General features: G+C 35.8%; 5 protein-coding genes across 5 annotated transcripts; 1 reads left to right on the forward strand and 4 right to left on the reverse strand.

The window, feature by feature from the left end:
* Positions 1-2773: 2773 nt before the first annotated feature.
* On the reverse strand, positions 2774-47868 carry LOC121727972. The gene is made up of 3 exons (XM_042116054.1): positions 46551-47868; positions 6318-6442; positions 2774-3403 (listed from the first exon to the last, which is right to left on the reverse strand). Exons 1-3 carry the CDS (start codon positions 47724-47726, stop codon positions 3400-3402), a joined length of 1305 nt encoding a protein of 434 aa, XP_041971988.1. The 5' UTR covers positions 47727-47868; the 3' UTR covers positions 2774-3399.
* A 1830-nt stretch (positions 47869-49698) lies between these two features.
* On the reverse strand, positions 49699-58863 carry LOC121728024 (protein Red). Its single transcript, XM_042116117.1, has 11 exons — positions 58533-58863; positions 57037-57234; positions 56211-56274; positions 55815-55889; positions 54778-54885; positions 54384-54448; positions 52820-53063; positions 51901-52042; positions 51133-51342; positions 50524-50690; positions 49699-49859 (listed from the first exon to the last, which is right to left on the reverse strand). Exons 1-11 carry the CDS (start codon positions 58676-58678, stop codon positions 49782-49784), a joined length of 1497 nt encoding a protein of 498 aa, XP_041972051.1. The 5' UTR covers positions 58679-58863; the 3' UTR covers positions 49699-49781.
* A 1006-nt stretch (positions 58864-59869) lies between these two features.
* LOC121727734 (macrophage migration inhibitory factor-like) lies at positions 59870-61391 on the reverse strand. The gene is made up of 3 exons (XM_042115715.1): positions 61194-61391; positions 60524-60696; positions 59870-60111 (listed from the first exon to the last, which is right to left on the reverse strand). The coding sequence occupies exons 1-3, from the start codon at positions 61299-61301 to the stop codon at positions 60033-60035; spliced, it is 360 nt and encodes a 119-aa protein (XP_041971649.1). The 5' UTR covers positions 61302-61391; the 3' UTR covers positions 59870-60032.
* Positions 61392-65086: 3695 nt separating this feature from the next.
* Positions 65087-66214, reverse strand: LOC121727775 (protein unc-119 homolog). Its single transcript, XM_042115768.1, has 3 exons — positions 65712-66214; positions 65459-65631; positions 65087-65267 (listed from the first exon to the last, which is right to left on the reverse strand). The coding sequence occupies exons 1-3, from the start codon at positions 66062-66064 to the stop codon at positions 65149-65151; spliced, it is 645 nt and encodes a 214-aa protein (XP_041971702.1). The 5' UTR covers positions 66065-66214; the 3' UTR covers positions 65087-65148.
* Positions 66215-66955: 741 nt separating this feature from the next.
* LOC121727842 (phosphatidylinositol transfer protein alpha isoform) lies at positions 66956-101368 on the forward strand. Its single transcript, XM_042115868.1, has 8 exons — positions 66956-67151; positions 67397-67427; positions 72466-72577; positions 87743-87894; positions 89271-89348; positions 96152-96382; positions 97073-97131; positions 100630-101368. Exons 1-8 carry the CDS (start codon positions 67135-67137, stop codon positions 100766-100768), a joined length of 819 nt encoding a protein of 272 aa, XP_041971802.1. The 5' UTR covers positions 66956-67134; the 3' UTR covers positions 100769-101368.
* Positions 101369-102519: the final 1151 nt, after the last annotated feature.

A 102519-nucleotide genomic window follows, 5' to 3' on the forward strand; every position in this document is an offset into this window, starting at 1 on the left:
AATACCTATGGTAGGTATACCCCTTATAGGATGGGGGTTGAAAAAACAAAGAGATGTCTCACCAGCTACTGCTAATACGTAAAATATATTGGTTAGGAATAAAAACTCGCTTTAATTAAATTGTATAATATAAAAATAGATTACTTAACATAAATAGTTGATTGAACAAAATCAGAAGACTTTACGAGTATATACAAAAACCCTTACTCGTTGAAAACTACCCTTATATTGATTATTATTCAATAAAAACAATACATCATAATGGCACTCGTAGCCTAAAATATTTTATTTATTTTCAATATCTAAGTATTTACACTACATTAATATTTTTATATCGTTGTAATAAAATAGAATATCGTGGTACAGTACAAGACAAATGCAGCTTAACTACTCGCATTTACATATTAAATATAGCCTTACAAACCAGCTAACTACTTTTGAACTACATTAAGGTACTTATTATTACATTATTTGAGGTTATGTTATGTACTTCAAGTTGTTTTAGGTACTGTTGTTGCGTTGCTACGATTCTTACACTGCAAAATACTACTTAAACTGCATCTACTTCTTTTGCCCATAACTTTTGTCTTTTGTTATGGTTAAATAGAGCAGATGGCGCGGCAGTGCCATACAAAAAACTTGGCCTTTTGGAGCCATAAAGAAGAAAAAGCTGCCTCTCCTTCATTCATAAGCAGGAGAGTTGCGCTTAGGATGGAGTATTTTTGAAATTCAAGCTGACCAGCCAAAGGAACAACTATTTTATAACTTTGCGGTAATTTGAATATATTTTAAACAGCCGACTAGTTCTGTTTTTTTGCATTTGCATTGCATTTTCAGCAATGCATTCCAAAAATAATATCAACAAAATGCTTCCTACATCAATTCTTCCGTTCCGTTAAGTATTTAGCTGTGTAAGAATCGCTACTACAAGCCACTTGTGCCGGTGTGAGCTTCATAATATTATGCCGTCATCTTATCGAGTTATAATTTCAACAATAATAAAGGAAATTTTCTACTCAAATATTTCCTTTTTTATAAACGTACCTACTTGTGCCTGCCTGTCTACTTGCGACAAAATGAAAACGGGTTGGACTATTCGGGAACCCATGATACCACCACTATTAACTTTAACCCAAACTGGCACAATTGGACCTTAAAAGTGCTATAATACGATATTTTTAGATGTTGCCGTTAATCCCACTCCCATCCCATGCGTGCCTTGATAATTTTCAACTTTTAGCTCCACAATACTATACAGGGTGTAACAAAACTAAGTGATAATACTTTAGTTAGGGTGTGTATGGGTACCCTATATCGAGTTCGCTGTGAAAGTAAGTATCAGCTCTAAAAGAGTAAACTTTTTAAACTTTTGTATGGGAAAAATAATGACGCTCGAGCGCTTAACCATACAAATAACTAAAAAATTGCTCTTCCAGCGCTACTACTTTTACAGTGAACTCTATACACGGGACAAAAACAAACCCTAAAGTATTATCATTAGTTTTGTTTCACCTTGTATAAAATATTGATAAAACGGTCGTTGAGATTCATTTATAAAAGATGAATTTCATTTTCAGATACAGCACAATTAGGTTGAGCCTACGGAATGCACTGCCGCGCAATGGAACGGAATGGAAGCGTCAATTTCGCCTCATGCGAGGAAATTGACACCGGAAAATTCTCGAGAATAGGCATGATGACTATTTTTTTTTCGTATCGGTAATTGAAAGACACTTAAAAAATAGAAACATCGTTGAAATAATGACTCTGATAGCTTAAAAATTCACCAAGATATGACAATTCAAATATCTCATAAAAAAGACCTGCCCGAAACGCTCCATACAAAGTGCTACGAAAGTATGACGTCAGTCTTTCGTAGTTTGTACGCATCGGGAGACAACTTTGTTCGACAGGTATATTAAATATTGCGTTTATGAAAGTGGTTTCATAACAAAAGTTGCTTTCAATTGCATAAGTTATCGAATTGTATACAAATATTAAGAAATTTAATTGAAAAAAAATTCGACTTGAATATCCAACTTTGAAGGCGCATCACAAAAAAAATACAAATGCTATCAAGCTAAAATTTTGGGAACACTTATTTTTTACAATGATTTTTTTTATTTTATTACCAAAATTCGCTAATCTTTGTCCTTCTCATCATCCCTATTCCACGGAAGACGCGCGTTTAATTTTTTGGTTCATATTTAATTTGTGAGTTACGCTGTTGACAAAAGTTAATTGTGCTATGTACTTAACAGTTTCGTTGCAAAAAGTCGCTTCCATTCCTATAACGCGCCGGTATAAATTGAGCCTTACTCCACTTGCTTATAAAAAAACAATGTATGCGAAAGTTTCAATAGTTGTTCTATGATTGTAAATACAACTTTTACGAGTTTATGATTCCTATAACAGAATTTTTCCTGACTAAGATTGACAAAGTAGTAGCGTGCTAATGTCCGGTCGCCGGATAAAGAGAAAAAAAGGTCTAACGTTTCTTGCCACGTTTACTCGATCACGTACTTAGCGTCTGTTTTCACAGGTCAGCCTATACAGTGTGTTAGTGTAAATACCGTTATCCTTGAAACCATCAAAATAATGAGCACGTCAAAATAAACAACTTTTTCTATGAGAACAATGCTGGGAACTCAAAAAAAATGTCGTCTTCATACCCATACGGATGCCCGGATCGGCAATTGGTATGGGTATGAAGACGGATTTTTTGGAGTTCCCAGCATTGTTCTCATAGAAAAAGTTGTTCATTTTGACGGGCTCATTTGATGGTATCAAGGATAACGGTGTTTACACTAACATCTTGTATATGAGTAGCTTTTCTCTTTTTCTAAAATTTCTCTCTATCCAGCGACCAGACTTTAGCAGCAATAGATCAATACCGTAAGTTTTTACGTAAAAAAAATATTTACAATAAAAAAACCTTTGTCAGGTAGAGCAAGAAGACATTATAAAAAGTACAAAAAGTCCTTTTGCCCCAACTTAACTTAATAATTACAATTTTATTATTATTGTTTTTGCTATTTCATTTTGCTGGATATACAGAAGACGTTCATCTGGAATGGCTGTACACCGCGTGACTCCAAATAATACAGTTTACAAAAAGACGGTTTACAACCATTAATGGTGCAATTTGGTCTACAAAAGCCTATTTTAATAACGGCTCGTATATAGCCAGCTTTAAACGTACATTTCGTTGTGTTTTTTATATTTTAATATTGGTAATAAAACTAAATATCTTTCGATTCAAATCGAGGAAGACTTTTTTGCGCCAACGAATTACGTATCCGCTATAATAGCACAGTCGACGTAGAATATTTAAGTATTTTCGCCTTTTTTCCTCTTCCTTGGTCCGCGGGAAGTGGCCAAACAGCCTGTTGTGTTGTGTTATCTGGAAAAATAAAATATATAATGATACAAACTTGTTTTAAAAATTTATATTTAAACAAATATTTGGTTTAGATTGATTTAGACTAAAGAAACTCAAGGTTTTAGAAATAAGACATATGTAGCGAACATAATATTACCTAATAAGAACTTAAGATATTTGCTGACGCTGCAGCAAACTTTTAAATACTTTTCATGTGTTATGAGTGAATTATGACGTGTAAGCAATGACTGTGTTTGGCTTGTACCTATCTATAATATAAAAATGAGTCGCTGAATGTGTTGCTAAGCGCAAAACTCGAGAACGGTTGGACCGATTTCGCTAATTCTTTTTTTTTAATATTCCTTGAAGTACGAGGATGGTTCTTACGGAGAGAAAAATTCTAAAAAAAAAATTTAAATTTCCTGAAAAAGTCTAAAAACAACACTTTTCTATACTCCCATACAAAAGTTAAAGAATCGACTGTTAGGCGATACGAAGTTCGCCGGGTCAGCTAGTTCTAAATAAATGAATGAAGTCAGGCTGATCTTTCTGTTTTACTGTAAAGGAGAAAGATGACATCTACATCTAGAACTATCATGAAAGTAAAAAAATAAGTTCCTTTATGCCTTGTCGTTTCCGATAATACACAGTAATGTATATGCGTCATATATCTCAGTTTCTCCAAGCATAGGTAATGCCAATGATAGGACACGTAGAGATTAGAGAATATCAGCAAGACGTGGGAGAACACATTTCTACGAATCACTAGACGTTTAAGGTGACGCCGCGTTAAAGTAAAAAAACCGTGTTGGTTATGTTTTAGATTGCTTGTTTTCTATATATAAAACAAGCATGAGCTTACGATGCCTTATCTTGCTTCCTACGACGAATCTCATATTTGTTTGGCATTTCACTTCACTAGCAAAATTAACTATTGCGTTTTGACTAAATACCCTGCTGTGGATTGTGGAATCACTATCCAAATGGCAAATCTTAATTTGCAATTACCAAAATATGCCAACAAGATTATGGGACATTACAACATTTTACGAGATCAAATATTAGGTAAGAATAGCATAAGTAATATGTACCTATTATAATGTTACCCAATAGCCAGGATTATTACCTTGATTTCGTAAAAAACAAATCAACTTATTAATTAAACACTATTTGATAAAGGAAATACCTCAGAATATGACGACTATAAAATATTTTAATTGTCTGTGTATAACTTTTTGTGGGAATATAAAATTCGCTAATTCAGATCATGGCTACGACAAAAAATCAATTACGGACATTCTACGCATATGGGACAACTCTTCCAATTTTACTGCTTCTCTTCTTGTCACACAATTCTAAATATAAATAAACACTAATATTCAATTAAGTTCATCCCGCTAAAACTCGAGAACCGATTTGTTTAACTTAAAGCCTTAGAATATTGCTGAAGTCTAGGGTAGGCTCATATTAGGAGAAAGTTCACCGCATAGTTTTTCTCCTAATATTCTGTAAATTCTGTATCTTCTCATCGTGAGGACTTTAATGATACTTTATTTGTATGGCATCGAATTCGTAAAGCACCATTCTTTCAAAGTGCAACGTCCACACGCCGAGTGACAAAATTCGTACTCAAATCTCTGATAATATAATATCCAACCAACCTTTGTATTATAGCTCAAAAGCCAAGAGCAGATTTTCGTCATTTTATAAAAGATGAAAGATTTTCTTTGTTATTATGTCCCTTAAAGCTTTTAAAAGGCACGACCACGTTTAGGATGCAGTTACTTTGGAAACCTCCTAAAGCAGGGGTCACAAATTATAGTTTCGCCCGGGGTCCATTTTAAGGAAAGAAGAAACCTTCACGGTCCACACATTGTATAAAAATATACAAAGGTTTATTGTATAAAAAATACAAAATTACGGAAATTACAAAGATAGACAATTAACTAAAGGTTTTGTAGCTCATTATCTCTCTGATGTTTGGAGTGAAATTGGTGCAAGCTATTTGATATGCAGATATTCATCAGTAAGTCGAGAGCGAATTTATTTTTAACGAAGTTCTTCTTCGAAAATGCTTAGTCCGAACAATGGGTTGGCGGTCCGGGTGCGGACCGCGGTCCGCAATTTGGTGACCGCTGTCCTAAAGTAACTGCAACATGGGACATGTATAGAAAATTCTTCAGCTTTAATAAAATGACGAAATTCTGACTCTCCTGGCTCTAGAGCCATAATAGTTAATACAGAGGTTGGATGGATGGATTAATTACTAACAGAGATTTGATAGTGAATTTTTGTCACTCAGCAATATGGACGTTGTCTAGAATTTGTGGTATACAAATTCTATCATCATCGAAACAATGGAAAGCCTGGCTCAGTGGCGGCCTTACCCATTGCGAGGCCCCGGGCGTAAGGTCTTTGCGAGAATCTGGGCGGCAGGTCTTTGCGACGCCCTTTGTCTTCCAGAAAATCACCTTGCGAGGCCCATGCAAGAGCGAAGCCCCGGGCGATTTTTTTTTGTAATGAAATAAGGGGGCAAACGAGCAAACGGGTCACCTAATGGAAAGCAACTTCCGTCGCCCATGTACATTCACAGCATCAGAAGAGCTGCAAGTGCGTTGTCGGCCTTTTAAGAGGGAACAGGGTAAGGAAAGGAAGGGAAGTGAATAGAGGCGGGTAGAGAAGGGAAAGGAAGGGAATAGGGGAGGGTAGGGAAGGGAATAGGGTAGGGGATTAGGCCTCCGGTAAACTCACTCACTCGGCGAAACACAGCGCAAGCGCTGTTTCACATCGGTTTTCTGTGAGAACGTGGTATTTCTCCGGTCGAGCCGGCCCATTCGTGCCGAAGCATGGCTCTCCCACGTATAAAATTGCCCTATTCGCCACCCCTAGGGCCGCCACTGCCCTGGCTCTTACTCTATTAGGAATTCAGCTGTACCTGGGTCCGTGCCTCATGCGCATGACGTGTGGGGGCAGCGGGCGCTCATCATCGGACAGCTGCAGCCCCGCCACCAGCTGCATGATCTCGCGCTCCTTCTTCAGCTCCTCGCGACCTGTCTCCACCTGGAATTGAGAATACACCACATTAGACTACGAAAAAGGGAAAACTTTAGTTGTTTAAAGTTAAAACAATGAATAGGATGATACTGCAATGTTTTCACGCTTGAGACAGAACAAAAAAATTTGTTCGATGTTTGATAACTTATAGTTACATAATATGTGAATATTCTGATATGACGTGTGCAACATGTCGGATTTTGATCGGATTATTTACTGTATGTCCTAGTAGCACCCTCTGTTCCGAGTTCCGATTTTTGCGCTGGCATGATTAGTTTCCAGCGCTGGATTCGGTGTATCAATGTTACACAATGTGAGCAATAAATACTGGACACTGGACTAAGTTGAAACTTTTTTTTGCAGTGTATCAACGTGTGCCGGCCTTAGTTCTTAATGTACAGTCATGCATGTGTTATGAAATGTGTAAAAAAAATGTTTGGTGTTTTTATACTATCCAAGTAAAAATATGCATTATAAGGACACGATTCGTAAACCAGCAGATGATCAACCCCAAATAAAATTGTCTATTGTGAGTAAGCAGTGACGGATTAACCCTTAATCAAATTAAGCAATTTTCAAAGATCGATTCTAGTTGAGATACGGATAGGGGGGCCCACAGGCATGGATTGCTTAGGGTATCAAGTAATCTTAATCCGTCACTGTGAGTAAGTAAATCTTAACAGCTAGCTGCCGCACTTAGAGACGTTGATGATAAAACGTTGATTTAATGAAGATAATGTGGTCAAAATCTTCATTTATTTACAGTTAAGTAATTTATATATATTCACCTCTGACTTTGGCAGTAACTTCTTTAGTAGGCATTTACAATAGATATTTTATTACTCATATACCTACAAGTGCTACGTTCGATTTCACACACAATAAACAGAAAATTGTTACATAAAGTTCTTAAACAATTTGCGCCTCTCTCCACTGTTTCTATTAGTATTTCTATAGTTATGTATGAATTGTAGAAAATCTTTTTGTTTTCTTCTAATTCGCTGAGGTAATTAAACCCCATTGTATTTGTTTGACGCGTTTTATTTTACGTTAACTGCATTATGTTATGTTATCTAACTGTTAACGCGTCGAATTTAATATGTGACTTTCTAAATACTTTTGTATGATATAATAAAGAAACATGGATAGCATAACTTTGATTTATCGAGTTATTATTCCAAAACAACGTTAGAAAAGTAGGTACTTTTTTTATTTAAATATTTTTAATTAGGTTATAAAACCGAGCAAGAATGAAGTACTTAAGTATTTAATTTTTTTAATGTCTTTAAAAAAGTACCTAGTGTATGTGTCGCAGCCGACTGGTTTAAATAGCCGTTCAATCAAACAGCTAGCCCTTTGACTGAACAACGCCATTCAATCACACGGCTTTACGTCGTTTAGTCGACTTATTGACTACAACGTTCAACACTACAGCTAAACGACGCTTAGCCAACTGGTTTAATGGCAAATTAACTAGGGTGATAACCTAACCTACTTTGGACTTTCTGGATTGTGTTTGTTTTTGTTTTAGCGGGGGGTTGCGCCCCCCAAGCCCCCCCTTTTATTTGATGACGGTTGCCGGCTGCTGCCGCAGCACGCTCGCTGCGCTCGCTCGGCTCCCTCTGTGTAATTGTGGTCTAAGTTCTAACCTAACCTAACCAAACCAAACCTGAAAAAACTGTATTCTAACTAATTTTGAACATATTTAGCACATACAATAATTATAGCTAATTTATTATTTATGGAATTGCAATAAATACCTTGGTGATGTATTTCATAATCCCGTAATTTCTCCTCGAATATTTGTTGCAATTTTGATTCACTCGTATGTGCCTCCATAATTTTTATCTCATTAATAACACTTGTAACTTTTATTAACTACTTTCTTTCCAAAAAACAACCACAAACAATACAACAAACACCTGCTAGTTGACGCCATATTGTAAATAAAACGCTCCTAGCGCCGCAGCGGTGCGCGCTGAACTACTTCAATTAGACGGCGGCTTTTGAATCAGCTGTAGTGTTGAACGTTTTGAGCGACTAAAATATTCAATCAAAAAGCTAGACGTGTGATTGAATGGCGTTGTTCAGTCAAAGGGCTAGCTGTTTGATCGAACGGCTATTTAAGCCGTTCGATCAAACAGCTAGCCCTTTGACTGTGACATATATATTATGTTAGTTATCTACGTTGAGTAAGTTTTAGTTACCAGCTATTTTTACTAAAACTTTGTCGTGACGAAGTCTATTAGAATAATTCAAGTTCTAAATTCAAAAAGGCAATTTAAAAAATCACGACTTCAATCAGGTCACACGCATAGATAAAAGAGTGATCGGCTGACGTAACGGGTTGCGCAAGCCGCCGCAACCATAGAATATTGCTTCCTCGTGGACGCCATTGCGAATTCCACCATCAATTCCCAGATACGTAACTTTTTCTTGGTATATGTAATGTCTGTATTAAATTGCTTACGTGCAAAACGTGAGTCCTCTGAGAGTTGGCAATTTTTTCACCGACGTGTTATTTTCAAAGCAGCTACATTTTTTAACCTGTAATTGCATATTTTAAAGAAGAAAGCGTTTCTTACATCTCTAATGATAGGTTTGTGAGTTTTTGACAAAAGTTTTCTACTTGAATACGATCGCTTAAGATTAAGTAACATCAAAAAGTTGATCAATTAACATACCCACTGAAGATACGCTTCTGGTAACAAAACCTTAAAAACTGGCCATTAATCTGAAACTTGTTAATTCCCATTCAACTATCCATACATACATCATACAACGTGCACAATCTGATAACTTCACACTATTAATAACTTATCTCATACACGCCACTCAAGTATAGTGTTTTTAAACAAGGTATATGTTGTAGGATGTTGTATGATTGTATGGCATCACTATTCAAGTCGGACCTGTATAGCCGGATCTATTAATACGCCATTCAAAGTGAGCGGAGGGATGATAATGTCAGGAAGTTAAATGTCATGTAAATATACAAGGTGTAACAAAATTTGTTGTAGAGTGGAAAAAGGGTGTTGTAAAAAACTTGAGTCCCATGTATAGAGTTGGCTGTGAACGTATTCGCTCTGAAAGAGTTACTTTTTAAACATTTGTATGGACAGATTCATGACGCCGCACTGGGGCGCTTGCCATAGCAATCACAAAAAACCAGCCAAGTGCGTATCGGGCCACGCGCAATATAGGGTTTCGTAGTACCGCTAGTTTTTGAAAATAATTTTTGTATAGCCAATGAAAATACATTTATATAACGTGTTTTACACTACTAACATCATCTCAGTTACATTCAAAGGAATTTTAAACGAAAAGTTCCATTATACTTCGCCGAATACATTTCTTTTAATTGATCGACTATTACTCAGTAACTTATGGAGTCTTCTTAGCCGTGATAGTTTTCCTTTTAAATTCAGCATATTTCCTACTCCCGTGAATTTTTTCACATTTCCAGAAGCACTTGATTAGCTGGTAGAAGGGACTGGACACTGGACTCTAACGATTTTTTCCACTTTAAAACTTCATATTTCACAAATGGATCCCTAAATCGGAAAATGATCTAAGAATACTTGAAGTATTTTTTAAAAAACCTATCCAACGATACCCAACACGATGGGGTGGACGTGAAAAAAAACATCCCCGCTTCATGTGTAGGGGAGGTACCATAAAAAATATTTTTTTAAGATTTATATACCATTTTGTTGGCATTATTAATATGTACATTCAAGCCGATTTACAGCTTTGTAGGTTCTATAGTCTCTGAGCAAAACCGCGGATACACACAGACGGACAGACAGACAGACAGACGGACAGACAGACGGACAGACGAACGGACGGACAGACCGAAACTATAAGGGTTCCTTGTTCACTACGGAACCCTAAAAATTGCTATTTCAATGCTAGTACTTTTACAGTAAACTCAATATTATGTGGGACACATAGGGTTGCCATCCGTCCGGATTTCCCCGTGTTGTCTAGGGTTCCGTCCGACCGGTTTTTTGAAAAGCGTCCGGGTGAAATCCAGACACTTTTGATGAGAGAAATTTAACTTTTAAGTTATGCAGAAATAAACGAAAGATAAAAACTCGCTAAGCATACACACGGTTCCTTGCATGGACTTGAGTTTGTCAAATTTTTACAAATTCTTGTTGGAAAAACAAAAATTTGCAAGACGTATCGTAAACTGTTTAAAAGGTGTCCGGAGAAATAACCACATTTCGGCCAAATATCCGGGAATTTTGTCGTGCCTGACCGGCGAAGACAATTTGGGTGATGGCAACCCTAGGGACACATACTCGTATAGTCCGTCAAGAAAGTGAAGAAAGTATAAAGTGGCAACATCATAGTGTCATCCCTTTTTTCTCCCCATTGATTTGAAAGGGTTGGTTGATAGTGCGTAGGGCACTACGATGTTGCCACTTTTTAATTTCTTCACTTTTTTGACAGACTCTACACACCCTAAACTAAGAATTATCACTTTGTTTCTTTTACACCCTATAGACATACATTTTAGTCTGTATCATTTGATGACATTATACTGTTGGAATTAAAAAAAATAAAAAAATTTAAATATCGTTGTGGTTGTGTGAGGTTAGATTAGATAAAGGATGTTGAGTCACGGGTCCGACTAGGGTTGCCAGGTGTCTGGATAAGTTCGGACACAGTCAGGCTTTTTGAACGTGTATCCGCCAAAATTAAGGGAGTTCAGCTTTTGTAGAACTTCTAATTACTTATGTTAAATTTTTTCTGTTAGATGTTTTAAATAAAACAGAAAATATTATGTACTCGCTATCCCGAACGTATTGCTCACCGAGAGTTTAGATTGTAATTTGTAAGTACTTGATAGCAGGGTTTCCGGTTTTTCGTACATAATATGTCCGTCTGCTTAGACGGACATATTATGTACGAAAACCCGGAATGACTTCTTTGTCTGCTTTTTTGGTTTAGCGACCTGGCAACCCTAGGACCGAGAGCACAAAAAGCTAAACCAATTAAGCAGCTATTTGTTGCACAATACATCAAAGGCAAAAACCCTTGGAGCAAAAGAGAATTATGTATCTTGGTCTCTCGGCATTTTTGTAAGGTTTTACAAAATTACCATTGCATTAAAGTCAAAATTCAAACGTCGCAAAATAAAGTTTTTCGTTCGTATATCGTATAAGGGCCTTTTAATAGCCCTAGCTAGAGTCTAGCGTAAAGAATGTAGTGTGTAACAAAAATAAGTGATAATACTTTAGGGTGTGTACGTGTTCCTTGTAGAGAGTTCACTGTGAAAGTAGCAGCGCTGAAAGACGAAAATTTTTTTTCACTTTTGTATGGGCAAGGGCCCGAGCGTCACGAGTTTCCCCATACAAAAGTGAAAAAAAATTTTGGTCTTTCAGCTTTGCTACTTTCATAGTGAACTCTCTACAAGGAACACGTACACATCTTAAATTATTATCACTTATTTTTGTTACACCCACATTGTCATTACTCTGAGATCCTTGTCTCAAAATAAAATTCTTCTCTAGAAAATTGGTTTTATGAGGAAAACTGATTATAGTGACTATGGTAAATGCTGCGACATACCATATATACGTAAAAGCTTGAATAAAAAAGTAAAAGATAGTAACAGATTTCTTATATTAACTGGTGTAACATGTCGTGTTCCGTGTTACACAACATAATGAGTAATTTACCCGCATGACTAAAAGAAAGTGTGAATGGAAGAAGAGGTAAAAGCAGTTATTAGTTTCCACTACAACTTCACTCTTGACCACTACTCGTTTTTGGTAATTTAAAGCCTATTGCGCAGACGTAAGTTTGAAATTCCAAAGTATGTGTTCAATATGTTAGTGAAGTCAATTGAAAGTCTAAATCATGAATGAAGTTGCTATTAATGAGTCGCTATTAAGTATTGTCAGTACTATGAATATTAATTCTGCTTTTAGACGTTAATTTCAGTTTTGAATGTCTCGGTTTTTATTTACAAAATAATTTAAAAAAAAAATTATAGTGCGTCAAGAAAGTGAAGAAATTAAAAAGTGGCAACATCGTAGTGTCATCCCTTTCAAATCAATTTAAGAAAAAGGGATGACACTACGATGTTGCCACTTTTTAATTTCTTCACTTTCTTGACGCACTATGCATAAAAGCAGATAAAAGAGTAAACTTTGTTTTGTACCAGTACCTCTCTCTGTAACAAAGTTTCTCTGTACCAGTACCTCTCTCTGTAACAAAGTTTATCTGTACCAGTACCTCTCTCTGTAACAAAGTTTCTCTGTACCAGTACCTCTCTCTGTAACAAAGTTTCTCTGTACCAGTACCTCTCTCTGTAACAAAGTTTCTCTGTACCAGTACCTCTCTCTGTAACAAAGTTCCTCTGTACCAGTACCTTTCTCTGTAACAAAGTTTCTCTGTACCAGTACCTCTCTCTGTAACAAAGTTTCTCTGTACCAGTACCTCTCTCTGTAACAAAGTTTTTTCTCTGTATTTTCTTCCAAAAAACAAGAACACAAGGCACAGGCTATCGTAGCCGATCCATTTCCTTTTAATTATCATAAATTGGACAACTTGCCTGACAGCAATACAAAATATAGCTGTATTGCGTGAGGGAAAAGAAATTTAAAAAAACAATTGTACATAATAATATAATATTATTCGATAAGTATATTAGTTGTGACAAAAATATCAACAACTAGTTATATTCTAGTAACAAAACCGGCCAAGTGCGTGTCGGGCCACGCGCAATATAGGGTTCCGTAGTGCCGCTAGTTTTTGATAATTTTTGTATGGTCAATGAATGCACATTTATAACGTGTTTTACACTACTAACAACATCATCTCAGTTACGTTCAAAGGAATTTGAACGAAAAGTTCCTTACTTCGCCGATTAATGTTATTTTACTTGATCGACTATTACTCAAAAACTTATGAAGTCTTCTAGGGCGTGATAGTTTTCCTTTTAAATTTAGCATATTTCCTACTCCCGCGAATTTTTTCACATTTCCAGAAGCAACTGTTTAGCTGGTAGAAGGGGGGACACTGGACTCTAACGATTTTTTCCACTTTAAAACTTCATATTTCACAAATGGATCCTTAAATCGTGAAATGATCTTTGAATACTCGTAATATTTTTAAAAAACCTATCCAGCGACACCCCAGACGGTGGGGTGGACGCGAAAAAAATAATCACCCCCGCATTGATGTGTAGGGGAAGATTTAGTAAGTATACCATTTTGTCGGCATCATTAAGATGTATATTCATGTCAAATTACAGCTTTGTAGGTCCTATAGTCTCTGAGCAAAACCGCGGACAGACAGACGGACGGACGGACAGACCGAAACTATGAGGGTTCCTTATTGACAACGGAATCCTAAACATTTGTTGTATCTAAGGCGGAATAGCGTTGTTTTGTTTTTTATCTAATTGAACAAAATACAAACGCGATCAATTAGCAAAACATAACTTTATAATATGCAGTTAATAATGCAATTATTGCTTTGCGATTTATGCTCATAAAATAATTAAGATAAATTATGATTTTAAACGGTTTCCTATCGTACATTTCCACCACTGCAACTCTTGTTAGTTGTAACCCAGTCAAATGGGATACTTAACCAACCAGTGGTAGGCAACCACAAGAATCCCTCTGATTTGATCTCTAGGGAGCCCGAAAGACATGCTAAGGTGCCATGGGACCCGCGGCAAAGTTAATCAGAAGAAAGTAAGAAGAATAGTATATTGTTACAAAGACTGCAATTCAAATATTATTTGCCCGGTTTCTGACTTTTTTGACAGGAGGATATTTTAAGAGGGCAACACCTTGTTACTTTTAAACTTAAGTTTACTTGAATCTCAAGGGAATCGCTTAAGATGCGATAAAACGGAGTTTAGAAATTCATATGTGAAAAAATGTGGTCGAGCAACAGAGCGGAGGTTCGGGCTCGGTTGGAAAGTTCGCCGTATACAGCCACTGAGGATGCGGGCCTTCCTATGCTAATTAACACTATAATGAGTTGCTATAAGCTATTTAAAGGCTTAGCTCATACCCAGTACTACTGTGTTGTCACTGTCTAGAGACTGCAACAAAATTATCAGTTAAAAAACATCAAATCAGTTAAGAAAACGAAGTTTTTGCAGTAGATACTTAAGACATCGTGGTTTTCGCGAGATAAGCTAGTATTTTTTTTTAATCTTTTTATTTACAGGAACTTTATGATCTAGTCATTTTAGGATTCATTTATGAAATAAGATATAATACTTAATATAATATATCACGCGTGCGTCTGTCCGTGACATGGCTACAGAAGGAATGAAACAATTTTTGCAAAAACTGATTTTACAGAGCGACAACGCTTTAAATGAACGTGGGCGGGGGCGCTGCAGGTAAAGGAGAACTGTCAAAAATAGCGATTTTGTATGATGGCGGCGTTACTTCCTTTTTTCGCCACGTTCATTTAAAGCCTTGTAACTCTACATCATGAAGTACACAACAAACAACGGCAAACGTCAACGTTAAAGCAATCAACAAATTCCAGCATCACGCCAGGAACTAGAAACACAAGAGACTAGAGAAATCCCCAAATATTGCCGAAGACAGCGACCGAGTCAACACTCGTTCCGAACATTGGCTTTCTACGTAAACACACATGCATGATCTCGCATGCTAGTTTCATAATAATTTCATTTTGCATACATTAATGATTATATCATCGTCAATGAATAATCGATATTAAGTATAGTAATGTTATGCCTAGATATACATGAAGATCCATAGATACGATGACTAGATACATATAGATATTCGTCGCGCTCAATCACAAGTCTATTATTATTTATCAATGTGCAAACCATTAGCGATACACATCAGTTAGTAAATTGAATGAATTAAATGCATGGTTTCCTCAAGACTTTGCATAGCCTGTATTTTTAGTCATGTTATTAGGTTGGTTTTAAACTATTTAGACATTTCAGTTTATTCAATTAGTAGATGACTCACGCCCCCAACTCCGTTCGCCCAATTTTGCCAAAATTCATTTATTGCGCGGGAATCGTACATTTTTCCGGGATAAATGTATCCTATGTCCTTTAGTATCTATATAAGAATTTTCAGCAAAAGCGATTCAACGGTTTGTTCATGAAGAGATAGTAGACAGACAGTCACACTTTCACATTTTTAATATTAGTCTCTCAGTAGGATCTCAGAGCCATTACAGTACAAAAGACAAAGAAATCAGTCCTCATTTTAATTACCTAATTGAATTAGATGCTATGGTTTTAAACCAGACGCTTAATTTTGTTTCTTTATTAAATTACTAGCGACCCGCCCCGGCGTCGCACGGGTATAAAATATATGGCCACTGAAAAAATTATTAAAATCGATAGCCTATCCTTCACGTGGTCTACTTCTTATCTGTGCCAAATAACATAAAAATTGCTCCAGTTCGCGAGATAAGCCCTTTCAAAATTTCCCCCGTTTTTTCCACATTCTCCAATTAGCATTAGCGTTATAAAATATATAGCCTATAGCCTTCCTCAATAAATGGGCTACCTAACACTGAAAGAATTTTTCAAATCGGACCAGTAGTTCCTGAGATTAGCGCGTTCAAGTTAGCCCTTTCAAATAATTTTCCCCGTTTTTTTCACATTTTCCTCTATCTCTTCGCACCTATTAGTCTTAGCGTGATAAAATATAGCCTATAGCCTTCCTCGATAAATGGGCTATCTAACACTGAAAGAATCATCAAAATCCGTTGCGTAGTTTTAAAGATTAAAGGGAACAAAGGGACATGAGGGAAAAAAGCGACTTTGTTTTATAATATGTATAGATAGATTACCTGTATGAGCTACATACAATAATATAGTATGTAACTCAAACAGGCATAATATTATGTAAAATATATACTTATTAAAGTTATTAAGTCAGCTGTATTAATACTACAAGTAGCGAATAGTAAACTGGGTTACAGGTGTTACATGTTATACTAAAACTCATTTCATAACAAGTATAATATTATCTACAGAGTGTAACAAAACAAAGTGAAAATAATTTAGAGTGTGTATGTGTCCTTTGTATAGAGTTCACTGTGTAAGTAGCATCGCCAAAGAAGTATTTTTAATGATTGTGGATATTAAGCGCCCAAGTGTGGCGCCATGTATTTCCCCAATAAAAAATTAAAAAGTTACTCTTTCAGCGCTGCTACTTTCACAGTGAACTCTATACAGTGAGTATATCAATTAATTCATTCATTTATCACTTTGATTTGTTACATCCTTATATGAATTGTGTGGCTACTTTTTCAGCGCTTATACTTAATATTTGGACTAGATGTTATATTTTTTACAAATTAATTCGTAGAGCGTGCACTGTGTAGGTTCAGTAAAATAACAGTTAAATTAACATTTACAGGGAATAATAACCTGAAGGAACCTCCTTCATTTAATTTTATAATAGGATAATTTAGTAATTTATAATAGGATAATTTAGTAATTTATAATATGATAATTTAGTAATTTATAATAGGATAATTTAGTAATTTATAATAGGATAATTTTTTGGAAGTCTATTAAAAAATTATCCTATGTGGTATGTCCTTTTCAAGAAACTATATATATATTGTAAGTATCCCATACGATACACACTTAGCTCGGTGCAGCTATTTACGCATTAGGAAGTGGGTAATAAACAGCCAGACAGACACACTAGCAAAGACAGTAAAATATTAGTAGGGTTATTATAATGTGAACTACATACATAGCAAACGTTAATTTAGCATACATTTAATAGAGGTAACTGTGGATGATTATAGCTGGACATAATAAAAAAAAGTTTTAACTTTTATATCTATTACAAATAGTTAATACATTGTGGATATTCTACTTTTTCTAGCATTAAATAAATATCTCGAGGAGACAATACCACTAGCAACGGTTTAGATACCAGTTTCAAAACCGAATTTATTTTTGCATGGGTATGGACTTATGGAGTTACTCGAGTCCCAGGAAAGGCTCACGATAGTTTTTATCCCGGAATCCCGATACTGGGGGTACCGGGATTTACGAATTTGAACGATACGGAGTTGCGACCTAAATCTAATAGAAAATAGAGACATTTATATATTTATCAACTATAATTTTATGTAGAGTTAGGTCTACCAGGATCTGATTTTTGACAGCAGATTTTCAAAAAAATATTCTTGATCATTGCATAAATTTTTATATTTGCATGTTTAACACACAGAATCAGACGCTGAAAGAAAAAAGTATCAAAAAGTCACAGTTTTAAAAATAATCATGTTTAAATAATTTGTTTTGAATAGTATTCTGTTTTGAATAGTATAACTGATATATGTTCCAGGCAGAAGGTACATACTGAATGCCCACAAATTGCTTTGTTCAGTGATGAATTAGGTAAGGACTTAGGTATTTATTTAAATAGGATGTGTATTGGACAATCATTTTCCAATTTCTGTATGCCTGGAGCTACTTATAGTGAAATAATGTGCAGGGCTTTGGCTATGACTTATTGTCCGAATACAACATTAATAGTTTTAGTTGGGAGGAAGGGAAAATTAAACAAAAAACAAATGACCGAATTTCTAGATAAATTATTTATTATTGAAAATATTAATAATGTTATCTTGTTTACTTTTCCCTATATACAAATGTTGCCAAAGAGATATAATAAAGAAAACTATTCTAGGTATCAACTGAACAGCCTAATGTATACTGCTGTAAATAATAATTGTATCATTTTAAATGACTCACATAAGCAATGTCAGGTTGTAGACATTAATAATTTAGATTTTAAGTTATCCACCATGACAAGAGATAAGTACTTCTTATCTAATTTTTATAAAAGACGAATAGCCAGGTTGCTATTTAACTTTTTAGATTTTAAACAAGCCAAGTGTTTGGCTTCAGAGACTACTGCTTCTATTGAGCAGAATTATACTAGTCATAATATTAACGAATTGGAATATGTTCCAAATATTTATTTAAATTAGATAATAAGACAATGGAGGACATCTCTTGCGGAAATAAATTTAGTATTGAAAATCCTACCAATAATTTGTTAGACTCAAATATATTAAGTAAGAATAAATGTAATTTGATTAATCTGGTGCATCAAAATTTACAAGGTATGGTAGGTAAAGAACTTGAAATTGAGTTATTTTTAAAGGAATTTAACATTGATATTATTTGTATATCTGAACACTGGTTCAGACAATATGAACTCACTTTCAATTTCAATAACCACCAGATAGCTAGTTCGTTCCGTAGAGAAAATGCCATTAGAGGCGGCTCTTTAATATTAATTAGAAATAATTTAAAATTTAAGGAACGTAAAGATATTGTGAGTCTCTTTATTGAACGAACAATTGAAGTAGCTTGCATAGAGCTAAGTCATCTTATTATTGTGGGTGTATACAGGCCTCCTTCAGGGTTATTTGATACCTTTGAACAAACTATGGAACAAATACTGTCAAAAATATGTGCATCTAACAAAAGGGTTATTATATGTGGAGACTTTAATATTAATTTATTGGATTTAAATTCCACAACTGTTAGATTCACATCTTTATTTAAATCATATAACCTTTGCAATTTGTTTCATGAACCTACAAGAGTCTGTGAGACCACAGCTACTTGTATTGATAACATATTTACAAATCTCATTCCCGATAAAAAAGAAATAATTAATAAGTTAAGCTCTGATCACCGTGGACAGTTAGCATCATTTAATGTCAATTGCGATAATAACGTAAAGGATAATCTTGTGTTTGTTCCTGTGACTACAAAACGTATTGAGCAATTTAGAAGTAAATTAAATTCAAATATTCAGTCATTGGGTAGATCAAATAGCTCAGATGAAGCTTTTAATAATTTGTTTAAGGTAATAAGAACACAATTTAATACAGTATTTACTTCTAAAACAGTTAGAAACGATAATAAAAAAACCAGATTTATTGAATGGGCAACTAAAGGAATTAAAATAAGTAGGCAAAGATTATATGAATTATATGATGAGAGGTGTAGCAACAGTAGTGAATCATTTAAAGCATATGTTAAAAATTATTCTAAAACCTTCAGAAAAGTTTGTAAGGCTGCTAAGGCTCTATATATCAAAAATAAAATTAAAAATTCTAAAAATAAAATCAAAACTACATGGAAGGTTATATCTGGTGAGACTGGAAACGTCACCTGTCGTAACACTGATTTTGAATTATACTTTAAAAATAAAAAGATTACAAATAATCTCGAAGTTGCGACGGTTTTTGAAAAGTTTTTTGCTGACATTCCGGTCTCAACTACAAAAAATCTAAATTCCTCACCAGAAGCTGCTGAAAAGCTACTCAGAGACAATGTAAAGGAATGTGATGTCAATTTCAAGTTTAGGGAAATTAGCCCTAGAGATATTATTGATACCTTTAAATTGTTGAATATTAAAAATACTACTGATCTCTGGGGCATGTCTACAAAAATTATTAAATCGATAATTGACATCATAGCTCCTCATCTGGCAATAATTTTCAATGACTGCATTAAGAGTGGTGTTTTTCCTGACTTAATGAAGCACAGTAAGGTCGTACCTTTATTTAAAGCGGGAATTAAATCAGATCCGACTAATTACCGGCCTATTTCGATTTTACCGACTCTTAGTAAAATATTTGAAAAAATAATTTTACAGCAATTACTGTTACATTTTAATTTAAATAATTTATTACACAATAACCAATACGGTTTTACTAAGGGTCGTTCCACAACGGATGCTGGTATAGGTCTTCTTTGTAGCATATTTGAAGCTTGGGAGGAGTCACAGGATGCCTTAGGTATTTTTTGTGACCTCTCTAAGGCATTTGACTGTGTCGAGCATGCTACTTTAGTCAAAAAATTGCACCACTATGGCATAAGGGACTCAGCACTCAGCCTTTTGACTTCTTACCTCAAAAATAGGACTCAAAGGGTTGAAGTTAATAGTAAAAGATCCAATGGGACCAAAATAGAATTAGGTGTACCACAGGGATCCATTTTAGGACCATTTCTTTTTCTCATCTACATTAATGACTTACCTTATCTAGTTAAGGATAATGAGATAGTACTTTTTGCTGATGACACTTCACTTATTTTTAAAGTGAAGCGACGGCAGTCAAATTACGACGAGGTAAATAGTGCTCTCTCAAAAATAGTACATTGGTTTAATGTTAATAACTTACTTTTAAACTCTAAGAAAATCAAATGTTTAAAATTTACTTTGCCCAATGTTAGGCAAGTTCAAACCAATTTACTATTAAATGATGAGAAAATGAATATGGTGGACTCCACTGTATTCTTAGGCATTACATTAGATAGTAAATTACAGTGGGGTCCTCATATTGCTAATCTTGCAGGTAAGCTCAGTTCTGCAGCATATGCAGTCAGAAAAATTAGGGAAATTTCTGATGAAGACACGGCAAGACTAGTTTATTTTAGTTATTTTCACAGTAGAATGTCTTATGGTATCCTTTTATGGGGAAACGCTGCCGACATCAATACAATTTTTGGGCTGCAGAAGCGAGCTATACGCTCAATTTATAAAATGTCAGCTTTTGAATCTCTGAGAGAAAAGTTTAAAGAAATTGGTATTCTAACTGTTGCTTCTCAATACATTTTGGATAATGTATTGTATGTTAGAAAGAATTTAACTAAATTTAAAACTAAAAGTGATAGTCACGGTAGAAACACTAGAAATAGGCACAAGCTGGAAATACCAGTGATCAGACTTAGCAAAATAAGTAAATCTTTTAAAGGTCAGTATACGCCTTTACAATAAAATCCCGGAAAACGTTCAAAATCTATCAATTAATAAATTTAAAAAAGTAATTAAAGAACGTTTGTGTGCCAAAGCCTACGGTCAAAGATTTCCTAAACGATAGCACATCTTGGGAGTAGGATGGCTGCTTGCAAGGCTGCTTCTACATTTATTATATGTGACTTACAATTGTGTATTCATATTGTATAGATTAAGTTATTTACATTGTAAATTTTATTTTTTTAAAAGACAAATTTTCCACTTTTTTACTAAAAAGTGGCCCCGTGCGAGTTTCTTACGCCGGTTCTTCTCGCCGGGTTAGTTCCCGAACCGGTGGTAGGCAACATGTAGTTCAACATTCTGAAAATATTTGATTCAAATTTATTCAGAAATAAAACAATTTTTATTTATTTTATTTTATTTTTGGTAAATGGAACCATGTGTTGTTTTTTACGAAGAATTAAAAGAGTTATTAAAAAAAATAAAGACTGGCAATTGAATAAAAAAACATAAATGCCACCTTAATTTTTAGCTTAACATTAAAGTTAAAAAAAGGTGCTACTTATGTGCCAAGAAAAAAAGTTTAAGTAGACTGTAAAATGCTTAAAACAAACGACCTTGTCTTGTGTAGGATTTTTAATCATGAAAGAAAATATTAATATGATCTTATCACCCAATTATGCTCTAACTAGCTGTGCCCCGCGGTGTTACCCGCGATTTATTAGGTAAACTAAATTGTGAATTAATAGGTAAATAGTTATTGGTAATTAGAGACAAAATGAATTGAGTTTGATCATCGCAAACATCATTTTTTGATGACTGAGGGATGGAAGTTGATTAACCTGTCATATGCTATTGTTTTTAACCGACTTCCAAAACGAAGGAGATAAAAAAATATATTTTATGTTCAGATGTGATTTTTTTTATGATTTATGATTAACTTCGCATTCTGTGAAACGATTTCCAACATTTTGCAGTGTAAAGGACTATGAGACAGAGGACGGGACGGACGGGCGGCACATCTATACTAATATTATAAAGCTGAAGAGTTTGTTTGTTTGTTTGGACGCGCTAATCTCATTAACTACTGATCCAATTTAAAAAAAAATCTTAACCCATTTACCCAGGAAGGTTATATTAGAGTGTATCAGGAGTTTCCAATCTTTTTGAAGCTGCAGCGCAGTTACACGTAGGAGACAGGACGAAAGCCTATTATTCAAATGACACTCAAATCTGTATGTTTAGTTAGTCTGGCGTAGCCCCCCCAAGCAGGAGACGGGGCGAAAGCCTATTAATCAAATGACACTCGAAATCCGTATGTTGAGATTAGGTTAGAATAAATGACTTTTATAATTAATTACTCAGTTTGTTTCTAAAAAGGATAATTAAAATTTAGCACTTACGACGCGATACCATTTCGTTATTATTATTTTTATCAAAAAATTAAAACCGACTTCCAAGGTAAAAACAATAATAACATCCTTATAATATGAACTAAAAAGTATTAAATAATTTTTCCTATCTAATAGTGCCTTTTTCCGAATTCGGCTAAACCTCAACTATTTCTGTACTCAATCTTCATCATTTTGAAGTCGGTACCAGATAGCTGAATCTTCAGTTTGCCAGAATATTTGAAACTTTTGTAACTGGCACCGACTTCAAAATTATGAAGATTGAGTACAGAAATAGTTGAGTTTTAGCGGAATACGGAAAAAGGCACTATTAGATAGGAAAAATTATTTAATACTTTTTAGTTCATATTATAAGGATGTTATTATTGTTTTTACCTTGGAAGTCGGTTTTAATTTTTTGATAAAAATAATTATTTCACTCTTTTGAGTTACCTAGTAAACCATCGCGTACTGTACGTAGAATAATTAATACACTATATTATTCTACGTATCTTATTACAAGCTCACCGGTGAGATAGACACAATAGAATAACAATAGATTTCCAAGAATCCGCGATTGAAGGATTAATAGGAGTATAATCAGTAAAACCGTTTCGGAGGAACGGTTCTCGTAAGGACACGAGAATTTTAAATAATTTGTGAAGATAAGAAGATGTACTTATTTATTGTATTAAATATTAATTAATATTATAAGGCACTTATTTAAAGGGGCAGTTGTAAATTGCAGTTTTGGTAAGTTAAAAATTATAAATGGCACGTGTAATAACTAGTTTACCAGTTAAAACTAAGCAGCAAAGTAAACAAAAATGAGTTATAACAAATAATGAAATGGATCATTCAAAACATTATTGAACAGTAAAATAATTAAATGAGCGGTAAAAATTAATGAATGAGCGGTTACGTGCAGTGGGCAGTAACAAATCGGAATTTGTCAGTAAGAAATATCATTCTAAGCAGTTTTTTAAACAACGACGTGGTAAAATATAATAAAATCGGCCAAGTGCGAGTCGAACTCGCCCATGGAGGGTTCCGAACCGTTATAAAGTGAAAGTAAGACGGTCGCCGGCTGCTGCTGCAGCACGCTCGCTGCGCTCGCTCGGCTCCCTCTGTGTTGTGGTCTAAGTTCTAACCTAACCTAACCTACTCTTGGACTTTCTGGATTGTGTTTGGTTTTTGTTTTGGTGTGGGGGTGACCACCTTTCGGGGTGGGGGGGGAGCTGCGCCCCCCCATCCCCCCGCTACGGTATCCGTGGTTAAGTAGACTTCTGTTAAGTCGTTACCGAACCTCTCATTCCATCATTTTTATCTCTCATTCAGTTATTGGACTGCCCAATTATTTTTTTTAAACTGTCCATGTTTTACAGTCGCAATAATTAATCAACCGCCATAAAATTAAATAACTGCTCAATATTTTTTTAAACTGATCATAATAACATCTCAAATATTTAAATAACCGCTCAAAAAATTAGTTCCCATATTATAATAAACGTAATTATTCTAAAACGTATATAAACTACCTACATAATAGAACAAAAGTTCTGATAAAATTTTAATAGTCTAATTCAGCAGCTCCACAGAATATACATTTGTACAAGCTACTCTAATTTAACGAAATTATAAATAGTTTCTTTTAAACACATTAACTTATAAGTAGGGAATTATATCGTAAAAGAAACACAAGCACGAATATTTGTTCGTAATTTATTTATTTGACAACTACTTTGCTACATATCCACCAAGAGGAGGTGAATTTGTGTACGAATTCGGACATCTACCGGTCCCTAGCACTTATAAGTTGTATGACTCGGGCGATCTTTACACGAAATATTTCGAGTGTTTTGAGAAAACACAAACTATTAGCAACAAATTATATCGTGCAGGAAACCGGTCTCGAACGCTTCAACTCCCAAGCGGCCACATGTGGTATACGAATTCGGACATCTATAACCGGTCCCACTCGTTCGACTCGAGCGATCTTTGCACTAAAAAATATTTGAATATGAAGTTTTGAGAATACACAAACTATGTTACGCTCGTGAAAATCTCATAATTCGGTATTTTATTCGAAGATGAACTTTTCTCACATCCTGAGAATTATGCCCCAGGTGCGTATTGTCTATGGCGCGGGCGGTTGCATACTAAGACTGGATTGCACCAACTAACTTTAACTTTAACTGTAACTTTAACTACAATGCAAAATGTCAAATCTTTGGGTAAAGTTAAAAATGGACGCCATCAAGACGCCATATTTAACTATAACCATAGAGCTCGACAAGGTTTTAAATGCATGTGGCGAAAAAAGGAACTAACGCTGTCATCATACAAAAACCGCCATTTTTGACAGTTCTCCTTTACCAGCAGCGCTCCCGCCCACGCGCATTTATAACCTTGTTGGATCAGCTGTTACCTTAACTATAACCATAAATTTAACTTTAACTTTACCCACGCCTCTGGTGCAACCCATTCTAAGGTATCTATGACTATCTCGAATCTCGATGGCCGCCGCGGCCTGGCCGCTCGCTTGACAGATTAAAGCGAGACGGCAGACAGTTATTGTACTAATGAACGCTAAACGCAATGCATAAGGTTGAAATTAGGTTGTTTTCAGAATAGTAGGTAAATAATACCTCGGCAATTTCGCGCAGTTTGTATTACTTTGTATGGAAGTGAGACATGCATGTTACTTTATCAAAGCAGCTTACTTCTCAGAAGTAATGTCAAATGTGTGCCTTACGCTCTGGAGTTAAGGCTGAATTTGTTATGTTTAAATTTGGTGACATTGGTGACCCTGACGTGGTAATGATGATGATGATGATTATGAATGTAATTGGCATAGTAGCATATGCTTTCAGTTCTTAAAACAGCGCCTAAGCCCCCAAACTTGTATTTATAAGGAATCCGGAGTTCCGTTAGTATCTTCGGAACCATAGTATACCTCGGTGCAAAATCTTGCGTTTTGGTAGCATATGCTTAGGATGCTTCTTATAAAACCAAAATCATCATATGTTTCCATATAAATTTCGAGGAGTACCCTCGATTACTCATGGATCCCATCATCAGGTCACCACTTTTGTGAACATGGTACCAAATTGGAGTGAAACGTAATACAACAAAACAAAAATTTCGGAAATCGGTTCACAAACGGCGTAGTAATCGTTGAACATACAAAAATAAAAAAATAAAAAAAATCTCCACAGCCGAACATATAACCTCCTCCTTTTTGGAAGTCGGTTAAAAAAAGGATCAAAATATTTTATTCCAATTACCCCGGTATTGCTAGAGTCAATTTATTTTCTTACTTTATGCCATCAGATTCTGGTAGACCACACATTTCGTGTAACTAAATTAAAGTAAAAAAACTAAATGACTCTGTTAGAAGGAGATTTAAATAAATAAATAAAAAATCTTTATTCCAATTTTTTAACATCACGCAACCACAAAAGGATAATAAAAAATTGCATATTTTAACAACATAAAACTATGTTTATGGCAGTGCAGTAGTTTTTGAGATAGGGAATTTTAATTCTCAATTAGGTACAATTTTGAAGTCGGTTTACCTTTTTAGAATACTATTATTTTTTTGGAGAGGCTCAAAACAAACAGGAACATAAAACTTGAAGACAGCTGCAGGGGAAGACTCACAGTTTCCTCATTCCGGCGACCGGCGACAGCGACAAAAACTGCGGCCAGTGGCCGTGACTCGCCGACCGCCGTCTGCCGCGACTTCACTACCTACTACTACTGAGCCTGTAGCCAATACGTTTTCTATATCACTTCTTTATAGAAACGCCGATCAAAATGTATGGAATTGACATTTAAAGCCTTCGTTAATATGACGTTGACGTTCGATTCGTGAAATGTCAAATGATCATACATTTTGATCGGCAATTCTATAAAGAAGAGACCGAACTTTGCTCGGTATTCGATGAAACACGAATAAAATGTCATTTTCTAAAAATGATTCCTAGCTAGATCGATTTATCGCCCCCGAAACCCCCTATATACTAAATTTCATGAAAATCGTTGGAGCCGATTCCGAGATTCCAATTGTAAATATATATATAGGTATATACAAGAATTGCTAAATATGACGTTGACGTTCGATTCGTGAAATGTCAAATGATCATACATTTTGATCGGCAATTCTATAAAGAAGAGATAAAGAAAACGTCTTGGCTAGAGGCTCAATATAACAAGGTAGTGGACATCGTTTTGCCTACTGTTGTAGTCTCAGTAAGAAAGTTTAAATTCTGAGTCCTATAGAGATATGATATAAGACAAAAGGCCTGTTTCAACACATCCTGATAAGTGACGAATAGGCTATCCACCAATTAACTTGACAGATCAAGTATGGAGAGTCTATCAAAAAAGTTGTGAATAGCCTATCTGGCACTTTATCAGAAAGTGGTGAAACAGGCCCATAGAATTTTGTCGTTTTCTAATCGGATAAATTATTTGCACAATCATGCTTGTAACTTTCATGATATAATTTATACAAGGTTTTACTATTAACTATCTACATGTAGGGAAAAAAATGTAGCGGAAGATTTATTATTAAGAATTTCAAATCATTATATTATTATATGCAACTACAAATTATATAAAAGTAGTCCATTTGGGTGGTCTCGGAGCGTCGAGCGTCACTGCCATTAGAGTTCAACGCGTGTGAAACTCCACGTTATGTCGAATTATAATAACCACGTCCACGACATTCTCACGGACAAACCGATTTCAATTATATCACTACTTTTAAATTTCGGTAGCGTTAAATTTAATAGCAACTAATTGTTATTGAAGCATTTAAAAAAAATAATTGGAAAATAATAGTGTGTTTTAATTTAGTAACTTGTGTTAAATATACGTATTTATTTTTAAAGTACCTACCTAACCATTTTTAGTACCTATGTCAGTGGGTACCCTCCCTAGACGTAATAATAATGTTATCAATAAATTACCTTTTTATCGTAATAATTTTTTTTAAACTATAGGTATAAGGCTCTTAATCTGTTTTAGTGTTAAATATAACTAGCTATTTGACCGAACTTTGCTCGGTATTCGATGAAACACGAATAAAATGTCATTTTCTAAAAATGATTCCTAGCTAGATCGATTTATCGCCCCCGAAACCCCCTATATACTAAATTTCATGAAAATCGTTGGAGCCGATTCCGAGATTCCAATTGTATATATATATATATATATATATATATATATATATAGGTATATACAAGAATTGCTCGTTTAAAGATATAAGATTATGGTAGGTACTTATACAAAATTTTTCCTTGTTTGAATTTCAATTCCGCTTAAAATAATAGTCCTTGAAATTAACATACTTATTATTGTTATATTAACGCCCACGCACTGTATAAAAGCGGCCATAGTAAAATGGCTGCTTCCCTAATCTTAAAATTATACTAAGGGCCTGTTTCACAACTTCCTTATAAGCGCCGAATAGGCTATCCACCACTTAACTTGACAGATGAAGTATGGGGAATCTGTCAAAAAAGTTGTGAATAGCCTATTCGGCACTTTATCAGAAAGTGGTGAAACAGGCCCTAAGTATTTAATCTAATTATATTTCATCAAGGCATTTTTTGGGCTGAAACTTTACAACTTAAGTACGTGATCTAGTTTTACACTGACAGAGAATGAAAGTGAATTTTGGCTGCTGTTTTATTGACAAACATTAACAACCTCCTTCCTCTTGTAAGTCGGTTAATCAGATAATTCATTTCTAATGCTAGTTTCGTTTTAACGACCGACTTTTCATGTTCTGAAGCAATAACACCGATATTTTTTATGTCAATGTCACGAGCCGGCGACTGTAAGAAATTCATCTCGGAACAGATAGACATTCTAAATATATTTTCTTGGTAGATTTAGCTTTGTCTCGACTGTAATTTTATAAATATGGGTACAGTTTACATACAGATATAGATTTTTTTACTATAAATATTTATGTAGCCTTATACGAAGATTAAAATATTTATACAGCTAATAGCTATGGTACCTAGGTACCATAGCCCTAAGGCTACATAAATATTCATCCATCAGATAAATCAAAAGATAAATGTACATGCAGATAGTAGATAGAAAGATTAATTATTTATTATGTTAAAGGTACATAAGGGGTAAGAGAATTTTATTCCAAACGATGGTCGGTCAAAAAGTGGTACCCCACTACCCACTCACATTATAATTAAGTATGCGGAAAGTATGCCTGTTAACTCTTCACGCTTAAATCGCTGAACTGATTTGAAAAAAAAAATTGTAGTGGAACACTTTATATCGCACGAAAAAAGAGTATAAGGTTTTTATCAAAATATTGTTTAATTTCTACTGCGTAAAAATTTTAGAACAAGTTAAGACTACACCGTCATTGCTTGGAAGAATCTACTTGTTCCTAATTAAAGTAGCTGTTAGTCTATTCTACAACGATGTGTAAACTAACAATCTAATGATGTTAATCCCAGAGTGTGGGAACAGCGGGTGGGGGCAGAATGATCGGTTACCGCTAGTGGTGACGTATGTAGGTCGCGAGTCGCGACGCTCAGTTCAAGGTTAGTATATAGCCCTAATAATGAAAGTATAACATTGATAGAATTGGTTTGATTTGGTAGAATTAATTAAGGATATATGGAAGTTTAAATAATATGAAACTAACTGGCCACATGTGTCATGTTGACAGATTCGGAAAAAAATTCCCACATCTGTAGACGTAGTAATTGGTCACCATAGAAACGGTTTCTTTCTACGGAAGAATAAATAAAGTGACAGTTAGATAATGGAAATCCGCCATTTTGTCGATAAAATCTGTCAGTATGTCGATTCTTCCGTAAAAAGAAACCGTTTCTATGGTGACCATGCTACGCCTGCTGGTACTATATTATATTGTATCTCTCTCTACGTGGTACTGCTGTGGGACGTGGATAAAAATTACACTTTTTAGTCGTCCGTCATAAGTTAAAGTACCTAAATGTAGTAGGGAAGAAAGCAAGAAAACTGTGTTTTATTAATGTTTAACACGTGAATCTACAGTACAATCAATACAAAATTACAGTACAAATAATAAATACTTTAGATTTCATCTTGTTGTTGTTTAATTAAACTGTACTCTTATTCTAAGATTTTCTGATAAAAAATCTTGGAATTTGAGTACAATTTTATCTTACATTTCAAAGAAATCTAAACATTGGTACATTCCTAATCCCTACCTAGACCCAAACTTATAAAGATATTATTATATTACAATTTACAATAGATTGATAAATAACCTTCACAATCATCGATCGAAAATGGTCTTGACAATTAAATTAATTTAAGGGCAATCCTGTAACAATGGTTATATAACAATTACGTTTTGGTTCAGTGCTTCGATTGGTAGAAACGACTAACAACATAATAACTGACTGTTCACGATTATTTTACTTTTGACAGCGCCATAAAACTGACCACATAAGGGTCACTTTCGTAGAGGCCCCGAGGTTAGTATGATTTTACAATTATTATAAGGCGTCATTCACACTCATTAGTTCTGCAGTAGCAATCTATCCAATGAATTGCTTTGCGATTCAAGTAACTCAATTTGCTTTTCATAATGGATGCTTCATTCAGCAGTCAGCACGCATTGTTAATTATTATAATCAATGTCTAGTTTCAATCCAGTACCCAAAGTATTCAGAGAAAAAAAGACACATTCTTGTTTTTAAGCGCTACATATGGCCCCTTACACACTGCGACTTTTATCACTTATCAGCGATGCAGTCGCTATGCAGCATCGATGCAGTCGCAAATGGGTGAACCATTTGCGACTGCATCGATGCTGATGCTTTACACACTTGCGCTACTTTAAGCATCGATACAGTCGCGATACAGTAGCGATGCTGTCGCGATACAGAAGCAAAATCAATGCAAGAATCTATGGTGTCGCGCGTGTGTATCGATGCTAACGCGCAACTGTATCGATAATTCGATACTAACGCGCGACAGCATCGATACCAGTCTCATAATATTATAAAAGGCCAAAAACAAAATTTCCATGAAAAATTTCTAACATTGTTTTCCATCGTCAAGTTCAAAATACAAAGTCAAATACATCGCAAATCCAGTCAATTAACAGTTACACACGTATTTGTTATGGCGCACCACCCATAATACTTTTAAGACGGCACTCAATAATGCCAGAGGTTTTCTTCAGATACATGCAAAATGATATTTGGACGACATACTGAGCTATACGTAGTGAATATTTAGTAATCTGTGGCCTGTGGGTTCTGGGCGAATGTGAAACAAGTGTCTCAACCATAGATAAAGTATTCTAGTATAGATGTAGTCTTAGCCCGTCATCGCGTGGCCATTTTGTGCTTATTTTCATACAAGTAGTGTGCGTATATTTTCTTGAATATTTGTATTTGTCGATTATTTCGAAGCACATTAAGATACAGGAAAGAAAGTCAATTAGTTCATGATATCGATTAACCATAGTTCAAGTGATGACAATCCGTAAACACACGTAAAAAGCTATGCAATTTTTATAGCCAAATTATTAATTGATGTGACATTTTTAGCACTAATGCCTTACATAGCACGAATAAGGGATTAATATACTTATAAATTATCTTTTTAGCTAACAAAAATACCGATTGAAAAGCCCAAAAAACGTTGTTCAAAACTTACGTATTTAATGTTAAATCCACGTGTTTGAGGCATTCTTTGACCATTCTTATGGTTTATTATTTAGTGGAACCACAAAACTCAACAATATCTAGCATTAAATGTTCACTAAAAACCTTTGTGATGTCCTAGTAAGTAGGACATAACATTACACGCTTTTGACGCTTATACACCGATATAAGGCTCTCTCCAGTATATAGTACCTCAATGGTCTCAACTCTCAAGTGACTTTTTTAATATGGCTGCATTAGTTACGACTTTGGCAGTTGGCACGCGCCAATAAAATAAGCCGTTTTAGAAACTTCATTGTTTTTAACAAGTCATCTGAAATCACACTGTGTGTACGTCCCATTCTTTCAAGCGGTCCAGCATGGAGATCGACTATTTTGTACTATCAGAAAAGTTGATTCATAAGCAGAAGGCGGATCTGCGTAATTTAGTCGCGTTATATCAAACTCAGCTGACAGATCGCAACTTACACTTGGCACAACCGAAGAAATGACGTGGACGGTGGATCTGCCAACTGTCCATGGATCATTCTTTGATGGTACCACCGTACCATCGAAAAATTTGATTCATAAGCAGTTGACAGACCTACGTCAATTGGTCTGATTATGTCATTGATTCAATGCTAGTCATGATCTGTCGCCTGGGTTTTACATAACTCGACTATCAAAGAAGTTGATTCATGGGCAGATGGCGGACCTACGTAATTTGGTAGCGTCATGTCAAACCCAGCCGACAGATGACGACTAATATTAAATTGACATAACTCGACCAAATGACGTGGGTCCGCCAACTGCCAATGAACCAATTTCTTCGATAGTACATTGTAGGTGAAAGAGCTGTGTGCCGAAATCTCAGACGCGGCGTCGGGCGCGGCGGGGGAGAAAGTAAAACACACAAAAACCAGCCCGCCGAGTTTCACCGAAACACGAGGATCAACGACCGGTTGACATTCGATAGATTTGCATCGATTTTTTTTATATCAATGAGTTTTTACGATTATGATCACTAATCGACGTAAACACGATTCTGTTGGCGATAAATTGTGCATAATGGCCGCTATTAAAATTTATGATGACACCCTGTTTAGAAGAAAATAATTATTAAAAGTTTATCTTAAGCTCGGCCGCATATTATCCGAAATTTCTGATCCGGAAAATTCGGACGCTCGCCGGAACGCACTCTGTTCATATATTTTGTAGTAGACCCCGCAAACTATCTGAATTATTCTGACGTATCAAAATGTATGAGCGAGGCGCATCCGCATTTTTCTGATCAGAAATTCGGATACTGTGCGGCGGGGCTTAAACTCCTGCAGACTGCAGTATTCGGTTGTGCGTATCTCCATACATCATCTTCATACTGTTTAAGCGTTCTACTAAAGTTTAGTCGAACGCTTTTAGTCACTTAACCATCGGCTGACAGCTGACTAAAAGTCTAAAGTCTGCGTGTGCTCTTTAGCTTCTATGCACCGCCATCTTTAATTACAAGTAATCAACTTATCACCAATGCTTCGAACGTCGTCTATCTATAGATAGCCTGCCGCGTCGTCGGCACGTCGTATTCAAAACGTTTGTTCGAAACCCACATTCCGATGGTCGTGCTACTTGCGTGACATTTGCGTTAGTAGAGCCTACATAAGGCATGAGATCGCGTAGCCCTTACCTACATACACATAAGGCTCGATTTGCGAACGCTTGCAAATTATCACCTGCGTATTTTTATGCGTATGTAAAATTATTAGGATAATTCGTTTCTACGAACGGACGCCAGAAACAAACCAATCCCAAGGACTGATTCTTAAAATATAAAGACTCTTTGACATTTTCTTCGATGTTTATCACCTCATGTTTTTAATTATAACATATTATTTTAAAATAAACAACAACAAATACTACAAAGAACGTAATAGAATTTCCACAAAAACATTATAGTCCGGGAGCCCTAGAATTTTTTTTTAATTACTTACTATTAAGCAAAAGCTATTAAGCAAATTTTTTGTGAGTAGCTTCATTTTGATAAAACGAACAACATTTTTATCTGCGAAAAATCTTGAAATTGGTAGCTTACAGACATAGAGAGGATTTCATACTTTGACTTGATGGTCCTAAAATATGGATTGTTAAATTTTAGGACAATGTTACTCTTAAATCATTTATTACGTAACAAAAGTATTATTTAAAATCATGTACTAATAAAATAATACATATATATCTAAATAGAAGAATACGGTAGGTACTTATTTCAAGAACTCCTCGAAAATTTTGAATTTTAAAATCGAACACTCATATTTTGTTTTGTTTTTTTAATTTCAAAGTCAAAGAAGAGAGAGAAGTCAGGATAAAGTCAAGGATAAGTATTGACATATTAAATCACTAGTATCGTGGTTACGCAACCCGTAATACCAAGCTTGTGTAACCATCATTCCGCATTTAAACATGTCGACGTGTTTTAAATTTTATAATGGCGGTTCGTCTGTCAAGAAAGAGTAAACGCAATACCTACAAAATTTTCTAAAATAGAATAGAATAGAATAGTATTTATTTCCAGGAAATTTGTTCAAAAATAAACGTTATCAGTAATCAGTAATCTAATTAGGTACTTAGTTTTTCGGGTTTCTTATGATTGTGTTATATCTAGAACTGATTCCTCGCAATATACATACTATACTCTACAGTTATTAATTCTTTCATACTTTTGGAAAACTTCGCATAGTAGGTAATTGTGTTTTACTCAAGATCTTGGGGACGTAGAAATGCCGATTTATAGTTAACCATCCATATTATAGGCCTCTTGGATATCTCTAGTGGCGCGGCGAGTGGCAGATTCAGGCAACACGTGGGTGTCAGAGTGCGATCAGCTGTAAAATACGGTTTACTAGTTTTAATGAAAACACGTTGAAAACGTTAAAAATGCTCTGAAATAGGAAAATATGGGCGGTACGAGGTAGTGTTGTGTTGTAGGGTGCAAAAATTCCCAATCTTCGAATCGTGAATTAACGTTTTATTCGTTTCTGAGACGGAATTGGGAAACGTATCGAAATCAACATGCCGATTATTAATCATGCTTAAATCTAAATCTCGCATGAATATTTCTAAAATATCACGTGCAAATTATGTGGCGTGTGGCGTAACTATAAGATCCGGGGCCCGTGGCAAATTGATGGGGCTCTATCAGTAAAAATCGTCACGTTAATAATAAAACAATATGTACTTAAAAAATGTTGCCCTTTTGGGCTGGAGGCCCGTGGCATTTTGCCAGCCCTATATTTACGCCACTAGACATAGGATACTTTTTCTCTCCGGAAAATGTACGGTTCCCGAACCCGTACGACTAAAGAGTTATGGCACAACGGAGTTGCGGGCGTCATCTAGTAAATCTATACTAATATTATAAATGCGAAAGTATCTCTGTCTGTCTGTCTGTCTGTCTGTCTGTCTGTCTCGCTTTCACGCCAAAACTACTGAACCGATTGCAATGAAATTTTGTACACAGTTATTCTAGAGTCTGAGAAAGGACATAGGCTACATTTTGATGTGGGAAAATATCTTATTTCCATGAAAATATCGATGAAAATTAATTCGCATTGCGCGTGGGCAGCGCTCATCCCGGGGGTCCTGGGTTCGAGTCCCGCAGGCGGAACAAAAAGTTTTCAATGTTCCTGGGTCTTGGATGTGTATTAAAATAATATTTCAAAAATCTTAAATATATTTTATGTATAATATTATAAAAAATCCAGAAATATATCGATGCACTGAACATTTTAGTTCTAATACGATTCAACAGATGGCGTTTTATTTTTTACTTCAATGTAACATAGAACTAATCATACTTATTAGTTATTATGTTTTTGTTTATAGTTTTTAATACGTTAGAATATTATGTTTAATAATATTATCACTTGGTATAATAATAATCAATCTATCTTATCTTATAGAACTCCTACTGCATTTCTAAGGAGTTCGAGTGTACCGTGTTGGCCTATATTCCATCCAAAAAATATACCAATGCAATCAACATTTTAATTCTAATATATGAAAACAGATGGCGTTTTATTTTTTACTTCATTATTGTAACAGAACTAATCATACCTACTTTATTATATATTATAAATTATCCATACTAATATTATAAATGCGAAAGTATCTCTGTCTGTCTGTCTGTCTGTCTGTCTGTCTGTCTGTCTGTCTGTCTCGCTTTCACGCCAAAACTACTGAACCGAAAGCAATGAAATTTTGTACACAGTTATTCTAGAGTCTGAGAAAGGACATAGGCTACATTTTGGTGTGGGAAAATATCTTATTTCCATGAAAATATCGATGAAAATTAATTCGCATTGCGCGTGGGCAGCGCTCATCCCGGGGGTCCTGGGTTCGAGTCCCGCAGGCGGAACAAAAAGTTTTCAATGTTCCTGGGTCTTGGATGTGTATTAAAATAATATTTAAAAAATCTTAAATGTATTAATTTATGTATAATATTATAAAAAATCCAGAAATATGTCGATGCAATGAACATTTTAGTTCTAATACGATTCAACAGATGGCGTTTTATTTTTTACTTTATTGTAACATAGAACTAATCATACTTATTAGTTAGTATGTTTTTGTTTATAGTTTTTAATACGTTAGAATATTATGATTAATAATATAATCACTTGGTATAATAATAATAATCAATCTATCTTATCTTATAGAACTCCTACTGCATTTCTAATCAAGTTGACAACAGAAGGCGCTCTAAAATAAAGGAGTTCGAGTGTACCGTGTTGGCCTATATTCCATCCAGAAAATATATTAATGCAATCAATATTTTAATTCTAATATATGAAAACAGATGGCGTTTTATTTTTTACTTTATTATTGTAACAGAACTAATCATACCTACTTTACTATATAATATTGTTTTTATTCATAACTAGCTGTTGCCCGCGACTTCGTCCGCGTGGACTTTAGTTTATAGCGCGCGGTGTCAACAAAATTTGTGTCAAATTTAAAAACTTTTTAAAACCCTGGTAAGTGGTACCCCTCTTAGGGCCGCGCTACACTGGAATGGCAGCGCTGAAAGTGCTCGCCTCGCCGCTGCCATTCCGGTGTAGCGCGGCCCTTAATTAATCAAAATACCCAAAAACAGCTGTGCAGTGTGCACATAATCTATACTAATATTATAAATGCGAAAGTATCTCTGTCTGTCTGTCAGTCTCGCTTTCACGCCAAACGCCAAAACTACCGAACCGATTGTAATGAAATTTTGTATACAGATAGTCTAAAGCCTGAGAAAGGACAAAGGCTACTTTTTTACTGGAAAAAGGGGTCGTAAGGATCGTAAATTTGTTCAAAAAATTCATAATAGATGGCGCCGTGCGTCTTCTACATCGCGCTGACGCTTGCTCAAAAGTCTTTCTATAAGAGGTGGTATCATCTTACATTTAAGTCTCGATTTTTTTCGGTTGTCATATCTATTCTACGGTATTAAATAACTCAGTACTTTATCTGTGCAGGCAGTGACGTAACCTTAAGACCAAATTTCACCAACGACTGTTAAAGTTAATGCTCGAATTAGTATCACGTTAGCTGTTTCGTTTTTCATATGAATGAAAGAGAAGACAGGACATTTTAACAAGCTGTTAACACTAACAGACATTGGTGAAATTGGGGCTAACCCTATCAATGATAAATAGTTTATGGGTAAAGTTGTGTAATTGGGGGGCTAAATAAGGTTTAAAATTTGGCATAAAATATAAAGTTTAATATAAAAAATGAAGTACTTATTGTGTGCACACTGCACAGCTGTATTGATTTAAGGGGTACCAGGGTTTTTTTTATAAAAGCTTTTGACACCAATTTTGTTGACATCACGCGCTATAAACTGAAGTCCACGCGGACGAAGTCGCGGGCAACAGCTAGTATGTATAATATATTATTACATATTAATATTTTCTTTGATAATGAAATACAATATCTTCATTTTCCATTTTTATTTTGCATGTACGGTTGAATAATAATAATAATAATATCTATGGTCGCTTCACACCACGTCAGTCTGGCCCCGTGCTAAGTACCTAAAGGACTTGTGTTACAGGTACCAGACAACGGAAATATATTTAATACTTTTATACTATACATATATTTAAGATTTTTATTATATCATACACATATTTAATACACATCCAGACCCGGGAACATTGAAAACTTTTTGTTCCGTCGGCGGGATTCGAACCCGCGACCCCCGGCTTGAGCTACCCATGCGCTCACCACTGAGCCACAGAATAGTTGCTGAAAATATATTTGTTTACATTATTCAACTATTAATTAATTTTCCAATTAATACATAGCTCCACTTTCACGTCGTACAGTCGATTACCTACTCGTCTGTGATATTACTTTTAAACGGATGATTCGTTCTCCATCATCATGGATTTCGGAGACCTCATGAACATGATTGCTTTGGAATAATTTGCGCCCTATAATTTTTAATTAGGTAAACAACCTGTTATTAGTAATAACTAATAAGTAATAGGTAACTAATAAGATGATCTCACAAATAAATAAATACACAGTAAAAAATCATATTCAATGAATTTGAAAGAATATTTCATGATCGTGTATATTTAAGTAAATATAGCTTACGATACAGATTCTCCGCGGAAAAAGTCTGTGGAAATATTCCGAAATCCAAACTTAATAGTAATTTGGCTCATTTTTTTTTATGAATTAGGGGGCAAACGGGTCACCTGATGGAAAGCAACTTCCGTCGCCCATGGACACTCGCAGCATCAGAAGAGCTGCAAGTGCGTTGCCGGCCTTTTAAGAGGGAATAGGGTAATAGGGGAGGGTAGGGAAGGGATGGGAAGGGAATAGGGTAGGGGTTAGGGGATTGGGCCTCCGGTAAACTCACTCACTCGGCGAAACACAGCGCAAGCGCTGTTTCACGCCGGTTTTCTGTGAGAATGTGGTATTTATCCGGTCGAGCCGGCCCATTCGTGCCGAAGCATGGCTCTCCCACGTATAGAATTCATCATATTCTCATTACTTTTTATTATGCTAAAAATATAAACAATTACCAAAAAAGTGCAGTGACTTGTATGAGAATCGTATGAGAAAAGCGGTCACGAGTTTCCGCCGTCAACCGACCCGCGGCGTTGCCGTAGCTTAGCAACGATATCCAAGAGGCCTATACTTACGAGTACGAATATAATTATACATGCCAAAGCACGTACGTCTGTCTGTAACCTCTTCAGCGTGAAAAGGCTTCTTACCTTAAGTCCCGAAAAAGTGCATAAAATAGTTATCATCACCGAAAAGCTTACAGTTCTAGAGTGATAACTGATAGCGGGCGGGGTGGTGTCAGGTCTGCAAAATGTAGATGATCGCTGGTAGAGTTGTGGTAGGTTCTATCGTACCCGCAGCGATGAGTGAAGCACCGCGGGGTTTTAGTGGGTAAACTACGCAGGAGTCCCACATACCCCGGCCGATATCCCCAATTTGCCGGGGATGCGTAAAGCATTTCCATTTTTAAAAAAAAGGATGATAACCGAATTTCGGTGACAGTTGTGTCAACGAAGTTGCAAAATCTAGTTACTATAATTATAGTACGATACTTAATATCGTATGGTAGCGAAATCTAATATGTATAAATTTTCGAATCAGTGATTGTGCGCGAACTCCTCATAACGGCTCAACCGATTTTAAATTTTATATATATGTACTATCAGAGAAGTTGATTCCTATGCAAATCGGGGACCTAAGTAGTTTAGTCGCGTTACGTCAAACCCAGCTGGTACATTCGTTAGGCCTGAGAATAGGTTTTTATCTATTTTTTATACTATATTATGATACTAGAAATAATTTATATGGCATAACAACGTTTGCCGGCTCAGCTAGTTATATTATTTCGATACCATTTTAATCCTACGAGCACGAAGTCGAGTGCTAATACATGATAGATATACGTATATCCCGCTAGCCGGCGCCGTTACGTGTCGCCAGTCGAAACACGTAAACTATACGATACGCTTCGCTTGTGGGCCGTAATTGATATCGGCTGATTGAAGGCCTCCATTATACAGCCTTCCACAATGACTTTCTTCTAATACGAACCTTGTTCAACGGGCAGTTGGCCCAACGCACGTCACCGCTACCATTTCTGCGATAGTAAACTAGATGACGAAAAAATTCGTTTATTGTTCTGGAACTGCACGTTTCCCCGGATAAAAGTATCCTATATTCTTTCCCGGTACTTGTAGTATCTCTATACCAAATTTTAGCAAAATCGGTTAAGCGGTTTGAGCGTAAAGACTATAATAACAGGCAGACAGACATACTTTCACATTTATTAGTATGGATTTATCAGGGAAAAAGAATATCAGAAGAGATATATGAGAAGAAGAGGAGTATGTCAGCTTCTTTTAATCGAGACTCGCGATTGTTCAATGTTTTTTTTTATTAATTGGAATTAGACTTAATTAGAGGCTGGAAAATGTAAATCTAAAAGGCTATAGCGTTTATTGCAATGAGCAATATTTATTATTCTTCTGATAAAAATTAGAGAAAGGGTGGCAAAATTTTTCGTATGGACGGTCAACTTTTGCTACTTTATCATCAGTTTCTACTTTCTAGGTTATTCGGTCTCCACAAAAATATACCCGTACAAAGGTTTAAATAACTAGTTATTAAATGCGACTTATAAGCAACTTCTTGATCGCTTTAGGAAAATATCTAATCAACACATCATTACGTAAATTGTAGTTAGCACACCTAAGTAATCATAATTACAGCCTAAGATTATTATCATTTATCAACTTTTAAAAGAATGTGTACACTATACAGTCAAACGCAGATCCTATTTTCGACCGTATTTCTTGGTTATAGAGTTTATAAAATAGTAAACCGAATGTAACTACAGTACAGCCAATTTTTGATTTAGCGTTCTACAAAGAAAACTAAACTTGCTGTTGTGGCGAAATAGGTTATAGCAAATCGATTCCTTCTATTTCATTAATAATAGATAAAAACAAGAGAGAAGAAAGATAATAATCTAGTACTAATATTATGAATGCGAAAATGTGTCTGTCTGTTAGCACCTCACGGCTCACGCCCAAACCGCTGAACCAATTTTGCTGAAAGTTGGTATGGAAATACTTTGAGTCCCGGGAAAGGACAAAAGCTTCCTTTTATCCCGGGAAATGTACGGTTCCCACGCGATAAACGAATTTTGGTGCAACAGAGTTGCCGGTTTAATGTCGGCACACGAAGTCAACGTCCACAGTTTATCGTGTTACATATTTCACAAAACTATCTAACCTCTAAAAATTTACTGTTGCCATTGAAATATTTTAATGTGATTTTAAAGTAGGGTCGCGTGCCACATATTAATTTTTAGTTATTATACTTATTACATATAAATTCTCATAACTCTTTGATATTGGAGTTACTACACAAGAATTTAATAATTTGGCACCTTGAACCTTCCTTAGTTTTTGGACAAACATTCAGATTCACGAATATCACAAAAATAAGAAAAACTATACCGATAATTTGACCTCAGTACAGACCCACATGCTCTATATATAAAACTCAAGCATGACTGACTGATTGACATAGTGATCTATCAACGCACAGCCCAAACCACTGGACGGATCGGGCTGAAATTTGGCATGCAGGTAGATGTTATGACGAAGGCATCCGCTAAGAAAGGATTTTGATGAATTCCAACACCAAGGGGTTAAAATAGGGGATGAAAGTTTGTATATAATAATCCTTCTTAACGCGAGCGAAGCCGCGGACAAAAGCTCGTGCTCTATAATTTGGCAAATCGATTCTTACAAAAAAAGTTAAACTAGCTTTAACTTCGACGTATTTCTGCATAATAAGGTTCTTTAAACTTTAATCCATGAAACAAAATGAATATCTGCCCTTTTTGAGTTTTTATTAATAAAACCCATTTTCCCTAAGATTCCAAGAGCTATAGATAGGTGATAGGTCACACTAGTTACGTATGTGAATGGTACTAACTATGTATTACACGGCTATTGTGTTAGGAGCAGTCTGCGAGAACTGGAACAAAGACCATCCCATCTGGGGACCATTGTTGTTACATAAACTGGAGTAAAGACAGCTAACTAGACGTAAATCATATTAAAGATGTTTTAGTTGGGCAATTTTAGGAAAATAAATGCTAGGCAAATAGGAATAATCTTAGAAAGTTAGTGAAGACATATAGAGCTAATACTTTGATTGCAAGAAATGTCTATGCGAGCTTATAATATTAATAAGAAAATAAAGAGAATAATAGTACAATGCAATAAAATCGTAATTTTAATTTCCAACGTCGTAAAGTTGGCCCCAAACTCCATTATAATATTATACATATCCTATAAGATAGAACGCCGTCATCCGTGGTCACCGTGTGTGACACCGGAGGTCGATTCCCGCATTGGAAACATGTTATTTCCATGTTTGGTTAGGAGTTAAGACAATGCAGGCTGATCACCTGATTGTCTGACAAGTGAGACGTTCCATGCGTCGGATGGACATGTAAAAAGTCGGACCTGCGCCTGATCTCTCGCCAGTCGTGTCGGTTATGAGAGTTAAAGGAATAGAGAGTGCTCTTGTTTACTCCTGCATAACTGGCCCGGTTTCAATGAAACCGGCCACCGTCGCCGAAACTGGTGTGGGAGTTATTACAGAGTAGGTCCGTACTTTAGTGCTATACGATTACTGTACTTTAGTCAGCGTTGCCAGACGTCCCGATTTTGGCGGGACGTCCCGATTTTTCATCAAAATTAAATGTCCCGCGCGGGACAGGCTCAGTCCCGCTTTTCGGAAAGCCCGAACGTACGTGCAGCATGCTGAGAAAGAAATGTAATGAAGATATGACTGTGGGAGGTAGAGGGGTGGATTTTCTTTGGCTACTTTTGCTATCTGTTGTCACGTAAACGTAATTTTAACGCAAATAAAAAGATAATAATTCAAACCTTTTTTTATTTTGTCCCGCTTTTGACTGAAGAATCCCGCTTTTTCAATTAAGAAAGTTCCAAAGCCCGGACTTGGCACAAAAAAAAACTGGCAACGTTGACTTTAGTACTCTCTCTACGCTTTAAGTCCTTACTACACCACCCAGCTATTTCGCCTTTCTCAGTTTCGAAGGTCAACACATTGTCAATGTCTAATCACTGATCAGTTTGTTGATCGGTTTCTGTCGTCTGTCACGTTCTAGTATGTTCATAGTACCACGGATGATGAAACACGAACGTAAAACGATCTCGAAAACATAATAAAATAAAGTTAAATTACAACATAACCCGTGCTATCGGATGTTAATGTAACGAAATCTTATATGACTAATGTTTGCTCATGTCCAAAAATGTACGAAATAATTGGATTTTACGAAATTACAATTTGGTTATGATCACGATTGAAAATTAAATTTGTATTTAAATTTGCAAAGATTGGTAAATAAACAGTAAACAATCTACGACAGTCAAGTTAGTCGTCAAGAATTTCTTCACGCTTAAACGGCTCAACCGATATAGATGAAATTTGATATGGCGATACTTTAAGGGGCGGGAAAGGACATAGGATACTTTTCATCCCGGAAAAATGAACGATTCCCGCAGTAAACGACTTTCAGCGCCATATAGTAATTTAATACATTGCAGTTGCACCTACGCCATACTTAGCATGCATCAAGTGTACCAAATCTGTAATATCGGGCTCTGAAGGCGAGGCTAAGTGAAAACCGCCGGGGTTTAGCAACGTTTCCGCCAACTAATTGCATGTAGCCCCGTGTCGTGTGTGGCACGAGTTGCCAAACGTATTTCTAAAACATTTTTTGCGCGCTTGCGCAAGCGCATCGATGAAGTCATATTCAACGGTTATTTGTAAACATTGCTTACTAAACAATGTCATTTGAATACAAAATATCAATTATCATGTAGAGATCTTCAATTCAACCGTGTCCTTGAAAGTTGAAACTATCTATAGTGTCGCAAGTTTGTTCCGCGAAAATTACTGAATTGTTTTAGCAAATTATTGGAAATTGTGGCAATGTGTGCGAGCGCCCAATTCAGACCATCTAGTTTGAAGATGGGTTCTTTATCCAGAAGCCAGCATATTGCAACAATAGAAGGTACTATAAATAGGTACCAGCTACTACTAAGGTACAGTCACGACGTATGAGGGTATGATCGCCACTTTCGAACAATGTATGATATCATCATTCATAATAAGTTATTGATGCCATATTTTTAACAAAGACATATTTTATCAGTCAATATCATAATTTAGTTGAGTAAGCAGCTCTTACGCGAGTTATACTGTAATTTCCCAGGGACTAAGGAGCTTTCGCGTAACCTTTTGTGAGTATAATACTTAAATCATTTCTGTTTCTTTAAACTTTCGCATTTATAATGTTAGTATGGTTTATTTTTTATCTTTTTGTACGAAAACGAAGACTATCTCCAGTATTAGATTTTACAGTATTACGCGAGCTCGGCTTAAACAAATCGGCTTGGACGAATACATTTCTAACTGGTTTGGCGGCGGGCCCGGGCGGGAGGCATTACAGCATATCTAACGACTTGTGATCAACACAAATACCTCGCGGATTCCATAATACTTGTGTGCTACTTACTACCTCTACCTATGTAATTATCTTCTATCTACCGCGTACTCAGCTTTTGCCTGCAACTTCCTTTGTGGAGAGCTATGTAACAGAGCCTGAAGCGAGTTAAATTATAATGTTTTGAAGTACCTGGGAGAATTCTCCCTAGCAAATTTGCTAGGAGTTTAAAAAAACGAAATTCTTAAAAATGACTACTAGTAGTAACCTTCGTTGAACGTCTTTACTCCCACAATTTCCTACAGAAAAAGTCAATTTAGAAATAGAGCCGAGAAACCTTTTTTTTTTTTGTTGACCTATCAATTAACAAGCGGCAGCCGGCTGCCAGCATAACAATTAAAAATCTATTGTGTCTGCGATACCCACAATGGATGGATTAACACCGTGTAAAAGATCCTTTGAAAAAGAGAGATAAGTCGCGTACCTAATCATGATGGGCCTCCAAATCCTTATCAAAAGATTTCTAAGAAGTTGTACATTTACTTTAGAGGCTTTTTATCGAGTAAAGAAATTAATGAACAAGTACTTATTTCGCAGTTTCTGTCATTGATTTCGCAGAAGTCAGGTAGACAGATTTCACAAAAGAGATTTACATTGAATTCAAAAACATAAAGGTTTATTCACTGTTATTTTGCTCATAAAAGAACAGCTTTAAGTCGACAACATAGTACAAGACACAAGTGACTTTAATTTCTTATAGTTTTATCGAGCTAAAATAAAATAAAAAATTGGCCAAGTGTGAGTCGGACTCGCGCACGAAGGATTCTGTATCGTTCTAGAGCATAAATAGGCCAAAATTGTGTTTTTGTATGGAATTAAAGTACCTACTTTGTGAAAAACTCAAGTGCCTACCTGTTACCATTATTGATTATAGAGCAAAAAATGTCGAAAAAATTACGGGTGTTGTATAGAATTAAATATTTAATTCATTTTGTTTTTAGTATTTGTTGTTATAGCGGCGACAGAAATACATAACCTGTGAAAATTTCAACTCTCTAACTATTACCGTTCTTGAGTTACAGCCTGGCGACAGACGGACAGACATCGAAGTCTCAGTAATAGGGTCCCGTTTTTACCCTTTAGGTACGGAACCCCAAAAACTTTACATGTTTTTTCTACAAAATCCTACAAACAAGTACAATACCTGATTTTAGTATCATAACCAGCTCAATAGCATCAACTTTTTTCATGAATTTTGGTCACAAATCAATTTACAAGTCAGACGGACGGCAAACCTGTTTCTTTAAATTATTAACCCGACAGCCTTAATGGCACGTTTTTTAAATGCTCATTTTCATCTTCTATAAAACGATTATGAATCTCGTATTGCGGGAAGCGTAAGTTGTAATTACTAAGTAATATGAAGGATGTTAAAATAAAATTGAAAAATTCCTTTCGTTCGGAATTCGTACGCCCATTATTAACGTCAAGGCTAATTGGTAAGTTACTATGTTATGATAGTCGAATTCTAAACTAACTGAAACATATTCTCGAACATTTCTCAATGTTGAGGGATCCTAACTTACAGGCAGCCACTGGCATAAGGCATAAAGGCATGACATAATGGGAATAATATTATCTCCCATATCGGTTTGAGGCCCAATTTCACCAACGAAAATGTCTCTTGTTTCATTCATATGAAAAATTAAAGAGGAAACGTGATACTAATTTGAGCATTTTAACTTTAACAGTTGATGAAATTGGACCAAAGTCTCAAAGTCTAAACCTTTCTAGATCTAGCACCTTCCCCTTTTGTGATTGTTTCGCGAATGAAAAATACTTGTTATTCTAAAACTAGTTTGGTTACCTTGTTCGGTGGCACTGACACAAAAACTGATTAGGCATTAGGTAGCATTGTAGTTATTTATAACATATACATCATTTTATTTTGATAATACCTGGCTTTAAATGAATGAAAATAGTTTCAGTTCATCGAAAACCATACTAAAAATCTAAGAAGAACTATTAAAATCGATTACTGATTAGGTAATTTTGTGTTCAAAATAATTCCTATTGATCCTGCATCTTAGTTCTTACATTATTCTAGGAACATAATTTGATTGAGGAAAACTCTTCATATAAAGTAGTCACTAATCATATTTGATCAAAGAAAGTCGCTTATCAGAAAAATTGTTTTAATAAACGCTGTAGTGTTTGTTCCGCCTATTCATTTCATAGCAGATACTGCAGAGAGATCGTTATTTAAAACATAATAAAATATTTCACAACAATAGAAAGTAACTCGGTCCCTGACCATTTACATGAGAAATCTTCAAATAACACGCGTGTAACGTACAATAATTAACACAAAAAGTATATTATTAATAATTGTTAAGCTGCCGCTTTAAATATTTGAAAGTACTCATTTATTTCATTTCGTAAACGTTTTTATATGCATTATATTTGTGGGTACACGTAATATTAACACCCGTCGATTGAGCAATCGAACTATCTACCCTGCCGGTGGTCGCCAGCGGTTTGTGAACGGATCGATCGCTGCCAATTTCCGTATTTCGCCTCGCGTGATGTTTTTATATTGGCGTGAAACGATCGACATCGATTCCTACATGAGCTCAAAGAAACGAGGTATCGAAATAATCAAAGACATCGGCTCACCTCCGGCGGAGCGGCGAACTTGAGGTTGGCGAGGGAGCCGTGCGACCGGCTGCGGTGCTCCTGGCGGATGCTGTAGGAGAAGGCCCGCTCGTTGAGGTGGCCTTTCCGGCGGTAGATGCCGCCCGCGTCGTCCGCCGCCTCCAGCCCCGTCATGCTCTGCGCCGCCTTCATCGCGGCCGGCGGCGGCTTCGAGCGGCGCGGGTCCACCGTCGCGTACTGCAGGCGGCCCCGCGCCGGCGGCGGCGGGAAGGGGCCCGCCAGCGCCGCCGGCACGCGCCCGCGGTGACCCAGCGTGGCCGGCCGCGCGTGCGGCAGCGTCGCCGCCGGGTGCGCCACCAGCATCACGGGGTGCGGCGCCCAGCCCGGCGGCCCGCGCCCCGCCGCCCTCCCGTTCGTCGCGCCCGACCCCGGCATCGTCGCGTACAGCTCGTCGGCCGACGCGGACGACTTCTTCTTGCTCTTCTTGGCGGTCGACTTCCGCCGGGGCTCCTCGGGCGGCGGCGGCGGGGGCGGCACGGAGGCCGGGCGCGCGATCTGGCGCGGGCGCGGCGCGCGCGTCTGGTGCGGGGCCTCGTCGCCGGAGTCCTCGCGGTCGAACTCGCCGACCCACACCTTGTGGTTCTCGTCGCCGTCGTACACCTCCACTTCCTCGTCGGGCTCCGGCGGCAGCTGCGACGGCGCCCGCTCCGCCTCCAGCCGCTTGGCGTACGAGCTGTCGGCGTACGCGTGGAAGCAGCACCGGACGAGCGCGTTGGCGGCCGCCTCGCGCCGGCAGACGAACGCGTGGCACTCGAGGACCTTGATGCCCTGCGTGCGGCGCAGCACCGCGGCGAACAGCGGCGGGCGGCGGGCGGCCGGCGCGCGGGCGAACGGGGAGTCCAGGGGCAGGAACCGGGGCGCACTCTCGACGCTGACGCGCCGGACGGCCGCGCAGTAGTGCAGGCTAGATATAGGGAAGAACCGCGAGACGCGCGACCCGCTCTCGTCCACGTTCTCCAGCAGGATGCCGTTCGACCACACCGAGAGCCACGAGTCTATGCCGCCAGTGGTCGCCCCCTTCTCCGGGTACAGCTCGCGCAGGGGCTCCTGGATGCCCTGCAGGCCGTCCTTGCTCTGCTGGGGCACGGCGGAGCCCAGGTACAGCACGCGGCACCGACATATCGGCGTCGACTCCATTTCCGGCACTGCACTATCACATGACACAGAAACACCACGGGGACACTGCGATTGACAAAAGTTTTCAGAAGCCGATCGCGGCGTGCGGCGGGGACGTGCGGCGGCCGCGAGGCGGGTGCGGGTCTGAGCGAGTGGAATTCAAGATGGCGGGCGAGTGGGCGCGCAGGTACGGCGGCGGCGGCGCGGGGTGCGGCGGGGCGGGGGAGCGGAGAGCGCGGCGCGGCGGGGGCGCGGTTACCTGCGCTTACGCACCTGCGAAGACGACTCCGCGCGACGTGTACGGCCGGCCAGAAAAGTGATGCCGATGAACCGGCATTGTGTCAAATGAATTGTCGCGAATTCGGTCGCATTTCTCTCGGCCGCCGCGTCATCACATTGCGGTTCGACGCGGAGGAATGTATCGCTTTTGTCTTGTAGTGAAATCTGAAGGTCAGTTCGATACGGAGAAATAAAATATTTCTGACCTTTGTATCGAACGGAAGCGGAGGAAGCTAGCTGGTTTTATTATGACGCTGCAACTGTACAACGCGACGTACATAAGTGCATTTGCACATACTTATTACTTACTAGGTATTATGTTGTACGTACTACGTATTCTAGTACATTTTATGTACTTAATTATTACTTTAATTTAATATGTAGCACAGGTGGTACTACTAATATAATATTACTAGCTATTTGACCGAGCTTTGCTCGGTATTCGATGAAAATGACATTTTCTAAAAATGATTCCTAGCTAGATCGATTTATCGCCCCCGAAACCCCCTATATAACGTGTTTTGTAACGTGTGTAAATTGATCTGTTTTGTTTGTTTGAATAAAGAGTTTTTTATTTATTTATTTATACCCCGAAACCCCCTATATAACGTGTTTTGTAACGTGTGTAAATTGATCTGTTTTGTTTGTTTTAATAAAGAGTTTTTTATTTATTTATTTATATACTAAATTTCATGAAAATCGTTGGAGCCGAGTATACACTGTAACCAGATCCAATTTAATCTAATCGAAACAATAAAACTATGTATCTTGAAATGATAATAATAATAATCTTTATGTTTTTTTTGTTTGAAAGCTGATCGAGAGTATTCTTAGGAATAATTCATCATTATCAGTCTTCTCATTGTTTTTTTTTTTATTAATCTACCTATTTCATATTTTCCAGTGATTTGATCGGTTCAATAATTTGTACTGATTCCTAACACTTATTAAAGTTTTGATTCAGGGGTTGTTTTAAATCCTAATTTAACATAATTGAGTTGCCTTAGCATATGACGTAGATAAACTTATTAAAGTACGTTTATTTGTATGTTTGTTACTTCTTCATATTTGTATTTTATTAGAATTTGGCATGGAGCTAGTTACCCTGGATTAACAGGCAGGAAAATATCACAATTTATTTTCCCTAATAAACTGCGTGTAACACCGCGAGGCACAGCCAGTTATTGATAATAATAATTACTAACTTCTGATGCTGGTACTTCTGTTTATCGTTCCACAGCAATTCCCGAAAATACGTTTGGGGTCTTGGTAAATGATGAATGAATGAACGCCTGATAAATGACGAAAAGCCTATTAGGAAATTTTGTCGCTGCCTACACTACACTTAGCAACAGAGACAAAACATAATATGGCTAAATATAACTTATGCGGTAATTCTAAAAGTTTCGGGAATAAGGAATGACATTTTATAGTTAAGAAAGTTTAATTTCACACAATCTATATATACAGTCGTACCGTGTAGGTACATTTCTTCTTACAAAAGAGATATTTACGCAGCATATATTTCAGTTTTGCTGTCTTTGTCCATCATGTTAGTATTCCAATGTATAATGTCGGCACTACATATAGGCGAACGCGTTGGCCGGCGCGCTGGCCGGCACGCTGGCCCAATGTGTAGAACGGGCGTTCTCGTGTTGGCGGTAGGTATTTCGCCTGTTCTACACATTGGGCCAGCGCGCCGGCCAACGCGTTCGCCTATATGTAGTACCGACTTATGACAAAGACGCATTGTATGACTTTTCGCTATATAAATATTTTTATTGTTAAGGTTAACTTTTAGTATCTGGGAGTCTTGTAGCTCGCAGAGTCTTCTGTGTACTGCGGCGCTTTTCGTTTCTGTATTATGTTTTGTATCTGAAAATAATAAAATTGTTTTAACACAAGTATCTCATCTAAATATATAAAAAAAAGCCTTTAATCTCGTATCGGTACATTCTATTCTTGTTTATTTTATTAATCCGTAGTAGGATAATTTCAAAAGTGTTATGAGAGAGGAACACAGAGTCGTTTTGTGTACTGCGCACACACTTGGGCACAATAAAATGACTCATGCGTACCTGGCCTGATATCAATGAAACCGGCCACCGTCACCGAAACCGGTGTGGGAGTTTTATATAACCAAAATCGGTCAAGTGCGAGTCTGACTCGCGCACGAAGGGTTCCCTACCAATAAAGAGCAAACATAGACCGTGTTTTTGTATGGGAGCCCCCTTTAAATTTTTATTTTATTTTAATATTATTATTAATTTTTAAAGTAGACATAATTAAGAAAGGTCGAATCTCGGACCGTGAAATATTGTAACGTATTATATACCGAGTATCAATATACATAGATGAGGTATATATATACCTTCATTAATTAAAATATGTTTAAGCTACATAGGACAAGCGTGTTTTTTCTGGACCTCGTTAAAATTTTCCCACGGTATCCAGACCCCACCCTAAAATTACCTGCCGACCCCTGCGCTAGTCTCTCGAGATAGACAGACGGACATAACAAATGATTTATAGATGATACCTGCTGCCACTCCCTATCGAGTTCGGCCTTCTCGCTCTTGTCCTTGGTCTTGCGCGTGCGGCGGCCGTCCTGCGTCTTGACGCCGTACTGGAACGCGGCCTTCGGCAGAGCCTCCTTGCTGCTCATGTACGCCGAGTACTCCTCCGCCGTGTCGAAGTCCCAACGACCTGATAGTTGACAGTTTATTAACAAGGGGAAGGTCGTTTTTATGTAAGTGGTAAAAACTAAGATGGGAAAATATAGAAATCGCTGTGGAAAAAACACACACTGTATTTTTTTTTCTAAATTCAGTCCCGTCAAAATCCACTGATCGCAATGAATAGTGGTAGATTTAATTTTTATTAAAATCAGACTCGCAAGTCCTTTCAGTATAATTATTTTTTCGGCATCCCTTACTAAGGGATGCCGAATGCCCTTAATGCCCTTATTGTCGGTTTTCTCTTCCTCACTTGATTTGAAATGCATGAACAATGTAAAACAGGTTATCCATGTAACATGGATTGGCGTCTAAATTACTTAACCACATTTTTCACGATTCACGATTTCCGTGCAATAAACAAATACGCGAACAACCTCTAGTTTAATATAAGTACACGACACAAAACCAACCAATAGGTCCCTTCTTATTGCCAGCGTCCATCTTGGTGTAGTCCACCTCATCGTCAGAGTCGTCGATGGCGTCGTCCATCTCGCGGAGGCCGGGGTAGCACTCGGCGTAGCCCTCGGGCTCCGCCGCCAGCCGGTTGAGCAGCGCCGCCGATCTCTTGTCTCGCTCCTCCACGTTGCCGCTCGCTTGACGACGCGGTAACACTCCGGGACCTGAGTAACGAAATATTTGAGATAAATAAAGTTCGGACGCCGGATTAAGAGAAACTTTACGCAAGATAATATTGGTATGCCTGGAAACTAGATAACAATGTTATAGTTTTCTTATAAAAGAGACGGGCTAAATAGTTCAATGGCGGACCTTTAATCCCGAATACACTGTTGCCATTGGGGAACTGTAATAATTTAAAAGTATCTATTTCGGTGACAAGTAATTGTTACTTTTATATACGTTTGTTGCACAAAAGCGTTTTTGAAGAACGCAATAATAGGAATTAAAATAATAGAAAGGAAAATATGTTAGGCGCAAGAAATGTGAAATAAATAATTTCACATTTCTTGCGCCTAACATATTTTCCTCTTAATAATCCAAAACTATGAAATATAGTATTTCAAGAAAAAGAAGTCGGTGAACAAAATGTTCTAAATGTAATGGCAGTCTTTTCGCCTCGTATTTCCAAAACGTTTGTAGACTTATATCAGTTATCACCCTGATACATTGAATATTTGCTTTAATAAGGTTTTTACTTTTTTATAACTAGCTGAACATACCCTCCTCCTTATCAGTCTCGAGCGGTTTATCGAAGTAGGTAGCGGGTCTGTCGGCGCGGCGGTCGCGGCGCTCGCCCGCCACGTACTCGCCGATGTCGCCATAGATGGAGTCTTCGTTGCGACCCTTCTCTGTCGGCTTGTCCTGGAATGGAGCGTGAATGTTAAACCCGCAATCATACGAAAGTAAAAATAATAAAGAGCTCTTTACTCGGATGACAGGTTTCTAAATCTGAGTTTAATTATTGCGCTATTGCAAAAGCCTGAGAAAGGAGTGATGCAAGATTTGCAGCTTTGAACTAATTTAAACGAACGGTTACAGTAGTGCCAATTAAATTTTTACTTATTTAAAATGTTAATACTTATTTAATATCGATAATACTACGATTAATGACAAATTCATGTCATAAACTTCGAGGTAAGTACTCTTGTTTGGATTCTAGAAATAAATTCGATCAAATTAATTTAGAAGTATCAGAAACGAAAACAATGAAATGGTGTAAAATGTCTTTTGCTCAGTTGTCTCTGGCATCCGAGCGTTCGTCCAACTCAATACATCCTTATTCCTTATTTCTTACTTGATGGCAAAACTAGAACCATAGGTACCTTAGTCTTCTTGAGCTTGCGGTGCCGTCCGTGGCGCAGATAGGAGGATATCTGCGCCAGCTTGTCGAGCACTACGTCGTTGGCGTTGGGGGCGAACTGCGCTCGTCTAACTCGGGCACGTCCGCCTATCGTCCCCTCGACATAATAGGAACTTACCTTAGTCTTCTTGAGCTTGCGATGGCGTCCGTGGTGCGAATACGAGAATATCTGCGCCAGCTTGTCGAGCACGATGACGTTGGCGTTGGGGGCGAGCTGCGCTCGCCTAATTCGGGCACGTCCGCCTATCTATCGTCCCCTTGATATAATAGGAACTTACCTTAGTCTTCTTGAGCTTGCGATGGCGTCCGTGGCGCAGATAGGAGAATATCTGCGCCAGCTTTTCAAGCACGACGTCGTTGGCGCTGTTGGCGGAGCTGCGCTCGTCTAGCTCGGGCACGTCCGCTTTGCTGCGGGTGAGCGTCGTCGGGATGTCGCTGTCTATCGTGCCCTCCTCGTCTAACTCGACGACGTACGCCATGCGCCCGTGAGCGAAAAGCTCGTTGCGGGTCACTTTTTTGCTCCTATAAACAGGGCGTATGAAAGACGCAAACGCCGCATGCGCGCCGCGAACGCACTACATAAGCATCACGCCCGCGGCGCTCACGCTGCGTTCTCTCACATTAGCCTATATTAGACTCGACGTTCAAAAAGAATATTGTATAATACAAACTTTTAATTCAAAATTTTGAGTAATTTCCAGACAAAATTAAAAATTACATAATATCATAAAATCAACGTTACATACACAGAAATAAATCAAAATAGAACGGCAACGCGCGTGCGTTGCACAAGCCACGCCCCCAATGTTGTCATTGCTAAGGAAATAGTGATGTGACACGCACTGACAGAATCGGAGACATCGGTATTATCGATAAACAGTAGCCGAAATCGGTGTTTTACCGAGTCAGAAGATTTTAGTAGTAGGTGTGTAGTAACAATTATTATCGTTATAAATAAAATAACAACATATTAGACAATGTTTATTTTTATCACATACCTAAACGATAAATATTACAATTCACGGGCAGTACTTTCGGAGCCTATTCAATGCAAACAAACAAACAAACAAACAATCAACTGTAATGTACTGAGAAACTACCTGTTCATTCAAATTATGTATTATAAAACGTTTCACCATTCGATAACTTATGCAATTAAAAGCTACTTTTGTTAAGAAACCACTTTCATAAACACAATATTTAATATACCTACCGAACAAAGTTCTCTCCCAATGCGTAGAAACTACGAAAGAGTGACGTCAGTTTTTCGTAGCACTTTGTATGGAGCGTTTCGGGCAGGTCTATTTTATGAGATGTTTGAATTGTCAAATCTTGGTGAATTTTTAAGCTATCAGAGTAATTCTTTCAGCGATGTTTCTATTTTTTAAGGGTCTTTCAATTACCAATAGGAAAAAAAATTAGTCATCATGCCTATTATCGATAATCTTGGTTCAAGTGTCGACGCAACACTAGTAGATCGTTCGAATTGCACAATTTCATTTACATTGCGCGTTCCATTCACTTTCGTATTTCTGTTTTTACAATTAGACACTGCACAATGAGGCATTTTGCACAACCGCTCCGGTGTAATCAAGTCGAGACTGAATGAACGTTCAACGAATTTTGCACTACAGTGCAAGATTAAAACAAGCGTACTCCGCCCGCTTAGCCGTTCTATTTTGATTTATTTCTGTGGTTACATACAATCTTACGCATATGTTATAGTTATGTAACAACACATTTCAAACAAAACATTTTTAAAATATACTTTTTAAAACTTCTAACTTCTGATAATGTATTAATAATATTATATTAATATTTAATAGAATTTATGTCACTTACTTCTGCTCCATTATTAAATTGTGAATGTTCTTGGCCATAGGAGTTTTAAATTGTATCTCTTCTTCCTGAAAATGCAAACAATCAAATATTTTTACCACTGTATCAAATCTTTAATTTACCAAACTGTGTCTAAAAATTAAAACACACAAAGGATCATGTAAAACATTTTGTACCACTTTGCCTGCAATTTTCGTGCACCGAAATTCGTTTATAGCGCGGGCGGTATATCGGATACTCAAAACATCTCTATCCCCATTTAATCAAAATCAGTTCAGCTGTTTAACCCAACAATCAACAATTGAAAATATATTGTGTCTGCGATACCCACGATGGCGATGTTGAAGGTTAAGATGTAACAGCAAGACAATAGTAATAATTTTATTTAATTACTTACAACTGGAATTTCTTTTTTCTCTTTGACGGGTTCTGGTACGGGCGCTGCTACTAGTCGCTCCATTTCCGCCTCCTCTTCTTGTTCCCGTGTTTGTATTTCAGAGCGTACCTAAAAGTGCGAGAAGTAAGAAACTGAGATTAACGGCCGCACTTAGAAAGATTTAGTACCTATATTTTACTAGCTAATTTTAATTCAATAAACTCCATTTATTTTCTGTCAGAATCTTAATATAATAGGATAATATACAGTTTGTGGATGTGACGACGGATTTTTTTGAGTTCCCAGCATTGTTCTCATAGAAAAAGTTGTTCATTTTGACGGGCTCATTTGACGGTTTTAAGGATGGTTTTTAAAGGATGACGATAGACGTTTGGCTTTTTTTTAATAAAATAAGGGGGCAAACGAGGAAACGGGTCTCCTGATGGAAAGCAACTACCGTCACCCATGGACACTAGCAACATTATAAGAGCTGCAGGTGCGTTGCCGGCCTTTTAAGAAAAATCTTCAATCGTTTTGGTCCAAAAATAATATTCTATTTCCCAATTAAAGTATTTTTATTATATTTTTATATTTCCTTCAATATTCTAATATGAAGTGTGCAACATGTCAGATTTTGGTTGGATTATTTACTGTATGTGCTAGTAACGCCTCTAGTCCACCGACGCTGCGAACTGCGAAATATCTGCGAGACCAATGCGAAACAGGAATAGAGCGAGATGCAATATAACACATTGTCGTGTGGCGGATGAAACAGTAAATCGGTTCGCCGCTGTTTCGCAGTTCGCAGCGTCGATGGGCTAGAGGCGAAATGCCCTCTGCTGCGATCCTTGCGTAATATTTCCTATTAGGGCCTGTTTCACCACTTTCTGACAGATTCTCCATACTTGATCTGTCAAGTTAATTGGTGGATAGACTTATCAGGAAGTGGTGAAACAGGCCCTTAACCTAAAGTTAACTAATCATTAGATATCTTAACACAGCCTTTTGCATTTGTTAGAATTAGGATATTTTACTGTGGCAACATTATTATTTATTACCTTTTGTAACAGAGCATAGTCCAGACCTTTCACCAAGTGAGTATGTTCCATGTCACCACCAAGGTATTTAGATTCCTGGAAAAAAAAATGGAAAAATATTAAAAAAATATTTAACAAATTGTACTGTTTTAGGCTGAAAAGTAAGTTGTAGCATAACTACAACATTATCTGGTATGAGTGCTTTACTATACATAGAACAGTTTACTTTTAGGTATGGAATGAGCATAATATTATTGTGATCTTACCCTTAATAGAGTTTTGATGCGATTATTATTGTTAATAATTGGTTATTTTGATAGTCTTTCAAATTATACACAGAGTTGTATCATATCTTATTTCAAAAATAAACTCATTCTTTTTGGTCCACAGCTGGATTCTAGAATACACATTACATACCTGAATCATTTGTCTTCTCCTTTCCTTTGCATCCATCCCAGACTTCAGATCAGGTGCTACAGCTCTGTAAATATTATTTGTTAAAAACACTGTATACTGAATGTCAAAGTTAAACTTTGTGTTAAAGCAGTGGGCTATATACTAGTAATATTATAATTTCTAAGGAGAAATCCAACTCTAAGGTCTGATTTTGTGAGTAATTGCGAAGCCAAACGAGCGTAATTTGTGAGTTGTGAGTCGCAGAATTCCGGTTCGGCAGAATTCTGCTGCATTCAGTTTCATACAAAAGTCCTGTTTGATTCACACGAGCGTAATTTTGTAAGTCATGATATTTTGTATAAAAAGATATTTACGCGGCATAAATTCTGCGACTCACAACTCACAAATTACGGTCGTCAGGCTTCGCCCTTAATGTGTGTCAAATTAAATTAAGCAAGAAAATGATGGGTAGATTTACTCTATTCTCTTCTCCTATGGAAAAGTAAATTACAGACTATGCTAAAGTATTATAAGCTTTAACCCAGCCTTTCCCAAAGTGGGCGATAACAGCCCCTTGTGTGCGCTGAAGGTCTCAAGGGGGGTGTGGGACCCAGAAAAAAAAATGGGGGTGTTGTGTAGAGGCTTGGGGGGTGATTTATTTCATCTGGATACATTTTAAATTGGGCGCTAAAACATAATTAGTTCTCAAAGTAGGCATTAGACAAAATAAGTTTGGGAACCCCTGCTTTAACCCATCAACTCCCAAGCCCAAACAAATTGTGTCTGCCATTCCCATGATCGAGTTGATTAATAAGGATCTACTGTAGTACAAATAGTCCTGCATTACCTGTAAGCACTACCCGCAGTGCTTGTAGGATCACTAGGGTTGATGTCATTGACCCCATCTCTTCTTTCCCGAGCTCTGTCCCTGTATTTCTCTGCAAGCTCTGCCAATTTATTGTCTTCCTGCTTTTTCAAAGCTGCATAGTAGGATTTCTTTTTTCTTCTCAATTCACTTTTGTTTTCTGTAGGTGGTGGCATAGAGCTAGAATATAAAAACATGAAATTATTTAATAGCATTAACAAATCTGCTAAGCGAAATTTACTGAAACTATACTTATATACTTTCTATTGAATAAGGCATTTACTGAAAAGTATAAGCCTTTTAACAATTTCTTTGTATTTATGGCATATAAATTAAGCTTACTAAGTCAGAACTTCATAACTAGTGAAGCATAGGTTTCTGTTTGTTTCATCTTAAGCTAATCAACTATCAAGATTGAAGTAACTTACAAAATTACTGAATCTCGGATCAATAGGTATGGAACAGGCAAGTTCCAATGTTAATTTTTTGTAAATAATTCATTTTGTTTGGAAACAATAAGTGATATAATATATAAAGAAATTATGGGTTGGCCTGGAGGACACCGGACTCTATGGAAAAAAGATTTTGACGTAAAAATGCAACCCCCTATGACCACCCCTTTTCATTATACCAATTGATAGAGGGCACCAAGAGGAGCAAATTTTGGTTCAAGAATTATAAGTCGACGGAGCCTTGCTACGCGGGGCTCCTATTTCTGGGTGGTTCACAAAAAAATAACCATGATAACTAAGGGCCTTAGCCATCTAACCTAACCCAACCCAAGTCGTATTGAGCCAACATTGCTATTAATTACCTACACTCATATTTCGGGTTGTATTTCGACAGGCGTTAATTTTTGAGAAAAGTTTATACAAGCTTTTTCGCTAGCCTTAGCACCTTCTTTCGATTGGTGTAAAAGTGGTGGTCGTCAGGGGTTAAATGTTTTCATCAAAATGTTTCTAAGTGTTTTCTTCATACTACCGAGGTTCATATCTGGTCGGGGGTTGATCTTTGAGAAAAGTTTATCTGAGCTTCTTTGCTCCTCTTGGCACCCCCTATCGATTGGTGTATTCAAAAGGGGTGGTTATAAGAGGTTAAAGTTTGGACACAAAAATTTTCTAAGTATTTTTCCCACAGTGCCCCGTTTTCTCCAGTCCCGCTATAACCAAGTTGAGGTTATACGGTTTGGGTAAGCCAACCCGCGGCCCACCGGAACTTTATTTGTGGCTGGCATCTTGATGTTAAACAATTTTGAAATCACGCCCACCGGCAAAATAATGTAAAGTCTATGTGATAGTCGTTAAACATGTTTGTGGCCCGCATGAAAAAATGTTGGGGACCACTGCTCCAGTCCAACCAATAATAATACAATTTTAATGTATGTATCAAAATATACAATATACGAAAAGCCAAGAGTCATGAAAGTTAAAACAAAGTTGGAAAATGATCTAAACAGTACTGTGCAATAGTTGTATTACCCAGCGTTGGCCATGGCTTCTCGCACCGACCCCGCCGGGTGTGCTCCCCCGGCGGGGGTCGACCTCGGCGTCATGAGGAGCTTCCTGAAGTCATCGTTGGTGAGCCTCTGAGACATCGGGGTATCTTCAACACTTCTTTCATCCATTTTGAGGTTTTGTTTTGTATCGTATTAATCTAAAATTTATTGTCACGTCCAACAATTAGTACAACTTTTCAAATTAAAACGAACACATTTCTATTAGAAAAAACAATTCCATTCAGTTATTTGCCAAGAATAATGAAGTAAATTGTTAAAATTCAATAAAACCACATCAAAATCCTCGAGCTCAAACCTCCGTTGGTTGTTTTTTTTTACTGACATTGACAGTTCGCTTTATCTACTTCTTCTCGTACGAATGAAAACGTACCTTAACATTTTGCCAATGGCTACCACCAGCGCGCCGCGTCGGAACTCGGAACTGTCGGAAGCAAGTCGGAAGTCGGAACTCGGAGCATTGAAATTTGAAAGGTCTTTGCGTCGAAGCGGAGCCCAGGTTAACCTCCGCAATAGTATTATGACGACCACTGTGGCTCAGTGGCTGTCGGTAGCTCAAGCCGGGGGTGCAGGTTCGAATCCCGCCGACGGAACAAAAAGTTTTCAAAGTTTCTGGGACATGGGTGTGTATTAAATATATGTGTATCATATAATAAAAATCTTAAATATATTATATTGTATAGTATAAACTATAAAGTATTAAATATATTTCCATCTGGTACCCGTAACACAAGTTCTTCAGGTACTTAGCACGGGTCAGACTGACGTGGTGTAAAGCGTCCATAGATATACATATAGTATGTTTTCTTTTTGCATATTTTATTTGTACATGAGGCGGCAATAGTATGTTTTTGTTTGCATATTTTATTTAGATAGATACCGGTGGACGCTGGGTGGGCGTTATTTCCAAAATGATAACTTCACGCGAGCCACCGATAAAGTCCCGGGGGGCGCGGGTTGAGTATAGCTGATAAAGCAGGCAAGGTTCAACATTGTTTAAATTATAAGAAAAAATTAATAGTATTTGCTCTTAAGTATTTTGTAAAATGTAGAAACCCACATCATCCACTAATGTCTCCAATCATCTTACAATAATTATTATTATATGGAGAGCTTTTGGGAAATTTTACCATTTATTCTTTCAGTTTGCTTTCAGTATGTAGCAGTGCACAGAGCGGAGAAGTGGCATCCTGATGTACTGTCATTAATTGATGTGCTTTGGCAAAATAAGGTTCTAATAAGACTATTCCAGGAAAGAACCCAAACAGGATGATCACTGAAATATCACAAAAAGATAAGAGCAGCCCTTTAAAACCAATTTTATTTTTATTGTGTACTTCCAATAGCTTTGGGTTTTCTAGACATACTTAAATAAACCAAGACTTCCTGACTGAATACACAAATTTTTTAAATGCTACTTATTGTTATTTTTTTTCTTGATAGTTTGTAGAATATTTATTATGATTTAACCAAATAAGGCATGGAAAGTTGTGCCATTGTATCCAACATTAGCAGTAGGTTCATCTTGAAAAGTGATGTACATCCTGGAACAATAAAAATTCAATAAAATAGTAAAGTAAAGTCATACACATGAAAGTCTGTGGTATCCACAGATATAGATCAAGATAGATACAGCATGTGTGTGTACTTTGCGTGCCTTATCGCGTTCCCAAACAACGAGCAATGCTTGTCTTTCGAATGTCTGTTCTTTAGTCTGGTATCGAAATTGAATGTCAATTAGAATTTTCAAAATGCTTAGATGCCTAAAAGTGCCGTATTGAGCTGTAGAAATTAAAATAGAAACGTTAGCCTAGATAATGGACACTTTTCTTATCAGTACATCGCAGTACTTATGAAAAAAATGGCACACTTGTTTTAATACAAATGGAGCGACATGCGGTATCTATCTTGATCTATGTCTGTGGTGGTATCTAAATTATTATATTGAGTAGGTACCTTGATTTTGACACTCCTAACTCTTTTTCAATTAAGTCATAAAGAACTTTAGCATGTTTTTTGTTTTGTTCCACCCCAAGAGCTCCGATGGACATCAGATTTGCAATGGCACAGGGTTCTGTTGAACCACCAAAACTCATTAATGAATCCGGGCATACTGATACCACACAGTACTGCAATAAAGATAATAATTAATGATTACATTTCCAAAATGTCAAAGTTAATGTTTGCAATGATATTCAAACTATTTTCTAAAAACAAAATTACTTTCTAGCTATAAGTAAATGAAAGATTAACCTGAAAAATGTTGTATTGATTCTCAATCTCAATCAAAAATGAGAAACGTACATCTCTTATCTGCTTAATGCACATAGAATAGGAGAATTGAGATGTTATGTTATGTAACGCAAATCAAAATTATCATATAAGCACTGTGTGATTACAAGGATTTACAAGTTGATTAATGAAGGTGGAAAATATATGATGATGAATGTATCCTGATTCCCAGTTGGCTACGAGGGAAGCGTCGTCATTGAACTTCACTGAAAGTCACATTGCTTTTCGATTTTTGACATTAATCTATCACTTTACAGACGAACTGAGTTAATGCTTAATATTTGTAATCACGATTCACGATAATAATGGTGGTCGTTATAAGATTAATAGTTACTTGTTCTGGTTTTCCTAGAGCTTGTGCTAATATTGGAACGGCTTTTGTAACAAAATTTTGCGGAATTTTAGATCTAGGCAAATTCGTTTCTATCCTCAAGTGCGGCATGATTCTTTAGCGCCTTAATTCTTGTTTTGACTTTATAAATTCGCTATTCGAGCCTTTTATTAAGCCGGAAAATAGTATGGATATAACAGATCTGTACACAGATTACTAGTATATATTTGGATCTGTATAAGTAGAATATCATGGAACCACAAACCTAACAATGCGTGACAATGAATTGACATATAAAACGTCAAGTCTTCAACCAATCAGAGAAGACGTTGTTGTGGGACGCTTAAACCGACCAATCAGGGTTTTTTCGATAATAACTAACGATTCGTTTCGCAAACTCGTGTTTTCGCGGAAAAGACTACCTTTTGTCAGTAAGATTGAAAAATGTAATCACTATTGTCTAATTATCCGTGTTTTCGCGAAGTCCCTAGAATTTTCGCGATAATTCGATTTATCAAACCATCCTACGACATATACACAAAAAATAATCGCTAAGAGTGGGTTGCACGGTGCACCAACTTACTTTAACTATAACTATAACCATAACAAAATGTCAAATGAAGTGTCAAAACTCAAATCCCTAGTAAAAGTCCATAATGGACGCCATATTTGACTATAACCTTAACTATAACTACGCCTCTGGTGCAACCCACCCATAAATGTCAGTGGTGGAAAATTGGAAAATTTAAGAATTATTACGCATATTGAAACCTCACCGCTTTTGACAATATAAACTACATAGATATGCCGGGACGACGTCCGGCGGGCCCGCTAGTTGTTTTTAATAAAATGTTACTTTTCAGACACATTATAAAGATTTTAATTTCAAGATACGACTTCCAATAAAGCACTAACTTCTGAATAAAAAACGAAAATGAACACATCAATCACACTTTATTTCTTATTAATTTAATAGTAACGATAGCTTTGCTATTACTCTACGGCCTTTACTACACAAAATGCTACTCTGATGTCACTAGAACAAAACACAGTTTACTTTTATTTTAATAAAATACTTATTATGGATGCTAATTTTAATAATACATAGTTATCCTGCAAGATACAACCGCAGCCACTTTACCAGTGGTAGGCTATATTCATTTTTGTTGCTCAGTGCTTTAGTTGTCAAACTTTAAAAATGTGTAAGCGAGACAGACTGATCACGAGTACAATAATATACTTACTTATCGTATTATTTTAAATATTTTATTATTATTAATATCCGTTTGTAAACACTTCAGGAAGATTACTGATTGTAGTGTCCGGCTCCGAAAAATACTTCTTTTCGCAAAATGATCTCTATAAAGACCTTATTTTTTGTTATTATGCGCATCTTGCTGTCTCGTTCACACGTTATTAAGGGTTGTTGTCATTAATTTCCTTCTGAAGTAGGTAAAAACCAAATATTTAAAAGAAACAACTATGTGACATAACAAGTAGACATTTGTACCGACCTATATTTTATAACGACAAACGTTAACAATAAACCAAATAGTCACAAACAATAGCGTTTAAAGATTAAAGAAAAGGAGATACTTGAGACGATCTCGATTGCTCTGAGTACATGCAAAAATGTACTCAGAGCATTACTGTTTTTTTTTTACAAACTTTGCATTTTAGGTAACTCCATACCCTACAAATTCGATGAGTTGTAACTTGTAAGAAATAGAACATTAGAGAAATGATCATTTAACACACATTTCCGTAACAAACGAGCTTACACATTATTTTTTTTGCAATGTTGGACGAATTGCATATATTTATTGAAAAGACGGTTTTATAGGTTTCACTGCCGCTGTTAATTCAATGAAGAGTTTGACATCTGCCCCTGGATACATTAATTATCGATGAAACTCGGTCTTTAATGACAGTTAAGTAATTACTAATTAATATTCGTCTCAGAGTGCGGCCGTAAAAGTGTATCCCTGTTTAAGCTGTATGTGTATCCCAAGAAGTGTAAATGCTCTAACGTGCATTATAAGTACACCATACAATTTAGTGAACACAGTGTTTAGAACTAGACATTAGACAAACATACAATGAAACAACTAAAAGAAATAAATGGACGGTACAAAACATTTACAAATATTATGTATTACACAATATTAAAGCTGAATTTATTAATTTTTTAGACAAGAGTCTTTAAACTAAAGCTTACTATAATAAAATATTTATTTTCCAATCAGTCTGTTATGGAATGTTAAAAGTACTCTGGAATCTTTTCACTCTTTCTGTACTCACATTTAACACCAAATATCAGAAGTATACCATAATATATAAGGCAATGAGATCAAATTGTTTAAAAAGTGCACAATATTAACAAGGCCAATATGAAGGCAATTTTAAACTAAAATAGAATAAAACTCTACCATTCAACCAATTTTACCAAAAGGTGATGGTGCTAGTATACTATGGTGCTAGACCAGTAAGATGTTTTTTTTTTATTTATTTGCAGTAATTCATTTACTGATTCGGATTGGCGTAATTCTGTAGGTTACAATATATAAACTATTAGAATAATAAGTAATAAATACATAAGAAAAAATATAGACATAGACATGATTGTGAAGTGCAAGATATTGACACAACACTTACAAAGAACACTGTGAAAAAATTGGCAGTGACTGTACTACTATTTAATATTATTATCTAGAATACAAGTTTTTACATAAAATGCCAATATGTACTTGATTTGACAGCTGTTGTATTAATAAACAATGATTAGCACTTGACTTATCAATATAATATTATGTTGCTGTCTTGTGTCTTTGTCTTTGACACAATATTGGAAAAGCCATTAATTGTTAGACAATGACAGCAACTAGGATTAGTTAGGGCCTATTTCACCACTTTCTGATAAAGTGCCTAATAAGCTATTCACGACTTTTTTGACAGATTCTCCATACTTAATCTGTCAAGTTAATTGGTGGATAGCCTTATCAGGAAGTGGTGAAACAGGCCCTTAGTCTTGTCTAAAACTTAAGTAGATAGTGTTTACTTTTTATAAATATATTTCATAAATAAGTTCACATTATCGATACAATAAGAGGAAACACCAGACAGGTGCCTATAAATTACAATAATAATGATACTAGATTTTGCAAAAATATTTTTTTTGTTATCAGTCAAATTAAACAATAAGGGAAAACAGTTGTACCTACCATGTTCCATTTTTCGTTTATTAAACCAACTTAGTTTAAAAATTATTATAAAAAAATGTTTATTCTTGTCAATGTATTTTCTGGACATTTATTACCAAATTTATTACTGATTTGTGCATAAATTAAAGTCCGTAATTTTGATTTCTAATCATGATAAGATCAAATATTTGCATCGAATTTTATATAAGCATTAATTTTGAATGATTAATATAATATACTCCCTGTAACTTAGTGAGGATCTCCTCATTTCCTAACGAAATATAAAATACTTCGAATTTTTATATCCTAAAGTAACGACTAGAACCTCTACAATAACTAAATTGCATTTAACATAGAGTTTGACGGTATTAATTTCAAAGCCAAGAATTTAAAAGGTGCTATAAGAACATTAATAAAAGTGTATTTATTTACTAATTAATAAAGAATTGCTCAAAAAACATAAACTTTTTGAAATATGATACATAATAAATTATTTTTTTTACTAAATATAAGATTTAGTTTAACAAGTTTGGATATGCTACACATATTCTGACAAAAATATGGACTTTAAATATTTTTTTATGGTCAGTAAAGGACAGAAAAATATAATATACCAATGACCAATCAATTTGAATAAAAGAAGAAATTTAAGTAATAATTTAAAGTTATTCTGTTACCAATTAAAAATTTGAAAGTGTGTGTTACACTTTCAAATTTTTAATTGGTCATTGGAATAACTTACACAGAAGGTAGCAGAATTAATTGTTTACTCCTCCATTGTATGCATAATCTGCTTTGTTGTGCATCACCAGATGATTGTCAACAAAATAAAAGCTGTCGGAGCATGTCTCAAACGGAGTTGCAATCATTTCCTCCACTGCAAAAAACAGAATATTTTATGTAGTTTAAAATAGGATCTTAACGACAAAAAGAAATCCTATTCCCAAAAACCACTTATAATTATTCTGCATTAATTATTTCAGATAAACGATCCATGATTTCAGATTACACCTAGAATAAATAAGCAAGCAAATCTTGCTTCATTGAAGATATATAAAAAATATATACCTAAATCAGGAGGCAATGTAGGAAATTCATAAATGTGTTCACAAGTATTCCTAGAAAATGGTATACAAAAACCAAATTCAAAATCAAACGTTTTCAACAAAGTGTCCCGAAAGAAATGTTTTTCAATCATTCTAAAGTGGTTAACAGGACGTGCGCCCACCGTAAACTCCACCCTGAAAATTGACAATTTATACAATTAAAAATAACATTACCACATTGTAGTCTTAACATATTAAAGTTCCCAATAACTTACGTTGCACCAACAGTTTTCAGTTTAAGAAACTGTGGAGTGAATTGATATCGAACAAATCTTCCAGCATTTGGGTCGAGAGGTTCATCCGAAGCATCTTCGTTGGCTTCATTATCAACTCCGAAATCGGTCGGTGGTTTTGCTATTTCGAACAAAACTGTCCCAGTTTCTAAGTCTCGGATTTTAAATCGTGTGAAATCTATATCATAAACATTTGCCTCTGGGCTACAAAGATAGGTGTCTGTTATTTTATCTAATCTTAATACATCTTCTGGGGTTACGTTATTCAAAAGTAATTCTTCTCTATTTTGCTCCAGAGTGGGTATCGATTCACACTTTTTTCCTACAACACTCATCGTATCGATTGTGTAAAATGTGTTTGGGCAGATTAACTAGATATCTTTTATCCTTTATCAACTTGGTATTATGTTTTCACAGCTTACATCATTTTTAAACATCCAATAATATTAAAAATCTAAAAACAATACAGAAAACTGAAAATAAAATCTTCAAAATCCCACCGAATCCCTTGATTTGTCAAGGACAAATTATCCATTTTGAAGTTTGACGTCTGTCATCTGTGTGACAGTAGGGTAAACGGATAAACCACAGATTAATATATTATGTAGCAAGTTGGTAGCAAGATAGTAGCAATGCAAGGGAAGGGAAGGGAAGGGAAGGGACGTGACTTCCTTATTGCTGATTTTCGTGTCAAGTTAACGCATGCGGAATCATGTTTAAATTATTTTAGCAAGTTGTAATGTAAATTGTAATTCTGCCGTAGCAAATGATGATTATCATTTGCTACCGCAGAATTAATGATGATTATAGAAATAGGTAACTGTAAAACTCTGGAACGAACTGTCACCAGCAGACAGCTGCAGTATTTCCGGACCTATACGACCTGCAAACCTTCAAGAAGATAACGTATTCCCTCTTAAAAGGCCGGCAACGCACCTGCAGCTCTTCTGATGCTGCGAGTGTCCATGGGAGACGGTAGTTGCTTTCCATCAGGTGACCCGTTTGCTCGTTTGCCCCCTTATTTCATTAATCAATATTTCATCAATAAAAATTCTGTCAAATTATAGAATACTGAATAGCATGAAATATTATGATTGACTAATGACTATTGAGCCGTTTCTTTGTTTTTCACTTTTTCCCATTTTTCCCAAAAATTTTCCCCTATATTTTGTTCCTTTTTTTACGATAGCAACATTTTTCCTAATATTTGACGTAATATCCGTTGCATCACTGACTGAAGCATGCGCTTTGTCAATTTCGGTCATTGGCTAATCAAAGGGATTTAAAATTACAACTCGTAATATCGGGCTATTGCTCAAGTGTTGAACTGTGATAAGTTTTATTTTAAGATTTTCGTGATTAATCTGATGTGCATTTAATTAAGAAATCTAAGTTAATTTACAAGATGCTTATTAAAGAATAGTAAGTATAGGTTATATTGTGTCCTTGTTGTGAATATTAATCGATTTTTTAGTTTGTCATCATCAAAATTATATTTTTTAGTATATGTGGCTAAAGGAAAAGACAAAGATAATGATTTATTACGTATTCAATTTATCATGCATTAAAGATTAAATATTTGTCGCCATTAAACATATTGGTTCTAGTGAAAACCCTAGAATTTGGAAAATAAAGTGCAGAGTTTAATGCTGATATTTTCTTTTCAGTCGTGTAACTCTTCCTTTAACAGTTGAAGAGGTAAGTTTTCTTGATTGTTTTTAAATATTATGTGATGTGTAATACAAACCAAGACTTAGTCATATCAGTTAATTTTATTATTTATATTACTTTGTATTTTTTGTATAAAATTGAAACTTTGGTAGGAAAGACCTTGAATACACTCATAATTATTCTTAATATTATTTAATTATGGTTAATAAATGGTAGGAATTTTCCTTCTATTTTACTTTGACCATGTTATCAGTTATCATTATACTGCTTTGATATTCTAGTGTAATTCTATTGTAATCACAAGGAAATGGCTTAAAAGTTTTGTTACCATTAATACTTAATAAACTGTGTTGTAAATGAAGGTTTTGAATGTAACTATTACAGATTGTTAGTCTGAATGTTCAACGAAGAATACTTTCAGGTCAAAATGTCTCTCTTCCCCATGAAAAAACATATATTAAGTCCCTAAATAATACCTTGGACCTTTCAGGTATAGGTTACATGAAAGTTTGTTTTTTTTCAACAGCTTTTTTTTTTTAGACTTTATGGACCCCAAAAAAATGCTTGGTTTTTTAATCAAGGGTCACTGCAGATATACAATTTCAAGTTGGCCAGCTATCATACAACTAATTTGCGTAGTTTCACAATTTAAGTTTTGGACAACTTTACTTGGGTAATCAAGCGGTTCTGATACAATTGGTGTCTAATTATTGCATTGTACAATTTAGGTGTATGCAATGTGCGAGCTCTCATAAGTCGCTATAGCAAAAGACTGTAGATTTGAAATAGCAAATCTGTGGTTGCTCTAATTGTCTCCATGCTGGTTTCTGATGTCATTTCTAACAATAATTTATGTATCATTTGTGGCACCCCTAAAAGGCCATAGCAGAGCACCAGGGCTCCGCAGAGCAATGGCTGAGATATACTAATATCTTTTATTTTTTGGTCATTCACTATTTTTATTTTTTAATAATACTTTTTAAATGTTGAGTCTATGTCTATCATAAGAAAATCACTTTTACCAAAACTAATTCTATATACAATATACATCTTTTTAGGGTTCCATTCCTAAAGGGTAAAAACTGAACCCTATTACTAAGACTTTGTTGTCTGTCCGTCTGTCTGTTTGTCTGTCTGTCGCCAGGCTGTATCTCAAGAACCGCTATAGCTAGACTTCAGAAATTTTCACAGATTGTGTATATCGCTATAGCAACAAATACTAAAAACAAAATAATATTAATATTTGAGGGGGCTCCCATACAACAAACATGATTTTTTTAGTCTTTTTTGCTCAATATCAATAATGGCAACAGGTAGGCACTTGACATTTTCACAAAGGTCTTAAATAAATGTGTACTTTAACAATTAATAATAATAATAATATTATTTAAATAAAATAAAAATTTAAGGGGGGTTCCCATACAAAAACACATTTTTGGCCTATTTTTGCTCTATAATGTACAGAATCCTTTGTGCACGAGTCCGACTCGCACTTTGCCGATTTTTAAATTTGTCTCCTATGTCGTGGGTATAAAGGTCCTGCGAGAGGTAAAATCTAAATGGCGTGGTCCGCGGTAAATTAAAAACGGCTCGTGTCAAACAAGCGAGACTAAAGCCCTTGACCCACTGTTCTATTACTGCTCTGCCGGTCTGAGTTTCGCTTTTCAATGGGAAAGATACAGTTTTAACCAGCTGTAGCGAGCCTTACGTACAAGTTCGCACGTCCGAAAAAATATAACCTGTTTACGGCTATTACATCAGCGCGTATAATCAGATCTTTTTATTATCCTTACCTTTATACGTACATCAAAATTCAATCCAATCAGATGAACAGGGTTAACAAACATTTTAAAACATAAAGAGGGAAATTTTGCAATATTTTTTCCCTTCTAATTTCAAACCTTGTAACTTACCTACTTCGTCATGTCGCTAATATAATATCTAGCTAGCTACTCCATAGAATTGTCATTTTAAAAGCTTTTATTTAACTTGCTCTGTATGTATGTTCGGGTGAAATCTTGGAATTAAATTTTCGAGTAGATATATTTAACCGATCGAGCTGAAATTTTGCAGGCACGTTTATTTTGGATGACAATACGTGATATTGTATGTGACATCACTCTAAATCCAATATGGCCGACCATCCAAGATGGCGAAATAGTTATTTTCTATGCAGTTCTACAATATGGATATTAAATGAAAGGGCTTTTTGAGAGTAACTCGAAAACGAATGTAATGTCATACTACATCCAATATGGCGGCTCATCCAAGATAGAGGTATAGTTATTTTTAATGCACTTCTGCAATATGGGTATCAAATGAAAGGGCTCATTGAGAGTAACTTGGAAACGAATGTAATGTCATTCTTCATCCAATATGGCGTTTCATCTAAGATATGGGAATATAGTTATTTTTAATGCACTTCTGCAATATGGGTATCAAATGAAAGGGCTCATTGAGAGTAACTCGGAAACGAATGTAATGTCATTCTACATCCAATATGGCGTCTCATCTAAGATATGGGAATATAGTTATTTTTAATGCACTTCTGCAATATGGGTATCAAATGAAAGGGCTCATTGAGAGTAACTCGGAAACGAATGTAATGTCATTCTACATCCAATATGGCGGCTCATCTAAGATAGGGGAATATAGTTATTTTTAAAGCACTTCTGCAATATGGGTATCAAACAAAAAGGCTTATTGAGAGTAAATTGAAAAGTCATGTCGTGTCCTGTCGTGCCGTGTCGTACGACACGACTCGTGTCGTATCGTGTCGTATCGTGTCTGTCGTGTCGTGTCCTGAATCCGGTCATTTTTGTTAGGTGATATTAAATTTTTTAGTCGTAAAATTAAGTACGATTCTTAAAAGAATTCAGTTAAGTTAATCAGATTTTAACAAATTCTTGAAACAAAACAAACTACTTACAATCAAGCAGACTCAAGGAATCTAGTCAGAGATTTAACTAAAAAACAAAAAATAAATTATAAGCAAAAAACTTTAAAAAAAAAAAGCTTTTATTTAAATACTTTAAAAATAAATTTGCCCTTAAAAATTCTAACTATTAAGTTATAACCTCAATATATTATACAATTTGCATTATAATAAAAGCTTGTCGCGAGACTTAACAATCTGTCAATATTTAATTACTTTAATAAAATAAAAAATATAATATCAGTTTACTGAGTTAAATTGGCATTTACTAGTTTATTATTAACAAAAAATCACGCGACAAGCTTTTATTATCATGCAAATTGTATAATATATTGAGGTTATAACTTAATAGTTAGAATTTTTAAGGGGAAATTTATTTTCTTCTTTTTAAAGTAAGTATTTAAATAAAAGCTTTTTTTCAAAAAGTTTTTTGCTTATAATTTATTTTATTTCGCAATAATTTTTCCGGTCCTAAAGCCGTTTCTGCAAAAAAAGACAGTTTTCAAATTGTTAGTATTTACTATTTACCCACTTCATCTACTCATGTCTTCAATTTAGCAAGACCAACTACGATATCGTGATTTTAGTAACTGATACAATTAATTAAGAAAAAGTTAAAGACTGCACTAATTACTTAATAATATAAGCTTGTTATGAGTAGCATAATTTAGTGTTAGAATGTTAGTTAAAACATACTATTTTTTATTTTCTTGTTTTGTAATTTAAAGTTTAGAAGATAATTTTGTTTACGTATAGTTAATGTATATTATTATAAACTTGTATTATTGTAAACTGTATTGATGAGCGCATCTCGCCGTCAAACATTAATTATTAGTTTGGCGAGATTTAAATTGTACTAACAATGATTATTATGTAATAAGTACAGTTGTATGAATAAATATATTTAAAAAAATCACAAAAATATTTGCATCCATACTAATATTATAAATGCGAAAGTGTGTCTGTCTGTCTGTCTGTTACCTCTTAACGCCCAAACCGCTGAACCGATTTAGCTAAAATTTGCCATGTAGATACTTTGAGTCCCGGGAAAGGACATAGGATACTTTTTATCCTGAAAAAATGTACGGTTACCGCGCGATAAACGAGTTTTGGCGCAACGGAGTTGCGGGCGTCATCTAGTATTAAATAATTGTGCCAAGTCGATATAAGTGGTTCCAAAAATTCAAATATTCTAACTACATATTTCAAGACGGAACCTTCTGAGTTCTGATTCTACACATACCAATTTTCTCTTACCAAAGTCTAAACACAAACTACCCCCTTATCTACACTTAATATCATTGTGACTATGAGCCATCGTTACATTAAGATATATGTATCATATGTATCATAATATAGATACTAGATGACCAACGCAACTCCGTCGCGCCAATATTCGCGTCTTTTTTCGGGATAAAAAGTATCCTAGGTCCTTTTCCGGCACTGAAAGTAATCTCCATACCAAATTTCAGTAAAATTGGTTCAACGGTTTGGGTGTGAAGAGGTAACAAACAGACAGACGCACTTTCGCATTTAAAATTGAAGTAGGTATGGATTCTTTGGCATCAAAATCAATTTTCTACCTTATCAAAGTAACTGAGAAATCCATGTTATGTTTGATTGTTTCGAATCTCCATAAACTGTATATAGCCTCGACGCGTCGGTAACGAGCGATAAGGTCACGATAAAAGTACGATCTGAATTGCTGAAATTACATCTTTCGATAATTATTGTTCCATACAATCAGATACACTACAATGTACCTTTGATATTGGTGTACATAATAAATACCACAAAGAATCTTTAGACGCGTACAACGCAGTGCCGAATTAATATATTTTTATAATATATCTTATATCTTTAAACGAGCAATTCTTATATGCTCCGTGCTCTAGTGTAGAATATGAACGCTATCACAGATAAATTATTATGTAAATACGCACATGCTTTCCATCAGGTTACCCGTATGATCTTTTGCCCCCTAATTTTATAAAAAACAATCCTACGACGATTTCAAAGACAAAAATGTACCCTTTTTATGGTCGTCTTGGCTGTAGCCTGTATTTACCAATAATGTGGCCCCAGAGCTAATATTGCATGTTAAGTGTTAACAGTAATTTATTTTTACAGTATCAAGTGGCACAGCTGTACTGTGTGGCGGAGGTGTCCAAAAATGAGACGGGCGGCGGCGAGGGAATAGAGGTCATCAAAAATGAACCTTTCAAAGACTACCCATTACTCGGTAAGTGGTTTTTTATCGTTAAATAAAAATAATGTAGCGCTGGTGCTCAGGGATTCTTTATTATTTACTTTATTTATGAATTACCTAGATATTGCCACGAAAAATCGCGGAACTACACTCTTTACCGAAATAAAACTATTGAAGTCCTTGATGTTGCCCGTAAATTCAAAATTCGCCGATCGTCGTACCATGGTTTTTGTCACAGAAAAAGTACTATTCTCGTAACGGGAATACTATTTACTTTTTAGGGTTCCGTACCCAAAGAGTAAAAATGGGACCCGTTTACCATCTATTACTAAGACTTCGTTGTCTGTCCGTCTGTCTGTCTCCAGGCTGTATCTCAAGAACCGCTATAGCTAGACTTCTGAAAATTTCATAGATTGTGTATATCTGTTGCCGCTATAACAACAAATACTGAAAACAAAAAAATATATTTAGGGGGGGCTCTCACACAAGTTACAACAAATGTGATTTTTTTGGCCTTTTTCGCTCTATATCAATAATGGCAAGAGGTAGGCACTTGAATTTTTCACACATTCTTTTGTTATATGTGTACTTTAATATTTAATAATAATATTTAAATAAAATAAAAATTTAATCCCAATTCCCATACAAAAAACACAATTTTTAGCCTATTTTTGCTCTGTATCGGTACGGAACCCGTCGTGCGCGAGTCCCACTCGCATTTGGCCGATTTTTCTGTGATAAAAATCATCCTGCATCCTTCCCCGGGAGTCAAAATATTTCCAGTAGTTCCAAACCTATCAAAATCAGCATAAGCGTACACCAACAAGCACACTTCAGCTAGTTCAACGCGTAACGAAAAGCTGCTGAATTGCAATTGGAAATCACTCGCCATGACGTTTTTTTAATTAGATTCTTCACGAAATCGGAAATGACCACATTTCAATTCATCAGGTTATGAATCGAAATCCCTAAAATCCCTCGCAAACTATGGCTTTCAAAATATTACGAAATTGTAATTAAGAACTATCAACTATGACATAGGTTTTAGAAACTAGAAAGTAGAAATTCGTAGGGCGTCTGTGTACCGCCACTGCCACTTGACACACAACGTTGTTTGAAGTGCATCGTCGACGCTACGAAAGATAAATAAGAAGAGGTTTCCTTGTCTTTTTGATCTATGCAGTTTATTCGTTCTTGTCTCAAAAGTTATCTATCTGGCAAGCACTTTTATAAGAACTTCTCAAATTACCTGCTTGCTTAGCATCATAGTAAAGATTTCCTTTTATATTTACTATGATGCTCATGCTAATGTCCTTTCCTGGGACAATCGGTACAGACTTATGGTACAGACAGACAGACACACAGACACACTTTCGCATTTATAACATTAAAATGGATATCAAAGCTATATTCGACAAAATGAAACGACACAGATTGTTTCTGTACCATAAAGATTTGTGCTGCCTACAGCAAAACAAAAATATTTTTTTTCTATGACAATATTATGTGTTTCCTAGAAAAGACTCCCACCAAAAACATAAATGTAAAAAAGGAGAGCCAAGTTCAATACAAACATTATGCTTGTCTATGGACTTCGCCGTAAAAAGAATGGAGATCTAATTTAGTGCCAAGTTCTATAGAAAATCGAAATATGTATTTATGTATTTATACCAAATAATATTATGAACAAATAATAAAGTATATTTCTTTACTTTATTGAATATCTACAACATATTGCTGTTATTTAAATAATGTGAGATCTTAAAGTAGATTAGATTTATGGCCAGTTTTCATTACATTAGTCATTTCATAATAACTATTGAACATTTTAATTCTGATAAAAAGGCCAAGTCAAATCTAATCTACTCTAAGATCTCACATAATTTGAAAACAGCAATAATTGTTATAGATATTCAATAAAGTAAAGTAATAAAGTAAATAATATGTAGACTTTATTATTTGTTCATAATGTTATTTGGTTCCTATAAATACATATTTCGATTTTCTATAGAACTTGGCACTAATGTAGATCTCCATTCTTTTTACGGTGAAGTCCATGGACAAGCATAATGTTTGTGTTGAACTTGGCTCTCCTTTTTTACATATTTTATATTTTTGGTGGGATATCATTACCTTTTGTAAAGAAAACATTCCGAGCAAGTGTAAATAACTAAATCTTCCCAGTTTAAACTTACATATTCGACAATAGTCACTCGCAACCTAAAGGGGCTATTTCACCTCTTCCTGATAAGTGTCGGATTTGCTATCCACAACTTATCTGACATATATATATACTTCATCTGTCAAATAAGTTGTGGATAGCCTATCCGAAACTTATCAGGAAGTGGAGAAGCAGCCCCTAAGGCTTGTGCGGATTTCAATGATTATATGCGTCATTCTTGGTAGCAAAGTCTTCTGGCGGATAAACCGGCATTCAAACCAAAAATCTACTATCCATGCCAAGATTGGTCATCTCCCCGTTAGATTTACCAGATTATTTCAGCTTCGTAGTTCGTTACATAACTGTACCGCAATATATTTTCCAAGTAGCTTGTATCTCTTCTTGACTCAATCCGTTCAGCGTTCTTTACCGCTTTAAACTTTCATTGGGACCTAATTGTCGAGAAATACTAATGGTGTGCCCCGATGGAACGCTTAATGCCGTTTAGATGACTTCCATCCAAACGGACGTACAATACGTACATTTTAAGTTACGCTTTGGAGTATCAACCGGCCATATTTTGCTAACGGGAGTTATCAAATATCAATAGACACCGTAACAATAAAAAAAATAAAGAAAAATACCCTAAAACGCTACTATCTATCGCTTATCAATTGAAAAGTTACAGTACCGAAACAAAAATCGCACTCATTTGACGTGTAAGTTGTAACTGATGAGGATAACATAATACACGAGCAATACAGAAATTATGATATTAATTTCTGTATTGCTCGTATTATGTTATCAATGGCCACGTAGTCTAGTAGGCGACACGAGCGCCGAGACGACTCTAAATAGCTCTATTGAAAATCAATTTCGACGCCCACAGACCACACAAATGTATCTGGATTCTGGCGTAAAGATCTCTATTCCCGTTAAAAAATATCCATAGTGGGTGTGTAAATTGGTGTAAATGGGGCAATTATGAGTAGATTACTTTCTATCCTAAGATTTTGTAGATTAGTTCAATAAAGACACCTGTGTTTCACTTCCATTTCCCTTAGGGTTTCATATTAAGTTTTATTCCGGAATATTATGACAAAAAACGGATGCACCTCTAATAAAATGTTACAAAAATTTTCTTAGTTCAGATCTGCTAATCTAAATAAAAACACGGTAGAACTCACATGTCCCAAATATCAAAAATAATTTTAGGTGTGCTAATTAAAAATATTTGGAAAAATAAAATTTTATGGTGAACTAGCTGTTGCCCGCGACTTCGTCCGCGTGGACTTCAGTTTATAGCGCGCGATGTCAACAAAATTGGTGTCAAAAGCTTTTATAAAAAAAACCTGGTACCCCTTAAATCAATACAGCTGTGCAGTGTGCACACAATAAGTACTTTATTTTTTTATATTAAACTTTATATTTTATGCCAAATTTTAAAGCTTATTTAGCCCCCCAATTACACAACTTTACCCATAAACTATTTATCATTGATAGGTTTAGCCCCAATTTCACCAACGTCTGTTAGTATTAACAGCTTGTTAAAATGTCCTGTCTTCTCTTTCATTCGTATGAAAAACGAAACAGCTAACGTGTTACTAATTCGAGCATTAACTTTAACAGTCGTTGGTGAAATTTGGTCTTAAGGTTACGTCACTGCCTGCACAGATAAAGTACTGAGTTATTTAATACCGTAGAATAGATATAACAATCGAAAAAAATCGAGACTTAAATGTAAGATGATACCACCTCTTATAGAAAGACTTGAGCAAGCGTCAGCGCGATGTAGAAGACGCACGGCGCCATCTATTATGAATTTTTTGAACAAATTTACGACCCTTACAACCTTTTTTTCCAGTAAAAAAGTAGCCTATGTCCTTTCTCAGGCTTTAGACTATCTGTATACAATTACAATCGGTTCGGTAGTTTTGGCGTTTGGCGTGAAAGCGAGACTGACAGACCGACAGACAGACAGAGATACTTTCGCATTTATAATATTAGTATAGATTATGTGCACACTGCACAGCTGTTTTTGGGTATTTTGATTAATTAAGGGCCGCGCTACACCGGAATGGCAGCGGCGAGGCGAGCACTTTCAGCGCTGCCATTCCGGTGTAGCGCGGCCCTATGAGGGGTACCACTTACCAGGGTTTTAAAAAGTTTTTAATTTTGACACAAATTTTGTTGACACCGCGCGCTATAAACTAAAGTCCACGCGGACGAAGTCGCGGGCAACAGCTAGTTATGAATAAAAACAATAATATATAATAAAGTAAGTATGATTAGTTCTGTTACAATAATGAAGTAAAAAATAAAACGCCATCTGTTTTCATATATTAGAATTAAAATGTTGATTGCATTGATATATTTTCTGGATGGAATATAGGCCAACACGGTACACTCGAACTCCTTAGAAATGCAGTAGGAGTTCTATAAGATAAGATAGATTGATTATTATTATACCAAGTGATAATATTATTCAACATAATATTCTAACGTATTAAAAACTATAAACAAAAACATAATAACTACTAAGTATGATTAGTTCTATGTTACAATGAAGTAAAAATAAAACGCCATCTGTTGAATCGTATTAGAACTAAAATGTTCATTGCATCGATATATTTCTGGATTTTTTATAATATTATACATAAAATATATTTAAGATTTATGAAATATTATTTTAATACACATCCAAGACCCAGGAACATTGAAAACTTTTTGTTCCGCCTGCGGGACTCTAACCCAGGACCCCCGGGATGAGCGCTGGCCACGCGCAATGCGAATTCATTTTCATCGATATTTTCATGGAAATAAGATATTTTCCCACATCAAAATGTAGCCTATGTCCTTTCGCAGACTCTAGAATAACTGTGTACAAAATTTCATTGCAATCGGTTCAGTAGTTTTGGCGTGATTTATAATATTAGTATAGAAGTATAGATTACAGGTAATAAATAAATAAATTCTTAAGTTTTATTGTTTTGTTATAAAAATAATTCTTTACTTGAGCGATGCACATAAATCATATAACCATACCACCAACAAATTAATAATAATTTTATTAAAATTCGTATGCGGCAAATCTTTACCTTATTTGGCAAGTCAAGAATAGTAGAACGCAGGTCGAGCAAACTAGCCCACCGAGGATCTATTAATTCTGCGGCCTACGCGGCTTACTCCCAATTCCCAAACTCTTATACAGCGAATCTGGTCCAATCTTCATCTTAATTTTTCCATGTTAAGTAGTCCCTAAAATAAGCAGGTCGATGTCTGTCAGTACGAATATCGACGTTAAGGACATTAAAATAACATTCATATCAGCGCGCCTTGTACAGTGGCTGTTACGCGCTTGCCGTGTGCCTTGATAATAGAAAATAGGAGTAAAAACATTTTGTTTTTATAGTGTCCGACCGAAACTGATTTTTTAGCCGAAACCGAAACCGAACTTTCGACCTTACCCTCAGTTTCGACCGAAACCGAAACCGAAACTTGGTAAAACATTTAAAATTACGATTATTTACTGAAATTTATTGATTCTTAACATAAATTACAACTTTTTTAACTAAAGAAAATTACCACATAGAACTTTTTACTATTTGCGACATTTCTTAAAATAAATATTATTAATCTTAGACTCGAATATGAATAGAAACTTTTTTGTACTATATTCTGTTTTTTATACAATTTCAAGTAGGTGCGATTTCACTTAAGAAATAGAATGCGCTTAGTGTACATACTAAATTGGTTCTAAACGTAATATAAACGCGTTTATAGCACCAAATTGCATTTCACCAACACAACATTCACAGCAAATACGAGTTTTATAAACTTCATAACATCCGTTAAAGTCCTGTCAGTGTAGTGTCATGGCGAATCGACAATCATTTAAGACGTGACATCATCTAAAAATGTCAAGATGACAGTTTTGATAGATATGCGTTTGGGTAGTTTATGTATCGTTTCTTGCTTTTTTGTTGATAAAATAACGTAATTAGACTTCAAAATTATAAAACAATGTGAAATCATCGCGTGACGTCAAATAAACTTAGATTAAGAGAAGATTATGAAATCCATTTGAAACAAAACGAGATTTACATCCCCGGAGGAACGCGTTTAACGAGAACTAAGTTTTTTCTAACGAAGTTGTGTGATTTGTCAAATCCTCCCTTAGACATTAACGACGTACTACTGAAAACACAATCAATTGCAGTATATTATTTTTATGGGAAGCATAGACACGACCGCGGTCGAAGTTCAAAACGAAATAACTAAGCAAACTTGCAGTTGACGTCACATTTTTTTTTTGACTCAGAAGGCGTTTTGCCAATAAACCTGAAAAATATACTGAGGGCTGCAAGAGTGAAGCTTACGGAGAAGTGGGCTAGGTAAGATTCTAGCAGGGTAGGAACGGTCTAAGAGATTTCGTGTTCATAGTTAAAAGTTAATTATAAATATTTAAAACGCGTGGTCAAAGGAAAAGAGTGAGGCGAGATAAATCTCTCAAGATATATCCTAATAAATCCTATAATCTCACAGTCAAACAAAATTCTAAAGTAAATAAAGTTCATACACAATATTATAATCAATTTATCATAGCATTTACTAAATCGTTTGTTTAGGAAACATTGTTAAAAAAGCACGTAATATGCCAACAATTATTTATATTAAGTAAGCCTGCATTTGTCGTAGAAATATTATTCAATAATATAATTTCGATGACAAGTTTAGAGTTTAGACTATTTAATGAAAATAAAACGAAGTGCTAATTTTTGATTTGGGACTAATCTGGAAAACATTATCTCAAAACACGATTAAATAGACGGTGGCGAACTGAGCCGGGGCCTCACTGGCAAGCTGCTGCGAAGTTTACATGAGAATAATGGAAAGTTGACCTGGTGCTGCAGCATCACCTGGTAATCAATAGGATATCCAATTCCTCGCCAACTTAGAGCAGAGGTTTCGTGTTTGGGCTCATTTTAATTGCGACAACCAGTAAAAAGTAGATAAAGTATTTACATGCTGCTGCTGCAGCATCACCTGGATTCTATAGGAACCGAGCTTCTTATGAACCCAAAGTGGAGGTTTCATGTTTGGGCTCATATTAACGGCCTCATCGAAAAGGACATTGATAGAATATGGTAATCATGAGAATATGATTGTGTTAAAAGGAATTATTCTGCACTATTTAAACCAACACAAGTTTAAAAAGTATGAAATAAAATTAAATTAAGAAATTTAAAAAAACCTCCGCCAAAACAACTTTAAAAAGTAATGAAATAATTTTTAACTGCCTTTAAGTTCAAATAATTCCTAACTTGTGTAAAGTAATATTTTAGTCCATAATTGTTGTCAAGGTGTGTCGGGGGACCGCTAATGATGTTTGATTTCGCATAACAAGTTTAAGGATCAATTCACAGCGATCTGAATCGAGATAGGTAATCAGCGACTTGGAGGTTATAGGTTGTAGTTTACTTGGCGGTCCCCCGACACACCGTGACAACAATGGGGATTGTCCATTTTTTTTTTAATTTTGCTCATTACAAAAACATTTCGAGGAATAAGGTCAGTGATCGTTTTTCTGTATATAAACGAAAAAAATACCCATTAGTTACTTATATTTTTGAATAAATATGTTTAACCTTTGTTTGACCTTCAATGGCGTTAAATTAGCAATAAATTCGACCAACATTACGTTTCGAACTTTTGGTAAGCTTCTCGTATCAGCTTTCACATAATGAGAACTTGCATTTGACGAACCAGCCATTATAAATAAGTTTGAAAGGAAAAAACATACTGCAGAGGTCAATTATTGGCCGCCGATGATGACGTCAGAGCGAAACTTTAAAAAAATTTTGAGAAAAAACTAGCCAATGAATTTCAAAATTATTTAATTTATATTCTTAAAATACCCTATTTTAACGAAAAAAATATAAAAAGTACATGTGATTTTTTTTGGACAATGCCCATTATGGACTAAAATATTACTTTACACAAGTTAGGAATTATTTGAACTTAAAGGCAGTTAAAAATTATTTAATTACTTTTGTTTTGGCGGAATTATTTAATTACTTTTGTTGGTGAAAGTTGTTTTGGCGGAGGTTTTTTTAAATTTCTTAATTTAATTTTATAAATTGAAACAAAGGGGGCGCTAAAACATACTATTTTGTTCTCCAAGTGGGCAGTAGACAAAATAAGTTTGGGAACCTCTGATCTAAATTCTATGCTAAAATAATTATAATATTGGGATTTGGGACAGACAGCTTATGTAGTGATTTTGCTATTTCGTGTAGATTACTACGTTTCTGCTTCCTAGAGGTGATCATAAGCAGATTGAAATTGTAAGCAGTGTTGTCTAGTATGACCTATATTAAAATATCATTGGAAAAGACGACGATTGTAATGACTATGAATTATTTCTGTGCTATGGCTAATGAAGGCTTTTGCTGTAGCTTCCACAACGTCACGGCCCGTCACGGCCGAGACTGTCGTCACGAACGTTAAAAGTATTTATTGTGGTTTAGTTATATTTTGGTTATATTTTAGTTATATTTTTTACGAGGGAGAGCCATGCTTCGGCACGAATGGGCCGGCTCGACCGGAGAAGTACCACGTTCTCACAGAAAACCGGCGTGAAACAGCGCTTGCGCTGTGTTTCGCCGAGTGAGTTTACCGGAGGCCTTCACTTTTGTATGGGCAAGGGCCCGAGCGTCACGAGTTTCCCCCCTAAAGTATTATCACTTATTTTTGTTACACACTGTATAATACTACTGTAGAACCTTTCTATAGTGGCTTATGGCTATATTGTACATTATTCGTTCAAGCCCCATAAGAGCACCGGTGATCGCGACAAGAATAGAATACAATAGCATTTCCAAGAATCCGCGATCAAAGGATTAAACCAAGCGTGCTGACTGCTGATAGAGCCTGCGTGTGCTTTGTCTTCCATAATCCATATTTCCATACTTACATGGACGAATTATACAATACTAAGGGCCTGTTTCACCACTTTCTGATATAGTGCATAATAGGCTATTCACAACTATTTTGACAGATTCTCCATTGATCTGTCAAGTTAATTGGTGGATAGTCTTATCAGGAAACAGGCCCTTAATATTATAAATGGGAAAGTGTCTCTGTCTGTCTTACGCCCTAACCGCTGAACCGATTTTGCTGAAATTTAGTATGTAGATATTTTGAGTCCCTGGAAAGGACATAGGATACTTTTATCCCGTAAAAATGTACGGTTTCCGCTCGATAAACGAATTTGGGCCAAACGGAGTCGCAGACGCCATTTAGTACATAATATAGTCGAATTTCTCTGGAAGAAGACATTTTCGCTTACTAAACGCTTGATTTTTTCATGAACACATCACATACGGATGTATATTAGGCTTACTCACAAGAGCACTGAGATGTTTGGCCAGTTTACACAGATGTTGTAATATTTAGATAGGTGCTGTACAAAGTCCTCAGTTTTAAACCCGACCTTGCATTAAAAACAGTAAATTTATTGTTGCTCGTTAATTTTAATAATATAAATAATAAACATTACACAAATAATAAACTTGCGAAAAATACTTAAGTATACGTTTGTAATAATTTTAATGCATTGTTTGTAAAAATATTCAAAACATTATATTATTTTATTTTGACTTTTGAGGTATTTTGTGCGGTCGAAGTGGCGGGAAACTCATAATTTTACAAAAAGTCATTTTAATTTTTTTTTTTTGCCTCTCTAGCCAGATACATAATACATATTTAATGAAAATAATTAAGATTTTCTTAGTCTATATTTTGATTGTAGTTTGTTTTGTTTCAAGAATTTGTTAAAATCTGATTAACTCAAGTTTCAGCATAGTTGTAGTGGTTGTATGAGATCATTGGTCAATAAAATGTATGTTACGCTATAGCCTATAACTATTATTAAGGCCCAGTAGTCCCGAAAATAAGCAGGTCGATGTCTGTCAGTACGAATATCGACGTTAAGAGCCCATATGACCCTAACTTGACTACACACTTTAACCTAGATCTCAAAATCTGTAAGGTCTAGAAAACTGATTTTTTGACACAAGTTACTTCAGTTCATAAAGATTAAATGCTCAAGACGAAAACACGATTACTCAAAAAATGCTCGATAGTTTCTTTTTTACAAAAAACCTTGTTTTAGACACATTTTTGCTTGGATCTTCGAAGTTTGCTGTCTTTTCTTTAATATTTTTTAATATCTAAAAAGGTATTGATAAAACTTAAATTTGCTCAAAACACTTTTTTCATAATCATTATAGTTCGTCTTTTATTCAAGTAAAACTAACTCGGCGATGATTCCGCGCCGTCCTTTTTCACCTGGCATATGAAAGACGGGCGTGAGTGTGAAGAGAGAAGGACGATGTTTGATATTTAGAGTCAGGTGAGCTCTTAAGTACATTAAAATGACATTCATATCAGCGCGCCTTGTACAGTGGCTGTTCCGCACTCGCCGCGTGCCTTGGTAATAGAAAATAGGAGTAAAATCCTTTCGTTTTTACTATTACACAAATCAAATATATCAAATCGTTTACGTTAGTTTACGACACATAATACTACATTTTTTGTTTTTTCTACAAAGTGTGTAATTTAGCCATTATTATTTTTAACAAAAAATTAAAACCGACTTCCAAGGTAAAAATAATAATAATATGAACTAAAAAGTATTAAATAACTCTTACTCTATAATAGTGCCTTTTTCAGAATTCGCCTAAATCTCAACTAATTCTGTACATACTATAGTCTTCATTATTTGAAGTCGGTACCAGCTAACTTTATCGTGAGTTCAGTCAATGTCAGAATATCTGAAGCTTTTGGGACTCTGGTTATGGTTATAGTTAAGGCTAACTTTAACTTTAACCTTGACCACAGAATTTGACAGATGACAGCTGGTCCGACAAGGCTTTAAATGGACGTGGGCGGGGGCGCTGCTGGTAAGGGAGAAATGTAAAAAAAATCGTTTTTGTGTGATGACAGCGTTAGTTCCTTTTTTCGCCACGTTCATTTAAAGCCTTGTCGAGCTCAAGGTTATCGTTAAATATGGCGTCCATGATTGACTTAAATAACCAAAGATTTGAAATTTTGCATTGTAGTTAAAGTTATAGTTAAAGTTGCAGTTATAGTTAAAGTGAGTTGGTGCAACACATCCTTAGTCATGAAATAATATAGTCATGAAATATTAAATGGAAAATAATGGAAAGTCCTTCTCAATATTTTTATATTACAAAATATACTCCTAGTTTCAACCTTTTGATCTTTTGCGTGTACCTAAATTATAAAAAAATACGTTGCAATTAAAGTTTTTACAACTTAAAACCTTGTAAAAGACGTAAACGGATTGTTTAGGTTTGTTAGTCACAAATCACAATATACACAAACAATGGCATCATTTCAAATTATTATTTCGTCAATATTGTTGTGATGAGTGATGAGTGATGACTGACGAATGACGAAAGCAAGACATATTAATTGTGTACAAGTGTGCAAGAAGTAGCACTTCCTACTTCTTAAAACATATAATATTTCATTGTAAAGAATAAAGGAGAATGGTATAATTGGGACCGTCCACCAACAACATTTTTGTATAGGACATTTTAATTATTTGAATAACTCAAAATAAAGTAGATTTTAATTTTTTTTTTATTACTTTCCTAATTAACTATTCACTTCATAATTTCGCGAGTCGCGAGTCGCAACGCATAATATATATTTTTAACCCCCGACAAAAAAGAGGGGTGTTATAAGTTTGACGTGTCTGTCTGTCGGTCTGTCTGTCTGTTTGTCTGTGTGTATCATCCGAGGCATCGTAGCGTCCAAACGAGTGGACTGATTTTGATCTAGTTTTTTTTGTTTGAAAGCTGACATGATCGAGAGTGTTCTTAGCTATAATTCATCATCATCAGCCTGCTTATAGTCGTTTGATGGGTTTTATATTTCATTCTAGTTGTGAATATACAATATACGTATACACATAATAATGGAAAGTTGACCTGGTGTTGCAGTATCACCTGGTAATTAATAGGATATCCAACTCCTCGCCAACTTAGAGCAGAGGTTGCGTGTTTGGGCTCATTTTGATTGCGACAACCAGTAAGAAACACTAAATATTTACATGCTGCTACTGCAGCATCACCTGGATTCTATAGGAACCGAGCTTCGTATGAACCCAAAGTGGAGGTTTCATGTTTGGGCTCATATTAACCGCCTCATCGAAAAGGACATTGATAAAATATGGTAATCATGAGAATATGATTCTGTTGATAGGAATTAATATTCTGCACTATAACCAACACAAGTTTAAAAAGTATAAAATAAAATTAAATTAAGAAATTTAAAAAAACCCCCGCCAAACAACTTTAAAAAGTAATGAAATAATATTAACTGACTTCAAGTTCAAATAATTCCTAACTTGTGTAAAGTAATATTTTAGTCCATAATTGTTGTCAAGGTGTGTCGGGGGACCGCTAATGTAGAAGTTTGATTTCACAATATTATAACAAGTTTAAGGATCAATTCACAGTGGACTGAATCGAGATAATCAGCGACTTGGCGGTTGTAGGTTGTAGTTTACTTAGCGGTCCCCCGACACACCGTGACAACAATTATGGACTAAAATATTACTTTACACAAGTTAGGAATTATTTGAACTTGAAGTCAGTAAATATTATTTCATTACTTTTTAAAGTTGTTTGGCTGGGGTTTTTTTTAAATTTCTTAATTTAATTATATATAAGATGAGTATAGGCCACTTTCATTTGCCGCCCCTATGTTCGAAGTCTGCCGCCATCCTAGGACGCCATAGGACACTGCCGCCCATAGGCCTTGACCTATGCTGTCTATACATAATATATCCAGAGCTGAATAATGATAAGCGTCCTTATTTAGATTCAATTCCTAACGTTTTAACCAGCCTCCTTTACGTGCAAGAAGATTTTGCTTTCAAGTAAAATCATCTTATATATAATTAAATTAAGAAATTTAAAAAAACCCCCGCCAAACAACTTTAAAAAGTAATGAAATAATATTAACTGCCTTCAAGTTCAAATAATTCCTAACTTGTGTAAAGTAATATTTTAGTCCATATTTGTTGTCAAGGTGTGTCGGGGGACCGCCAAGTAAACTACAACCTACAACCGCCAAGTCGCTAATTATCTCGATTCAGTTCGCTGTGAATTGATCCTTAAAACTTGTTATGTGAAATCAAACATCTACTTATGCGGTCCCCCGACACACCTTAACAACAATTATGGACTAAAATATTACTTTACACAAGTTAGGAATTATTTGAACTTAAAGGCAGTTAATATTATTTCATTACTTTTTAAAGTTGTTTGTTTTTTAAATTTCTTAATTTAATTTTATATCATACTTTTTAAACTTGTGTTGGTTTAAATAGTGCAGAATAATTCCTTTTAACACAATCATATTCTCATGATTACCATATTCTATCAATGTCCTTTTCGATGAGGCCGTTAATATGAGCCCAAACATGAAACCTACACTTTGGGTTCATACGAAGCTCGGTTCCTATAGAATCTAGGTGATGCTGCTGATGCTGCAGCAGCAGCATGTAAATATTTACTGTTTATCTACTTCTTACTGGTTGTCGCAATTAAAATGAGCCCAAACACGAAACCTCTGCTCTAAGTTGGCGAGGAGTTGGATATCCTATTGATTACCAGGTGATGCTGCAGCACCAAGTCAACTTTCCATTATTTTGTGTATACGTATATTGTATATTCACAAATGTCACGAACTAGAATGAAATATAAAACCCATCAAACGACTACAAGTTGCCAACGGCCTTTCATGGACCAGATAAACCCTGATTGTTCAGCACTGAACAGGCTGATGATGATGAATTACTATGGCTAAGAACACTCTCGATCATGTCAGCTTTCAAACAAAAAAAAACTAGATCAAAATCGGTCCACCCGTTTGGATGCTACGATGCCACGGACAGATACACACACAGACAAACAGACAGACAGACAGACACGTCAAACTTATAACACCCCTCTTTTTTGTCGGGCGTTTAAATGGATTTTCAAATGTGTTTGTCGCGCTAAAACTCGAAAACGGCTGAACGGATTGGGCTGATTTTAGTCTTAAAATATTCGTAGAAGTCCAGGGAAGGTTTTAAAGTGACACGAAGTTCACCGGGGCAGCTAGTAAAAAATATAAATCCGGCCCTGCTCTTATTAAAGGGCTGAAATTAAATATATAAATACTACAATAATAAGATTCCTAAATGACCAATGATGTCCTTTATATTATATCCTACTCAAATCTCAACATTATTGTCAGGGTATTATTATAGTTTTATCTAGTTCTATATGTTTTTTGACATGTAGAAGTTAGAACCCAGATGAAACTATTTAAATGGTCACACTGATAGTGACGTCCTGATTAACACATTAAGCACAATTTTTGATGATGCTTCCTGCAGGACTGATGGGACTTCGTGTGAGTAAACAGTTGCGTTTAGCATCATTAGTATATGTAGTGTTTCACACCTTTTGTCCAGTTCCGGACGTAATACAAACATATTTTAGGATTCAATAAATGCGAATAACTACAGACCCTTGAAATTAAATATTTTTTTTTAATGACCCATATCTTATATCTTTAAACGAGCAATTCTTGTATATACATATATATATATATATATATATATAATTGGAATCTCGGAATCGGCTCCAACGATTTTCATGAAATTTAGTATATAGGGGGTTTCGGGGGCGATAAATCGATCTAGCTAGGAATCATTTTTAGAAAATGTCATTTTATTCGTGTTTTATCGAATACCGAGCAAAGCTCGGTCAAATAGCTAGTAATTAACTACCTAACTACCTAACCTAATTATGAAACCATACTTCTCTCTCGGGCGATTACTCTCCAATGCGTTATGATCTAAAGCGCGTATTCATATATGCACTAAGTCAAAACAGCTCCTAAAGAATAAACTACCATGTGAACTTTTTATTAATTCCTAAAATTTCCAGGAGGCAAATACTCATCAGGGCAGTACACGTACAAGATCTACCACCTCGCGTCCAAAGTGCCCGCCTTTATCAGGTTGCTGGCGCCGAAGGGCTCCTTAGAAGTACACGAGGAGGCGTGGAACGCCTACCCCTATTGCCGCACAGTACTCACGGTAAGGGAAAATGAACTGTTAGCGTCAGTATTGGAACTTGGAAGCTATTAGCTATTTGAGGTTTTACACACAAATTATTGAAAGTTCATTGGCTGAATCTACAGACACAAATCATGGTAGCGATAAAATTAAATTAAGAAATTTAAAAAAACCCCCGCCAAACAACTTTAAAAAGTAATGAAATAAAATATTTCACTGACTTTAAGTTTAAATAATTCCTAAGTGTAAAGTGATATTTTAGTCCATAATTGTTGTCACGGTGTGTCAGGGGGCCGCCAACAGTGTCTTTTGCATTTTGTATCGCCATGTCACTGATTGTCTCGATACTATAATGTTTTGTGAAATCAAACATCTACATTAGCGGTCCGGACACACCTTGACAACAAAATATCACTTTACACTTAGGAATTATTTAAACTTAAAGTCAGTAAAATATTTTATTTCATTACTTTTTAAAGTTGTTTGGCGGGGGTTTTTTTTTAATTTCTTAATTTAATTTTATTTCATGCTTTTTAAACTTGTGTTGGTTATAGGGCAGAATAATTCCTATCAACAGAATCATATTATATCCCAATGAATACCATCTAGGAATGTCCTTTTGGATGAGGCCGTCACCATCAATATGAGTCCAAACATGAAACCTCCACTTTGGGTTAATATAGAGCTCGGCTCCTATAGAATCTGCAGCAGCAGCATGCAATAATTTATTGGTTATCCACATCTTACTAGCTGTCGCAATTAAAATGAGCCCTAAACACGAAACCATTGCTCTATGTTGGTGAGGAGTTGGGTATCCTATTGATAACCAGGTGATGCTGCAGCACCAGGTCAACTTTCCATCAATGTGTAAATATTCATGAATGTCACGACCCAGAATGCAATAAAGCCCACCAAACGACTGCAAGTTGCTAATCGCCCCTTCATTAACCAGATGAACCGCGATTTTTCAGCACGGAGCAGGCTGATGATGATGAACTATAGCTAAGAACACTCTCAATTAAGTCAGCTTTCAAACAAAAAAAACTAGATCAAAATCGGTCCACCCGTTTGGATGCTACGATGACACAGACAGACAGACCGACAGACAGACACGTCAAACTTATAACACCCCTCGTTTTTGTCGGGGGTTAAAAAGTAAAAACCATAATAATATTATTATAAGTATTCTAATGTGTTCTAACTTCTAAATCTAATAGAACGTACAAATCAAGTGATATCACAATACTAAGCAAACAACAATGTGTGTTAACGGAGTGACATAAAATCTTGAAAAACTGCTGTATAGGGATAATTATAAGGATAATAGGAAAAGGAAAATATAAGTTACAAAATGTAAAATCGAAAGTACAAAACTAAATTGTCAACTTTTGTTTCAGAATCCCGGATATATGAAGGAAAACTTCGTTATATGCATAGAGTCTTTGCATGTACCAGACGCTGGAGACCAACAGAATGTAAGTTACTAACTTTTTTAATATTTTATGAAACATTTGGGATATTCTTCTATAGAATATTAAAGCTGTGGTGTTCATATTCGACTTTTATGCGATTTTACATTTTGTATAGGATGAAATAAATCTATATTCTATACACTTGAAAATAGTAAGTTATTAGTCTAAGCGATAAGTTGAGAATGGCGAAATATAGAGATAAGGGTCATAAAAATACGTACGATAGCTCATTAGATTCGGGAAGACGTCTAGAAAAATGTATCGGAAGCGTGTATTAGCGCACAGAAAATTGCAAAAGTTATAAGCAAATTAGGTTGCTTCTAAAAAAGGGTTTTATGTTTTTTGTTAAAAACTCCGAAACTATTAACATTTAAGAAATTAAAAAAAAAAGATTCTTAAAGAAGAGGATATGTTAATTTTTCAACAAATTAGACAAATGTTAACTAACGAAATTTTTTCGAACTTCCGTCCTCACTGTACTTTAAAGAAAACATTTAAATAGTTTTCGTAAAATTTTTCACTTCGTGGAGCCCTTGATATAAACATACTTAACAAGATCACGCCATAAAAGTTAAAAAAAAATTAATACTTTGTTTATAATCATTTTTTAACTTGAACAAAAAACTAGAAATCCACGTAATATTGTCAAAAAAAAAGTTGTTTCATTTATTATCACGTAATTGATTTCATATCAATGAAGGACATGTATTAACTAAAAAAAAATTTTTTTCCGCCATTTGCTAATAAATGAAACAACTTTTTTTTGACAATATTACGTGGATTTCTAGTTTTTTGTTCAAGGTAAAAAGTGATCTTTTAAGTATGTTTATATCAAAGGCTCCATGAAGTGAAAAATTTTACGAAAATTATTTAAATGTTTTCTTTAAAGTACAACGAGGACGGAAGTTCGAAAAAATTTCGTTAGTGAACATTTGTCTAATTTGTTGAAAAATTAACTTTAAGTTAAATTCCCAACGGAAGCGAATTCTTTGAAGTGTTCGGAATACACCATAAGTTTTTGAAAATTTTAAATGAATATTTAATACCTTAAAAAAAATAATCAGTGTTTCGTGCTCGGTTTTGAAGCCACGCGCGCTACCTAAAAATGCCGCGCGGAGGCTTACTTTCAGCGTTAAATTAAAATTATAAATAATAGAGATAGAATTCCGGGAGTTGGGTTTTTTTTATGGAAATATCCTCTTCTTTAAGAATCTTTTTTTTTTAATTTCTTAAATGTTAATAGTTTCGGAGTTTTTAACAAAAAACATAAAATCCTTTTTTAGAAGCAACCTAATTTGCTTCTAACTTTTGCAATTTTTTGTGTGCTAATACACGCTTCCGATACGTTTTTCTAGATGTCTTCCCGAATCTAATGAGCTATCGCACGTATTTTTATGACCCTTATCTCTATATTTCGCCAATCTCAACTTATCGCTTAGACTATATGTTTCCCAGAAGAAAATATATATTTTTTTTCAAATTCAAGTTAGCGGTGAAGCGACTTATAATTTAACTAGCGACCCGCCCCGGCTTCGCGCGGGTGGACATTGATTTTTAAATAATTTTTCTTCAATCTTTATTTCTTAGTCAATCTTTATGTTAAGCAGAACATAAAAATGGTTTACACTATTTAGCCTGTAACTACTATATTATAATTATTATACACATTTTTATTGTATTTTTTTATATTTTAAGTGTTATGTTTGATTATTTTATCCTTACCTACAGAAGATACTATTATTTATACTATTATTTTCTAAATGTAATTTTTTTGTTTAAAGTATTTTATGTTTTTTTTTTGTAGTTTTATGCTTTATTATTGTATGCTTACCTACATGCGTAAAAGATTCCATTAAAATTGGGTTAAAGTTTCCCTGTAAACGATATTTGATGTTGTTTTATTTTGTGGCAGCAAAATAAATTGATTATCAGCAGCTCCAACTCGGGATAGGCCAACGTACCTATAGTTGACCATGAGTAAAACATTCTTTTCGTAGATCGATATTGTGCCTCACTCAACATAGATAGGTATAGTGTGTCGCGGACTTTTTTGTAGATATTTAAAAGATCTACAATTACTTAGAACATTTTGTGGTTCTATCTTTTATAATTTAGGCAGCGTACGCGAAAAAAGTAACATTTCTGGTTGATTTTTTACACCTTGCGTCCGAAAATCCCAAATATCTTACGGAACCCTATTTTTTTTCCAAAATAAAATTTAGCCTAAGTTCAGCAGAATTAATGTATCCTACATTAATTCTGTTGAACTTAGGCTAAATTTTATTTTGTCCAATGGTAAAAGAATCTTTCAAATCGGTCCAGTAGTTTCGGAGCCTATTCAAGACAAACAAACAAACAATCAAATCTTTCCTCTTTAGTGTGTAGATTTATTGAACTTGTTATAGGGATTTTATAGTTATTCATTCTTAAAAAAGTAACAATATAATCCTACATCCTAATACAGTCAAATTACGTGTTTATGACGTCAAGGCTATAATAAAATAAAACTTTCTCAACGTTACAAACAATAGTAATATTATGTTGAATCGCGAAGTCTTTCAACGCCTTACTTTCATGAACTTTTTCATGAAAATAAAGGGTGCAAAGTTTTTGTCACATAGATCCTTTGTCGTGGGAAAAAATATTGAGAGATCTTTAATAGGAAAAATCAGAAAGAAACCCAAATAAGATTCGTAATCGTAATTTGTAAATTTACCAAACTCCAAATACGATCCAGATTAACACAGACATCGTTTTACTGCGGGAAATTATCACAATTTATTTTCTCTAATAAACCGCGAATTATAACCACAGGGCATCGCCAGTGGATGATAATAATATGCCCAAAATATCTATTACATAGTTAATTTTACCAAACCATTTATACTTATAACATTAGACAATGTGTACTTGTTGAAATATTGAAGTGAAAAAAACTGGAATAGCTTCTGAAACAGATTCATATTCAAATCGACAAAAAAACTAAGTACAAGACTCTTCCGTAAGACATACAAAATAAAGTTTTTCAGAAATTTAAGAACCAGTTCTCGCTTGACGACTGCGCAGAAGGTCACATTATATACGAGATTTTGTGTTTTATTAGAAAAGATAAGAATAAATATTATTAATTATTAATATTTTTAAACCGGACATTTAAACTTTATGTCAAAAACTAATGGATGCTCGCGGTCTCCCTTCTAGAGAACCACGCGTTTTAGCCAAAATTAATTGTTAGTTAACACGGCAAAGGAATATGTACACAGTATAAATAATTTTTGTTTTAAAATGTTGCAATTTTCCCGCAAACTCGTTTAAGTGTGAAAAAACTATAAATAAAAACTTGAAAGCCTTGACAATGGCAATAATCCGCTATAGATAAAGGACTGTTATTATTCTTATCTTATCCGCTTAGTTGGATAATTATTAACATAACTTCAGTTATTGGTTAAAAGAAATAATTTTCCACGACCTGATAAACAATACTTACAACTTTTTTATGAACGACGACGTGAAAAGGGCCATATAAAATTAAAAAGATATTGGCTATATTTGGTCCAAAATAGCAACAGCTGAAAAAAAAAATGCGAGAAAATTACTTAACTTGCTAGTTACTAGATTCTCGCGCATTTCTCCGAGATGAAAAGTATACTATGTTCTTTCCCGGGTCTCAAAGTATCTCCACGCCTTTCAGAAAAATCAGTTTAGTGGTTTGGGCGTAAAGAGGTAACATACAGACTGTGTCTGTCTGTATGTTACCTCTTTACGCCCAAACCACTAAACTGATTCGCATTTATAATATTAGTATTGATATCATTATTAATAAGGATTTCCATAAAAAGTTTATTTATCAGACCAGCTAATACTGATTTGAGCTGACGGGTCAGCCAAGTAGGTTACAGAGTCGCATATTCAGCTTAAGATTCTGTTGACTTGCATTTTTATAACACGTAGGTACATTATTATTTAAATAAACCACGTCACCGCTTTTAAATGGAGGTCATTTGTTTCGTTATTAATTTCTGTAAAATGTTACTTATGGTACTTTGCGTCTGCAATACTATGCGACAACGCGTCCTCTATTTTTATCTGGACTTTGGGTATCTTTATGATGCGACACGAAAAAGAAGGTTATACCGTATTATACATATTATTATTTATTACTTTACAAAAGTGTTCATTATAAAAAAAAAAGAGTAATAAGTATAAATCTATTTTTTAACGTAAATGAAAACTATAGCTTTGTGATCTGAAAGTTGCATTATAACTTGTCTATAAATTGCTAGCCGGAAAACACATCGTCGTGCAATTTATTAATTATAATAATAATTATAATATGCAGTATAATAATTATTTTTATTACTTTTTAACGACATTAACACATGGTTGTCACTTAAAATATTGCGAATTACTTTTTTTCGGATTTTTTTATTTTTTGAGATAAGATTTTTTATGGAAATAATACCTTCTTAATAACAATTACCGTATTTTTATTCAATTTGCATAATAAAAGTATAAAACTGTACAAAGTTAATGCAAGTTAGTGAGTAGGGACATTAGGGAGCGAGATTTAAATGAGCACAAATTAACCCTGATAATAAGGCCAAGTAGTGTCTCGTCCACTTAATGAAATCGACTTTGATCAGTTGCTTACTGATTTATTTAATATTTATAATTTTTAAGTTGGGTTTAACGGTACGCTAATGCGAAGGAGTCACAAAAGATTCTCAGGGGTCACAGTGACGTCAGGGCTGCAGCTTTCGGGAAGGAAAAAATATTCACGCCTGTGTCTGCCTATATGCTACCTCTTCTCGCTCATACTAGGGTTGTTGAGGAAGTGATTATGAGGAAGAGGAGGAGGAAGAGGAATTGTCACGCGCAAATTTAGAGGATGCGGATGAGGAAGCGGAAGAGGAAGTACGTCCATATAGTACAGCGTCTCAATGTGGGCAATAACGCCCCCTTGTGGGCGCTGAATCTAAAGGGGGGTAGTGTGGGACTCAGAAAAAATGGCGGCGTTTTGTAGAGGCTGGGGGGGCTAATATTACCGACAAATTTGTGGCAAATGCCCTTTACTTTAAATTAGGAAAAGAAAGTAGGTGAACCGTGAAACAATGGGGGCGCTAAAACATATTTTGTTCTCAAAGTGGGCAGTGGAGAAAAAAGGCTGGGAACACCTGATATAGCACTACACTTCGGTCTAATTTCGATTTTCGATAAAATAAATCAAATTATTAGATTATTCGCAATGCGTGCGTAGCTGCGTACACGCGTAAACAAAACAACGCTTGCTAATAGGTATGTCAAATTAAAACAAACAAGCAAGGAACAGCGCGGGTGGCGAGAGGGGAGGTCTCGCTCGCCCGTTCGGTCCGGCATGCATCGCGCTCTGGCGTGTGCGTTGCCGATCGCATACGCGACGCGCATGCGCAGTGAAATTCCTCATAAATTCCTCTTAAATTTTGAGGAAGCGATAGCGGAAGAGGATTTTTGTATTTTTATTTATGAGGATGCGGTAACGGTTGAGGAACCCAAAATATTGCGGAACTTCCTCATTATGAGGAAGAGGAAGAGGAATCCTCAGTAACCCTAGCTCATACCGCTTAAAATTGGATAGAATTGGATATCACTATCACTACATAGTACATATTATAATACAAAGTTGCTTTTTTTTCCCCTTTTTTTTCATCTTTAAACTACGCAACAGATTTTGATGCGGTTTTCTTTAATAGATAGAGTGATTCAAGAGTAAGGTTTATAAGTATAATAACATTCATTAAATAGTGGCGAGATACTGTTATTTTTGGGGTTTCTAATGTGAGTCGTAAATATATATTTTTTCCGCTTACATTGCAAACGCAGGCTGAACCCTATGAGATTTATCAAAATAATGTAGGTACTAATAGTATTGTACACTATGAAAAGGTTTACAGAAAACTCCGCGATGGTATATTATGTCTACGAGTATCTCTTATGAATCCATAAGATCCCACAACAACATTTTTTTGTCATTTACTTTTAACTTCAAATAATGGCTAATTTTCGAAGCGATTTTAACCAACACGGCAATAATCCTTATTCAATTAAATACTTTTAATACATTACTGATTTAATATAGATCTATATGGCCCTTTACAGCATATTATTTAAATGAATATTTTCGAAAATATTACAAATTTAAAAATTGCGGGACGTAGCTTTTGCGGCGGTACAGACTAATGCGGGCCACCCACGGCCCACGGGTGGTAATGAATATAATTAAAAACTACTGAATTGATTTTACTCATTTCTTCAGTGAATGACATAGGCTATAATATATTTTATACCCCTGCGAAGCCGGGGCAGGTCGCTATTAAATAATAAAAGTCAAGGTAAAGGACAACGAATAGTTTTTATCCCAATAAAATGTAGGAGAGACAATATCTAATAATAGTCCAGGTTCCCTAGCACATTTTTTTAATGTGATTAGTGATTACTATCAGGCTAATTTTCCGTGAGTAGTTTCATTTTGATATGACGCCTAAGCGGCCTAACACTTTCCTCTGCGAAAATTCTCGAAAGTGGTAGCTAATAGAGATAGAAAGTATAAAATATTTCGATTTGATGATACTAAAATATGGATTGTTCTATTTGTAGGACACTATTACTGTCAAATTAATATAAATATTAACAAATTAATAATATACAAAAAATCTGCTTGTTAGTAATGTTTTAAGGGTTCCGTAGTCACCAAGTCCTTGTTGTTAGATAGGTATAGATATCACCGTAAAAATATTATGCTGAACCTAATATTTCTATTCCTATTTCAGGTCCACGAACTGCCCCCAGAGAAACTCAAGAACCGCGAGGTGGTGCACATCGACATCGCCAACGACCCCATGTCGTCGGCCGACTACAAGCCGGAGACGGATCCGACGAAGTTCAAGTCGGAGAAGACCGGCCGCGGCCCGCTCGTCGGACCCAATTGGAAGAACGAGGTCAAACCCGTCATGACCTGCTACAAGCTCGTCACGGCCGAGTTCAAGTGGTTCGGGCTGCAGGTGAGACTTTTTTAACACTCTTTTATTAGCTTTATGTATGTATGTAACGGAATCTTTGAGCACGATTTTTACGTATCTCCAGTAGTCTAATTAATTCGAAACTTTACATACGTAAACAAAACACGTTTACAGCCAACGACAATGCAATAATTTGTTAAAATAATATAAATAAATTGTTTTTTTAGCCGTTGCTCTATAGCGGTACGGAACCCTTCGTGCGCGAGTCCGACTCGCACTTGACCGATTTTTTAAAACTATTACTATTATCTTTTTTATAAGAAGTAGTGTACAATATAACATAATGGTTGACAGACGCACTAGGAGACATTTACCTTCTTAGTTCTTACAAATAAAAAAATAAAAATATACAGCCGAACATAGAACCTCCTTCTTTTCGGAAGTAGGTTAAAAACAATAAGTATACTGAAGTCATTAAAAATATCATTTAAGTTAAGTGCAGCTTTAAGTCGCAAGATAAAACTTATATTTTACTTCTTTTAGTGTAAAGGATAATAGATCCTCTCCATATACAATCTTGTACCCATAAATTTGCAGTTATTTTTAATAAACCTAGTGTTAAGTTGCACGTACAGGTACAGCTATAATTGTCATATTATATTAAAATTAATTTATTTTATAGGAATCAGAGAAATCGAATTTTCAGATTTTTTCATTTCTTTTTTTTTTCAGAGTAAAGTAGAAAATGTCATCCAGAAGTCGGAACGGCGATTGTTCACCATATTCCATAGGTGAGTCATTCTCAAGTTCTTATCTTGAAAATTTTGTGGATTAGTCAAAAACAAATACCCAATGACAAATGACAATAGGGAAGCCCCTGAATATTCAACATTTTTGTTTTTTTTTTATTTTTACTTTATTGCTTTGGCACTGGTCGTAAACTGAAACGCAAAAGAATAATAGCGCACAGATTAATTATCACTTTTCTGTGTTTTTAGTACACAGTAAGCCTTGTAAAATTGTAGTTTCTTGTTTCTACCATGTATCCAAGGTCGAATTACACATTGCTAATTATTATAATTAAGATTAATACTCCTTTAACATGAAGCAAGAGTCAGTCGCTATGTAATTTACATACAACTTTAGATAGGAATATCTATGTCCATTTTCCATCCTTGCATGACAAGATTCTTTTTAGACTTGTATGAACACGTACAAGTGGATGTACTATCAGAGAAGTTGGTCCTAGGCAGATTAGTCGCGTTACGTCAAACCAAGCCGACAGATCACAATTAACATTAAATTGACATGATCCGACCAAATGACGTTGGTCTGTCAACTGCCTAGGAATCAATTTCCTCGATGGTATGTTATTGTTCTATTCATTACAATTAACGTACGTGTATTCTGTAGTGTCGTGAGTCGTGACTCGTGTCGTTTTAAGTACTTAATTTTTTAATACCATGATTCATGAATGATTGCACGACATCGAAATACATAATATAGAACGATAACCCTTATAATATAATATGTCGCAGTCATCTGGTTTAATCTGCGATTCGATTGATTGACTAGCGCATTCATTTAATGACACCATTCAATTGAATGCCTAAAGCTGCAGGGGTCGGCAAGTAATTTTATGTGAGGTCCGGATACCGCGGAAAAATTTTAACGAGGTCCAGAAAAAATTGTCCTAATATCTATGTGTTCGTTGATACTTGGTATAAAATAGTTACATTACAATATTTCGCGGTCCGAGATTCGACCTTCCGCGGTCCGCATATGGACCGCGGTCCGCCTGTTGCCTACCGCTGGCCTAAAGTAAAACTCGTCAAGACGTTGACTGTGACGTTTAAACGTCACAGTCAACGTCACTATATGACTTTTAGTCAAGACGTTAACGTCTTGAGTAAAAGTCAAGACGTTAACGTCTTGACTAAAAGTCATATAGTGAAGTCGTTAAATGGGATGCTATATTTTTTTAAGTAGCTGTTGACGGGGTAGTTATAGGTAAATCCACGCTGTCATATTATTTTATTACAAATAAAGCACTTTAAAGTAAATTTAATCGACTATCAACATAGTAAGTTATCAGCTGTGCGAGCTGTTTGACGCCATATTTGATTTAGTGACTACTAACGCCGCAGTGGGGAAAAAATGAAACTCGTTCAATTACCTGACTGATTTCATGTCCGATATCTTCAAAGGGCTATGTTACAAATCGCTAACTAGTTGGACGTCGAGTGACGATCGTTCAATCGTAAATTTAATAAAATACGCCTTGGTGTTTTATGCATTTTTTGACTAATATTATTTTTCCATAGTATACTCGTACTATGTATTTCGATTCTGCACGAATTCCAAGTTCATAAGTCATAACAATTAGTGCATTTATCTATGGAGCCATAGGTGCGTTATCTTCAAAATGAACAATACATGATATGATAATAAATGACGTAACCACTAAGACACCTGTTATAGTATTCTGTTAAGATTGCAGAAATTTGCAAACAATAATGAGTTTTATCATCAATATTTAGATAGAAAAGCTGACATAATAGAAATTGATACCTAAGGAGGCTTTCTATAGATTATGCCAAAACGTATGCACACGTGACACGGCAATATGATGTTCTGTAGGTTCTATCTAATAGAATGACACATTTTTGTATTAATTATATGTATTATCAGTAGTGATGCAACGGATCTCTGTTTCTGTTTCCGCAAGTGCGGAAGTTCCGCGCGATTTTCAACATCCGTTTCTGCTTCTGTTTCCGCAACTTAGATAACGGAGATTTAAACGGAAGTTTACAACCGACGGCGTCCAAATTACTTTTTATAAAATATATATAGATAACTAGATGTCCCGCGCGGCTTCGCCCGCGTAAATTAGGAATTTCACAGAAACCGTACATTTTCGAATAAAAATAGCTATAAATACTCCTTTCACGTGGTCTACTCTATACAAAGTGCCAAATATTGCTATAAAAATTGCTCCAGTAGTTCGTGAGATAAACCCTTTCTAATACTTTCCCCATTTTTACCACATTTTCCTAAGTTTCTTCGGTCGTATTAGTCTCAGCGTTATAAATTATAATATAATATAGCTTATAGGCTATCTCATTTATCGAGTAAGGCTATAGCCTTAGCGGGGATGATTTTTTTTCGCACCCACCCCATCGTGTGGGGTGTCGTTGGTTAGGTTTTTTAAAAATATTATGAGTATTCATAGATCATTTTCCGATTTAGGGATCCATTTGTGAAATATTAACTTTTAAAGTGGAAAAATCGTTAAGAGTCCAGTGTCCCCCCTTCTACCAGCTAAGCGGTTGCTTCTGGAAATTTGACAAAATTCACGGGAGTAGGAAATATGCTGAATTTAAAAGGAAAACTATCTAGGCTAAGAAGACTTTATAAGTTATTGAGTAATAGTCGATCAACTAAAAAAATTTATTCGGCGAAGGATATAAAGGAACTTTTCGTTCAAATTCCTTTGATAGTACTTAACTGAGATGATGTTGTTACTCGTAGTATTGTAAAATACGTTATAAATGTAAGTTCATTGACCATAAAAAAAATTCAAAACTAGTGGTACTGCAGCAGTACCACTTGGCCGGTTTTTTGTAATAACATTTTAAAATGTATCGAATTTCTTCATTAGAATCACTCATTTTACGCCTCTAGTCCACCGACGCAGTTCGCTGCCAAACAACGGCGAACCGATTTACTGTCTCATCTGCCACACGACAATGCGTTATATTGCATCTCGCAATATTCCTGTTTTGCAGCGTAATGCGTCGGTAGACGAAAGAGACGTTAACAATAAGAAAAACAAATAAAAATCTCACATTTACCTAATTTTAATTTGAAATTGTCTACTGTAAAATTAAAACTTTTTAATGATACCAAAATCAGCCAAAAGATTTTATGATAAGTTCATACATACTATAATGCGAAAAGACTTTTTCCCCAAACTATTATAAAGTTCTTTGTACCAAACTCAGATTTCCATTTAGACATTTCATTACTTGCTATAAGTCGCGCACGGCTTTAAGATAGCTTGGTAAAATTAAGGGCAATGCGCAGTTGAATTTTTAAGTTTCCTTGATGTACCCGGCATGCCATTGGTGGAATAGTGATCAGAGGTTAGGAGGCCCCTAATGGTATATTGCCATCAGACGGTGATTTGTACACATGCACTGATTGCTCCCTCCAGTTTCGCCGAGCTATCTTAAAGTTTTGGCCGTCTATACATAAAAAAATATTGACAATATCTTGTTTGGTTCCAGGCAAGTGTTCTGCTCTATGGACGACTGGTTCGGCATGACGATGGCGGACATCCGCGCGATTGAGGACCGCACTAAAGAGGAGCTGGAACGACTGCGCCGCGAGGGCGAGGTGCGCGGCATGCGCGCCGACAATGAGTAGGCCGACGTCTATCCAACATGGCGACTCACACGGCTGCTCCTAACATACCAGTATTAATGTCCGGTGTCGTCCGATATCAGGCTTAGCACGGTAATGCAAAACAGTGGCAGAATTTTAGAAATAAAAAAAACAGTACGTCAATCTGTCACTTTGACATATGGCGGCCATGTTTGTGTGCGTTGCCATATTGGTTGCCGCCATCTTTATGACGTCAGACTTCACTGGCCAGTAGCACTGGTACAGTTTAGGAGCACAAGCATAAATGTCTAGATTAAAATCGTTCAATTTAGTAGAATACAGTGAAATAGGACGTGCTTTCAGCGATAATAGTCCATGTTCTATATTAAATCGTCGCGCCCGTGCCGACCGCGTGCGAGCGAGGGCGTTCTCGCGTAGGTAACGTTTTAAATATATCTATATCTACCTATCTGTTTCTATGAGTATCTATTTGATAAAGAATTATATTACCGAGTATTCCTGCGCTCCACTCTGCCCGCGTACTCGCGGTCCGGTCCTCGAACTCGAGCCCTTCGTCTAGCGCCGTGGTCCCCAACCTTTTTTTCATACGGGCCACAAACATGTCTTGGTCTTGGTGTTACATGCCGCAACAAAAAAATTTTAGGGCGTTCGCTGCGTTAAGCGTGCGCCGGCGCGGCCACCCGCGAGGCGTGCTTGTTTCATGTCATCCCATAGAGCAGCGCTGCGTTGAGCGGGTCAGCCGTCGCACGATTACTATAGCGAGCGCACGCCGCACGGCGCGGGCGCCCGCGACGTGCAGCCGCGCCGGGCACACGCTTAACGCTGCGAACGCCCTAAGCGTTAAAAAATAACGTTCTTCAAAATTACCTTAATTTAAAAGTGGAAAATATTTCACGACTTTACATTATTCCGCCGGTGGGCGTGAATTTCAAAATGGTTTAACATCACGCGGGCCACAGATAAAGTCCCGGTGGGCCGCGGGTTGGGGATAGCTGGACTCTAGCGGCTCCGGCTAACACCGCTTAGTATTTAAAGTTCCTACTTCGAATGGATCCTAGTTTTCATCTGAGATGTTTAGTAATCGTGCCAATGTTTACGGTGAGACGTGAACGGGAAAATGCCGCCCGGTTCGAGGACGGGACCCGAACACCACTAGCGAAAATTTTTAATGAATCGTGGTATAAATTATTTATATGATAAGTAAATGTAGTCTGGTTGAAGGTAGTCTCGTTGTTACATAACATAGTAATTTAATAAATCGATTAAAATTTTCGAAACAAGTTCGTTAGTGGAGTTTGTTTAGAATCGATTCTTAAAATCTCTCAGTTTTGAACATTTTATAATAAGCGTATCCCTGGCTAGGGGCTGGTTTGGCTGTTGTATATTTTATCTATAGATGTATTTTAAGACTCCGGTAATCTTAGTTGGATCATGTTCTGCGTGTATACACTGTGGCAATTGTAGGTCAGTCGTGGTATTATTGTAGTACTAATTAATTTCACGTGGGTCAAAGTCGACACTTACTAATATGAGGTCTTCGGAAATCGGTAGTGGGTAGGGTTGAGTTTTCAGTACGTGTATATTTGTTCGTCTAGCGGATCAGTATTCTTACATTGTGTGACATTCCAGATAATATATGAGAATTTTGTGAACAGTTTGGTCGTTCGGTGTGTCCATGCTCTCTGGCCGTTGCGAGTAGCGACGATGACCGAATACCTTTTATAGATAGACATTGAATATGTTAATAAATTTAATGTACATTGAATTATTTC

This window comes from Aricia agestis, chromosome 6 (assembly GCF_905147365.1).
Source record: "Aricia agestis chromosome 6, ilAriAges1.1, whole genome shotgun sequence".
Lineage (NCBI taxonomy): Eukaryota > Metazoa > Arthropoda > Insecta > Lepidoptera > Lycaenidae > Aricia > Aricia agestis.

Bases quoted from the DNA above. Each gene is read 5' to 3' on its own strand.
- LOC121727972 (XM_042116054.1), bottom strand. From the start codon at position 47,726: ATGGAGTCGACGCCGATATGTCGGTGCCGCGTGCTGTACCTGGGCTCC. The intron at 6,443-46,550 runs GTGAGCCGATGT...TCTCAATTCCAG, and splicing joins AGTTCGCCGCTCCGCCGGAG to GTGGAGACAGGTCGCGAGGA.
- LOC121728024 (XM_042116117.1), bottom strand. From the start codon at position 58,678: ATGGATGAAAGAAGTGTTGAAGATACCCCGATGTCTCAGAGGCTCACC. The intron at 57,235-58,532 runs GTAATACAACTA...TTTATATTCTAG, and splicing joins GAAGCCATGGCCAACGCTGG to CTCTATGCCACCACCTACAG. The intron at 54,886-55,814 runs GTAATAAATAAT...TCGCACTTTTAG, and splicing joins ACTATGCTCTGTTACAAAAG to GTACGCTCTGAAATACAAAC.
- LOC121727734 (XM_042115715.1), bottom strand. From the start codon at position 61,301: ATGCCGCACTTGAGGATAGAAACGAATTTGCCTAGATCTAAAATTCCG. The intron at 60,697-61,193 runs GTAACTATTAAT...TCTTTATTGCAG, and splicing joins CTCTAGGAAAACCAGAACAA to TACTGTGTGGTATCAGTATG. The intron at 60,112-60,523 runs GTACCTACTCAA...TTATTGTTCCAG, and splicing joins TTAGGAGTGTCAAAATCAAG to GATGTACATCACTTTTCAAG.
- LOC121727842 (XM_042115868.1), top strand. The intron at 89,349-96,151 runs GTAAGTTACTAA...TTCCTATTTCAG, and splicing joins ACGCTGGAGACCAACAGAAT to GTCCACGAACTGCCCCCAGA. The intron at 96,383-97,072 runs GTGAGACTTTTT...TTTTTTTTTCAG, and splicing joins TCAAGTGGTTCGGGCTGCAG to AGTAAAGTAGAAAATGTCAT.
- LOC121727775 (XM_042115768.1), bottom strand. From the start codon at position 66,064: ATGAGTGTTGTAGGAAAAAAGTGTGAATCGATACCCACTCTGGAGCAA. The intron at 65,632-65,711 runs GTAAGTTATTGG...GTCAATTTTCAG, and splicing joins CTGAAAACTGTTGGTGCAAC to GGTGGAGTTTACGGTGGGCG. The intron at 65,268-65,458 runs GTATATATTTTT...TGTTTTTTGCAG, and splicing joins TACATTGCCTCCTGATTTAG to TGGAGGAAATGATTGCAACT.